At 39.6% G+C, this 121896-nt stretch overlaps 1 protein-coding gene across 1 annotated transcript; it reads right to left on the bottom strand.

Annotated features, from left to right (window-relative positions):
- Positions 1–47626: 47626 nt before the first annotated feature.
- Heca (hdc homolog, cell cycle regulator) lies at positions 47627–102376 on the bottom strand. The gene is made up of 4 exons (XM_057761650.1): positions 101969–102376; positions 61884–62924; positions 54441–54595; positions 47627–51502 (listed from the first exon to the last, which is right to left on the bottom strand). Exons 1-4 carry the CDS (start codon positions 102240–102242, stop codon positions 51338–51340), a joined length of 1635 nt encoding a protein of 544 aa, XP_057617633.1. The 5' UTR covers positions 102243–102376; the 3' UTR covers positions 47627–51337.
- Positions 102377–121896: the final 19520 nt, after the last annotated feature.

A 121896-nucleotide genomic window follows, 5' to 3' on the forward strand; every position in this document is an offset into this window, starting at 1 on the left:
TGGAGGACTTGGAAAGACTAGTCAGCCCTCCTCATACTACAGTGTTCATCCATGAAAAATACAAAAATGAACATTCTAAACATTTTTATTACACATGGGATACCCAAATTTCCAAATGGAGAACACTCTCCTGAGAATGAATGCTTTCTCATAGTACATGGCTATTTGTGTGTATATGGAAGGCTATGTATGAGTGTGTGTGTGTATATTATGTTCTGGGGTATATGTGTAGTCTTGTGCAAGTATATGCATGTAGTTATTTATGAATGTTTATGGCCAGATATGGCCCTATATATGCACTATAAATTAAGATGAACTTATGTAAGTATGTGGAGTTATATTTTTGTATACGCCCCCTCTGGTGTGTGTGTGTGTGTGTGTGTGTGTGTGTATGTGTGTGTGTGTGTGTGTGTGTTAGGGAGTGGGGACTGAAAGCTCACTCTGAAGATGTGATTTTGGTGATGCAGTTAACAGGTTTTTCATAGGATCACATTTTGTCACACTTTGCTCAATAAATCTTCCTCGGTTTACAATTTCACAAAGCTTACTGGTTTGGTTTGGTTGCTTCTGTTGTTTTGCTTTGTTGGCTGCCTATCTGCCTTCTGAACAAACAGGCAGGTGGGTGAGGCTGCAAGTGCACTGGCAACTGTTCATCAGATAACTGCATATGCCACCAGTCCAAGGTGACGGCCACCACGGACTGGCAGCTCTCATCCCAGGGAACCAAAGAGTGTGTCTTGAGAAATTCTCCATGCCATTCCTCATGGAGACCTACAGCTGGAGTAAGGAGCAGCGCCCTGCTGGAAAGCAAGCTGTCTTCATTCCTGTCTTCCTTGGGGAGAGAGAAGCTCCCCCTTGGACACTGTTTCTTACCATGGTGACAAGGTGAAGGGCTGAATTACATCTTCTCAATCTCTGCTTCACTGCCTACAACTATAACCAAACCCCTGAGTATTAAGGATGTTTCCCTAAACCAAAAGCCAAAGAGAAATGTTTTAATCCATCTACGCTTTAATCATGAGTCAGAAGGTAGTAAGCCAGAGTTTATTGCAAATTGTATCAGCCAATCTGTCATGGCCATGACTCATTCTTTCTGTGGGGAGTTTTTTCCCTGTGGTACAATCCATCTCCTAAAAATATCCAGTATTGACTGGCTGTGCTATCACAGCTGGACCATCTGGCGGCTCCTCTGACATTATTAGGGAACTGATACAAGAATCTTCTAATTCAGTCAGGGAGTAGATTGAAGCAATGTGTGTTGACTGCTGTTCAAGGAATTAATAATCTTCAGAAGTTAATGTGAGAGATCTAAACAAACCATAAGCAAAATTAAATGGTAATAGCAAAGACAATCACACACACACAAAAAAAAAAAATCATGAGAAGGTACCAGTGTCCCAAATACAAAGAGTCATATGACAGAGCAAAGTAAACAAGTTAGAATTATGTAGACAGTAATCCAGGTACACAGGTAGCTGATGCATTGTCTGGAGACAATGAAAACAATAATAAAAACAGACTACCAGCCAGTCTGCTTTTTGTTCCTCATCATATCAATCCCAAATAACTGCAGTGGTAAAGTTGCCCTCCTTACCAGAGGCATCATGTTTGCTGTGCCCTCATCACCATTTGTGAGCTTCCTGCCATGTTGGATAAGGTGTAGGAGAAATACAGATGATTAACATGCATCAGACACTATCACCTTTGCTCATCCGGCCAACCTAACTTGAAATGTTTATAACACCTACTATCAGCAAGGATGACAGCACATGGGCACACTCATACATTGTTGTTAAGGGCTGGGTCTTCTCTCTATTGCTTGTCCATTTCATTCAGGCAGTGGGCTAATAGGCCATATTCCTAAACTATTTCTAATATGCAAAACTGAAAATAACTTTGCATACAGTACACACATGGTATTTGTGTTCCATCCTCAAAGGAATTCTTAACCTAGGATATGTTCGGTTTGAGTAGGGCTGTCAATCACAAAGTCCCTCCCTCTCACCCATTCCTGGGAAAAAGCAATGACTCGCTCTGCCTCAGAGTCCTTGCTACTGCAGCAGAAACACCTGACAGGTTGTTTCACTCAGAAATAGTGGTGACTGAATTCCTACAGAAAAGGTTCTTAAAAGCTCAGCTGGGGCTGGAGAGATGCCTTAGTCTTACAGAGGGCCAGGCTTTGGTTCCTAGCACCCATATGGTGACTTACAACTGGCCGTAACTCCAGTTACAAGGAATCTGGTACCTCGTTAGGCCTGCCACCCTGACCCTTACATATACGCAGACAAAACACTCATAACTATATAATAAAAATAAATAAATCTTTTTTAAAGCTCAACACCATTGAAAAGGAAGCAGAGGGCTATTTGATAATGCATTTGCTTTCAGATAACACATTGTTTTCATAGAATCATATGTGACCTGGGGTTTGCAGGCACTGGAGCACCTCCAGTCAAGTATACCTAAATAGGCCAAGATATCCATCTATGCTACCTGTTATTTCTTTCTGCAAGAAAATCTACCTGGCACCGTGTTAGCCTGCACGCAACATAAAATTGAAGAGGGGGTGAGGGGAGCCGTGAGACCAGAGGAAGAGGAATGCAGAGTCAGAGACAGCCCCTTCCCACTGTTAGGAGTCCCACAAGAACACCAAGCTACACAACCACAACGTGTATGCAGAGGACCTAACACAGACCCATGAAGGCTGATTGTTGCTTCAGCCTCTGTGAGCCCGTGTGAGCCCTGCTGAGTTGGTTCTAACGGTCGTGTTCTTGTGGAACTCCTAACCCTCTGACTTCTACAGTCAATCCTTCCATCTTCTGTTGGGTTCCCTGCCTCTTCTTAACTTTTAAAACTTGTCTTGCATAAGGTAAGAATTTTTGATGAGAGTCTGATAACATAGATGATGACAAGCCTCTGTTTATTCCTAATTTTAAGTGAAATTTTATATTTTGCTATTAGATGGATAGCAAATTCGCTGTATAATTTTCATAAATATTTTCTCTAAGGTGAAGGATATAACTTCCTGTTCCTACTTTTTTTCTAGTATTTTTCATGATTAGATATGATTTTTTAAATCAAATATCTTTCTGCTTCTCTTCAATTATAATTGTTTTCATTTTTCTAGTGACTGATTTCCAATTATTCATCTAATTTTACATCTTTGGAATGACATCAACTTGCTTATAAAGTAATACCTTTTTATGCAACTAGTTTGCTGTTATTTTGCTTAGCAACCTTGTATCTATGCTCATAGGAGATTACCTATAATTTTGTTTTCTTAGAATGCCTTTGTTATTACAAGTTAGAAATCATGCCTGGTTTTTTTTTTTTTTTTGCGTTTTAGAGGGAAAGTTTGTGTGTGTTATGTGTTCCTTTATTCCTGAATATTTGGAGAAATTCTTTTTTTTAATCCTTTAAAATCTATTAATTTTATTGTTTGATATTGTAGCATAATTACATCATGTTTCTCTTCCTTTAAAACACTCCTATATACTCTATTTTCTTTAAAATCCATGACTTTAAAAAAATTTTTTATTGAAAATTTTCACCTCCTCCCATGTCCCTTCCCCCTTTCCCACCTCCCTCCCCTTCCCTCTCCAGTCCAAAGAGCAGTCCTCCTGCCCGTGGGAAGTCCAAGGTCCTCCCCCCTCTATCCAGGTCTAAGAAGGTGAGCATCCAAACAGACTAGGCTCCCACAAAGCCAGTCCATGCAGTAGAATCAAAACCCAGTGCCATTGGCCTTAGCTTCTCAGTCAGCCCTCATTGTCAGCCACATTCAGGGAGTCCGGTTTGATCACATGCTTGTTCAGTCCCAGTCCAGCTGGCCTTGGTGAGCTCCCATTAGATCAGCCCCACCATCTCAGTGGGGGGGGGGGGCGCACCCCTCGCGGTATTGACTTCCTTGCTCATGTTCTCCCTCCTTCTGCTCCTCATTTGGACCTTGGGAGCTCAGTCTGGTGTTTCAATGTGGGTCTCTGTCTCTATCTCCATCCATCGCCAGATGAAGGTTCTATGGTAATATGCAAGATATTCATCAGTATGGCTATAGGATAGGGCCAGTTCAGGTGCCCTCTCCTCAGCTGCCCAAGGAACTAGCTGGGGACATCTCCTTGGACACCTGGGAACCCCTCTAGAGTCAAGTCTCTTGCCAACCCTAAAATGGCTCCCTTAATTAAGATATCTACTTCCCTGCTTCCATATCCACCCTTCCTCCATCCCAAGTATTGTAGAAAGGATTCAAATAAGGGATTTAGATTTCTAAAGGAAGCTTTCCAATTTTTTTTTTGTGTGTGTAACCCTTGTTATTTGTTGTATTTCTAAGGAAATTAATCCATTGCATTTCAAAGTTCATGTTTATTAGCACAAATGGTTTGTTCTATGCTTTTAATTTTTTAAATTCTGTATACGTACATTTGCCTCATTTTATGCAGTAATGTTTGCCTTCTCCTCATCTTTTAGCACTATCAGACAATCACCAGCCATAGTACATTGTTCCCCCAAACAACCATTAACTGTTAGTTTTCTGTATTTCATTTCCTCCGTTGTACAATTGCTTTCTATCTCATCAATTGCGTCTTATCTTGATGTGTAGCTTGTTTGGTTTTGTTTCCCAGTGCTAGGGAGTGAACCCAACATCTTATACAAGATAGATGCAGGTTAGATGATAAGACACTATGACTAAGTCAGCTTATAGAAGAAAATAATTTATTGGGCGTATACAGTTTCAGAGGGCAAATCCATGACTACGCCAACAGGCAGGAAGGCAGGGAGCTGTAGCACTAGCTAAGAGCTTACAATTTAACCCACAAGCACAAGCCAGAGAAAGCCACAATGGGAATGGTGCGGGATTTTTAATCTCTGCCCCTAGCGATACACCTCTCCAGCAAGGACACACCTTCTAACCATTCCCAAACAGTTTCAACAGGAGGACTAAGCATTCAGACCTATGCGCCTATGGATCCAGTCTCATTCTAACCATCACACTAGGGAAGTCTTTTCCCGGTGCACTAAATCCTCACTTCTGGTTTTTCCCCTTTCTTCTTTCCTAGCACAGGTATTGAAGACTCCTAAAGAACGGTTTTAAGTATAACCCACCACTTCTAATCAATGTTATCACATCACTTCAAAATATTTTCACTTTTCCTTAACATATGTTAAGAATTAGCACATAAACATCTGAAATGTTTATATTAGCTTTTCATTACGTAGTACTGCTGCTATACTTATCAATCAATCATGGTTTAAATCATGTGAAGTATCTTGAAGCTTCATAGTCCAGCACATGGTCAGTTTGGGCAGCTGTGCCATATGCAATGCTGCATGGATAGGACTCTCTGAGCCAGTGGTTCTCAATCTTCCTAATCCTGTGACCCCTTACTACAGCTCCTCATGTCGTGATGACCCCAACCATAAAATTATTTTCATTGCTACTTCATAACTGTAGTTTTGCTGTTATGAATTAAAAAGTAAATATCTGATATGCAGTATATCTGATATGTAAAGGGACATTCAACACCCCCAAGGGGGTCAAGACCCACAGGTTAAGAACCACTGCTCTAAACCATGTGGCTCAAATCTTCAGCTCCATTAATTCATTTGGCCACTTGTTCTATGAGTCAGAGTTCCTACTGTTATTTCAGATTTTCATAGTTATTGTATTCTATTAGATACTACTTTACAGATTACTATATATATATATTTATAGCTGCAATAATTTTGCATTGAAATGATCATTTTATTAAGTAATATCCTTTCTTAACATTAGTAAAGTTTGTTGCCTTAATGTCTACTTCATCTGATATAAATGTAAATAATGAGTTTCTCATAGTTAATACTTGCATGTATTAATACTTTCTACTCTTCTGTTTTCAATTTTCTGAATTTTTTTAATTTACAATGTAGAATTCTATAAAATACAGAACTGAGTTTTGTCCTTTATTGTTTTACCTTTATACAATCTAACAATCTTTGTCTATCTGACTTTTTATCCATTTATGCATAATATAACTAATATATAGGTAAATTATAGCTTACTTGTTTTATAGCTGTCCCACCTATTTTATGTTTCAACTTTAAGTTCTTTTAAAACACTCTCCTATACTATTTTTAGTGTCTTGTTCCTTCTCTGTTAACTATTTTATCATAGGGATTTCCACATTCATCTTTTACTTACTAATTGGCACACGCCTTTAACCCCACACTCGTGGCAGAGGCAGATAAATCTCTGTGAGTCTGAGGCCAGCCTGATCTACAGAGTCTGCGGATGGCCAGGGCTACACAGAGAAACCCTGTCTTAATATCTAATGAACAGTGTCACCTTTGCAACTTCCTATTCCAAATAAGGCCTTAGGGCATTTAAACTCTACTTAATACCTTTCTTCTATCTTCTAATTCATCATCCAATTAATTTAGGGCCCCTCATTCTTTAACTATTATCTAAGTCATTGTTATATAATCCTTTGAGCTCTTAATTTCATTGATCATAGTTTCCAGTAGTAGATATTCCACTTGACTAATGTTCTAGGTTTCTTGTTTAACTATCTGATCGAATGCCCTAAGCACAATTATTTAAAAGCCATGACTAATTATTATACCATCTGATTGCTTGAGAAATTTTATCTTGGTTTTCAACAATTTTGCCTATAAGTATACCAGAAAAAAAATTATTTGATTTCAGAGCTTTTTCCATAAGAAAAAAATCTTGGGGAGTGTGAACCAACAGACAACTAAGGTGAGCAGCTTACCCTGCCTAGTCATACATCCCTGAAGTTGGGATCCAGCCATCTCAGAGCTCCTGTCTCCTGTGGTGAAGTCATTTTGGGATCCCAATTAAAAACCCGGAATGTTGCTGTCTTGACCCTAAACCACTGGCTATGTCTGAACTCCATTATTTTGTCCTTGGTGCTGCATGAAGATGTAGGAATCTTTGACAAGCTCCTTGGGCTCTCAGTCCAGTGAAGGAGAGGACTAGTCTGAAAATCATTTCATTTCTCTTTCTTTATCAACCACTTCCATCCATGCAAGAAGTAACCACAGAATTTCAAATCAATATGTCTCTTTCTTTCTCTCCTTTCCTTCCTTCCTTCCTTCCTTCCTTCCTTCCTTCCTTCCTTCCTTCCTTCCTTCCTTCCTTCCTTCCTTCCTAAGACAGTGTTACTGTGTGGTCTAAACTGGATTGTACCTTGCTGTGGAGACCGGGCTGTCTTCAGATTTGTAGTTATCTCTCCAGTTCTGTCTTCCCAAATGCTAAGATTACATGTGAGCACCACCAAGCCTGTCTTTTGAATAGCCATTCTATCCGCCTAAAATTCTGATACTTCATCATGCTTTCTTTGAACTCAAATTAAATGGCTCCTCGTTACACTGGCATAAATTCCTATTTCTCTAAGAACCAACCAGGGCAGATGTATTTCACTAATTTAGCTAAGATTTTGATCTTTATCAGGACCTATTACAATGGAAATAATGTCATTACTGAAATCAAGCAATGAGTCTGAAGGCCCAGTGGTTTAGAAGGAATGTGTACCATGATAAGTTAATACTGCCTATGATAAGAAAAGTTGCAACAACATACATGCCAAGAATTTGTCAAACTCAATTGCACTAATTGACAAGTAGAGCACCTCACCAATTCCTTTGTATTCACTTAAGTTTAAAGAAACATTTGTCAACAAGGCAGATAATTATTCCATAAACTAAGTTGCTAGCAAAACCCACTTATACTTTTCCATTAATTTACATATGAGTTTGATAGAAGTTTGAATCAGAAAAAAAGAAAGCATACTGTTGATTTTTTTTGTCCTTTGGGGTACTGTAACAAAAATACCAGAGATTGTGTGTGGATTATAAACAAAAAAATATTGCTCACAGTTCTGAGGGCCAGAAAGTCCACAGCTGATGTTCTGGAAGATTCATTGTCTGGTCAGGGTTACTCCGCCAACAGCCTTCTTCTTATTGTGATATCACACAGAAGAAAGGACAAGGGAGCTCATAGGGGTCTCTTCAATAAGGATACTAGCCCCATGTATTAGGGCTCTGTCTTCATGATCTAACTCCTTCCCAAATGCTCCATCCTTGTAAACCATTATCTTGGAATAATATATTCCAATAATATAATATTCCAATAATAATAAAATTAGCAGTGAATCAAGCATTTAGTGTATAACATTAATTGAGACGTGGCTGTCAGGAAACAGAGGATCTTAGTGGCTGCATGCCAAGCAGAGACACTGACTTACAAGGCTTAATACTCTTATATCAGAAAGAAAAATAAACACTAGAAATTAAAGTGACCAACTAGACAGAATTCTGAACTGATTCAAGACAGTCTAAAAGATTTTTACTAGCTTGTTTCCAAGATGAGTCATAAGTAAACCGGCATTTTGATAAGATTTTTAAACTGAGGAGCCTGCCTGCTAGATCAGCTTCCCAGCCGCTCCCCACCTGTCTGCAGGAAACCAGACATCTGATTTGTAACCTGCTTATTTTAGTCCCTTCAGGTCCCTTCCTGTTTTGACATCTCCGACCTCACTGTAGGACTCCAAGGCCCATCCTCTAACCCATCCTACAAACAGGGGCAGATGACAGGGGTTGCTGGCATCATATTGACAGTGGGTTTTTGCTGCCGCTTGCCTTAAAAGGCTTTTCTGAGTTGCTTGCTTGCATTCCCGCCTGCCCAAACACAGCCTCTGCAAGGCGGCCACCTTCAGCACACAGAGAGAGCAGCAGTGCCACCTACTGAACCACGAGAGGCAAAACTGGGTTTGCAGCCAGCGCCAGAAAGATTGTCACTTAATCTGGCAGGACAGCAACAGGACTGAAAAACACCTTTGTACAGCAATTAAGTAGGTCTTCTCTTCTGCCTCTGTCATGAATTGTTTGATGCTGCCACACTGAAGAGGCCTGCAGAAAGGGTATTCCGCTCTGAACAAATGAAACCCGGTCATAGTTAGAATCTAGGGTGTCTCCCAGAGAGCTTGTGGGCAAGTCAGCCAATGCAGTGTCAACAGTGAATGGACTCATTCAGTACCTACCCTGTACCCGACACTGTGTAGGGCAAAAAGTACACATATAAATGCCTGCACCAGAAAGGCTAGAGAAAGTTAACTAACAGATAGACATCTGTGACCCACACTGACAAGTTATATTCACTTTTGACATTGTAATATGACCCATGTCATCTAAAGTTCATGAGAGAGAACTTCACAATTTTGTACAATCCCCTCTCTGTCAATGTTTTCAGGAAGTTTGCAGCTATCCTGGGGCCAAAACATATGCTCCAAAGGATGGAATATGGAGAATCTGGATTTTCTGTATTTCCCAGGGTTATACCGATCCTGCTGCCAAGTTTACATTAAGAAGTTGTGGTGATTTTTCTCAATGGTTTGTTACATTTGGTTTTGTTTTAAATAATCAATTAATGAATAATGTATTTAGAGTTTTATTCTCAAAATAGCAGACACCCTATGCTCAAAATAGCAGACACTCGGTGTGATTTTTGGAAAGTTTTACTAGGGTGATGTTCGAAGTACTAACAGCTTTCCCTGTATTCACAAACTCCTAGTAGCTAGTTTCTGACAATGGTTAACAGAATGCATTTTACTATTTTGAGTGTAATGTAAATGAACACCTTACCTGAATATGTACTTGTATACTTCCACAAGTAAGTAAATGCTCAGCTAAGCCAAAGGATTACTGCACAATGACTGTTCACATATTTGCAGGTCAACAGCAGAACTGGAATGCACTGAGACACCACCACCACCCGCTATCCTGATACCAGAGCTTCCAGCCACTCTGCACAGCTGTCATTCAAACACACAAATAACCTTCCTGTATGGGATTTCCCGCTATGAGAAGACTAGGTAAAGTCACACGCTGAGAAAACAGCAAAGCAACTTGGCCTCGGAATGCAGGCGCACAGATTTAAAGAGGATTGTGGCATGGACAAACTAGAAGTACTATGAGAGTTAGTGAGGGGCAGGATAAAGGTACATTTCTCCTGTTAAAGTTTTGCTTCTATTTTACTTTAAAATAGTGTGGTGATGAGTGAGGAATGTCCCCCATAGGTTCAGGTGTTTTCATATGGGGTCCTCAAGGGGTGGCACGGTTTAAGGAGATTTAGGAGATACAGTTTGCTGGAGGAAGTATATTACTGGGGCTAAATCTGAGAGTTCATAACTGTGCTCTACTTCAGTTTGCTCTCTTGGCTTCCTACTTGCAGCCAAGATGTATCTCTCTTTCCTGTTCCTGTCGCCATGCCTGCGACCTCCCACCATGCTTACTCATCATGATAGATTCTTGTTCCTCTGGAAGTGTATGCCCAAATAAACTAAGCTGTCCTGCTTGTGGTGTTTTGTCACAGCATACAAAAATGGCCTAGGTGGCCAATAATTTCCGGGTTTATATTAACTATTTTTGTTAGCTCTTATTTCCATCTGCATTACCTTGTGCTAGAAGACATGGCAGACCTGTATGGAATAGAATGTATATGTATATGTATATGTGACAAAGCCTATTCCTGATTATATCTTGAACTTGAATAAATAATGAAGTCAATTCTGTATCATCTAGTATAAATTCAGCAGTTTTAATATGCAAAATATTCCTTTCTGCATACTGTGAATCAGTAACTATATTGAGAGATTCTTTAAAATCCCTTTGTACCATGAGAATAGTATATAATTCTGACATTTGAATAGAATCATAAGGGCTTTGTTTCACTTTACTTAAATTTTCTAATTTGTAACCTGCCTTTCCTGATTTATTTGCATCAGTATAGAATGTTGGTGTGTCATGTAAAAAGCGAGGAAGAAGCCAATTAGATCTCTTTATAAGGTTAATTCTATTGCTTTGGGGATAGTTGTTATTAATCTCTCCCAAAAAATTAGTACAAACTCTGCCAGCGTTCATTGTCTTCCTATAATTTTTAAAGTTTCATAATAAGTAAAAGTTACTATAATCTTTGCTGGGTCTATTTCTGTTAATTGACAAAGCTTCAATTTTCCTTTTATAATTAATTCAGAAACCTTTTCCACATAATATTTCATTTTTTACTCTGTTTATGTGGTAAAAAGATCCACTGTAAAATAGTATCTTTCCTCTGCATTAAAATTTTTAGAGGGGAATATTTGGAGGGTAAGATGACCAGAATGCAGTTAAGATTTTGATTCACATGATTAACATGTGCCTCCTATAATTTCTCTCAAATCAAAGTCAATTCTCTCAGCTTCAGCTGTTAATTCTCTGAGACTATTTAAAACTTTGCCATCATCTATGGTTTTGTTTAAATGAATTATTAGATCAAGTGTTATCCCAGAAGTGGACCATACATTGGAAATGCCTACTAGCAATCTTTGAAAGTCATTTTGAATCTGCAATCAACCTCTCCTAATTTGCACTTTTTTGTTCTAATTTTCTGCGAACCAATTTTATAACCTAGATAACAGATAGAATCTCCTCTTTGTATTTTTTTTTTCAGGAGCAACTTGTAATCCCCAACTAGGCAAAATTTTCTTTACTTATTCAAACATTCTTTATAAAGTATCTACATTTGAATCAGAGAGCAAAATATCATCCAAGTCATGGTAAGGTATAGTTTAAAAAAATTGTTTACATATTATTTCTAATGGCTGGATTACAAAATATGGCACAGGGTGGAGCTATATACATTCCCTGTGGGAGGACCCTCCATTGATAACTCTTAGTAGGCTGAGAATTATTATATGTAGGCACTGTGAAGGCAAATTTTTCTCTTCTTCTTATAAAGAAATAGTGAAGAAACCAAAATTTAAATCAATAACTCTAAGAGGTCATATTTTAGGCAATAGGGAAGGCAAAGGAATTCTATATTTTAGAAGGCCCATTGGTTGAATCACCTTATTAACACCTCTTAGATCTGTCACCATTCTCCATTTTTCAGATTTTTTTTAATGACAAATACAGGATAATTTCAAGGGTTGGTTGATTCTTCAATATGCTGAGCATCTAGTTGCTCCTGAACTAGCTGTTCTAAAGCCTACAGTTCTCTTATGATAAAGGCCATTGTTTAACCCATATTGGTTCCTTAGTTAACCATTTTAAAGGTAGGGACATTGGTACCTCTGAAGGTTTACTAGTTGTTTTGTGTTTTTGTACAGCCTGAATGGCTGGTGACTGTTTTTTATATTACCTTATAATATCCTTCCCAGAAATATGAGTTGGTTTATGTTCAGCTTCTGAGATTGCAGAAATGTTAATCTGGGTATTCCATTGCTGCAGCCGATCATGATCCCATATATTCACTGCTATATTAGCCATATATGGCCTTAGCTTTTCTCTCTGGCCCTATGTATTAAACCCATCTCCTGTTTTGCTTTACTTGAGATAGAGTTCCAATTCTTAGGAATTGAACATCTGCCTCCTGAAGAGGCCAATTCGGATGCCAAGATTCTGGAGTAATAATAGTCACATCTGCACCTGTGTCCGGTAATCCTTCAATTACAACATTATTTATCCATACTCTCAGTATTGGTCTTTGATCGTTTAGAGAAGTTTGTCAAAATATATGCTTCCTATTTTTTACTGGAGTTTTTGATACATCCTCCATGTTTATTCTATCATTCAGAGAAGTATCGTTTCTTTTTTTTATTAATTAATTTATTTAATTATTAAAGATTTCTGCCTCTTCCCCGCCACCACCTCCCATTCCCTCCCCCTCCCCCAATCAAGTCTTCCTTCCTCCTCAGCCCAAAGAGCAAGCAGGTTTCTCTGCCCTGTGGGAGGTCCAAGGACCACCCACCTCCATCCAGGTCTATTAAGGTGAGCATCCAAACTACCTGGGCTCCCACAAAGCCATTACGTGCAATAGGATCAAGAACCCATTGCCATTGTTCTTCAGTTCTCAGTAGTCCTCATTGTCCATTATGTTCAGCGAGACCGGTTTTGTCCCATGCTTTTTCAGTCCCCGGCCAGCTGGCCTTGGTGAGTTCCCGATAGAACATCCCCATTGCCTCAGTGTGTGGGTGCACCCCTCGCGGTCCTGAGTTCCTTGCTCGTGCTCTCTCTCCTTCTGCTCCTCCTTTGGATCGTGAGACTTCAGTCCAGTGCTCCAATGTTGGTCTCTGTCTCTGTCTTCTTTCATCGCCTGATGAAGGTTAATATTCAGGGGGATGCTTATATGTTTTTCTTTGGGTTCACCTTCTTATTTAGCTTCTCTAGAATCACGAATTATAATCTCAATGTCCTTTATTTATGGCTAGAAACCAAATATGAGTGAGTACATCCCATGTTCCTCTTTTTGGGTCTGGCTTACCTCACTCAGGATAGTGTTTTCAATTTCCGTCCATTTGTATGCAAAATTCAAGAAGTCATTGTTTTTTACTGCTGAGTAGTACTCTAATATGTATATATTCCATACTTTCTTCATCCATTCTTCCATTGAAGGACATCTAGGTTGTTTCCAGGTTCTGGCTATTACAAACAATGCTGCTATGAACATAGTTGAGCATATACTTTTGTTGTATGTTTGGGCATCTCTTGGGTATATTCCCAATAGTGGTATTGCTGGGTCGAGAGGTAGGTTGAACCCGACTTTCCTGAGAAACCGCCACACTGCTTTCCAAAGTGGTTGCACAAGTTTGCATTCCCACCAGCAATGGATGAGAGTGCCCCTTTCTCCACAACCTCTCCAGCAGAGGCTATCATTGGTGTTTTTGATTTTAGCCATTCTGACAGGTGTAAGATGGTATCTTAATGTTGTCTTGATTTGCATTTCCCTGATTGCTAAGGAAGTTGAGCACGATCTTAAGTGTCTTTTGGCCATTTGAACTTCTTCTGTTGAAAAGTCTCTGTTCAGCTCAGTGCCCCATTTTATAATTGGATTGATTAGCCTTTTACGGTCTAATTTCTTGAGTTCTTTGTATATTTTGGATATCAGACCTTTGTCAGTTGCGGGGTTGGTGAAGATCTTCTCCCAGTCAGTGGGTTGCCTTTCTGTCTTAGTAACAGTGTCCTTTGCTTTACAGAAGCTTCTCAGTCTCAGGAGGTCCCATTTATTCAATGATGTCCTAGTGTTTGTGCTGCTGGGGTTATACGTAGGAAGTGTTCTCCTGTGCCCATGTGTTGTAGAGTACTTCCCACTTTCTCTTCTATCAAGTTCAGTGTGTTTGGACTGATATTGAGGTCTTTAATCCATTTGGACTTGAGTTTTGTGCATGGTGCTATATATGGATCTATTTTCATTCTTCTACAGATTGACTTCCAGTTCTGCCAGCACAATTTGTTGAAGATGCTCTCTTTTTTCCATTGTATGCTTTTAGCTCCTTTATCAAAAATCAGGTGTTCATAGGTTTGTGGGCTAAAGTCAGGGTCTTCTATTCTATTCCATTGGTCGACTTCTCTGTTTTTATGCCAGTACCAAGCCGTTTTCAGTACTGTAGCTATGTAATAGAGTTTGAAGTCAGGGATGGTAATGCCTCCAGACGATCCTTTATTGTATAAGATTGTTTTGGCTATCCTGGGTTTTTTGTTTTTCCATATAAAGTTGATTATTGTCTTCTCCAGATCTGTGAAGAATTTTGATGGGATTTTGATGGGGATTGCGTTGAATCTTTAGATTGCTTTTGGTAGAATTGCCATTTTTACTATGTTGATCCTCCCAATCCAAGAGCAAGGGAGGTCCTTCCATTTTCTGGTGTCCTCTTCAATTTCTTTCTTCAAAGACTTAAAGTTCTTGCCAAATAGATCTTTCACTTCCTTGGTCAGAGTTACCCCAAGGTATTTTATGCTATTTGTGGCTATCGTGAAAGGTGAAGCTTCTCTGATTTCCCTCTCTGCTTCCTTATCCTTAGTGTATAGGAAGGCAACTGATTTTTTGGAGTTGATTTTGTATCCTGCCACATTACCAAAGGTGTTTATCAGCTGTAGGAGTTCTTTGGTAGAGCTTTTGGGGTCGCTTATGTATACTATCATATCATCTGCAAATAATGAAAGCTTAACTTCTTCCTTTCCAATATGGATCCCCTTGATCCCCTTATGTTGTCTTATTGCTATTGCTAGAACTTCAAGCACTATATTGAAGAGGTATGGAGAGAGTGGACATCCTTGTCGTGTTCCTGATTTTAGTGGGATGGCTTTGAGTTTTTCTCCATTTAATTTAATATTAGCTGTCGGCTTGCTGTAAATAGCTTTTATTATATTTAGGTATGACCCTTGTATCCCTAATCTCTCCAAGACCTTTATCATAAAGGAGTGTTGAATTTTGTCGAATGCTTTTTCAGCATCTAATGAAATGATCATATGGTTTTTTTCTTTCAGTTTATTTATATGGTTGATTACATTGATAGATTTGCATATGTTGAACCAGCCCTGCATCTCTGGAATGAAGCCTACTTGATCATAATGGATAACTTTTCTAATGTGTTCTTGGATTCGGTTTGCCAGTATTTTATTGAGAATTTTTGCGTCGATGTTCATGAGTGAGATAGGCCTGTAATTCTCTTTCTTGGTTGGGTCTTTGTGTGGTTTTGGTATCAGGGTAACTGTAGCTTCATAAAAGGAATTTGGCAATGACTCTTCTGTTTCTATATTGTGAAATACATTAAGAAGTATAGGTATTAGCTCTTCTTGGAAGTTCTGGTAGAATTCTGCATTGAAACCATCTGGCCCTGGGCTTTTTTTGGAAGGGAGATTTTTGATAACTGTTTCTAATTCTTCACGACTAACAGGTCTATTTAGATCATTCACCTGGTCTTGGTTTAGGTTTGGTATATGGTACTTATCTAAAAACGTGTCCATTTCTTTTGCATTTTCCAGTTTTGTGGCATACAGGCTTTTGTAGTAAGATCTAATGATTCTCTGAACTTCCTCTGTGTCTGTGGTTATGTCCCCCTTTTCATTTCTGATCTTATTTATTTGCGTGTTCTCTCTCTGTCGTTTAATTAGTTTGGATAGGGGTTTGTCAATCTTGTTGATTTTCTCCAAGAACCAACTTTTTGTTTCATTGATTCTTTGGACTGTTTTCTGTGTTTCTATTTTGTTGATTTCTGCCCTCAGTTTGATTATTTCTAGTCTTCTACTCCTCCTGGGCGCGTCTGCTTCTTTTTTTTCTAGAGCTTTCAGGTGTGCTGTTAAGTCCCCAATGTATGCTTTCTCCGTTTTCTTTAAGTGGCACTTAGTGCTATGAACTTTCCTCTTAGCACTGCTTTCATCGTGTCCCATAGGTTTGAGTATGTTGTCTCTTTGTTTTCATTAAATTCAAGGAAGACTTTAATTTCTTTCTTAATTTCTTCCTTGACCCAGGTGTGGTTCAGTAGTTGACTGTTCAGTTTCCATGAGTTTGTCAGCTTTTTGGGGGTAGCTTTGTTGGTGGCTTCTAACTTTAATCCATGGTGATCTGATAAGACACAGGTGGACACTGATATTTTTTTGTATCTGTGGAGGTTTCCTTTGTTTCCAAGTATGTGGTCAATTTTCGAGAAGGTTCCATGAGCTGCAGAGAAGAAGGTGTATTCTTTCCTATTTGGGTGGAGTGTTCTATAGATGTCTGTTAAGTCCATTTGATTCATTACCTCCAACAATTCTCTTAATTCTCTATTAGGTTTCTGTCTGATTGACCTGTCCATTGGTGAGAGAGGTGTGTTGAAGTCTCCTACTACTAGTGTGTGTGATTTGATGTCTGCCTTGAGTTTTAGCAATATTTCTTTTACATAAGTGGGTGCTTTTATATTAGGGGCATAGATATTCAGGATTGAGACTTCATCCTGCTGAATCGTTCCTGTTATGAGTATAAAGTGTCCCTGTCGATCTCTTCTGATTGATTTTAGTTTGAAGTCAGTTTTGTTAGAAATTAGTATGGCCACACCTGCTTTTTTCTTAGGACCATTTGCTTGAAAAACCTTTTCCCAACCCTTTACTCTGAGTAGATGCCTGTCTTTGTGGTTGAGATGAGTTTCTTGCAAACAGCAGACTGTTGGATCCTGTTTTCGTATCCAATCTCTTAGCCTGTGCCTTTTTATTGGTGAATTGAGACCATTAATATTAAGTGATATTAATGACCAGTGGTTGTTAACTCCGGTTATTCTTACTGCTTTTGGTAGAAGAGTTTGTGTGTCTCCCTTCTTTGAGTTGTGCTGTTGAAGGGTCGCTAGATGCCTGGGTTATTGTAGGCAGTGTTGGCAATGTTGGATTCCTTGGGTTGTGATTTTCCTTCTATTACTTTCTGTAGGGCTGGATTTGTGGCAACGTATTGTTTAAATTTGTTCTTATCCTGGAATGTCTTGTTTTCTCCATTGATAGTGAACGATAGCTTGGCTGGGTATAGTAGTTTGGGTTTGCATCCATGGTCTCTTAGTTTCTGTAGTACCTCTATCCAGGACCTTCTGGCTTTCATGGTTTCCATAGAGAAGTCAGGTGTAAGTCTGATCGGTTTACCTTTATAAGTTACTTGGCCTTTTTCCTTTGCAGCTCTTAATATTCTTTCTTTAATCTGTATATTTTGTGTTTTGATTATTATATGGCGAGGGGACGTTTTTTTTTTTGATCCAGTCTGTTTGGTGTTCTGTATGCTTCTTGAATATTCAAAGGAATATCTTTCTTTATGTTGGGGAAGTTTTCTTCCATAATTTTGTTAAAAATGTTTTCTGGACCTTTGAGCTGTGCCTCTTCTCCTTCTTCTATCCCTATTATTCTTAGGTTTGGTCTTTTTATTGTGTCCCATATTTCCTGAATGTTTTGTGATGAGAATTTGTTGGTTTTGGTGTTTTCTTTGATCAGTCTGTTTATTTTCTCTATGTTGTCTTCAGAATCTGAGATTCTTTCTTCTATCTCTTGTATTCTATTGATTATGCTTGTTTCTGTAGTCTCTGCTCGTTGACCTATATTTGCCATATCCAGCTGGTCCTCAGTTTGTGTTTTCTTCCTTGCTTCCATTTCAGTTTTCAATTCTTGGACTGTTTCCATTACCTGTTTGATCGTTTTTTTCTTGGCTTCCCAGGGTATCATTTACATATTTACTCATTTCTTCAAACTTTTTGTTATACTTCTCATCCATTTCTATGAGGGCGTTTTTTACATGTTGTTTAAGGGACTCTATTGCTTTCAAAAAGTCAGTTTTTTCCTCTTCTCCTGTGTTAGGGTGTTCAAGTCCTTGTGTTGTAAGATCATTGGGTTCTGGTGTTTTCATGTTGTTTTTCAGATTATTGGGTGGATTCTTGCCTTGGCGTCTGCCCATCTCCTCTTACCGATGCTATCTATTGGGTTTGATTTAATTGTAGTGGGGCAATCTGCTCTCAGTGCAGGCTTCACTGTTTCTTGCCCGCACTATCCTGCATCCAGTGCCTCTGCCGCCCGGGCCTGCCCGCCCGTGCCTCCACCGGAACTGTCTGTGCGCCGGTGCTTCCGCCGCCTAGGCCTGCCTGCCGGTGCCTTCGCCACCTGGGCCTGCCTGCGCGCCGGTGCTTCCGCCGCCTAGGCCTGCCTGCCGGGCCTGACTGCCATTGCCTCTGCCACCCGGGCCTGCCTGCACGCTGGTGCCTCTGCCGCCCGGACTTGCCTGCCTGCTGGTGCCTCCGCCTCCCGGGCCTGCCTGCTCGCCAGTGCTTCCGCCGCCTAGGCCTGCCTGCCGATGCCTCCGCCGCCCGGGCGGGCCTGCCTGCGCGCCGGTGCTTCCGCCGCCTAGGCGTGCCTGCTGGTGCCTCCGCCACCCGGGCCTGCCTGCACCCCGGTGCCTCTGCCGCCCGGACTTGCCTGCGTGCTGGTGCCTCCGCCGCCCGGGCCTGCCTGCGCGCCGGTGCTTCCGCCGCCTAGGCGTGCCTGCTGGTGCCTCCGCCACCAGGACCTGCCTGCCGGTGCCTCCGCCGCCCGGAACTGTCTGTGCGCCGGTGCTTCCGCCGCCTAGGCCTGCCTGCCGGTGCCTCCGCCACCCGGGCCTGCCTGCCGGTGCCTCCGCCACCCGGGCCTGCCTGCGCGCCGGTGCTTCCGCCGCCTAGGCCTGCCTGCCGATGCCTCCGCCGCCCGGGCCTGCCTGCGCGCCGGTGCTTCCGCCACCTAGGCGTGCCTGCTGGTGCCTCCGCCACCCGGGCCTGCCTGCACGCCGGTGCCTCTGCCGCCCGGACTTGCCTGCGTTATCGTTTCTTACAACAGGCTCTGGATTTTTAAAATTTTCCTGGTGAGACATGTCCTCCACAGTGACTGGGAATGACTGGATCACATTTGACCTGGGGGCCTGCAAAAGGCCCCTGAAGGAGCTTCCTGATGGTAATGGGTTGCCTTTTTTGTTTCTTGTTGATCTACATTCATTGGTCCAATGTCGGTTTTTGCTACATCTACATAATCCAGAAGGCTGAGACCTTCTATATTTGGCATTCCCAGAGGAAACATTATTTCCAGGAATGCCTTGCCTATAATCCCTTTTCAGATGTTCTATTCTACCACAATTGAAATATTTGGTATTTTGATGTCTCTTCATACCTTTGAAAATTGCTTTTCCTACCCAGGCTTCAGTATTATAATCAACATTGACTGTTTGCAGTATCCATTCAACCATTGGTACTGATCTGACCTTTAAAGGCCTAAGTATCTTTTTGCATTCTAAGTAGGCATTTTCAAAAGCCAGAGATTCAATAAGCAAGCCAGGGACATCCATGGGAACAGGCTCAAGCCAGCGACCTCTGCTGGAGCAGGCCTGAGTCAGTGACTGCTACCAGAGCAGTCTCGAGGCAGTGACCTCCATAGGAGTAGATACAAGGGAGCAACCACTGACAGAGACCTTAATCAGAGACCTCTGTAGGACTGGGCTTGAGCCAGGAATATCTTCAGGAACAGGCCTGAGCCAGTGGCCTCTGCTGAAGCAAGCCAGACTTAGCAAGCTCCACAGGAGCAGGTTCGAGCAAATGACCTCCATAGGAACAGGTTCAAGGAAGTAACAGCCAAGAAAGCAAGCCTGAGACAGAGAGCTCCACTAAACTGGGTCCAAGCCAGGGACATCTGAGGGACTAAGCCTGAGACAGGGACATCCGCAGGAACAGGCCTGAGCCAGCAACCTCCGCCAGAGTAGGCCTAAGCCAGCCACTTCAATGGGACCAGGCCTGAGCCAGTGACCTCAGTGAGAGTAGGCCCAAGCAAGTGACCTCTTTGGGAGCAGGCCTGAATGATCTCCATAATTGAAGAGTAACATCAAAGAGGACCGAGCGACCTTTGGAGTGACTGGAACAGCAAGTGACCTCTGGAAACCCAAGTGACTCCCGTGGCCTCGACTGCACCATGAGGAGCAATGATCTGAGCCTGGGATCCACTGGCACCTAGAAGATTGATTGCCAGAGACACAGCATGAACTACACCAGTTAGAGATAAAGATGGGTAGACAAGGTAAGAACAAAGAGCAACATGACACCAATAAAAACTGGTGGCTCTATAAAAGCAAGACTTGAACACCACAATATAAATTAAGCAGAAGAAAATGACCTAAGAAATTACTTTAAGAGAATGTTTCAGACCCTTAAAGAGGAAATGAAAATTTCCCTCAAAGAAAAAGAGGAAAAGACAAACAAAAAAAATGGAAGAAATCAACAAATTCCTTAAAGAAAACCAAGAAAAAGCAAACAAACAGATGAAATAAATGATTCAAGACTTGAAAACTAAAATAGAGACAATAAAGAAAACACAACCTGAAGGAATTATGGAAACAGAAAATATTGGAAAATGATCAGGAACCACAAAGGCAAGCATAAACAGCAGAATACAAGAGATGGAAGAGAGAATTCAAGCACTGAAGATACAATAGAGGAAATAGACTCATTAGTCAAAGAAAACATTAAATCTAACAAAAGCTTAACCCAAAATATCCAGGAAATATGGGACACCATGAGAAGTCCAAACCTAAGAATAATAGGGATAGAAGGAGAAGTTCAACTCAAAACCCAGAAAATATATTCAACAAAATCATAGAATAAACTTTCCCAACCTAAAGAAAAATATGCATATGAAGATATAAGAAGCTTACAGAACACCAAATAGACTGGATTTAAAAAAAAAAAGTCCCCTTACCACATGATGATCAAAACACTAAGCATACAGAATAAAGAAAGAATATTATGAGCTGCAAAAGAAAAAGACCAAGAACATAAGGGCAGACCTATCAGAATTACACCCGAATTATCAACAGAAACAATAAAATCCAGAAGGTCCTGGTCAAGTGTTATACAGACACAAAGAGACCATGGATGGCAGCCCAGACTACTATATCCAGCAATACTTTCAATCACCATAGATGATCAGAACAAGGTATTCCATGACGGAACCAGATTTATCCAATACCTAGCCCAATACCCAGCCCTACACAAAGTACTAGAAGGAAGACTCCAACCCAACAATGTTAGTTACATCCACAAAAACACAGACAACAGATGATCTCACAGCAGCAAATCCCAAAGAAAAAACACACAAAACAACATCATCAACAACAACAAAAAAATTAAAATAACAGGAACTAGCAATCACTGGTCATTAATATGCCTTAATATAAATGGACTCAGCTCACCTATAAAAAGACACAGGTTAACAGATTGGATACAAAAACAGAATCCATCCTTCTGCTGAATACAAGAAACATACCTCAACCTCAAAGACAGACATTGTCACAGAGTAAATGTTGGAAAAAGATTTTCCAATCAAATTGATCTAAGAAAAAGCTTGTGTAGCTATCCTAATATCAAAAAAAAATAGACTTAAAACTAAAATCAATCAAAAGAGACAAAGAAGGACATTTCATATTAGTCACAGGAAAAACCCATTAAGAGGAAATCTCAATACTGAACATCTATGCTCCAAGTACAAGGGCACCCTCATATGTAAAAGAAACAATACTAAAATTTAAATCACACATTAAAACCCACACACTAATACTGGGAGACTTAACTATCACTACTGGACAGGTCTACCAGACAGAAACTTAACAGAGAAATAAGGGAACTAACAGATGGTAGCGCTCAAATGTCCTAACAGATATCTACAGAACATTCCATCAAAACATAAAAGAATATACCTTCTTCTCAGCACCACATGGAACCTTCTCAAAAATTGACCACATACAAGGTAACAAAGCAAACCTCAGCGGAAACAAAAAATAAAATGGAAATAACCCCATGTATCTTACCAGATCACGATGAATTCAAATTAGAATTCAGTAACAACATGAATATCAGAAAGCCCTCAAATACATGGAAACTAAACATTGTTCATCTGAATCATCAATATGACAAGGAAGAAATAAAGGAAGAAATTAAAGACTTTCTAAAATTCAATGAAAATGACCACACAACATACCCAAATTTATGGGACATAATGAAAGCAGTGCTAAAAGAAAAGTTCATGGCATTGAATGCCTACATAAAGAACATAGTGAGTGAACAGAATACCTGAAAACTCTAGAACTAAAAGAAGCAAACTCATCAGAAGGACTAGGCAGCAGGAAATACTCAAATTGAGAGCTGAAATCAACAAAATATAAACAAAGAAAACAATACAAAGAATCAATGACACAAGGAGTTGGTTCTTTGAGAAAAATCAAGAACAGAGACATATCCCAACTAACCAAAAGGCGGAGAGAGAATATTCAAATTAACAAAATCAGAAATGAAAAATGGTACACAGCAATAGAACAGAGAAAATCCAGAGAGTCATCAGGTCATACTTTAAAAACCTGTACTCCACAAAATTAGAAAACAAAGGAAATGGACAATTTTTGAATAAATATCACTAACCAAAATTAAAGATAAGCAAATTAAATAGAACTATAAATGCTAAAGAAATAGAAACCATCATCAAAAGTCTCCCCCCCCCAAAAAAAACAAAAACAAACAAACAAAAAAAAAAAAAACCCAGGACCAGATGGTTTCATCACAGAATTCTATGAGATTTTCAAAGAACTAATTCCAAGACTCCTCAAATTATTTCATACAATAGAAACAGAAGGAACATTGCCAAACTCTTTTTATGAGGCTACAATTACCCTAATATGCAAACCACAGAAAGACATTACTAAGAGAATTTATAGACCAATCTCACTCGTGAACATTGATGCAAAAATACTCAATAAAATATTGGCAAACTGAATCCAAGAACACATGAGAAAAATTATCCACCATGACCAAGGAAACTTAACCCCAGAGATGTAGAGATAGTTCAACATCTGAAAATCTGTCAATGTAATATACCATATAAACAAACTGAAAAAAGAAAACCACATGATCATCTCATTAGATGCTGAAAAAGCCTTTGACAAAATACAACATCCCTTCTCTCTTGGAGAGAGTAAAGGATACAAGGAACAAACCTAAACACAATGAAGGCAATATTCAACAAGTCAACAGTCAAAATCAAACTAAATGGAAAGAAACTCAAAGCAATCCCACTGAAATCTGAAACAACACAAGTTTTCCACTCTCTTCATATCTATTCAATATAGTACTTGAGGTTCTAGATAGAGCAATAAGACAACAAAAGGAGATCAAGGAGATACAAATCAGAAAAGAAGAAGTCAAATGCTCACTATTTGCAGATGTTATGATAGTTTACATAAGTGACCACAGAAAATTCTACCAAGGAACTTCTACAACTAATAAACACCTTCTGTAATGTAGTAGGATAGAAGATTAACTCAAAAAAAAATCCAGTAGCCCTCATTTACACAGATGACAAATGGGCTGAGAAAGAAATCAGAGGAACATCACCCTTCACAATAGCCACAATTAACATAAAATATCTTGGAGTAACTCTAATCAAACAAGTGGAACGCCTGCATGACAAGAAATTTCAGAAAATGGAAAGATTTCCCATGGGCTTGGATAAGTAGAAGTAACATAATAAAAATGGCAATCTTACCAAAAGCAATCTACAGATACAATGCAAATCCCAGCAAAATTCTTCCCAGACCTCAAAAGTACAATACTCAACTTCATATAAAAAAGCAAAAAAAAACCCAGGATAGCCAAAACAGTCCTGTACAATAAAGGAACTTCTGGGGGCAACAAAATCCTGACTTCAAACTCTACTACAGAGCTACAGTGCTGAAAACATCCTGGTATTGGTATAAAAACAGACAGGAGAACCAATGGAACCAAATAGAAGACCCGGATATCAATCCACACACCTACAAACACCTGAAATACCTGAGACTTAAAAATACTAACAAATTTAGTTAATTACTTAAGAGCAGCATATTCGCATATGAAGGTTTGAGTTAGCAGAATATCAAGGAACTCAGAGTGTGCAGGCTGTCACGAGGTTACTGGTCTAAGCTTGAACCAGGCATTTGCAGATCTGAACTGGGAACACAAGCCTGTGTCCCAGGTGCAAGATTAAAGCCCCTGCTCCTGGAGTCAGAGCTCAGTCTGCTCAGAGCAGACCTAGCAAAAACCCAGAGAAGTCGTGGAGGAATTGCAGCATAAAGTGGCAGGCTGCAGTAACAGACTGGACCAAGCCACACGAGCATAGGCCCTGGTCAGCAGTAGGCAAAACCAAGCCACATAGTTGTGGACAAGCAGAAAATTGCTAACTCACTGCTGCAGGCCAGCCAAGCCAAACCTTGTATAGCTGCTCAGAGAGGAAGTTCAGCTGAGAAGAGGTAGTTCAGCTGTTTAGGGTGGGAGAAGGCAGTGGGGCCTTGGGCAGCATCAGGTAGTAGCGTGGATTCAGATCACATTGGTGCCATTTTTGTTGGTGTACAAAAGAGTACCATAATATCCTGGAATAGAGTATAACAAAGGCTTATTTATCTGGGGATAAACATGGAAAGAGTAGCCATCTGCAGTCCTTTGTGTTCACTGGAAACTGGAACCAAATCCAGCAGCCAAGAGGCCCACACATGCTTTTCTTCTGCATTTGTAGTACATGAGACCATGCCCAAAGTGGGCCTGTATCTTAAATGCTATTGGCTGAAGGAGTTTCCACAGCATTTGTCTATCATCTCCCTTTGATTTCTCAGAAGCTCAAACAGTTTCCATGTAGTAACTTGGAGTTTAAGGATGAGTGACTCCATTTAGTTTGATCTATTCTATTAGGACGTATTGTAAATGTCAAGTACAAAACAATGACCTCCCTAAATTTCACTAACAGAAGAGGTTGAACAATTCTTCAAAAATAAAAATGACAGAATTAGGTTCTAGATACTATGGCATGTAGTAATTTGTGGCAATGAGTCATAAGATTTTTATTTACTGAAAGTTATCTCCAGTGAGTGAGTGAAGGGACTGGTGGACTATGTTTAAAGTGAACAGAAGGGAGTTAAAAACAAAGATAAAACATGCTATGAAGGCTAAGAGAAGTATATGAATAAAAGAGTATGAATGAAGGAAAATGTGGTACAAACACAAAAATTTCGTTCAGTTATTAATAAAAATGAAATAATGACATCTGCAAGAAAACGGATTCAATTGAAGGTCATTATGTTAAATGAAATAAACTAGACTCAAAGACAAATGACATTTTCTTTCATATACAGACACTAGATTTAAATCTATGTCAAGGTGTTCATGCATAAGTGTGCATGTACGTATATGTGTGTACAGATCATAAAAATAGAAGGACCATGAGAGAGGAGGAGGATATCTCAAGGGAGAGGGAAGCAGGAGGAGAATAATGGAACATCTGTGACATGAAAGAAAAAGAGGTATATATTTGAGTGTATGTAGAAGGCCAGCAAGAGAATAAGAGTGAGAAAGGACGAACACCCACCACCACCAAATCCATTACTTTGTAAGTTAACTTAAACCAAATTTTTTTTTTTTTTAAAAAAGCATGAGGTTGTAGACCAATTGAGACTGGAGAGAGACAGGGAAGGTAAAGTGGTCCCAAGAATCACAGTGTGGTGCATTTCTCCTGCGGCCTCTACTCATGTCTATGTGGGCAACAAGACAGTGGCCTAGGAATACAGAACTGACACTTGTGTTACAGTGAGGATTGTTAAGATAACAATTGAAGAACCAAGGCCATGTGGTCTATGCAAGATTAGATTAGAAGCCACTCAATACATCCTTTTGAACAAAGAAATCAAACAAAATCAGAAACTAGAAACTCCCTGAGCCTTAATGAGTGACTTATATCTTAAATATCTCTTCTCTCTGCCTCTCTCATTTCTCTTATCTGGTCATCAGCATTCCTTTACTTCTAACAGATCTCCCTACAATTGTTCATTTGCTCTGAAACACCTAAGCCTCTGATGCTTTTACTTGCTTCCAATCTTTCCATGCTGGGCCAGCCTGTTAGCTAAGCATGGAAGTCTTTCAAATACACTGTACAGGATATGCTTCTTACTTCCCTTATTATTCCGGACCACTTATCTAACATGCCCTAGTTAAAATGCCACTCTTAAAATATATTAGCCAGATCCTAGACACCAAAACATGATTAAATATTCAAGGATACTGCTAGAAAAAAAATCTCAGTGAGAGAACATGAAGAGGGTGTCAGAAGAGACCAGAAGAGCTGTCAGCCTATGGCTGTCATCCCATGGCACAAGACTGGTTCCAATTGAAGGAGAGGGTGAAGGAAGGTGAGTAAAAGTATCAAGATTTCACTAGGTCAAAGGAAAGTAAGATGAGGCCACAAGGAAGTACTTGCAATAAAGATGACCGTCCAATGAGTTCTTTGTCTTGTCTCTGTGGGGTGAGCCTCCTTGGTAATGTCACTGACTGTAGCTGCTGTGGAAGCCTTACTGCAAACAGTTTGATTCTGAGTAGCTACTTGGTTCTGTGATGATTAATTTCAGTCCTTATCACTAGATACCTAAATGATACAGCCCCACAGTTGTCAAACATCAGTTCTCATAACACCTTAGCTAAAGTCTAAACTCCTTTAAAAAGTCTTACCAACCTATACATCTGGCCTCTAGATATACAACCCCAGCCTTATTGTAGCCCTTTTTCTGTTTCAAAATTGTCAGAGTTCTCCTAAAATCAAAAAACATATGACAGTTTCTCCTACCAAGGCTTTTCATGCTTTATCCCCTGCCAGGTGATGGAGGTGGGTCTTGTATTTATCTGTTGCTTTCATTGGTTAATTAATAAAGAAACTGCCTAGGCCCATTTGGTAGGCCAACCCTTAGGTGGGTGGAGTAAACAGAACAGAATGCTGGGAGAAAGAAGCCGAGTCAGTGAGTCACCATGATTCTCTCACTCCAAACAGACGCAGGTTAAGATCTTTCCTGGTAAGCCAGCTCGTGGTGCTACACAGATTATTAGAAATGGGTTAATCTAGATATGAAAGCTAGCCAGTAAGAGGCTAGAGCTAATGGGCCAAGCAGTGTTTAAAAGAATACAGTTTCCGTGTAATTATTCCGGGTAAAGCTAACCGGGTGGCGGAATGCAGCCCCGCAGCTCCCACACCATGATTCTCCTACTCCAGACAGACGCAGGTTAAGATCTTTCCTGGTAAGCCAGCTCGTGGTGCTACACAGAATATTAGAAATGGGTTAGAGCAATATGTAAGAACTAGCCAATAAGAGGTTATAACTAATGGGCCAGGCAGTGTTTAAAAGAATACAGTTTCTGTGTAATTATTTCAGGTAAAGCTAGCCGTGCGGGCGGCCAGGTGCCAGGAATGTAGCCCACCGCTCATATTTCAACAGAGTGGCGCCCAACAGCCAGGAAAACTCATCCAGATCCCATCTTTATCTTGACCTGTTATTGAACTCAGCCTTTAACGCATGTGTATGTGTTTGCTCAGTGCCTCTTCAAAGTTCCCTATCTATATTTTCCACCATGGGTTATACTTTCTGGTCATTTCTTCACTTGGCACAAGGTCACACAAGTAAAGGCCTGCCTGGTGCCTGACTTCCTTAGCAAATGAGTTAGTACCCTGACAGTACAGACTCTTTGTTTTTTGAACTCTGGGGTCCAACACAGGGTGATGAGAGTAACAAAGAGTGGTAAATTTCACCAAACAAACTATATTATATGCATGTACGGAAACATCAGAATTAAACTCATTACACCTTAGACTCTTCTGTTAATATGCACTATCGCTGCTATTTTATGCTCATTTAACGTTCAATAGGCTATTTTGACTGAGTCATAAAACGATATCAGATAGAAGAGGGTTGCTGACAAGAAATTAGGCTCTTAAGTTTAGAAATTAATAAGAAAAACTCCAAGAGACACCTAGAACAAGAGAGTTGGGCCTTTAAAAAAAAACATTTAGTTTGCAGAAAAAAGTTAAGGCAAATATCATACTCAAAAAGTGATCCTTCTGTGAACTACATGTAAATCTAAAGTCTAAATATAGCTATTTTTCAAATTACTTGACTCCTGTAGTCTGTCACAGTTGAGATTAAATTTAGCACATAGCACAGAGAACCTAAATACAAAGCTCTATGGGTAGGGGATCCCAGCATGAAACATATGACACATTCAAAGGGATTTAACTGGAACAAAGTTTGAAGAGGCCACTATTTATAGATGTAGATGACAGGAAAGAAAGCAAGGCAGAGTGGTGAAGCTCCCTGGAGCTAACCAGCAGGAAGCCATCGCCACTCCTACCCAAACTGAAGAAACAAAAAAATAGCTTTACTGGAACCCATCATGACCTAAAGACTGGGAGAAGGGGCCTCTGGGAAGGTACTGAGTCACCAGAAAAACAGGGCACCTGGCAGGCCAGAAATAATGCAACCAGAGAAAGTAGGGGAAGATAATCATTCTCTCTTCCCATACTGATCCCTGTCAGGTACCTCATTTGGCCAAATCCAACTGGATGCCAGACAGAAAGCATAGGATATAGGTCACAAAAGACAGGATGAGGATGGATCTGTGGGAGAGGAGTACAAAAGGAAATTAAGGCAGTGGGTTATTTAGCTCACATTATAGCAAGTCTAGAAGTAGGCACCCCAGAACTGAGACGTTGCACCTATGCATTTTATTATTTAGTTATCTTTCATCTCAGGATGACCTCTGGAACCCAGGACATCTTATTCTAGGACAAAGGGAGTAAAGGGAAAATCCCAAAGGGGCACCTTCCAGTTGAGGAAACCCCCTTAAAGAGCTGTACAGTATGCCCGTACTTGATTAGTTTCCAAGAGTTGCAAGTCAGAAAAGGCCTTCCTTTATGCTGTTTTCATGAGTATGTTGCTTCCCAGAATCAAATCATATAAAGATGGGTTTTGTTTATTTTGTAAAAAAAGTTTAGAATGTATAGTGAGTGGGCCTTCCTGAAATAAAAGCTTAATGAAATATGAAAAGAGAGGGCCTCAATGAAAAATGGCATACATTTTTCCCAGGGAAATTTTGTTTTTATCATACACCAACTGCATGATTGGAATATCCATCCAACTCCTTAAAAACTGATGCTGAGTGCCAGCAAAATGCTTCAGAGTCACACACCATAGATGTCTCATTCATCAGATACAAAACCCCTGGTATATTCACTTTACATTTCCTGGCCCACAACTAAGAACTAAGTTCTATTTGTTATAAGTTACCCAGTGTCATGTATGCTATTATAAGAGCACAAATGGACCAAAATATTGCTATTATAAGCTAGTGTCTATTTATATTGCACAGGTTCCTGTGATGCCTTTGGGAGGCCTTTTTAACCTCCAATAGTCCACTTGCTTTTTATTCTTAGATACATACTTTTCAATGAAGAACTGTCAATCAAGATTAACTCCTTTCTTGGGTTAATTTGTAATACTTATCTTCAACTGATGAAAATGATTAATATTCATCACAAACTGAGCACTTCCTTTGTGGCAAGTATGGCAAGTCACACAAAAGTGATTTAAAAAGATTGTATATAACTTGCACTTTAGTAGAGAAAACAGTAACATGACATATAAATACAACATATTGTATGGTAGTTGGTCCCAAGTGCCTTGAGAAAACCTGGGGTTCTACAGAGGTGGCTGAGTTGGCAGAGTAATTGCCTATCATGAATGAGGCCCTGGGTTTGATCCCAAGCATGACATTAACTAGGTATGATGGCACATACCTGTAATTCCAGAAGTATAGGTAAAGGCTGGAGAATCAAAAATTTGGGGCCATCCTCAACATCACCACAAGCTTAAGGCCAGTCCTTTCTCAAAGAAAGGAAAAGGAAAGAAGGAAGGAAGGAGAAAACTGGAATAGTAAGTTATTAGTTGTGACTTTAAATAGAAATTAGATCTTCCTCCTTATTGAAGTCTTCAAGTATAAAGCTTGAGTTATTTACTATAGAAATGACTGAGGAAGGGTGGTCCCTGCAAAGAGCTATGGTAAGTGTTCTGAAACAGTATAAAAGACAGAATATTCCCTTTACACACACACAAAGGTTACTATGCCTTAACCCCAGCATATGCGAAAGTTATTGACACAAACAGAGATATCTCCTGATCAAAAAGGCTTCCCCAGGTGCTACTTAGATAAATGAGAAGCAAACAAACATCAAGAGTCAGTCTTCATTTATTTTATTGTTATATTCAGAATGATCCAATTAGCATTGTAATCTATCAGAATCACTCAACAAGAAAAAATGACCTTGGATTAAGAAAGATACAAAAAAGACAATTTTAAAAAGAAAATAACATTATATCATTAAAAGTCAGATTAATGGTATGCTCAAATCTTTGTAGAAGAAGACAGATTGAGCAGTTATGTTTAAAATACCATATAGCACTAGGCGGTGGTGACACATGCCTTTAATCTCAGCACTCAGGAGGCAGAGGTAGGCAGATCTCTGTGAGTTTGAGTCCAGCCTGGTCTACAAAGCTCCAGGACAGGCTATAAAACTACAGAGAAATCCTATCTCAGAAAAAAAAATACTATATAGCATGAATTACTTTTGCCTATCACAGATCTGAAATTAACTTTGCATTTCTCATAAGGTTGATAAGTTCTTCCTCATTTTCTAAGAATAATCTAGTATTATTATTGCTCACTTAAGATCATTAATGTCTGAAACAACTGGGCACCTTCATAAGTGTTCTAGGACAACCATGATCTGTGTGTGTTTCCTTTCTCTATAGTATAGTAATAGGATTGACAAAGGTGTTTTCTGATATTCCATAGTTCTTTAATCTTAACCAAGATTGATATGGGAGTTCCCTCTGTGTGCTGTGATTACCATTAATGAATAAAGAAACTGCTTTGGACCTATAGCAAGGCAGAACTTAGGTAGGCAGGGAAAGCTAGGCTGAATGCTGGGAAAAAGAAGGGCAGAATCAGAGAGAAGCCATGGATCTGCCGCCGGAGTCAGACATGCTGAAACTTTGCTGCCACATGGCGATACACAAATTAATGGAGATGGATTGAATTAATATGTAAGGGTTATCCAATAAGAAGCTAGAACTAATGGGCCAAGCAGTATTTAAAAGAATACAGTTTCCGTGTAATTATTTTGGGTAAAGCTAGCCATGCAGGAGCCGGGCAGCAGGAAGCAGCCCGCCGCTCCTCATACAACATGAAGGGTTTTGTGAACATCTGGAAACTAACTGGTCCTCTGAAGGAGCAACAAGCACTCAACTGCTGAGCATATTTTAAACTATTTCTTGGTTATTTAGCATGCTCAATACAACTGCTGTGAAAATAGAAGTCATTCTTTATTACTGAGGTAATAATAACAAGGGACAAATATATATGAGTTTAGTACAGAACATTTTTGTCCTGAATATATTCAATATGTGATTGGTCAAATCCATGGATGTAAAATGTATGGATATAGATGGCTTTCTTTGCAATTTTGTGGGGGATGAGGCCACTTACATGTAGCATGCAGAGAATTTGCTACACTGCTGCATCCAAATTCACGCATTGTGAATTCTTTCAGTCTGGCTTGGATAGGCCTTTATTCACCTTGTCCTATCGAAGTACCTGAGGCTTAAATAGTTCTATGCAATTGCTTGAAGGGGATCAACCAGGAAACTTTCAGCAGCCCCAGTCTTCAACCACAACTATTACTAGAGGCAAGGGGGTGGAGCATCCTTTCTAGGCGTGGTTTGACTCTTCTGGAGTCAAATTGCTCCACTGAGGGCAATTCTTTCCCACAGTCTTTCTCACAGCTGTGGAAAACAGTGCCTTTAGAATCTCCTTTCAGGATCTCTTTTAGAAAACCCAGTGTCAAAATGTTACAAACAGGAAAGAAAATATCTGAATCAACATAATAAAATAATTACTATTCTTGGAGATTGATAAATATCCTTTCATCTCTTACCCAGTTAAAATGGGTGATTATCTTGGTATTAGACAAAGTAGTTGCTGCGGGAACTCCTTTCATTCCTTCAGCCAATAGCCGCTGAGATACCAGCCCACTGAGGCCTGGTCTCTTTCTCTTTAAAAAGCAGCGGCAGCCCTCCACTTGCTCTCTTGCTCCAGTGACTAGACTCCTTTCCTGGCTGTCATGTAGGGTGGTGTTCTGTAAGATTTTCCTCTTAAATAAATAACCCTTTGAATCCAAACTGGTGTGGGATTGTTTTGCGGATTAAGTACTAGTCAAGATTTTTTGTAATTTTAATTGTTTATTGTTTTATCTGTAAGAGTGCTTGCCTGTATGTATATATGTGCACTTTGGACATACCTGGTGCTCATGAAGCCCAGAAGAGGGTGTCAGAGTCCCTAGAATTGGAGTTACATGATGGAGGAGTTAATTTCATTGGTTAAATAAAGAAACTGCCTTAGCCCTTTAATAGGACAGAAAATTAGGTAGGCGGAGTAGACAGAACAGGATGCTGGGAGAAAGAAGCCGAGTGAGGAGTCGCCATGATTCTCCCACTCCAGACAGATGCAGGTTAAGATCTTTCCTGGTAAGCCAGCTCATGGTACTACACAGAATATTAGAAATGGGTTAGATCAATATGTAAGAGCTAGCCAATAAGAGGCTGGAACTAATGGGCCAGGCAGTGATTAAAATAATAGTTTCCGTGTAATTATTTTGGGTAAAGCCATGTGGGCAGCCGGGTGCCAGGGACGCAGCCCTGCCGCTCTTATTACAACAGTTACAGATAGTTGTATGTTGCTGTGTGGATGCTGGGTACTGAACATGGCTCTTCTGGAATGACAGTAAATGCTTTTCACTGCTTTTTTTTTCTGCTAAGCCATCTCTCCATACTCGGATTGTGTGATCTATAAACAAAAGTTATTGTTTACATTCTAGAGCTTAAATCTAGGATCAGGTTGCCATCAAATGTGATGTTTGGTAGGGACCATTTCTTCACAGATAGCAAAAGTACACAAGTTTCCATGAACCTCATTATGAAGGTCCTAATTCCAGTCTTTTCTGCCTCTGTTTTCTAATATTCTGTTATTGGCTAATTCTCACATCTTGATTAACCCATTTCTAATAATCTGTGTAGCACCACAAGCTGGTGGCTAACCAGGGAGATTTTTAACCTGCTTCCATCTCAGAGAGGAGAGGCATGGCATCTGGCTCACTGCCTTCTTCCTCCCAGCATTCTGTTCTGTTTACTCTGCCTAATTTTCTGTCCTATCAAAGGCCAAGCAGTTTTCTTTATTAATTAACCAATAAAACAACAGATAGAAAGAAGACCCTCCTCCATCATTTCCCCTTTTTCTGTTTAAACAAAAAGGAAAGGCTTTAAGTTTAACATAGTAAAATTACATATAACGAAACAGTTATCAAGCAAGAATTAGTTACAATATTTATATTTTATTTTTATCATAATAATGGAAAACTATAACTATCTATCCATTCTTCAACTCCAACAAAGACTCCAGAAGGATATAATATTACCTAAGCAAACAAGAAATCCAAAAACTCTAGAAATGACAGAGACATCTTGCTGCCTGTACAGTCACCCAAAGTTCTTTTGTATCATTGGGGCATCCGTCTTTGGCCTTCAGGCCCATAGTGTCCAGCAGACATTTCCATGAAGCAGGACATTTCAAAGACAGTTCAGTCATTTTCTGTTGTGTACTGCAGAATGTCTCGCAGACTCTTTCATGAGTCAGGAACCCCAAAAGACCATCTCACCTTTAGGCAAGTTCAGCAGTCCTCTCTCTGCAGGTTCTTTGTGTCCAGTTTATGAATCAGTCCAGGCAAGAGCAGTTTCTTGCCCAAATGGCTATCAAACTCCGTAAGGAACCTCTTCGATGCCCATCTTCCTCTTGAAGTAGATTGGTGCTGCCAGGAGCAGACGTGTCTCATTGTCATGAAAAGCTCTAAGTCATTAAAACATTAAATGCCATGTTCTGTAGTCTTTGAAATGTATGAAGAATGCCTATCTAATTGAAATATATCTCTATATGTCTAGAAAATCTAACATGACTACAAGCTTGACTATTATTTATGATTATCCATCAACAACCTATATTTCCTAATTATACATTACATTTTAAAAATGAACTACACAATCACAACCTTAATCAAGATCAGAAATACATATACATATAACAAAATTGACCTTAAAATCCACACCAATGAAAATTATTCATATCTATATCATATCCCCCTTTAAATGTAAAAGAACATTTATAAACAATATTTGGGAGCATGGGCACAGTTTTTTTTCTCTCCAAACTGCTTCCTGCTGAATGGGGGCACTGTTAACCAAATCTTTCATGGTGTAACCTGTGTGCCAGGTTCATCTCAGTCGGCAGTTGAGGGAAATAATTTTTTGAGGGTGTTCACAGCAACCTTTCAGGAGGGCGTGGTCTATCATATCATATTGGGATAGAAGCAATCCACAGGGTCTCATCCTCTGTGAAAACAAAAGAAGACCTTCTTTTCCAAAGCATCATGTTCTTAGATCCAAATTCTGAAGTCATAACCTTATGATATCCATTTTGGTCTAGTTTGGTAGCCCATATAATGAAATGTCTCTCAGTACTTAGCTTCTTTACAGTCAAAAATTTTAAAGAAAACACAATATACAGAATCCAGACTCTCTGTGAATTTTTCATTTTTACATGGCTTATTTTTACTCTCACTTTATTTTATTCTGTCTCTTTAAAGACTTTACCCTTTTTTTTAAACCATTAACTTTATTCTCTATATTCTTTTTCTTCTCTCTCTCTCTCAAGCCTACATACATTCATCCAACACTATGATCCATTTAGTGATCTTTTATGTTTGAATCTGTCCCATTGTGAATCTGTAATTCTTTACTGTCCAGGAGCACTTCTTAAAATGCTAAGCACTTCTTAAAAACTTTAGCTTGTTCCACATAGGGGTAATATGGTACCGCCTATTTCCTGCCCAGTCTAAACCTTAACTGTGCTGTTATTACGGTAATTACAGTAGTTCCTGCCTGAGACCAGCACAGTTCAGCAGGGTGGAGCTGAGCCACCCCTGCCTCATAGTCATTTGGTGCCCCTGAGCCACACACAGTTCCAGGCACACAGCAGTCCACATTGCCATCAAGCAAGCCATAGCACTTTACTCCAAATGTTCCATTCAAAAGTTCAGTCTTCTGCAGGAGCCAGACAGAGATTGCAATGGCGGCACATCCCAGGAAGCGGCGTTTTAAAAGTCAGTTTTTTCCTGCTGCTGTCAGGAAAATTTCCTTGCGGCAAGCCACCGACAAACAGCAAAAAGCTGTGTTAAACTCTCTTTCCCTTATTTTTAAGCCTTCTCAGGTTTTTAAGTGGATTTAGTTACCACATTGGGTGCCACTCTGTTGTAATAGGAGTGGTGAGTTGCTTCCCACCACCCAGCTAGCTTTACCCGAAATTACACACAAATTGTATTCTTTTAAACATTGCCTGGCCCATTAGTTCCAGCTTCTTATTGGCTAATTCTCACATCTTGATTTAACCCATATTTAATAATCTGTGTAGTACCACGAGGTGTGGCTTACCAGGAAAGATCTTAACCTGCATCTGTGTCGGGTGGGAGAATCATGGTGACTGCTTGACTAGGCTTCTTTCTCCCAGCATTCTGTTCTGTCTATTCCACCTATCTAAGCTGCTGTCCTATCAAAAGGCCCAAGGCAGTTTCTTTATTAACCAATAAACATATGACCCTCTCCCATCACCTTCAACTCCAGCTACATAGGATCTTATGCCCTGTTCTGGCCTTGACAGGCAATCAAAGCCCTGAGCAAATGTGTATTACAATGACGCCAATCCCCCAGACTCATTGTTATTGCTGTGTGAATACTGACAGCATATATAAAAGCTAGCAACTACAGATCCTTCCTCCAAGATGACTATAACGTAAGATTGCTCCTCACACAGATTTCCTATGGGTCTAGCTAATTCCTTCTTACATGTAAGTAATAAACATGCTGTTTTCAGGTTGCATGCTAGTGTGTCTACATAAGAACACATAAAGTCCACCCAATTCCAGCTTTTCTGTACATGACTGTGTATCTATCCTTTCTTCATTTCTTCATCACTCCAGTCCAGTTCCATGACCAAGCCATGTTAAACACTGCATACTTGGTGTGGGAGAATGGTCTGTATTCTGTCAATTATATTTTAAATAAATGTTGATTGGTCAGTATCCAGGCAGGAAGTATAGGTGGGACAACAATACAGGAAGTAGAGGTGGGTCAATGAGAACAGGAGAATTCTGGGAAGAAGGAAATCCATTCCCCTGGAGTCCTGGCCCAGTCACAGAGGAAGCAAGATGTGACTGCCTTACTGAAAAAGGTACCAAGCCATGTGGCTAACATAGACAAGAATAATGGACTAATGTATGTTATAAGAGTTAATAAGAAGCCTGAGCTAATGGGCCAATCAGTTTATAACTAATGTCTATCACCACCACTACAACATTTTCACTGTAAAACCTAAAGTAAAACATTAACATTTCTTACATGAAATATCACATGAATGCTTAATGTTCAAACCTCAATTTCAAGCCGGGCGGTGGTGGTGCACGCCTTTAATCCCAGCACTCAGGAGGCAGAGGCAGGCGGATCTCTGTGAGTTCGAGGCCAGCCTGGTCTACAAGAGCTAGTTCCAGGACAGGAACCAAAAGCTACGGAGAAACCCTGTCTCAGAAAATCAAAAAAAAAAAAAAAACCTCAATTTCAGAAGAGTATTTGTATATTCTTCATGGCTTATGTTCCACCAACATAGAAGACCAGATTAAAGACATCTGGAAAATAATTGAGATTCTGACATCCCTCTTCACAAAGCTCTTATTTCACTGCACAGAAAGCACTATACATGCAACAACAAACTTAGCATAAGGTAATTTAGAGACATGTCAGAAACAAAATATTTTTCAGAATTTTTTTCTTCTAAGAAAATTCTTAACCTAGAAGTATAAATCTTATAAGTGAAATTTTGGTAAGATTTCAAATAGTTTTTTTTTTAATGGTTCTAATGAAAATTTTCTTTCAGCATGGAAAAATCACACATGAGCACAGCAATTGACAGCAATAAATATGTTAACTTCATCTAAATACCTCTGGGAATCTTGACATCTTTTTTTTTTTTAAAGAATTCAGCCATGTCAAGACTAAAATCCAACGAACATTCAGGAAATGTTTTTAAAGACATTGAAAATGACAAACTTTCTGAAAAAAGTCATAATGATCTATTTTAAGTCTTACAACTGCAATAGTATGTATATAATGAATTGAAATCCTAAGTTGAACACCATTTGGATTGCTGAGTGTGACATGTGAAAAGAATAATTGGAAAGAAAATCACAGTTGTCTAAATGCAAAGACCAGAGGTACCTGAGCCATATGCTACCAAAAGAGAAATAAAGGGAGCAACTAAATTATTTGTTTTTTTATAAATCCACAGGTCTATTTCTCATAACAAGGTAATCAATTATTTTTGCCCATGTTTTATGACTCTACCTAGGAAGACACAAGCAAGTATCTATTCATCTCAAGATAGGGTAGCAACAACATACCAAAGAAACAATTCTACCCAAGCCTAGCTTATTGAACTAGAGAGTTTTTTTATTGATACTTTCAGGAGTACTAGTGAGGAATTTATTAATTAGAGATAACAAAAGTGATTCAAAAGCAGATGCATCACTGAAATAGCACGGGTGACAATCCATGAGAGTTGAATCCTTGGAGCTGCATCTTTGGAACTCCTTGTATCACCTGTAGGTAGCTTAGCTGGTCTTAACATTTCCTCTTTTCAGCAACTGTATTTCATAATCTTGGAGAAGGACCTTGTCAACCTATTGTTTCAGGAGCTTCCTGAACCTTGCCTGTCTTATTTTTTGAGTCTTAAAGAACCTTCCTCCTCCTCCTAAAAAAAGGATACTTCAATTTTGAGGAAATAGCTATAAAACAGCCTGCTTATTCATTAAATCACATGGTAAGAATATTGGACAGATGGTTATTTGTAGTTTCAGAACATGATCCAAAAGGCTGTAACCTGGCTCTGACACCAGCACTGTTACAGAGCATCACATTGGTTCTGATTCACTAAGAAAATTCAGATAATGATCAAGAGTTGGAAAATTAGAGTTGGCATTTTATCAGTTATCATAAAACTGTTCTTAGTCCATTCTCACTGATATAAAAAAAAATCTTAGAATGGATAACTTATAAGCAACAGAAACTTATTGGTCATAGTTCTAAAGGTTTCAAAATTCAAGGCAAGCAGATTTGATGTCTAGTGATGACACTTTCTCTCACATGTGGTGCATGCTTAGCTGTTTCTTCACATGGTTAAAGGGACAATCAGGCTCTCTTTGAACCTCTTTTATAAAAACATTAATCCTATTGAGGGTTTTGTCCTCATTACCCAGTCACTTCCTAAAGAGCTCTACCTCTTAATAACATGACCTTGGAGGTTAGAAGTTCAACACGTGAGTCTCTGAGGACCAAAGCCATATATGTAAGTAGAGGCAAGCTGAGTACTAATGGATGCCTCCCTGGCCATAATCTGCGTCCACCATATTCCAAGGCTTTAAGTTCACAAATGACTTTCACTATATTAAGTCAGAATATGACATCCTTAAGTCACACCTCAGATGAAAAAAAATCACTAGTAGTTCAGCTGAGGGGAAGTGTTTGCTTTCACACCTTGGAAAAGAAATGGATTGTTTTCTAAGTCAAAAGCTAGTTTTGTGATAAATCATGGATTTTGTTTCACAACACTGGGGCTGTAACCTAGGGCCTTCAATATTCTAGGCAAGGACTTTACCACTGAACTACCCAGTTTTAGTCTGACAATTATCCAAATAAAGCAAAACAAGTAGAACTTTCACAGAATTTCTTTCAGACTTAGATTTTATCAGTCTGTGAGTCCTACAACCTTCTTCACCCACTTATGGAGCTCTCCATGGAAATGAGATTTGAACTCCATTTACCTACCCACTCATTTCAGACAAGGCTGCCCACAGAAGTAGCTGCCTTATGAGGTGCCAGGCAACCTGCAATTCCTCCACTTTTGTTAAGAGAACCCTTTTGGTTTTCAAGACCCCTTGACAAGTAAACACGTGTGGGTAGATTTTTGTACCCTCTTATTCCATTCATCAGTTTTATTTTGAGTGGGTTATATTTATCTACTTTTAAGTTTTTACTAATTCCTTAAATTTTTCTGTCCAACTTATATTTGGCCTTGTATTTTGTACAGCAGTTTTCTTTGAGATTAAATCCTTCCATTTTGGAAAGAAGCTTCTTAAAGCAAGGATATTAAGGGGGAGAGGAATAGGGTATTTTAAGATAGTATGTTAAAATGGAGGTAAAACATCCTTAGGATGAAGTGCCTTAAGATATGTGATATTTACAGAGAGGTAAAACAAGAGAATATTCTAAGGTAGTAAGTAGTTCTTAGCCTGTCACAACTCCTTGGGGTCACATATCTGATATCCTGTCTATCAAATATTTACATTATGATTCCTAACAGTAGAAAATTGTAGTTATGAAGTAGCAATGTAGTAATTTTATGGCTGGAGGTTACCACAACATAAGGAATTGTATTAAAAGGTCACAGCATTAAAAAGGAAGTGAAACATTCCATCCTGTAGGGAAGTTTCTTGAGATCAGAAGGCAAACTTAAAAGCTTCAGGAAGTTCCTGAAACTGACCCAGATTTGTGAGGGTCTTCTTCTTCTCCTGGCTTGTTGGCTGCCATGTCAAGAGGGCGAGAGGCAGAAGTGATGACAGAAAGCTTGTTTGTGGTCCATGAGCAGAGATAGTCATCCAGAAGACAGACTTCTACAAATCAGCTCAGCTTTATTAGAGTATAAGGAATATATAAGATTGGGGAGCCTGGGAACAAACCCTAATTTGCATTAAGTGGCACACTCCTACCATTAGGTTCTTAGTGTGTGCAAAAAACAAAAAAGGCATCTCACAGGAATTCACACCTCACAGGGTTCAAGCTAAAGATAAATAAAGCATCTGACTTAGAGAAGGACTTTTAGATAAGGTCAGTCCTCCAGCCAGGCCCAGGTACATTCTCCAGATAAGGGCAGGTAAAGGCAGGAAGATCTGCAGGAGGAAGGGAGCCCAACTTTGCAGAACTATTGAGATAAGCTGTCAGGGGATGAGGAGATTGCAACCTCTACCAGTAAGCAAAAACCTCCTAACACAGGTTACCTAAGCCCTTCCATGCCTAGGCATATACAAGTAAGGACACTCTCAGACAAGTTGTTTAGAAGAAACAGAAACCAGCTGAGCTGTCCAAAAGGGACCCAGATCAATCAACCACTTGGGGCAGATACTCTTCAACATGTTGAACTGACTACATATTGTGCCACGTGCTCTAGGTTCCCAGATTTTGTGAGCTGTCTCACCTATGCTGGGGTAAGCTTTCTGCTTTTGCTCCTGTAACTATAACAAAACTCATGGTGTTAGAGGAGGACCCACTTGTTCGTCCCGGCACCCGGCTAGCTTAGTCCTGAAATAACCACACAGGAACTGTATTAAGTCACTGCTTGGCCCATTAGCTCTAACTTCTTATTGCCTAACTCTCGCATCTTAGTTTAATCCATTTCTATTAATCTGTGTATCGCCACATGGCAGTGGTTTACTGGCTAAGTATTGGCAGCATGTCTTACTCTGGCAGCAGATCCATGGCTTCTTTCCTACTTTGCTTTCTTCCTCCCAGAATTCAGTTCTGTCTTCTCCACCTTTCTAAGATCTGCTCTATCAGCCAAGGCAGTTTCTTTATTCATTAACCAATACAAGCAACACAGAGAAGGGGACTCCCACATCACCTCCCCTTTTCTGTTTAAAAAAAAAGGAAGGTTTTAACTTTAGCACAGTGAAATTACATATAACAGGTATTAAGCAAGAATTAGTTGCAATATTTCTATTTACTTTATCTTTTATCATAACTAAGGAAAACTATAACTATCTTTTAACTCCATCAAAGACTCCAGAAGGATATAGTATTACCTAAGTAAACAGGAAGTGCACTGTAAGCAACTTCCAAAACTCTAGAATTGACAGAGACATCTCACTGCCTGGACAGTCACCTAAAGTTCTTCTGTATCACTGGGGCATCCAGCTTCAGCCTACAGGCCCATAGTATCCAGCAGACTTTTCCACAAAGCAGGAAATTTCAAAGACAGTTCTGCCTATATTGGCAGTTTGCCAGTCACTTTCTTTTCTGTCCTGCAGAAGGTCTCACAGACTTTTTCATGAAGCAGAAACCCTGAAGGATCATCTCACCTTTGGGCAAGTTTAACAGTCATTTTTCTGTGGGTCCTGCATGTCCAGTGAAGCAGTCCAAGCAAGAGCAGTTTTTTTTTTTTTTTTTTTTTTTTTTTCCCCAAATGGCTAACAAACTCCATAAGGAGCCTCTTCAAATGCCCATCATCTTTTTGAAGTAGCTTGGTGCTGCCAGATGTGTTTCATTGTTATAAAAAGTCTTAAGATCTTAAGCATTTTAAATGCCATATTCTGAAAGTCTCTGCAAGATTTCAAGAATCCCAATCCATCTGAAATACTTCTCTGTACATCTAAAAAATCTGACATGACTACAAACTTGACTATTATAGATGACTCTCTATTAACCTATATTTTTTTAATTATACACTTTTAAATCAGCTACACAAACACAATACCTTAAGGGCAGAAATATACATATACAATATAACAAAGTTTACCTTAAATTTGTATTAATAAACCAAAATCCACACCAATGCAAATTATTCATATCTATATCATATTCCTCTTTAAATGTAAACAAACAATGATAGACAATATTTGGGAATATGAGCGTAGATTTGTCCATACTTATTCCTGCTGTTTGGGGGGCTGTTTATCAGGTCTTTTATGGTCTATCTTGTGTGCTAGGCTCATCTCAGTCAACAGTTGGGTGAAGTAATTTTTTTGAGGGTATTCATAGTGACCTTTCAGTAGGGCATGGTCTATCAAGCCATATTTGTGAGTATTCCACAAGTTCTCATCTTCTGTGGAAACTAAAGAAAAACCTCTTTTCCCAAGCAACGTGCTCTTAGGCCCAAATTCTGAAGTCAAGATCCCTTTATAATATACATACAAGCTGGTTTGGCTTAGCATCCCATACAATGAAATGTCTCTCCATACTTAGCTCCTTTACAGTAAAGAAAAATTTAAAGAACACACACAGAGGGGTCTCCCACATCACTCATGGATTTGCTAAGATGGACTGCAGTGGTATCTGCACTTTGGTAGTCACTGGTTCCCCATCTAGGGTGAGTAGTTGTTTAATCATGTCTCTCCAGGAAAAGAGCTTACCTGGGAGCTTTTATCATATCCTGATGATTAGGAAACTTGATGCAACAAGAAAGTAAGGAGAAAAGACAGAAGAAAAATAGTAGATAAGAAAACATATGATAAACATTTTGATAAATAAAAGGAATTAGAAAAAAGTGGGGACATATTAATGGCATTTGTCAACTCTACCATTACCAAAAACTGTCCTCCCACTCAATATATCATGATAATTTGAAAGGAGAGGTCTACAAAACTAACACTAATTATTAATAATTTATGTTCTTATATATTATCTATCAAAAGCACAAACTTCTGCCAATGTTTCTCTACCACTGGAGACAGTCATAGTTGCTATAATCCTTGCACAAAGTAAAATGACCTTTCAGACACCCTGTGCAGGCTTGTGATAACCTTATCATTTCCACTAAGGTCTCTAAAATATTCACTCATCTCAGATTCCTTTCCAAATTACTCTTTTTAGAGCCATGGGGTTCTGAGGCATCAAAGAAATGCTTGTCTGTGGCCTCCGTCCTTATTTCCCTAATCAACTTACTATATCAGAACTTCAGAACAGTTAAACTAGTTAATGTGGATGAACATGATGTATAAAACTGATTGCCACCTTATAGTTCTGCAGTTACTATCTTTAATTATTCTCTAGTGGTTTGAATGAGAAATGTCCATCATAGGCACATGTATTTGAATGCTTATGGAACCTTTAGAAGATGCAGACATGGTGGGGGCAGTTCTTCCTTAAGTTCTTTCAGTCATGGTGTTTTAACTACAGCAACAGAAAAGTAACTGATATAGTTCCCAAGACATGAGAAATGTTAGCTAAAAAAAAAAAATGTGTAAAACAGTACTTTTATTCTTGTAAGACTCAAAGAGACTCAAATACAATAATCAAGTACAGTAACCCTCAAACTGGGATACCAGCAATTCAGACAAGATCATGAGAAACTGAAAATGGATTGTAAGATATAAAAACTGTCTAAAAAGTTAACCAAGAAGCAAAACCATGCCAGGCAGTGGTGGCGCACGCCTTTAATCCCAGCACTCGGGAGGCAGAGGCAGTCGGATCTCTGTGAGTTTGAGGCCAGCCTGGTCTACCAGAGCAGGAACCAAAAGCTACGGAGAAACCCTGTCTCAAAAAACCAAAAACAAAAAAAAAAAAAATAAGCAAAACCATGACCAAACTGGATATTATCAATGGTATATCAAATGTGATAGCTCGACATGTATGAATCCAAAAATAGCTCAAAAATCCCAAAGTGAATAAAATAGTTTTAAGAGTAGACTGTTAAAATGTCACCTTCTATCTAGTTTTCCTCCAGCAGTAATTTATCTTGAGATGAAAAAAGATGCCAACAAATTAATCATTGAAAAATAGGTAAAAGATACATCTCAAGAATTTTTCCCCTAAAACTATACCATAGAATATTTTCAAATGTTTGCTCTGTGAATTCATCAACCCAAATCTCTGTGTCAAATATTTCATCTCATGCACCACTGCTGGAAGGTAGGACTTACCAAAACGACCCTATTGGGAAGACCTATGGGATTAACACTGCTTTCCACACAGTAGGCTCATTTCCTTCAGTTTGGAGTTTCCCAAGCTGGTTTTCAGTCTTGCTTTTGTCCAGTATTTTCTATGTTCCCTCTCCTCCCCTTTGGAATCCTGTACCATTGTATGTTGGAAGTATGTATTCTGTTTTTTCCCCCAGGGAATTATAGTTAAGAGATTGCCATGAGTCTCAGAAGAGACTTTGGACTTTCAAATAGTGTTGAGACTGTTATAGATCATGGGAACTTTTGAAGTTAGACTGAATACATTTTTGCATTATGGTATGGCTACAAGTCTATGGGAACCAAGGAGTGGATTATGGTGGTTTGAACAGGAATGACCTCATGGCTCATGTATTTATTTGAATGCTTGATCATGAGGAAGTGGAAGTACTTGACAGATATTAGGAGATGTGGCCTTGTTGAAGGAAATGTGTCTCTGGGGTTGGGCTTTGGGGTTTCCAAAGCTCAAGCCAGGCTCACTGTCTCTTCCTGCTGCCTGTGGATCCAGTTACAGAAATCTTAACTTCTCTATTACTATGTCTTCCTACTTGCTTCCTGGTTCTCCACTGTGATGACATTGGACCTCTGAAACTGTATGCAAGCCCTGATTCAATTCTTTCTTTTATAGGAGTTGCCATGGTCAGGGTGTATCTTCACAATAATAGGATACTGTCATTCATCTGGGTCCCAGATTTGTTAACCTTGTCATCAGAAAATAACCTAATCCACAAAGATATAAAGGCAATACAAATCAGAAGCAGAACAAAGAAAATTCCCATTCTACAAAATCTTTTGTCTGAAGGTAGTTTATAAGTGGTTACAGAAAACAAGACGCAAAATAGAAAACCCCTATAAGCTGGATATGCCATCTAGCCTATATCAACTTTAAAATTCTTTGGGCCTCCACACATCTTTAAAATCAAACACAGGCAACATGATTTAATAATCAATAACCACATGAGTAAAATGAAAAACATCCCTTGTTATAAACTCACACATCTCTAAATTCTATCATTTCTACAGTTATTGACTTTTCCACATCAGTAGTAATTGGGCTTACAAATGTAATTAGATAGTTCTAAACTTTATTTTACAGTATTATAAAGTATTATCAACATTTTAAGCCAGTATGATCACAACACTTAACATGATACTCATAAAGAAATGGGGCCATAAATGCTAATTCCATTAACAGTTGTTAAGTGTGACCAGTTTTCTACTGAACTCCATGAATCAAAGTCCTTTATTTTTTTTCTTTTTTGTTATACTCATGGCTTGGCAAAACCAGGTCAAGGCTATAAAATTAGCACAAGTATACATTAAAATAATTTCAAATATTACATCTATATAGTACTATCTTTATGCACATTTCACATTCATGAGCATCCCCTACCCCCAGTGTAAAAATCTGATAGAACAGGAAAAGAACGAATGTTTAAGATAAGTTCTTTTTCGACTAACAGGACCACGAGGGGTGCATGCACACACTGAGACAATGGAGATATTCTATTGGGAACTCACCAAGGCCAGCTGGCCTGGGTCTGAAAGAGCATGGGATAAAACCGGACTCGCTGAACATAGCGGACAATGAGGACTACTGAGAACTCAAGAACAATGGCAATGGGTTTTTGATCCTACTGCACGTACTGGCTTGGTGGGAGCCTAGGCAGTTTGGATGCTCACCTTAATAGACCTGGATGGGGGGGGGTCATTGGACTTCCCACAGGGCAGGGAACCCTGATTGCTCTTCGGGCTGACGAGGGAGGGGGACTTAATTGGGGGAGGGGGAGGGAAATGGGAGGCAGTGGCGGGGAGGCAGAAATCTTTAATAAATAAATAAGTTCTTTTTCCTTCCAAAATTTATTAAACCATCCACATAACGAGCAATCTAATTACTTGTAGAATTTGTCAAATTTAAATCAAAACAGCAGGCAAGATTTAAACTGGAAACCATTGAGGGCAAGAAAGAGTTTTCTACCACTAATCTCAACTGCCACCTTCCCACATTGCAATGGTACTTTGCTGACAGTAGTTATACACAGTAGAAAAACAGCACCTGAAATCTATAAAAACTCAAAGGGGAAGTGTAGGGAAGCTATTCAAAGCCATCAACAGCATCTTTTACAAAGCATAAGGATTTTGCCCTCTTGTATTACTGGCTGTTACACATTCTTTCTGAGACTGTTGGATTTATCTCACCAAATCATGCTGATGAAGCCATAAAGCATGTTTTGTGGTTATAACTAGCATTCTGGAAAAACCAAGAGAACTTTAAGTTTTGACTACGTATCTGTGGTGATCTGAAAAAGAATTGTACCCACAGGCTCATATATTTAACTGATTAGTCATCAGAGAGTAGACCTGTCTGGAAGAAACAGAAGGATTAGAAGTGTGTTGGAGGAACAACAGTGTCACGAGGGGTGAACTCTGAAGTCAGGCCCAGTCTCAGCTCTTTCTTTCTCCCCACCTGCAGGCAGATCAGGATGTAAAGCTCTCAGCTACAGCTCTAGTGCCTGCCTGCCTGCCTGCAGTTATGCCCGTCCCCCCATGATGATAATGGACTAAATCTCTGAAGCTGTAAACCAGCCCGTTAAATGCTTTCCTTTATAAAAATTGCCTTGGTCATGGTTCCTCTTCACAGCAACAGAACACTAAGACAATATCTATGGGTCTAGAGTGCATCAAAACCATACTCTTTCAATTTTTTTAACACTATACCACAAAATCCTTTATAAACATAACAATAATTTTATACTACCCACATGAAACAAAGGGAAGGCTGATTTGTTATTATTGTATTGCAAAGGAAACTTACCTATGATATACACTTGTAAGCAGTGAAGAATTTATAATTGTGGTTCTTCCCCCCCCCTTTTTAAATTTATCTATCACATGTGTGCATGCACAACAACATACATGTTCTGATAAGAGGACAACTTTTTGGAGTTCATCTCTCCTTCCACCATGTGGGTTCTGGAGATAAAACTCAGGTTATTAAATTTGGTAGTGGGTACCTTTACTTGATTTGGGAGTCTCTGTGTGCTGTCATTATCATTAATGAGTAAAGAAACTGCCTTAGCCTGTTGATAGGGCAGAACTTGGGTAGGCAGGGAAGACATAACTGAATGCTGGGAGAAAGAAGAAAGAGGGAGACACCATGGAGCCACCAGAGTCTGATATGCCTCATCTTTGCCAATAAACCACTACAACATGGCAATATAGAGATTAATAGAAATTGGTTAAATATAAGAGTTAGCCAGTAAGAAGATAGAGCTAATGGGTCAAGCAATGTTTTAATGAATACATTTCTGTGGTTATTTAGGGATTAAGCTAGCCAGGTGGCTGGGACTAACAAGCAGGCCCTCCTCCTACTTTTACCTGCTGAGCCATCTCACTAGCCCAGAATATATAGTTTTTATTAGTTGCAGTAGTACTTTGGAATGGCTTTCTAGATATTTTTTTTCTAATCTTGAGACTATCCCTACTTCTCTACTATCTTTTCTTATCAAAAACCCCATTTTTCAAAAATTCCAACAAAATCTAGTAACACATTAAAGTTCAACATTTCTAAAATTTTATTATTCTTAATACATACCTTTCACATACAGAAACCCTCTAACACCACACGATTCCATAACCCAAATGCTTCAATTTTATCAACATTCTTTAAGTATTTACACCGGTTTCCCTCAACAAAAGTGCAATCCAAACATTTTGACAAAAAAAAATCTTTATAGACAACATATTTTTGAGCTGGTTTTCATGGTGTCCATTTATTATATTGTCTTTCCATTACCTGGAAAAATAATAAAGTCAATAAAGTATGACGATGAACTGAGCTAGGCAGCATTCTGCTATGGGAATCACACCCTAAACAAAAGTGCTTTCTCCTCACCTCTTCCCTGATCCTCCAACTGAAACTACTTAATAAGTGCTTCAAGAGATTAAAAAGAAAATAAAACAAGTTAGAAAACAGGCCCAGTGCAGACTGCACAGTTAGCACTGGTACTATAAGACAATATGAAATACTCAGGAAGGTAGTCTAGCAAGTTATGAATCAATGTTAAGTTTTAGCATTTAAACATATAATATTCTTCTGTCATAAGTTAATTTTTCCCAAAAAGGTATGAAAATTTTCTTTACTTAGAAAAATGAACCCCTTTTTACAAAAATTGGAAATTAAAGAATGCTGGAAAAAGTCCTTTGTACACTAGAAAACAATTCACTCATCCCTCCATTTCATGGAATAAAGTCTACCTTTAAAGGTATAAGACCACTGCTACCAAGTGTTTTCCATGTGACTGGGTGATCAGATGAAAAAGGAGAGTTGAGAAGGCCTGAAGAGAAAATGATCAGAAATTAGCTTCTCTCAAAACGAAAGCAGACAAGTTTTACTTGCTCAAAGTATGGAACTCTTTAAAAATAAATGACTCGAAGTGTTAAATTAGATAAAAATCACTTTAGATTATTAGGCAACCTCAAAACTACAAATTACTGGATACTACTCATGAGAAAAACAGAAGTTAGATCTCCTGGATGACTGAATGCTGTGGGACAATGGTCATTTATCCTGTCACCTCTATTATTTTTAATAAAATGCTGATTGGCCAGTAGCCAGGCATGGAGTACAGGCAGGGCGACCAGGCAGGAAACAGAGGTGGGACAATGAGAACAGGAGAATTCTGGGAAGAGGGACGCTCAGTCTCCAGTCGTGACCCAGCTGCAGAGAAAGCAAGATGTGACTGCTTCGCAAAAAAAGGTACCAAGGCACGTGGCCCACATAGACAAGAATTATGGGCTAATATTAGTTATAAGAATTAGTTAATAAGTAGAGCCAGAGATACTGGGCCAATTAGTTTATAATTGGTGTAGACCTCTGTGTGATTCTTTGGGAATGAATAACTGCAGAACCAGGCAGGACAGAAACCTCAAACAACTGAAGCCCTTTAATATTGCAACTACAACAAAAACAGTGGTGATCTTTCTTGAAACATTTCAATTCTAACCAATGCGTTCTGGCAAAGTTTGGTGAAAACATTAAGGTCAGCAGATTTCCAAAGTAATATTTACCTATAAAGCAAGTATTGTACAGTCAATTTTATTTTACTCTTTAAATAAGCCAAATTTTCCTTTTCAGACAAAATTTAAATCAATCAACAATATAGCAAATGATAAGTATTAGAGTATGTGGCTCATGTTTCTCTTTGTATATAACTATACACATCTATAGTCCTCATTTTATCATCCATATAACATCAAAATCAAATGTTATTCAATTATAGTGAAACTTCTTCATGTGGGGGTCAGAAAACAAACTAAGGAGCAAGAATAAAATGTGGCTTACACTTCCACACTGTTTTGGGTTCTTGTTTGGTTTTTTCAATCTAAAGAACTCACTGGGTGCAAAAGATAGGTTGACTTCAGAACAATAACATAGTTTTACTAGAAAACGTCAATAGGTTAAAGAACAGTATTACAAGTATTTTATTTATTCTAAAAAATCAGGAACAAACATGAAGACAAATATGGAATCTGAAACTTACCAAAATTTTAAACTTGAGTGTACAACAGATTCATAGGAAAACAGCTAACTCATAATTGTGCATCAAAGACAAATTTGCAAATATTATATCCTATAGATCTAACGTAGTTGTATTAAACACCATCTGATCAATAATGATTATTGTTTGTCCTATGCAACTTGAGCATTTCTTGCAGATTATGAAACTTTTCAGATCATCAAACACAAAACCAGAAGTAACAAACCAACTGACAAAAAGTTTTAGTTTAGCATAGGTTCTTAAATGCTGTTGTTTCAAATTAAACACCAAGACTTCTGTAGAGCGTAAAACTCATTGGCAATAATGTTTAGACAATTATGAAAAGAAAAGCCCCCTGGGATGGCATAAACCAAGTGATATAAAATATTTACATGAACCCCAAATTTGCCTATTCATAAGTTATTTTTAGTAGTCTTTTAATGTATATTTCTGTATCATACTTGAAATTACCAAATTCCTTCATGAGAAGTAATTCTCTAATTCTAATTCTATGAGGGATATCTTCAGCACATTCAAGTATCCAAGTCTTAGTGAACTTTGGAATACCTGGTGTTCTGTATGCAACTTTTTTTTTTTTAAGAAACAGTGAGAAATCATGGAAATCTTTAGGATGATCTATTTTCAGATATGCTCTTTGCATTACTGCTACCAAACTGAAACATACTTTTAAAAGAATAAAAACTGTTCTTCATCATTCTAACCAATTTCCCCTTCCTTCCTAGGTCAACTCTGATTTGGGGAACTCAGTATTAAATGGGCTAATGTGGCAGTAGATACAATGAGAAGTGTAGCATGACTGGTTCTGGAGCACAGCACTTAGGCTAGAGGTTTGCCTCAGAAGATCTGGATACCAAGCAACTGCTTCAGCAATGCAATCTGTAAACGATGCCCACCAAACCTACAGCATGTGCAAATTTTCTGTGGGTTCTCTGACCAGCTTCTAGAGACACCATCCAAATAACCACGTTCTGCGTTCTGCCCTCTTGATTCAGTATTTATCATTTCCAATTTCACTTCACAAGACCTGTTATATTCAGCTCACCTAAAACATTTACAACAGCAACAGTTTTCAAATGTCAGATAATTTGGATATTATTTCCGGTATGAAAACTGTTAAATTATACAAACTGTCAAAGAAAGCACTCAGAACTATTCTCAAATCACCTATCTATCAGTGGGAGTAAACTGACCTCACCCTGAACTGAAGAGCAGAGTCCAGGTAGCCTAATGCAGTACTGGCTCTCCAGGTTTAGACTTACATTCATTTGTCACTTATTTTTCCCAAGGCCCAAACATCTAACAGTGGGTTTCTCAAGAGAGCTAACATTAGAAAAAGCTTCCTCCCAACTCCTACCACACCTTTAGCTTCACCACAGAATCCCACACCTAAATGGCATCCATCCTTCCTACTACCTCAGTACTGCATCAGAGATTCTGCATGAGACTGAAACCCTATGAACCAAAATCTGTCCAATTTCCCATATGCACTCCAGTCTTAACCACACACCATCTGGCAATTAAGAAAGGGCAAGGGGCAGCCCTCATTTTAGTGGCACAAATATACAAAGTAAACTCTGTTTTAAATTAGAAAAGAAATTAATGTCACAGAATGCTCCCCTATAAAAGATATGTAGTAAAGTAATAATATCAATAAAATAGCTATTACTAAAGCAAAGCTTTCATCAATAAGCTTCAAGAACTTTGAAGGAGGAGAATGGCTTCACAAAATGGTAGTCCAGGTTTCCACAGTGTGGACACTGCTGGACATTGCTGTACTCAGAGAAGTACTGCATTCCGATCCGTACGTCGATCACAGGCTTGCCACAGTGCTTGCAGTTCAGACGGGCCTGGGGAAACAGACATCATGAACCACAGTGTCACTGGCTTCACAATACTCATCCAAAGCCATCTGATCAAAGTGCTGGGAACTGACTAAAATTCAGAGAAGCATCTCCATTATTAACAGAATCAGGGTATGCACATCAAAGATACACATTCTGGTGTTTATTATTATTCTTCTAAAGATGACAGCCTCCCAGGTTCTCTATTAATATGAGGTGCCTATCAACGAGAGACTACCTGATCATCTCCACCAGTTACCTAACAGCAACCACTAATCCCCTGGATTTTAAGCAAATGGCTGAAACTGGCTCCCTGCACCCAAACCTACAATGAAAAACTTTCCTGAAGAGTTCAGGTTTATTTCAAAAGCTCATATACACTTTCATTTGACTCCACGTAACATTGCTTTCTTTTATATAGAAATAAAATTTCTCAAAAACATTCAATCAAAATTGGCAATCTAGGCAGGAGTGCTATGTATATCTTGAGACTGCTGGAACTCACTAGCATGGGACATCTTCACCTGTGCCTGGGCCTCTAACAGTAAAATCCTGGAGCCCTTCATAATAGATCTGGGAGTGAAGTGGATAGGCAGAAATTACAGATTAAACAGTCTTAATTTAGATCCTTCCTAAACATGTGCTAACAAATTTGTCCTGAAAGCATTCCTGTGAGGGAGTATAATCTGCATTTCAGACGATGAAAAGGGGCACACAGTGATAAATACCATGCCCAAGAAAACAGAAAGCAGAACAGCTGGGATTTAAACTAAATGTTCCAGAGTGCACATTTCAGCAATACACGGACTATCTTTCTGCAACCTAAAATGAACTCCCTTTTAACTACATCATCCCTCTCTGAGTCTTGAGTATAACGTTCTCTTTAACCAATTATTGTTATTTTTGCCTCAGACTTACCTGGAATCCTTTGTAGTGCCTCCTACTATATCCTCACAATGAATACTTTCAAATGATTAATAATAAAGAGTAATCAAACAGGTTTTCCATTTCCATTTCAGTTGGGGGGGACCAAAAAATATAGTCTTGGCATATATCAGCTTAAATTTAACGGGTAAATATGCAGTATGTAGTAGAGGACTGGTGGGCAGGATGCCATTGCATATTTTTATTTGAAGATATGAAAATCCCATGGCATTTCAACATGTAGTTGAAAAGTTCAGAATAGGAATCACAGATTTTAGTCAGAGCTATGACACAATTTATGTAGACCTGGGCAAAACAATCAAAAATTTGAGTCATCCATTTTAAACAACAACTCAGAAGGCTGAGTGAGCTCTAGAAGGTCCCATGCAACACTAAGGTGCCATGAGTTTTGTTCACTTCCCTCCTGCTACATCACATATGTGTAGAGAATGGTGCCACTCCCTTTAGTTTCTCTCATCTTAGGGGTGGACACTAAGGCACAGCAGTAACCATAAAACATGACGGTGATTGACTAGAAGATTATGGTAACTCATTTTCAAAGATAACCTTGAGTCTGGAAATGCAGTCAGTATACCACAAGAGCAGAAAACTAGTCAGCCTTATCCAAAACAAACAAACAGCTGAACTACTATCTCTGCCAGCCTTTGAACTCAACAGAAACTGGTATCTACTGAAAAAAAGTGGCAACAGGAGGAGAAAATGTTCCTGCTACCCAGGAACGCCTAGCATGGAATTATGTAATAAGTTCTTCCTTAAGCATGAGGATAATAAATTCAGGTATTCCTGGGGATTTTTGTCTTCTTAGTTTCTTATCTAATAGGGTTTGTATCAACCCCTTCCTCCTTTCCTTCTGACAGTTATTCCTCAGGTGCTCCTAGAGTCAGAGAAGAATGCTGCTCTTCTAGCACTTTAAGAATTAGGAATTTTTCTGGCAATCTCACACAGCTCAAGAGTGAGAGGTTTGGGTTTTGCCAACTCTCACAGAAAGTAAGCAAGAGGAAAATTTGGTCTGTTGTAGAAAGTAAAACTTTCCTTTTCAGTGTAAATTATAACCTTTTGATACAAATGTAATACAAATTACTCACACAAAATGAGAAAATTACAAGCAAACAAAAAGAAAACTAAAGAAACCATGCACAGAAATCTAATCACCAGGCCACCTGACCAGCTGCAGAGCTCAGCAGAGACTTTTAATGCGTAGTTAGAAATGGAAGCAAGATCCACAGCTAGAACTGGGCTGAACTCCTAGAGTTCACTCAAAGAGATGGAGAACCAATAATACAAGCAAAGGGGTCAAGACCATGACGTGGATACCCACAGAAACACTGACCTGAGCTAGAGAGAGCTCCCTGACTCCAGACAGACAGTGAGGCAACTTGCATAGGACCAAACTAAGCCCTCTGAATATGGGTGACAGTTGTGTGGCTTGAGCAGTCTGTAGGGCCACTGGCAGTGGGACCAAAATTTATCCCTAGTGCTTGAACTGGCTTTTTGGAGTCCATTCTCTTTGGAGGGATACTACACTCAGTCTAGATATAGGGGTGAGGACCTTGGCCCTACCGCAAAGTGATGGGGCAGACTTTGTTGAATCCCCATGGGAAGTCTTACACTCTCTGAGGAGTGCACGGGTGGAAGGTGTGGGGACAGGAGGGGGAGGGAACTGGGATTAATATGAAAAGTGAGAAAAGATTGTTTAAAAAAATAAATAAGAATTAAAAAAATAGAAGCAAGGTAAGTTTTGTAACATTTTTTTCTGACATAACAGATGGAAAATACTCCAAGTCTATTACTGTACATATCTCTCTCTGACTACATAATATTCTTCTACAAGATAACAACTAAGGCACTTGAATTATTCTTCACCCTTAGAAGCACCTTCTCCAAGCCCTCACAACTCCCTCAAGGTACCCACCAGGCAGGCAGCCTTTAACTCTCTAAGGTACCTTGGTGGCAGAAGTCCAGCGTCACCCACTGCACCCTCACTTCAGTGGATACCAACCTGACAGCAGGGAGAGGCAGCCAGGATGTCGTAGGTGTACATGGTGCCCAGCTGGTGCCAGCTGCCATCCCACCGGGACTTGCACTTGATGCAGATGATCTTGTGAACCCCTTCCAGACAGTCCACACACACTGCATACAGATGCATGAGTCTCCCTGCACACAGAAAGCACAAGGCTGAGGGTGGCTATGGCGGAAAGCATCTTCATCTCCAGTGGCAATACAAATGCCCTCGTAAACAACAAAAAGCAAACATTTTATCATTTGAATAAATCTGAAAAGCAAGGCAGATGGTTTCCATCATATATCCTTAAGCAGTCCTGTTAGGATAACAGTGAATTATTGTTATCGAGATCAAATTCAAATTTATTGAAAATAGACACTTGCTTTAATTTACTTTTCTAAAATGTGCTTACATTGTTTGTCCATCCAAATCCAAACAATAAATTCACATGCTTATAACCAGCCTGGAATTACCAGGCTTCTCCAGAGCCATTGGTTACAATGAACCAACAGGAACCAACACCACTGGCCTGATGAGTTGCAAGCCACAAAATATTCATCGAAAAACATCTGACTTTGTGTTGTCAGCCCAGAATTTTACCATAGCCACAATTACTATGTTAACTGTCCTCATTTCCAAAACGGCCCCGCTAGCACCGCAGCTAATTTAAGAACTAGAATTACATGTTACTTGTGATACGTTACAAGTCCAAAATATTGTGTACTGGATTTTTAAAGTCACAACTTCATTCCTCCACTGTTCATCAAGGACCTGAAGTCCAAAATATTATTTACTGGGTTTTTTAAAGTCACAGCTTCATTCCTTTACTAGGACTTAATGTTTATAAAGGGAACAGGCCAGCCAATTATATGAAAAAGGTAAAGGTTCAAATAATTAGTCAGCATGTCCAGGATCTTCCTTGGGCCATATGTAACAGCAACACTGCTGAGAACAGAGAGCACTCTAGAACACGGCTGAGATCAGGGAGCACTCTAGAACAGAGTTGAGATGAGGGAGTACTCTAGAACACGTCTAGGAACAGAGAGCACTCTAGAACACTGCTGAGAACGGGGAGCACTCTAGAACACGGCTGGGAACAGAGAGAACTCTAGAACACGGCTGGGAACAGAGAGAACTCTAGAACACGGCTGAGAACAGGGAACAGCACCCCAGAACGCTGCACAGTGGATCTTATTCAGAATGTGCTGTTCACTACCAAAAGCCAGACTAAGAGTTTTTACCAGTTACTTGCAAAGACCAGCTCTCTTCGTTTTTAACCACAAGGGCACCTAGTGGTCCATAGAGGGAAGCTTTCCATTGCATTTGCTTCCATGGACCTCTTTTTTTCTTGAGAGCAGGACCCATACCTTATCCATCCTTGTCAACCTGAGTGTCCAGCATAACGTCAGCAATGTGAAAAGCTCTGAGTGCTGAATGAATAATAGATGGGGCATGACACTATAAAGTGGGGGATGTCTAGGCCAAAACCAGGAAGAGCAAGCTTCTTACAATGCCACCTACCCTTGTTCTTAAACAGTGAAAAGGTTTCACATGCCAAATCCACTGAGCTCCTGGGATCATATCCAAAAGTCAATTCAATTATCTATGAGCCACTAGAACACTTTGTTTCCAGTCTCCTCCTTGGTCCTACCTGAGACGCATCTATGCTGCTAATAGAAGTGAACACCAGACACAGAAGATGTTAGTAACAATGGCTATGATGATGAAGACAAGAACATTCACTGTGCACTTACCAAGGGTCTGCTCTGGGCTGTGAGTTCTCTATCAATTACTTCATTTAACTCTCACTGCAATGCTATACAAAGGACTCATGATTGTTATTCCCATTTCAAACAGGAGAGACAGAAGATTAAAGAGCCTGGGTAGCTTGTGAAAGCTTACAATGAAAATAAGGAGCCAACTCTTGGGAAACCTGAGTCAAAACTTAGTTTCTGGATTTATTTTCCATTACCATTCCACCAAATCCTATCCAGAGAATTTCTGAGCCATAGGAAAGATTATGTAAGCAGAGTCCTATTGGGACAATGACATATGATACAAAAACTAGACCATCTTACTTATGAAGACCAAACAAAACCATTTCCTGAATCACAGAGAAGGGGCTGGAAGCAGAGCTGGGGAGGATCAAAAGGAGTAAGGGGCAAAGCAAGGGAATAACAATCTAATGAACACAGTAAACATCTCAGCAACATATAATTAACTGAACGGAGGAATTCCATGCCCAAGAATGTGGTCATTCTGTTGGAACTGAAAATGCTTTAAAAGCATGGTTGGAATAAGAGCTTGCTATAAATAAGATCACCCAGACTTCTGAGGTGCAGCAATAGAATCACTGACCCATGACTAATATATTTTTTTGTGGTACTGGACTTTAGTATTCATTAAACTCCGACTACAGATTTGAAAACCAGAAGTTTGTCAGTACCCTGTAGAGTGCATTGAATACCACATTATATTATCTCTGTGTATGCTTACATACCAGTGTGCATACTGATAGGCAGGCCTATCTAATTTTTGCCTTTCTCCGTCCCCTCCATGATCAACGCCCTCAGAATTTAGTCTTGAGCTTTATCACAGTCACTTCCTCTTTTCTTGTCACTGAAGACTTTTATTGCCAAGATTTAGCCACCGATGTTAAAAATAAGCTCCCACGTGTTCACCCCAAATGCTTGTTTCTAACAGTGCTTGCTAGATATCTCCACAGAAAATTAACTAAACATATTCAAATCCTCTCCCCTTCTTTCCCATTAAAATGGGCCTTTTCCCAACCTTACCTACTCCTGCCTGTGAAAGCATCATTTATCTGGTCTGGAATAAAGGTGAACTAAAGAAGACCCTTTTGTATAGTCAAGATATTCCAAATCGGCAATTTCTTTAAAAAGGCTCCTGCAGCTATCTCTTCTTTCTAATTCTCACTATCTCAGACAGTAGCTTCTCATCTTCATGCATATAGATATGACAAAGTTTCCATATAGATATAACTCTAGGTCCCAAACCTTCCAAGCAACGTTTTGGGGGTATATTATTATAGGTTTGTTTTTTAAATGCTGAAAAAGCTCTCAATTCATAATCACATGGCAAGGGTCTCTACAATGGCTTCAAAGGAACACCCTGCCTCACCCCAGCCTGCTCTCCACATCTCCTACTCATTTTCCACTCTGCAGCATTTCCAACCAAACAGTTCTCTTCATCTCCTCATCACAACCTCATTGGTTTTCTTTTAGCCACCATCCCTCATACTGCCTTCATACTGCCTCCTGAAGATCCAAACCCAAGTGGCCCTTTCTACCTTGGAAATCTCAGAATACTCAATGTACAGGATTACATAATGTATACATGCTATTTACTAATTCCATGTGTGATGCTATTAGTCACAGCCTCGGGTTTAGGACGGTCAGTTACATTTTATAAAATCATTTTATATACCAAGATTATACACTGATGACTTCATCTAGCACATCTGCTAAGTTTGACTGACAAACATATACTTGGTGGACATAAAAATAAATATGTCCATCATAAGTACCCTAATTCATTTTTATAAAGTATGGTCCGAGTTTTAAGGTATAAAAATAAAGGTGTTTCTACCCACTTCTCTCTAAAATTACTAGCAGTTGTGCTCAATAAAAACAAAAACACAAATTCCACCTCTATAAAACAGGAAGAAATCTAACTCTCATATAACTGTGTTTCTGTCATTGACCATTCTCTTTCCCACCCTGGGAATGTGTCCCCTACCCTTTCCAGTCTTAGCTGAGCACTATTCAATTCTATACTTTTGAAATCCGTTGTTTTTGAGTTTATAGCTGAATGAGATCATATGGATAGTATGGTTTTGTCTTTCTGTGCTTGGCTTATTTCATTTAATTATGTTCTCCAGCTTTATCCATTTGAGTAAGTTCAAGGTGAATCCTCACCCACTATCAATAGCATGTAGTACAATCATGACAGAAAACAGCAGAGTTCCCTTAAAAAATTAAAATTTAAGCCAGGCACGGTAGCTCACATCTTTAATTCCAGTATTCTGGAGGCAGAGCTAGGTTAATATCTCTGAGGTCGAGATGAGCCTGATCTATATAGCCAGTTCCAGCCAGCCAAGGCTACAAAGATCATCTTTCAAAAATAAATACACAAACAAAAAAATATGAATTACCTAACAATAACAATAAAATATGTAAAAAAAACCTTTTAATTAGAATACCATATGATCCAGAAATCACACTATGGGTATACAGGCAAAGGAAATGAAATCAGTATGTCAGAAGTACTTGTACTCCCACAGTCACTGCAGCAATACTCTTAACAGCGATGGACTCAAACTAAGAGTCCATCAAATGAGCAGAGAAAATACTTTTGTATATATACATATACACACATATTTAGCCATAAAAGAAATTTAATCATTGTCGGGAATATTATTTTCAGGTGTGTGATTTTTGTTTATGTTGCATTTGTTTAATTCTGTGAAGCTGTGTTACTGTGCCTGTCTAAATCACTTGATCATCCTAATAAAGAGATGAACGGTCACTAGCGAGGCAGGAGCAAGGCTAGGCGGGGCTAGCAAGCACAGAGTATAAATAGGAGAACTGAAAAAGAGCAACGAGAGAACCAGAAAAGGAGGACATCAGGGGCCAACCACCTAGCTACACAGCAAGTCATGGAGAAAGAAGCAAAGTAAGGTATACCAAATGAAGAAAGATAAAAGCCCAGAGGCAAAAGGTAGTCAGGATAATTGTTAAGAAAAGCTGGCAAAAAAATAAATAAAAGAAGAAGAAGAAGAAGCCAAGCTAAGGCCAGGAATTCAAAACTAAGAATAAGACTCCATGTGATTTGAGTTGGGTGGTAAACCCCACCAAAAGAATAAAAGGTCACACAACAAATCATACTACCATAAAATGGATAAACATGAACATTATATTAAGTAATAAAAATATGCCAAGGTCAGACTAATATCATATGGTTCACATAGTTGTCGCATGTAAAGGTACTGATAGGAGTACAGAAGTAAGAACAACGGCTACCTAAGGCTAGGAAAGGGAGGGAGGATGAGATGGGTGGGAAGAAGCTAGTTAAAGGACACACAACTACTTACAGTTAGAAGTAAAAGTTCTAATGTCTCACTGTACTGTGGCAACTATAGTCAACAGAATGATGTAGTGTTTTTCAAAATAACTAGGGTTTTGAATGTCTTGCCAGAGATTATAAATATGAGGTGAATGGTATCTTCGGTACCCTAATTTATCATTACACAATATAAACAGGCATCAAAACATAACACTATAAACAATAAATATGTACAATTGTCTTAATTAAAAACACAACTTAAAAAAAAAATCCCAAACTAGCCTAGTGAAATATGAAAGCAGACATAGAACCCATTCCAGCTGGGGCAACAAAAGTCAACCAGCCTGTTACCTGTTGAATATATAGAAGCCAACCAACCAACCCTGCCACGGAACTATAGGAGGGCTTTAAATCCCAACAGGCCACAAGGCTTTGTGGTACCCACCTCATAACAAAGGCCAAAGGACTCCAGAGAATCATGCAAAAACACACAAACAAGACTAATCCTAACCACTCCTAGCTCCATTTTCTTCCTCTGAAAGATAATAAAAGAAAGTATGCCTGAGAAACAAGAATGTGGTACTATTGAAAAGTCCCTGAAACTAGGCTTGCTGGTGCACACCTCTAAACCCAGTATTTGGGAGGCAGAGGCAGGCAGATCTCTGCAAGGTCAGTCTGATCGACATAATGAGTGTCTCAAGAAATAAAACAAAAACAAATAAGCCTCTGGAAACTAAAAATAGTAGAAGACAAATCCAAGAAAATGTTCTGTTTCCAGAAAGTATAATAGAATATTAGAGACAAGTAAAGATAAACCAAGGATTTCCTTTCCCATCAAAGGCGAGTTGGGAATGTCAATCTAGGAGGTATGGTGTCACATCAACAGGAGTTCCAGTACTGTGAGTGTAAAAAGAAGAATAAATATAAGTGTAAAAAGAAAGAAACCAAAAGCAAGGAATCTCCAGAGTGAGGTTCTAAGTATATGTATTCAACAATCCAAGATAGTCCACAGTAAATGAAGGGGACAGGGGCTGAGGAGCCACATCATGGTGGGCTTTCAGAACACTAGGGTCCTGAGTGCTCCAGGCAGAATAGAGATAATGGGGATGAAAGCCTTAAGAGATGTTTACAGAAGAAGAGAAAAACTTCAAAAATTATGTTAAGTGTGTAGAATTGGTTTACGAAGCTGCTAAGGGAGAGCAACCTTCCAAAGTTAAAACAATACAAAAAATAAAACCATCACTCTCAGGCACTTGACCCTTCAGATTCTACACCAACAGTTAGCTCTTAATGCATCAGTTCTCAGAGAACTGTGATTCTGCAGCCATCCTGGGCTACACAGCAAGATCTTTGCCTCCCAAAATAAAATAAAAAATCGAAGGCAGTGGAAACATGAAGAAAAGAACTCTCATTTAAAACAGTGTCCTTGACAAGACTGTTTCTATAATGGGAATATATATCTTGGTTCAACACCACTAACAGCAGAAACACTAGGGATTTATCCCCAGAGGGAGATATGTAGTCATCCGCCTTAAACACCAGCACAGGCAGAAGACAGTATCTAAAACTGCAGAATGAAAATAACTATTTAAAATCCTGATGTCAAAAACCTTGAAGAATCAGTTAGCATTTCTAAGTGTTTGGCTCTGGGGGCGGAGACAGCAGGGTTTAGTGGGAAGAAGACAGGAGTCATTTTTATCTGATTCTCTAGCATTTTGTTAAACTCGTATATCATGCATTTCTTCCTTTTGAAAGTTCAACAGTTTTAATTTCACACCTACACTGACCAACTCTTTGCCTTTCAATTTATAACCAAAATGTGCCCAAATCTTTGTCAAACATATAAGCTAACCACTACACTCCCTCAACCAAGGTCATGCCTGGGCTTTCAATCATCCCCCATTTTCCTTTTGATGCTATCAATAGTCTTATCTTTCACAATTTTAAAATTAATTCAAGAAGTCATACAGGCCCTTCTTGTTTCCCGCTTTCCCTGTTTACAAGGATCACAGCCTGCTAGGCACATTAAACTATTTCACAGCAAAGAGAACAATGTAATTCCATCTCTAAATTTTTACTCTGTTGTGAAAAGCTAAATATCAGTGGTCCTTTCTTCAAATTAGCAAAGAATAAAGACAAAATTACCCACCAGACCACCTGTACCCAGTACAGTGACATCAGAGTACAAAAACCACCAGCCCACTGGGTGAAGCTCAAATACTCATGTTACCTAGCCCTTGGCTAGAACAAAAACATGTCAGTTGTAATAAAATTTAAAAGAAAATGCAATTCCATCTTGTTTGCTTTTTGGGTGTTAACAAACAGAAAGCAGGCAAGGTGAATCAACACCTATACCTTGAAGGTGACAAGGAACATCATATTCAATCTCATCATGTCTTGAGGGGCTTAAGAACAGAGTTCCATCCACTAGTGGGAACTGTTCAAACACAGGAAGTGCCCGGTGGCACAAAGCGCAGTTTACAACATTTCTGTGGCTGGCACTGAGGGCTGTAAGAATGAACTTCCGTAGATCCTCGCCTTGGCCCACTTGGGCATCGTCTTCCATCCGAACATGGAAAGTGTTCAGCTTATGCCTGGGGATGTGAGCGAGGAGTTCAGAGAGGTCCAATCGCCGCAGGAACTGTACAGGGGTGTCAAAGTGTCCTCCCCTGTGTACAGACAGCCCAGACGAACTGTAATCAAAGTGGGCATTTCTGAACACATGGCCCCCAGGCATGGCCTTTTTGTGAGGCTCAAGATGAATGGCATTCTTTAAGAATTCCCCAAGGTATCTGGAGGAGCGGGGACCACTAAAGTGGGCTGGGGAGAGGATAGAGTAACCAGAGGGTGGGGACTGGCCAGGGGAGCCACAGGGGGAGCGGGCCCCATAGGCTGCAGCGTTAACTGTCTTTTCCTGGGAGTTCTGCCTGTCCATGGAATGCCGCCGGGGAAGGTCATGGTTCAGGCCTTTCTGGGACTTGTTCAGGGGCCTGCATTTTTTTGCCTCCTCCCCAGCCTCCCCTGGAGGCCTTGCTGAGTTCTTCTCTGACCCAGACTTCTTCTTTTTTTCATCTTGCATCCGCTTTACCTGGTACCAGTCTGTGTCCTTTTTTAAGTGGCCCTGCCCACAGCGGCAGGAGCAGAAGCGGAAAGCCAGGTCGTAGCCCTTCTTGGTCCACATGTTCTGGCGGCACTGCTTCTCGTTCCAGCTGCGGGCCCTGCCAATGCAGTTGAACTGCACCAGGATGCTGCTCTCCCATTCATAGAAGCACTGCAGGTGCATCCAGGTGCTGCACGGGCAGTGCTCGTTGTTGCACACCACCTTCTGGTAGTCGTCCTTTTCCAGGTCCACTGGCCTCCCAAAGCTGCACATCAGGGGCGTGGCACAAGGAGCTTCTAAAAGAAGAATAAAAGAGAGTCAGTACCTAGGATATGAGGACTCCAATCTATCACCGTTGGCCAATACATGGCAGTTATAACCAATGGAACAAATACCAGGCAGATTTAGAAACATTCATCATTTTCTTCTAATATGATGCTGTCCCAAAGGAATTTATTTTCTATTACTAAATATCTGCTGAAAAACATACTGGTAAGTTTCAAGAAACCCAAATCCTTCATAGATCAACTGTGTTCCAGGCCTTCTGACAGTGCAGTATAAAGGTTTCTCAAGATGTGGGTATAATAACAGGCAGTTCCAGAGTTCCTTTAAAAATGAGTCACTGCAGAACAGAATGCTGGGAGGAAGAGGAAGTGAGCTCAGACGCCATGCCAGACGCGATGAAGCTCCGATCCAGGATGGACGTAGGCTAGAATCTTCCTGGTAAGCGCACCTCGTGGTGCTACACAGATTATTAGAAATGGGCTCAATTAATACGTGAGAATTAGCCTAGAAGAGGCTAGATATAATGGGCCAGGCAGTGGTTAAAAGAAAAAAAAATGAGTCACTGAAGTACAGCTAGAAATTAATATGAAGCTACTAAACCAACCAGTTCTGGTGGTGTCTCTGAATGCTTTATCAGGGGTTTTAGATTGTCCTGAACAGCAAATAGCATTGAGAAAATAGACCAGTCTCATCTCAACTTTTCTTCTAGAATCATCAGATACTAATGGCCAGGATGTCTGATCAAACTAACTATTGGCCTACACAGAACTCCACTGTCCAGATGTGTAAAAAAAAAAAACATATTTTCTCTCTCTCCTCTCTCTTTCTCCTCTTTCTCTCCTCTCTCTCCCCCTCTACTCCCCCCCCTCCTTTTGATATTTGAGACAGGGTTTCTCTGTAGCTTTGGAACCTGTCCTGGAACTAGCTCTTGTAAATCAGGCTGGCCTGGAACTCAGAGATCCACCTGCCTCTACTTCCCAAGTCCTAGGATTAAGGCATGCACCACCACCACCTGGCTGAAAACAACCACTCTCTTAAAGTATTCAGTCAGAAAGCAACAAAGAAGTACTTCTGCAGTCTTACACATGTTACCCATGCAGAGTTCAAACAGCTAGCAGGTTCCCAGAAGTGAAGAAAACATAGTAACAAAGCAGGTCCATTTCTTAAGAGGTATTTGTTTGCATGGAGACTGACAGATGCCAGATTCTTACAGCTTCTCAACGACCACCTAGTACCTGGACTTAGAATATGCCTTTTAAAACCATCAAGACCACCTGTGATAGAGACGCTAACAAGATCAGTGGTCACCAGAGGAGAGGAGAGGGATGAAAGTGTTTCTAGGACAGTGCAGCTACTCTGTTATGATATACCGTGACAGAAACTGCATATCATTGTACCCGTATCAAAATCCACAGCACATAAACACCAGCAGTGAACCCTAAAAGTTAGCCTTAGAATTCAGTGCTGCTATGTATCAACAGAGGCTCAGGACCCAGTTTGTGTGCAGAACCTGGTGACAGTGGGGTGAGAGGCTCAATGTAGGGGTGATAATAGAGAGTACAAACATATTAACTGTATTTTCAATTTTATTCCAATCTGCCCTAAAAAATAATATTTATTTTTTAAAGTGGGGGAAGAGGCAAACGGGTAAGTACCAATTCCAAGGAATACTAGCCCCAAGAAAGTGGGATGGTATTTTACTTTTAAAAATTTATATAGCAAGGCTATAATTTTTAGTGAGCACTAATGCTTAGAGAGTTGACAGTACCTAGCATATAAAGCTTACTATTGTTGTTACTACCATGAATGGAAATCTTATTATACAGTTATGGCATTTTTATTTGTCAAAGAAGCTTTGTAAGGTGTTAGCTGAAGCTCTAAGAAAGAGGCAGTAAAATTAGCAAAACGTATATCCAAAGTGGGAAATTGAGAATCTAGCAGGGCAAGAACTGAGTAGACACAGTTCTGGCCATGCCAAGGAAGAAGACATGATGCCACAGGCCCACACTAGCAGCTGCCAGTTATGTGTGCAGAGGCTAAGTGTGATTACCTGCCCAGAAAAGACTAGCACACAAAACAACAAAGCAACAGGCTAGCCCCAACTGGTCTCTTTGCACTTCTACAGTTTTTAACATAATTTATTAATTCCCCTTAAGTTCCAGTCCGTATTTCCATGCTGTTCCTTTTTAGACTCCTGCCAGGATTAGTACTCAGCATTTCTCTCTTCACTTCCCTAAGTAAAACCAAAAGCAAAATTTACTATTCCTTAACAAGGGCACTACTGGCATCTGGATACTTCTTTATAGAGTACATTACGTGCCCTAAGCATTTGACCTGTATAACCCCACCCACTTCAACTTCCTATGATCTGGAGGTGGTCTACCGGGGCTGGATTCCAGGCCTTGCCCCATACTAGGAATGTGTTGCACCCCCAGGTCTACCCAACTAGAAATCATTGGGCTTGATCCAAACGGTTCTGAGTGCTACACAGAGGTATTTAAAACACATCTGCTGTAAATGTGATGCTAAGGAAGCATTATGAGACTTAAAAGTTGTTTTAGATTCCATACGTTCAGTGGTGGTACTGTGAAAGTTGGGACAGTCAGAAAGAAGTGTGTTGATCAAATGTAAGAGCCTGAACTTAGGGAGCAGTGTCACATATCTGTCAGTGCAGGAGACACAGAAGAGCAATGATCTGACTGACTTCCCTATTACGGACCTGATGAGCAGGAAGTACCTGTGTGATGGATATGACCAGAGCTCAACTGAGTTCAAAATTAGAGTACAGATGGACTCACACATTCAGAGATGCAGGTTAAATTCCTGGGACCCAAGAAACATGGAAAGAGAATATCAAACATAAACATAAAAAATGGATTGGGAAGAGAATTGTGACTAGCAAGTCTGCTACAGAGAACAGTAAAGCAGAAAGAGAATTTACTCTAAGACAAGTCAAGAGAAAATTATGCCAAATCAGTCATGGGAAATACTTAAGAATGGAAATTAGTGTTATATCCTTGAACAAGACCAGTGTTTCAGAGCATCTGCACTACTGACAATTTGAGAACTAGTTAATTCCTGCGGTAGGAGCTACCCTGTGCTATAAGGTATTTAGCTACATTCTTGCCTCTCACCTCATTGTTACCAGTAACATTCCTTCCCTCAGTTTTAAGGCTCAGAATGTCTTCAAACAGTTACAGATAGTCCCTGGAGGGAAAAATGGCTGGCTGAGAAAAGGTAAGGTAAAGCCAGAAGCTCACAAAAGGAGTAGGGAACCAAGCACTGCCATCCCTGAGATAACTACCCTTGTAGTGTCTAGTGTAAGAGAAAAATGGTGGGCAAGACCAAAGTGTAGCGACTACGTGCAGATAACTCTCCAAGAAATTTGTATGTAGACACAAGGGGAAGAAAAGAGAATGAGAATGGAACAGAGGACAATGAAGGCTGAGGACAGAGCATTTCCAGGAACTCAGGGCTCTGCAGCTTGAAAACATAGCACAGGGAACAATGAGAACTTGTACCTCCTCAGAAACCTTTGCAAGTTCACCACTGCCCAATGAGTAACCAATACACCATTCCACAAAATCCAGCAGCACAGGTGGATAGATCCTTAAAGCCCGTGCAAATACTAGCTATGACTCCTGCATTCCAATTACCTCCTTCAGAATGGGATGGCAGGGCCTCAGAAAAATAGCCCTAAATGACTACCGTGGTTTCTCCAGCTGCCTCCGAGGACTCTAACTCTTAATCTTCATTTGTCTAAATCTCATTTTGTACAAGAGAGAAAGTCATAGTGTTAGAATGCCTGCATCTCTAAATGCCAGTAGCATTTCTAACAGTGGTTCTCAACCTTCCTAATACTATGACCCTTTAATACCTCAAGCTGTGGTGACCCCCCAACCATAAAATCATTTTCATTGCTACTTCATAACTGCAATTTTGCTACTCATTTACAATCAGGGACTGAATAAAGTTTCATTAAAGGAAAATGGCATGTACACTCACACATGACAAAAGCAGAAGAGCTGTCATGGAAAAAGAGCCAAATATACTAGAGCACACTGAAAAAAATACAAAAATGGTTCTTATTGAGTAATCTAAGTCACCTGGACTGTGTCCTTAAAAATGTTAGTCAACTAAACAAAATTCAGTTGGTTTAAACTTTAATTCTTCATATCTCTGAAACAGAATAGTACTAACCTAGATATATGTACTCAGAATTAATTAAGGGTGGCTATTGATTTCTTAATTCACAATATTCAGAATGCTGCCTTAAAAACAGACTAAGATGGACTATAAGGGGCAATTGTATTTATATCATTTTCCAAAACAGCAGATAGATATACTTAAATCTGAGCAACAAGCACCTCCTACATAACAGATCTTTGAAGTCGGAAGAGTCAGAAATTTGTACTAAGAGCTCAACACAAAGAGATTGAAGTCCATAGCTCTGCCTACACATCTCTGTCTCTCTGACACCATCACTCATCACAGTTAGTCTCACCTGCTTTCTACCTTCAAGTTTCTATACTGAAAGTCCCTGCTATAGTGTGGACATAGTTGGGTGCTTGGTTCCCATTACAGAAACATGAGAGATTATGGTATCAATAAGAGATGGGGCCTAATGGGAACTGTGTCCTTGGAAGAAACTCTGGTCTCTGGCGCAAGAGTATGGTCACTGGGCTGCTCTCTTTCTTGATGTTGTCTTCAGTTAGGAATAATTCTGAAATGTTAATTATAGTAACCTAAGTGAGTGATGACCTGTTCCTGTACTATTTGTACCATTATCATATACTATAATGTGATACAGCCATAAGGACCCTGCACAGAACTAGGCCCATGCAGATACCGTGCCTGGAACCCCCAAATATGTAAGTCAAATAAACAAAATCTTCCTAAGTAGCCTGCCTTAGGTATTTCACTAGGGCAATGAGAAGCTGACTAATATGGTCACCACTCCACCTTGTCAGTCCTGCATGTCTGCACATCACTGAAACGTGGCCTTGTAGCTAGGCCACAAAAACAAAGTCAAGAGCCTGCTTGACACTGAGTAATACATTCAGCAGACACCTCACTCTATGACATACCTCCAAATTCAGAGTGAAGACAGAAGGGAGGCAGGAGATTAAGCAATAAGATGACTAGAAACAGTAAAGGAAGGACACATCAGGAACAGCCCAGAGACTTCCGTTTGTGCCCTCACCTCTCACGTGGTCTCCTCTTCCCCTGATCCCCCCAGACGGGCAACAGGAAAAAGTATTAAAGATAAAGCACATGTGGTGATTCTGCTGAGCCTACAGCAAGCCATTTTTCATCTGTGAATATAAAAATATCTGCCTATTCAACTCAGATGTATGTAGACTTTATAAACTGTGACGTTCCATTATACTGTGTATTGTTTTCTATCATTTCTACCATAACTTTATACGTGTGTGGCTAGTTCCCCAACTAAATGCAAACTGTCACACTGTATTTCCTACTTTTTCTTTTTTGGATTTACTATACAGTAAATTCTTAGAAATTAAGTAAGTGGGTGATGCCACACTATTTCCTAACAAAAACATCTAGGAAAAAAGATTCTGTGACTCTAAGAAAATAGCACTAATAGCATCCTAAATCATATCTACAATAAATTTAGTTACATTATAAAATCCCTAACTCTTTTGTTGTCTTGAGATAGGGGCTCACTATGTAGCCCTAGTTATCTAGGAACCTGATACATAGACCAAGGCAGGCCTCAAACTTAAGAGATAAGTCTGCCTCTATAGGTGCTAACATTAAACATGTGTGCCACTTAAAACCCCTAATTCTTTTTTTTTATTTTAAAACATTCTTTTCTCATTTTACATACCAACTCCAATTACCACTCCCTCCTCTCCTCCTGCTCCCCCCCCCTTCCTCTACCCCACCTGCCATTCACTCCTCAGAGTGGATAAGGCTTCCCATGGGGAGTCAACAAAGTCTGTCACAAAACTTTGAGGCAGAACCACTGTATCTAGGCTGAGCAAGGTATCCCTCCAAAGAGAATAGGCTTCGAAAAGCCAGTTCAAACACTAGGGTAAGTCCTGGTCCCAATGCTACTAGTGTGCCCGAGCCACACAACTGTCACCACATTCAGAGGGTCTAGTTTGGTCCTATGCAGGTCAGTGAGCTCCAACTAGCTCAGGTCAGGTGTTTTGTGGGTTTCCCCATCATGATCTTGACCTCTTTGCTCATATTATTGCTCCTCCCTCTCTTCGACTGGACTCTGGGAGCTCAACCCAGAGTTTAGCTATGAATCTCTACATCTGCTTCCTTCAGTTGCTAGATGAAGGTTCTATGATGACAATGTAGTTATCAATCTGTAAAATCCCTAATTCTTAAGAATAGCAGTCCCACAAAGATATAAACGGGATGAACTAACCAGACACAGCTAAAAAATCTTTAGTAAAGAAGAGTGACCCTACATTCAGTAAGAACGTGTGTCACCACCATCTCTTGGGACATAAATCATAATAACCTAACAAGTGATACTGACAATGTCCTTTTACATGATCAATAATGTTAAGGAAAAATATGTACATCTACAGAGCTAAGGAAACAGCACAGCTAGTAAAGTGCTTACTGCCACTCATGAGTGCATGAGTTCAAATCCCCAAAACCATCATACTAACCAGGTGCTGTGGTCCTCATCTGTAACCCCAGTACTGGAGGAAGGAGGTAGACAGGCAGATCCTTAGAGCTTGCTGGCTAGCCAGTCTAACCAATCAGAGAGCTCCGTGCTTAGTGGAACACTATCTTAAAAAATAAAGTGGAATCTGATAAAGGCTCCCAAAGTCAATTTCTGATTTCCACATGCACACAGGCGCATACACACAAACTTGTATACACACATATCACAAACATACCACACACCACATATACATACCTCTCCCCATACACACACCAAAAAACACATATATAACCTTCCAGGGTCTGTTTTCACAGGTTTATCATCAAGTATTCAGGACCCAGTTTCTATTTCTCCCTGCTCAACAGAAAACATGCAAAGATCAGGTCATTCTGGGCAAAGCCCTCAAGAAGTTTCAAAGTCTCTACAATAGTAACAGGGCTACTCTGTCTTCTCTCCCTAAACACTGCCCCTTACTCCAGGCCTAGCAACCTTTATAAAGGTCTGGTAAACTAGTCAAAATGCAGAGAAAGACTGACTGTGTAATGTCCACCCCCAATTAATACATCTACAACACAACTCCTACATCTAAAGGTTAGGAGTAATATAAAGAATAGGGGCAGAAGAGCTAATGAACCAGGACGTCTGCTGTGAGATAGTGTCTTCTATTCTTTACAGAAAAGCTGCATCCATGAAATCTCAACAGTATGATCACCTAAACAAAACCTGCATAATGGCAACACTAGCTGACATTTCAATATGGGTGGGAGAAATTTCATAAGACCCCACCCTTAAATGAAGGACTACAGGCAATCAATGGCTGTTATGAGAGAATCAGTCTTCTCCAGGCACAAGCCTCCTGATAGATTTATCAAATCCCAAATGGTCAGCCCTAAATACATATACACAGGAGTAACACTAAATGGACACACATAAACACACTCACATATATAGAACAATAATTAAAAGAGGTGGTTAAGAATTTGAGAGAGAGTAGGAGGCACACAGAAGGGACTGGAGGGAAGAGAGACCAGGGTAGAAAAGATATAGTATTTATATATGAAACTTTCCAAAGTAAAAACGAATTTAAGGCAATAAGTAGTAGTCATTTACTGCTCACTTATAAACACCATCTGACAAAGCCTTAATGCTCCCATTCACAGTAACTGTGCCACAAATAAGGTACTGCTGCTTTCAGGGTACACCTATAAAACTGAGTTCACTCCACCACTCTGAAAACAATTTCAAGCACCCTAAGCAGATAGAGAGCTAGGTGGGGTTGGGTCAGGAAGATATAAACGCATTCTAGAACTTTAAAGTCTATAGTGGAGACAAGGTCTTACATAACCTTGTATACCTGTGACTATGAAACTGTAGTTGCTATGTAATTAAAGTTTTGCTAATGACAGGAATGGACCAAGCAGATGCAGTACTTGGGAGGGAGGAGTTGAGGCACTGGTGAACAGAGACAGAAAGGTGAGAACAGGTATGCAAATGTACACCCAGCCCTTTTTTGTCACCTCACTTCCTCAAACCACAACTATGTACTCAGGACACCAAATGGAATTTCAAGATTTCTGAACATCTCCATGTCAAAGTAGTTTCTCTCACAACGTGAAACTCCTGGTAACTGTTTTCATTTTCTGGTCAGTCTATAAACAATTACTGCTAAAAAGCTAAAAAAAAATTCAAGAAACTGAGTTTGTAGCACAGCTACACAGAAGTGACCAACCTTCCTTCCACAAAGCCTAGACACACGGGGAGTATAGCACACACTTCAAGCAGTGTACATTAGCCCTTCTCACTATCCCTTCACTACACACAATTACACACCTCCTCTTTCTCACCTGGGTCCTGTCAGCTTTCTCTTCACCTCAAATTCCTTCCACAAACTCCTAGACCAAAGAAGCTCCTGTCTCCATCCCACATCATATCTCTCTACAGTGAGCCTCCAAGCACACATTAAAAGTTCCCTGTCAAAATGCTACCATTATCTTGCCTGCACTTATTCTCAACGTAATTCTTTATTGATCATGACTTCTCACGTGTGTTTTAAGTTATAAAGTGGTAGTGTTGTATTTTTCCTTACAATAAACAAAGCAGGGTGGCATACTCCAAACATTTCACTAACTGACTTGTTTTTAACACCTTAAAGACGTTCTCGATATCAGAAAAAAATAAGTATTTTGCTATACATTTTGTCCAACCTAAGCCCTCTTATTCCAAACTTGGGTAGCAGGGATTCATAAGGCACAAAACTAAATTTTATTCATGAAAATGGTCCTAAAGACTTGTCCCAACAAAAAATAACCATCTAAGTCTGGGATCAATATGGGGGAAACATGTTCAAACACATAAATATGCAATCACTGTGTTGTACTTGAATTCATAGGTGCATTAAATTTTATAAGCTTTATCTCTACTACTCAGTTTATCTCATAAATTAACAGTGTGATATATCATAGTATTTTCCACCTCATTTCATTTCTCTTTCATAGTTATGAACTTTCACAATGATTTAAATACTAGTATCAATTCGCCCAAATACTTTAAAGGGTAGAGAATTTTAAATTATAACAGTGAACATCAAAATAACCCAGATCTTTGAAGATATTTTATTTAGGTTAAGAATTCACATAACAGCAATGCCAAAAAGTTAGTAGTTCTAAGATAAAGCAAGACCACCAAGTAACAAATTTTAGAACTCAATGACCTATAAGCTTTAGAAATATGAGACGGTTTAATATATAAATTGGAGGAATGTGTTCACTAAAACTCTGTGCAAAATAAAAAGCTTTTATTAAATTGTTTATGTCATTATTCAAAATTTGTACAGTGAGATTTATATAATAGGGTCACAGTGTTGTAAACGATAAATTTTCCGTCTACTTTTTCTTTGGCTCAGATTGTGAACTTAAGGACACTAGAAACTACGTGGTACTCTAGCATCTAAGTGCACTACTAGTACTCCTCTGAAGGAAAGGTGGGACAAGTTCTCTAAACTGCATTACATTATGAAACCAAATGTTCATGTGCATGTGCATACATGTAGATTATCTGCAGAGACTGTTGTTAAATGTTGTAGCTCATTTGTACAGACTTCATACCATTTCTTAGCACTGTACTCCACTGTTAAAGCCTTTTTTGTTGTTAAAGAAACAGTTGGTTTCGATGATCTTTGTCAATATTTTCTGTAGTCAGTAACAAATAGTCAAAATTTGGCCAAAATCAAATGCCTTTATTTTATAGATTCCCATTTACCATGTAAGTTATAGTTCAGCACCTCAAAATGTATTTCTCTCTTGATGAGTCCCCACACGGTGTCTGAAGGACAAAACCCAAATTAGGGTTCCTGCCCTATCCCATCTCTGGAATTCTTATGGCTGAAGATGCAAAGAGGTTTCTACCACTTCTCTAGGCTGTTCAGCAGACAAAGCATGATTATCTGATTATCTGGCAATGTGAGCAGTAAAGACCAGCTTCATATCTATCCAAAAAATACAACCAATTTTCACTACTGTTCAATACTTTCTAAAAGCTTAACTGAGAAGCAATTTTAAGTCATATTTCATAGATATGATAATCACAGTAACTAAAACAAGGACATATGGAAAAAAGCATACTATATTATATTCCCCAAATGCTTGTCTTAGGGTTCCTATTGCTGTGATATAAAAACACCATGACCAAAAGCAACTTCAGGAGCAAAAAGTTTATTTCAGCTCACAGCTCTCAATTCATACTATGTCACTTACGGAAGTCAAGACAAGAATTCAAGGCAGGAACCTGAAGACAGAAACTGAAGCTGAGGTCACAGAGATATACTGCTTACTGGCTTACTCATCCAAGGCTTGCTCAGCCTGATTTGTTATCAACTTAGACCCACCTGCCCAGGGTTGGCATCACCCACAGTGAACTAGGCCCTCCCATATCAATAACTAATCAAAAAAAACTGTCCTACAGGCTTGCCTACAAGCAAATCTGTTGGAGGCATTTTCTCAACTGAGGTTTCTCTTCCCAGATGACTACAGCTTGTGCCAAGTTGATAAAAAAAAAAAACTAACAAGTATAGTGCTTTAAAATTCAAATTGTAAACTTCACATAGGAAACAACTTCAGAGAGCTCTATTTAAGCTTTCTTAACAAGTCTGTCATAGACAAATGCATAAAAATCCTTCAGATTTCTCCAATAGGCAGTCTGCCCTACAGTGTCACCTTAAATCAGTCCTGGGTTTTACTTATGGGAGGTGGACACTGGAAAAATCGTAGTGTGGGACTTCTATGCAAAATAAAATAGACCTCTCAAGCCAATGGCTAAGAGTTGGTTTAGGGGCCATACAGTTCCACCCTTAGACAACGTGATTTTAATAATGAGAGCAGAAAAAATAAATGTGGTTTATTTAAAAACAAGATATTGTCCTTAATACTGTTTATTGTTTTAAAAGGCCTTATAGTTAAGTGACTGGTTTTTTTTTTAATCTAATAAAGACTAGAGCATATCATTACTACTTGTTTGCCTCCTCTCCTTGTGATAAACACTAAATTTGTGATTTACCTCTTCTAATGGTGTTGGAGGAGGCCACTTGTTGGTTCCCAGCTGCTCAGCCCCAAAATAATCACACAGAAACTATATTATTTGCAATACTGATTGGCCAATAGCTTAAGCGTATTGCTAGGTAGCTCTTACATCTAGAATTAACCCATCTCCATTATTTTATATTTCACCATAAGGCTTGTGGCCTACCAGCAAAGTTTCAACATCTGTCTTGGGCAGGGCTACATTGTTTCTCTCTTACTCTGCCTTCTTCCTCCCAGCCTTCAGTTTAGTTTTCCCAGCCTAGCTCTGTTCCCCCATAGCTCCGCTATAGGCCCAAAGCAGCTCCTTTATTAACTAATGATATTCACAGCATACAGAGGGGATCCCACATCACCTCCCCTTTTCTGTTTAAATGAAAAGAAAGGTTTTAACTTTAATATAGCAAAATTACACATAACAAAACAGGTATCGAGAAAGAATTACAGTTACAATATTTATATCTACTTTCTATCTATTCTTCAATTCCATCAAAGATGCCAGAAGGATACAATATTACCTAAGGAAACAGGAAGTTCATTGTAAGCAACTTCCAAAACTCTAGAGTTGACAGAGACATCTTGCTGCCTGGATAGTCATCCAAAGTTCTTCTGTATCATTGGGGCATCTATCTTCAGCCTACAGGCCCATGGTGTCCAGCAGACTTTTCCATGAAGCAGGAAATTTCAAAGACAGTTCAGCCTATATTGGCAGTTTGTCAGTCACATTTTTCTGTGTCCTGCAGAATGTCTAGCAGACTCTTTCATGAAGCTTGAACCCCAAAGGAGAGTGTCACCTTTAGACAAGTTCAGCAGACATTTCTCTGTGGGTCCTGCTTATCCAGTTCATACTGCATACCATCAAGCAGTCCAGGCAAGAGCAGTTTCTTGCCCAAATAACTAACAAACTCCATGAGGAGCCCATCTTCCTCTTGAAGTAGACTGGTTCTGGCAGGTGCAGATGTGTCTCATTGTCATTAAAAGTTCTAAATTCTTAAAAAATCTTAAATGCCATATTCTGTAGTCTTTGAAAGATTCGAAGAAAGATTTGAAGAATACCTATCTAAGTGAACTATATCTCTATATATCAAGAAAATCTAGCCAGGCAGTGGTGGCGCACGTCTTTAATCCCAGCACTCGGGAGGCAGAGGCAGACGGATCTCTGTGAATTCGAGGTCAGCCTGGTCTACAAGAGCTAGTTTCAGGACAGGAACCAAAAGCTACGGAGAAACCCTGTCTCAAAAAAATCAAAAAAAAAAAAAAGAAAAGAAAAGAAAATCTAACATGACTACAAGCTTGACTATTATAGACGATTATCTATTAACCTGTATTTTTTAATTATACATTACATTTTTAAATGAGCTGCACAAACGCAATACCTTAATCAAGAGCAGAAATATAGACATAACAAAACTGACCTTAAATTTGTATCAATAAACCAATGCAAGTCTCTATAGCATATCCCAAATACTGTTTATAAATGCTTTGGGATTATGGGCATAGTTCTTCTCCAAACTGCTTCCTGTTGTTTATTGGGAAAAGTAATTTTGGAGGGTGTTCAAGGTGACCTTTCAGGGGCTCTTGGTCCATCAAACCATATTAGCCTATAATGAATCCACAGGTTCTCATTCTCTGTAAGAAGAACCTCTTTTCCAAAGCAACAAATCCTTAGGCTCAAATTTTGAACATAAAACACCTTTAAAGTATATATGTTGGTTACTTAGTTCCTTCACAGTCAAAACATTCAAAGAAAATACAGTAATATACATAACCCAGACTTCCTGCATAATATTCCATTTTTATGTGGCTTATTATTTTTTACTCCTTTAATCTATGACTGTCTGTACTGTCTCTTTAAAGACTTTACCTTTTTAAATACCATTTACTTATTTTTATAACTGTCTATATTATTTTTCTTCTCTCTCCCAAGCCTACATACATTTATCTAACACTGTGACCCATAGAGGTCTTTTGTGTCTGAATATGTCCTATTGTATAATTGTAATTCTTTACTGTCCAGGAACACTTCTTAAAATATTAAGCACTTCTTAAAAACCTAAGCTGCAGCATTACCAGGGTATATACAGCACACTTCTGCTTGCTCCACAGAGTCCAACATGGTGGAAGTCAGTTGACTGCCTCTGCGAGCTGTGCACATTGCCCCAGTTCCAAGTATGCAGGTGGTCTATGTCGAGCCATTAAGCAGTTTGTAACAAACCCCATTTAAATGCTCGATAGCCAGACCCTGTCAGAGTATGCACTGGCAGCACAGCCAAGAAAGCCAACATTTCAAAACAGCAACTTTTTTTCTGCTACTGCTGAATCAGTAAAACCTCTCTTAAAGGAGCCATGCCTCTGCTTGCTTCTAGTAAACAGAGCCCAGCAAAGAAAATGCCACTAATAAACCATTCTTTTGTGTCTAGGATTCCTTTTTAAGCTTTCTCAGGTTTAACAGCCACATTGGCATCAATTTGTTGGAGGAGGGTCACTTGTTGATTCCCCGATGCTCAGTCCCGAAATAATCACACAGAAACTATATTATTTGCAATACTATTGCCAATAGCTTAAGCTATTGCTAGGTAGCTCTTACATCTAGAATTAACCCATCTCCATTATTTTATATTTCACCATGAGGTTTGTGGCCTACTAGCAGCATCTGTCTCAGGCGGGGTTACATTGTTTCTCTCTTACTCTGCCTTCTTCCTCCCAGCTTTCAGTTTAGTTTTCCCAGCCTAGCTCTGTTCCCCTATAGCTCTACTATAGGCCCAAAGCAGTTCCTTTATTAACCAATGATATTCACAGCATATAGAGGGGAATCCAACATCATACTGGCTTACGAAAAACACTACCTTACCTACTATTAAGTATGTCCCTATTACTCGTTCTCTTTATAATTATTTACCTTATACTATGTTATTTTTGAAGGTCAATTTAAATTTATTATGGAAAAGGATTACATAACTAAAACAAAAGTCTCTTCAACACCTGCTTTCATAACTTGCAATTCAGTTTACTCAAATATGAATGAATTAATGTCTGTCCTTGATAGGTACCAAAGTTCTAGCTCTCATTTTTCAGTCAGTCAGAGAAGGGTGCGACCTGTTGACCTCAATACAAACCATGTTTGACTCTTTAGTGAAGGTAGACTTGGTTGGTTGGTTGGTTGGTTGGTTGGTTGGTTGGTTGGTTGGTTGGTTGGTTGGTTTTGGTCAGATGTAGTACACCGGTTCATCTCAGGTCAACAACTTCAGTGTGTACTGTATTTTTAATCTGGAATCCAAGAGTCCCTGTGTTAAAGGCTTGATGCTCGGCCTGGTTAACAGGATGTGGTGAACACTGAGAAGATGGGGACTAATGGAAGGCTTTCAGGTCACTGGGAGTGTTCCAGTGGAGACATGTGGGATTCCAGATGTTTCCTCTCTTTCTTACTTTCTAGCTATTATATGAGTGGTTTGGGTCTACCACATTTGATGATGTACAGTTGTAGAGAGAGAGGACCAATTAATTGCAATTTCTACCATCATAAGCCAAAATAAACCTTTTTTAAAAAATAAAATACTGTCTCTCTATATATCCTAAAATTGCAAGTCACTATGCAGAACAAGCTGGTCTTGAATTCAGAGATCTACCTGCCTTTGTCTTCTGAGTGCTGGAATTAAATTCATATGCCACCACATCAAGCAGCTTTCTCTTCTTATAAAAAGATTATTAAGTATTTGTCACAGTAACAAACATGATTACAAAGAAAACACATGACATCTCTGAAAATACTTTAATTCCTATCAGCTGCAAAAGAGGTAGGTCCAATCAAGAAAGGCCTTAAATAACTGTTATATATATATATCCATATCCAGTGTGGTTTGTTATGGGGGTTGAATTTGATAAAAATAATAGTAAATCATATTTTCCCATTTTTTCATTGTCTTGTACTTTTTTAAATTGGATGCTGAATATTAGGTAACAACTCAAATGCTTATTTTCTTTTATTCCAAGACTTGTTATTGCTACTTATTATTGCTATACAGATTAGTTAATATTCTTGAAGTAATTTTGGTAGAGGTTTTTGTCTTGTGCAGTCACTATAGTCTCTCTATTCAGTTAGTTTAGTGGTTAGTTAGTACCTACACAGATTTAAGTAACTTGTATTAAGTACAATACCCTTTTCAGAAAGGCTATGTGTACAAACATTGGAGCATGCCTTTGAAAGGCAAGGCAACTTAAAATTCTCTTTTAGCCACTACTTTCTGATCCTCTGAAACCTTAAAGTTAGCCACAGACAGAACTGGGGCCTTATTTTAAAGCTTTCCAAGGCATGCATACTGCCCTACCCAGAGGCTGGTTTTCAAGAATTTTAGGATTATATCTGAGATTGTAAGACCCCTATGGACACTTCATTCCCAAAATTTTCTTTTTAAAGTTTCATGGACCAATTTTTGTTGACCCCAACTATTATTATTGTCACCTCTGGCAGCTGCAATAATAGATAACTGATGGCAACTATTTTCAAAAGACATCTCAAAAACAGGGCTTTTCACTAATGGATGAACTCTGAGCAGGTTAAGAGGACATGCTCTACCCAAGAGTTTCTAGATTAGTGATTCTCAACCTGTGGGTCATGAATGCTCTGAGAGTAGTATTTCAGCTATCCTGCATCTGCTATTTACATTATGATTTGTAATAGTAGCAAGATTACAGTTCTGAAGTAGCAATGAAATAATTTTATGGTTGGGACCACCAGAACAGAGGAACTGTATTAAAGGGTCGAAGCATTAGGAAGGTTTAAGACCACTGCTCTAGACAGATTCAACAGTGACAATTCAGCAGGACTAGAATTTTTAGGGAAATTGCAAACCTACCTCACCTTCCATGATTACAAAACTACAAGTTTTGAAAGCTACCTTGACATGGAGGTAAAAAAGGATGAGAATAAGACAAGCTAAAACACCACCAAGTTCACTAATCCGATCCAACTACTTCTTTTTGAAAAGCATTCGTAGAATTACTGAAAGCCTTTGGTTAATTTACAGAGTTTGAAAACTTGACTTTGGCAATTTTGCTATTATTCTAACTGCAAGTTAACCTCAGTCAGGAGAAAGGCTTCATGAAAGGACACCACTCCAAGCCTGATTGTTGTCTGGGTTTGTCTTGTGCAAACGACCACAGCTGCTGCGAGTTCATGAGCGCATAGGGTCCTGTCATGTCCAGGAGACACTGTTTTGTTCCAATCCTCCATAACCTCTGGCTCTTACAATCTTTCTACCCCCTCTTCTGTGGTAGTCTCAGAGCCTTGGGTAAGAGGTATGATACAGATACCCCATTTGTGGCTGAGCACCCCACAATCATGTCCACCATTTCTTAGTTACTGTATTAATCGCCATTCATTATTTTTAATAGCTAGTTATCAAATTACTGTCATTTAGATTCTGCTTAAATACATGAAAATGACAATGTTTAAACTAGAAACTGTCATCTATTTAAACCTCTCAAAAATCGGGTATGACAACTTAAAATGCACAAAAAGAGAGATACACAACTAAACTTTGATTATTGTTTTCATATTAGCATTCTCAAATTTGGCTATAAGCATGTCACACACATTTAGAAATTCAAGAAGCTCAGACTAAAACCAGAAGTCCTTAGATTATATGCAAAGAACTCTACAACTAGGCATCTACCTATGTTTTCCATTTGTCAGATCACCTACCAGGTGAAGGGTAACGCACCAGCCTCTCAAAGACTGAAGGAGGTTCCCACCAACCAGGTAATAAGCAAAGTTCTGCTTCTGGCTTGGTGCCCTGTGACTGACACTAGCAACTAGATAAACACAGACACTGCAAACAGGAGCTCACTGAAGCCCAATAGTACCCATGCATACCTCAAACTTACTGAGTGTTTAAGGCCTATTTCTTTATTAACTGGTGGCTTTTTAAAAATGAAAGCTTAAAAATATTTAATTTTTTTCAAAATAAGTGAGTAATTTTTCTTCACTTAAAAGTAAAATACTAAACTTTACACATAAAGGAAAACTAGTATTTAAAAATATTTTGTTAAGTTTCAATTAGTTAAGAGGCTACAATAAGACTACTTAAACAATTTGTGTAAGCTTCTGGTTAAATTTAACCTCTCATGCAATTGGGACTACTACTAAGTTGGCAGCAAAATGAATATATAAAGTTATGTTCTGATAACCATGTTTTCTGCTTAGATTTATACAAGGTTAGTACTCAAGCAACCAACTCTACACAAATAAACATGGAAGCTTCACATACCAAACAAACAGAAACAAGAAACCCGAGGCCAAGCACATCTTCAACTGTATCTAACATCACAGACTTTTAATGTTATCTCACTATATTCATTCTATTCTAGGTACAGGCCTACTCTTCTCTTAAATTCAATTAAAACCTAAAAGTCAATCTAGTTTCAAATTCAAACTAAACACAGAAAGGTATTTTACCCATTTTAAAATTTCCATTTGGGTTCCAACATGCTGACATCAGTTAAAAAAAAAAAAAGACATATCAATAATCTCCCTAAGGTGGAAAACCCCTATTTTCGTTTTCTAATAGAAGTCATATCAAGACCCTAATGGACAGAGACCCAAAATATGGCTGCTTTAGTCTGACTTCAGAATAGAGAAAATGATCCATGCTTTTTTTCTGAATGTTTCTTTAAAAATAACATAGTTCCAAAGAATAGAAACAAGGAGATCCCTTTGTGCAGAGTCTACAACCAATTCCTGAACACAGGCAGGGTCCTTTTGTCACATATTCGAGGGCATTCAGCTTCTCGGTGGCCTTCCTTCTTCCAACCGCACACACCAGCACACAGGTTAATAAAGAGCTGGGCTGGGGATGTGGCTCAGTGATAAAATACTTTCCTGCCATGCTCTTGGCCCTGGTTTGAATTCTTCAGCACCACTTAAAATAAAGAGCACAGAGACAGTGACCAATAATATTATGTAACCAGATAAACTATGGTACTTAAAGTTCTGTAACTAAAAATAGTCTATTCAAAATGTTCACTGCTCATACTTAACACCCAAACTCACTTAACTTCTAAGCTAACAAACATTAAATTAATACTTAAACCCAATTAAAGCATAAATGCTCCTTGACTCTAATCTTTCCATTTATACAAGCAAAAAAGACAAAAAGGTAAATCTACTTCAGTTAATAAAGCTGTTAACCTCAAGACAAGTGAAAAAGTCACAAACAATGGCTCACTTGTCATTCAATAGAGAGAAAAAGCAATTTTCCTCAATAGAGACTAAGTTCAGCCTCTTTAAGGTGTATCTGATTGAGTTAGCACAACAACTGTAAAGATGATTTGAATTTAAACCGATACAATCTTAGAACAAAACAGCTAATTTCTTTCCTCTACACTTTACCCATATCCTAAAATAAACAATTTTATTTATTTACTTATTTTGCTGAGCTGAAAGCGCCAAAATAATATACTTTCTTCTCCCATTTTCCCTTCAAAATAATCTGGTAAGACACTTTCTAGCTATCATCCTGAGAGTCATTCTATTACAGGGAAGACAAGCCTTTGCCTAGAGCCAAACGGAATAGAACAGTTCTCAAATGCTCCATCAGCAACCAAAAGGACTGAGGAATCTGTTACAACAAGGAAAGGCTTGTAGATGGAGAGGGTGTGTCTAAGTCATACACATACTTCGGTGGGTGTGAAAACAACCCCAGAATCAGACATGATGTTTTCTTGGCCTAGCAGTTTACCACACACATATACACTCAATACGGCCTGCTATGATATAACCCTGTAAGGACAGTCATAAAATGTTCTAAGGAAAACTAAAAGTGCCAGCTTACAGACTCTCACTGATTTTTTTAACCTAGGGAAGCCACAATAACTAAACATTCATTTTCTAACTTCTGTGGAGCAGGTAGAGTTTGGTATTATGATCATTCTCCAACATTCAAAATTATTCATTTCAAAACAATGGGAAAATGAAGTATCATTTATAAACTAAGAAAAAAATCTAGAAATTAAATTATACCATAAAGCCAAGCCTTTTGCAGAACTTTTGCAGAACAGTCTCTCAAGCAACCTGGTTTTGCCTAAGACTAACCGGAAGGTTCTCTAGGGAACTCTACAGTGAGAGCTCTCATACCCAAATCTGTAGAGAAACAACAGTCCCCTCCTGCAAAGGCAACACATGAATTTTGGAAGATTAGCATTCACCATGAACTCCCTGGAGAAAGGCCAAGGTCTATCCTGGATCCTTCCAACAAATCAGAGTATGCATTCATCATGAGTTGGAAAGCAGCCACCCTCCTTCACAAACTAAGAAGGAAAAATCCATCTAGAAGCACTAAAACCCCCAGATCATGGCACGACAAATTGCTTTTTTTAAACAGCTTTATGGTTTGCAGAGGGCTCATCACAAGCAGTATCATGTTACCCTCACTTTCTCTACATAAAATTCAGGTTTAGGGCCAGTAAGATGGCTCTGTGGGTAAAAGTGATTGCCACCCAATGATGCAAGCCTGACAATCATACAAAGGTAAGAGAAAACCCACTCCACAGAGTTGTCCCCTGACCTATGCTTACTATAGAACAACACAGAGCGCCACATCAGAAGACAGATTGTCTCTCTCTCTCATTCGTGTGCACACATATACAGAGTGTGTGTGTGTGTGTGTGTGTGTGTGTGAGAGAGAGAGAGAGAGAGAGAGAGAGAGAGAGAGAGAGAGAGAGAGAGAGAGAGAAGTATGCACAACTTTAAAAAAATAGTAGGATTGGAAAGGTTCAGTAATCTTGCAAAATGGCAAGGCCAATGTACACCTCTAACCTGTACTCTCAATCTCACACTCTTTAGAATACATGGTGAATCTGGGAGTCTTTTCCAAATCACTGACATTTAAGAAAGTGTAGGGCTGCACAGTGTATGAATAAACTCTTGATTCAACTGAGCACATACTCTCATTTTATTAACATACACATGCCATTTCTGTTCAAGTGCCTTTATTTATTCTTCTTGATTAAACTTATTTCTAAATACTGAAATCTTTTTATGGTATTACAAATGAATTTTTTCCCTTAATTTCCTTCTTAGTTTGTTCATTGCTGGTGTGTATAAACGCAAGTACTCTATGTGTTTATCTTATATCCGGTAACTTTGCTGAATTCATTTACTAATTTTAATTTCTGGTGTATAGTTATTAGGATTTTTTCATAAACAAGGTCATGTTATCAATGTTCAGGGATCATTTTCCCTTCATTCCCAATTTGGACAACTGTTCTTTCTCAAAGGGGCTGGAATTCCATGTCAATGCTGAAAAGCGATGAAATTTTTAAAGAAATATTTTCAAAATTCACACCAGACACTTCAAAGAAATAAATATTCCACAGGCTAGAGTACAGCTCAGTGGTGTATAATTACCTTGAAAGTATGAGGAGGAATTGGGTTTAATCCCCAGTAGGGGAGGAGAGAAAGGAGAGTAAAGAAGAGGAGAAAAGACAACAGACTTTCTTCTCTTGACCAGAAGCTTCTCCTTAAGGGGCCATTACTTGAACTTTACCATAAGCACTGCAGGGTAAGAACACATAGACGGAAGAAGAATTGAGCTGCCCATGTATTAGATATGCACATTTCTACTTCAACCACTGAAGGACACTTCTGCTTCTCAGCGCCAGGCTCTCTCCGTGACTCCTGGTTAACTGCTCTAGACGCACCATATTTGCTCATTAACAACTGCTGCCAACTCTCCCAGGCTGTGTCTCAGATTACAGCCACAGCTGCTGCCAATACAAAACAGCTACAATTTAATTCTGTAAACTGCCTAGTTTCCATTTCTGTCCAGACACTGTGTTAGTCATAACAAGAGTCATAACAAGTAGTAAGTTTTGTTATAATCGAATTCTATAAAATATCACATCAAATGATCTTCACACTCAGAAATGCTCACTAAGTAATGTCAAACAGAGCTTGTGATTCCATCTCAACACGAGAAAGGCCCTCCTGATACGTTCTTACAACTTGAAAGGATATGATCTAAAGTATAACCAAACCTACACTCACTTCTAGGGAAAAACATACATTAAAGTAAACTGCCTTAATTTACAATAGTAATCTGATGTCCTGTTAACTTGAGCCAGAATGCATCCTCTTGATTAGTTTTATACAGGCTTATTTAAGGCATTCTGCACCTACTGAATGGTCAATGAAGTGAAAGAAATAGAAATTCTGAATTATGACATGTGGGTTATCTTTTACTCTGTAACTGCTCTTTGCAGGTGTGTGTGTGTGTGTGTGTGTGTGAGAGAGAGAGAGAGAGAGAGAGAGAGAGAGAGAGAGAGAGAGAGAGAGAGAGAATTTCAGTGCTGATATAGTCTGAAAGTCCAGAATATACCATTATGGTTAAAAAAAAAAAAACAAAACTTTTCTTTCCAAAAGTATTTTCAGTCAAAAGCTTTCAGTTTTGGAAATCTCTTACCTGCCTAAAAGTAAAGCAATCCCCCTTTTCCCACCAAAAGACCTCAATTACCAACAATCTCCTTACTGAGACTAATTCTAACTACCAGACTCTTTTTTTGTTTTATTTATTTATTTATTATAGATTTATGCCTCTTCCCCGCCACCCATTTCCCTCCCCGTCCCCCAATCAAGTCCCCCTCCCTCGTCAGCCTTAAGAGCAATCAGGGTTCCCTGCCCTGTGGGAGGTCCAAGGACTACCCACCTCCATCCAGGTCTAGTGAGGTGAGCATCCAAACTACCTAGGCTCCCACAAAGCCAGTACGTGCAATAGGATCAAAAACCCATTGCCATTGTTCTTGAGTTCTTAGTAGTCCTCATTGTCCATAATGTTCAGCGAGTCCCGTTTTGTCCCATGCTTTTTCAGACCCAGGCCAGCTGGCCTTGGTGAGTTCCTGATAGAACATCTCCATTGTCTCAGTGTGTGGGTGCACCTCTCTCGGTCCTGAGTTCCTTGCTCGTGCTCTCTCTCCTTCTGCTCCTCCTTCGGATCGTGAGATTTCAGTCCGGTGCTCCAATGTGAGTCTCTGTCTCTGTCTCCTTTCATCGCCTGATGAAGGTTAATATTCAGGAGGATGCTTATATGTTTTTCTTTGGGTTCACCTTCTTATTTAGCTTCTCTAGGATCACAAATTATAGTCTCAATGTCCTTTATTTATGGCTAGAAACTAAATATGAGTGAGTACATCCCATGTTCCTCTTTTTGGGTCTGGCTCACCTCACTCAGGATAGTGTTTTCTGTTTCCGTCCATTTGTATGCAAAATTCAAGTCATTGTTTTTTACTGCTGAGTAGTACTCTAATATGTATATATTCCATACTTTCTTCATCCATTCTTCCATTGAAGGGCATCTAGGTTGTTTCCAGGTTCTGGCTATTACAAACAATGCTGCTATGAACATAGTTGAGCATATACTTTTGTTGTATGATAGGGCATTTCTTGGGTATATTCCCAAAAGTGGTATTGCTGGGTCCAGGGATAGGTTGATCCCGAATTTCCTGAGAGACCGCCATACTGCTTTCCAAAGTGGTTGCACAAGTTTGCATTCCCACCAGCAATGGATGAGTGTACCCCTTTCTCCACAACCTCTCCAGCAAAGGCTATCATTGGTGTTTTTGATTTTAGCCATTCTGACAGGTGTAAGATGGTATCTTAGTGTTGTCTTGATTTGCATTTCTCTGATCACTAAGGAAGTTGAGCATGATCTTAAGTGTCTTTTGGTCATTTGAACTTCTTCTGTTGAGAATTCTCTGTTCAGCTCAGTGCCCCATTTTATAATTGGATTGATTAACCTTTTACGGTCTAGTTTCTTGAGTTCTTTATATATTTTGGAGATCAGACCTTTGTCAGTTGCGGGGTTGGTGAAGATCTTCTCCCAGTCAGTGGGTTGCCTTTCTGTCTTAGTGACAGTGTCCTTTGCTTTACAAAAGCTTCTCAGTCTCAGGAGGTCCCATTTATTCAATGATGTCCTTAGTGTTTTTGCTGCTGGGGTTATACGTAGGAAGAGGTCTCCTGTGCCCATGCGTTGTAGAGTACTTCCCACTTTCTCTTCTATCAGGTTCAGTGTGTTTGGACTGATATTGAGGTCTTTAATCCATTTGGACTTGAGTTTTGTGCATGGTGATAGATATGGATCTATTTTCATTTTTCTACAGATTTACATCCAGTTTTGCCAGCATACTTTGTTGAAGAAGCTCTCTTTTTTCCATTGTATACTTTTAGCTCCTTTATCGAAAATCAGGTGTTCGTAGGTTTGTGGGCTAAAGTCAGGGTCTTCTATTCCATTCCATTGGTCGACTTCTCTGTTTTTATGCCAATACCAAGCTGTTTTCAATACTGTAGCTCTGTAATAGACTTTGAAGTCAGGGATGGTAATGCCTCCTGAGGGTCCTTTATTGTATAAGATTGTTTTGGCTATCCTGGTTTTTTGTTTTTCCATATAAAGTTGACTATTGTCTTCTCCAGATCTGTGAAGAATTTTGATGGGGATTGCATTGAATCTATAGATTGCTTTTGGTAGAATTGCCATTTTTACTATGTTGATCCTCCAAATCCAAGAGCAAGGGAGATCCTTCCATTTTCTGATGTCCTCTTCAATTTCTTTCTTCAAAGACTTAAAGTTCTTGTCAAATAGATCTTTCACTTCCTTGGTCAGAATTATCCCAAGATATTTTATGCTATTTGTGGCTATCGTGAAAGGTGATGCTTCTCTGATTTCCCTCTCTGCTTCCTTATCCTTAGTGTATAGGAAGGCAACTGATTTTTTGGAGTTGATCTTGTAACCTGCCACTTTACCAAAGGTGTTTATCAGCTGTAGGAGTTCTTTGGTAGAGCTTTTGGGGTCGCTTATGTATACTATCATATCATCTGCAAATAACGAAAGCTTAACTTCTTCCTTTCCAATACAAATCCCCTTGATTCCCTTATGTTGTCTCATTGCTATTGCTAGAGCTTCAAGCACTATATTGAAGAGGTATGGAGAGAGTGGACATCCTTGTCGTGTTCCTGATTTTAGTGGGATGGCTTTGAGTTTTTCTCCATTTAATTTAATGTTAGCTGTCGGCTTGCTGTAAATAGCTTTTATTATATTTAGGTATGACCCTTGTATCCCTAATCTCTCCAAGACCTTTACCATAAAGGGGTATTGAATTTTGTCGAATGCTTTTTCAGCATCTAATGAAATGATCATATGGTTTTTTCTTTCAGTTTATTTATATGGTGGATTACATTGATAGATTTGCGTATGTTGAACCAGCCCTGCATCTCTGGGATGAAGCCTACTTGATCATAATGGATAATTTTTTTAATGTGTTCTTGGATTCGGTTTGCCAGTATTTTATTGAGAATTTTTGCGTCGATGTTCATGAGTGATATAGGCCTGTAATTCTCTTTCTTGGTTGGGTCTTTGTGTGGTTTTGGTATCAGGGTAACTGTAGCTTCATAAAAGGAATTTGGCAATGACTCTTCTGTTTCTATATTGTGAAATACATTAAGGAGTATAGGTATTAGCTCTTCTTGGAAGTTCTGGTAGAATTTTGCATTGAAACCATCTGGTCCTTGGCTTTTTTTGGAAGGGAGATTTTTGATAACCGTTTCTAATTCTTCACGACTAATAGGTCTATTTAGATCGTTCACCTGGTCTTGGTTTAGGTTTGGTATATGGTATTTGTCTAAAATAGTGTCCATTTCTTTTGCATTTTCCAGTTTTGTGGCATACAGGCTTTTGTAGTAAGATCTAATGATTCTCTGAATTTCCTCTGTGTCTGTGGTTATGTCCCCCTTTTCATTTCTGATCTTATTTATTTGCGTGTTCTCTCTCTGTCATTTAACTAGTTTGGATAGGGGTTTGTTGATCTTGTTGATTTTCTCCAAGAACCAACTTTTTGTTTCATTGATTCTTTGGACTGTTTTCTGTATTTCTATTTTGTTGATTTCTGCCCTCAGTTTATTTCCAGTCTTCTACTCCTCCTGGGTGCATCTGCTTCTTTTTTTTCTAGAGCTTTCAGGTGTGCTGTTAAGTCCCCAATGTATGCTTTCTCCGTTTTCTTTAAGTGGGCACTTAGTGCTATGAACTTTCCTCTTAGCACTGCTTTCATCGCGTCCCATAGGTTTGAGTATGTTGTCTCTTTATTTTCATTAAATTCAAGGAAGACTTTAATTTCTTTCTTAATTTCTTCCTTGACCCAGGTGTGGTTCAGTAGTTGACTGTTCAGTTTCCATGAGTTTGTCGGCTTTCTGGGGGTAGCATTGTTGGTGCCTTCTAACTTTAATCCGTGGTGATCTGATAAGACACAGGTGGACACTGATTTTTTTTGTATCTGTGGAGGTTTCCTTTGTTTCCGAGTATGTGGTCAATTTTTGAGAAGGTTCCATGAGCTGCAGAGAAGAAGGTGTATTCTTTCCTATTTGGGTGGAGTGTTCTATAGATGTCTGTTAAGTCTTATTTGCTTCATTACCTCCAACAATTCTCTTAATTCTCTATTAGGTTTCTGTCTGATTGACCTGTCCATTGGTGAAAGAGGTGTGTTGAAGTCTCCTACTATTAGTGTGTGTGGTTTGATGTCTGCCTTGAGTTCTAGTAATATTTCTTTTACATAAGTGGGTGCTTTTATATTAGGGGCATAGATATTCAGGATTGAGACTTCATCCTGCTGAATTGTTCCTGTTATGAGTATAAAGTGTCCATCTCTATCTCTTCTGATTGTTTTTAGTTTGAAGTCAGTTTTGTTAGAAATTAGTATGGCCACACCTGCTTTTTTCTTAGGACCATTTGCTTGAAACACCTTTTCCCAATCCTTTACTCTGAGTAGATGTCTGTCTTTGTGGTTGAGATGTGTTTCTTGCAAACAGCAGAATGTTGGATCCTGTTTTCGTATCCAATCTCTTAGCCTGTGCCTTTTTATAGGTGAATTGAAACCATTAATATTAAGTGATATTAATGACCAGAGGTTGTTTACTCCGGTTATTCTTATTGCTTTTGGTAGTAGAGTTTGTGTGTCTCCCTTCTTTGAGTTGTGCTGTTGAAGGGTCTCTAGATGCCTGAGTTATTGTAGGCAGTGTTGGCAATGTTGGATTCCTTGGGTTGTGATTTTCCTTCTATTACTTTCTGTAGGGCTGGATTTGTGGCTACATATTGTTTAAATTTGTTCTTATCCTGGAATGTCTTGTTTTCTCCATTGATAGTGAATGATAGCTTGGCTGGGTATAGTAGTTTGGGTTTGCATCCATGGTCTCTTAGTTTCTGCAGTATCTCTATCCAGGACTTTCTGGCTTTCATGGTTTCCATAGAGAAGTCAGGTGTAAGTCTGATCGGTTTACCTTTATAAGTTACTTGGCCTTTTTCCTTGCAGCTCTTAATATTCTTTCTTTAATCTGTATATTTTGTGTTTTGATTATTATATGGCGAGGGAACTTTTTTTTTTTTGATCCAGTCTGTTTGGTGTTCTGTATGCTTCTTGAATATTCAAAGGAATATCTTTATGTTGGAAAAGTTTTCTTCCATAATTTTGTTAAAAATATTTTCTGGGCCTTTGAGCTGTGACTCTTCTCCTTCTTCTATCCCTATTATTCTTAGGTTTGGTCTTTTTATTGTGTCCCATATTTCCTGAACGTTTTGTGATGAGAATTTGTTGGTTTTGCTGTTTTCTTTGATCAGTTCGTTTATTTTCCCGATGGTGTCTTCAGAATCTGAGATTCTTTCTTCTATCTCTTGTATTCTATTGATTATGCTTGTTTCCGTAGTCTCTGCTCGTTGACCTAGATTTTCCATATCCAGCTGGTCCTCAGTTTGTGTTTTCTTCCTTGCTTCCATTTCAGTTTTCAATTCTTGAACTGTTTCCATTACCTGTTTGATCGGTTTTTCTTGGTTTCCCAGGGTATCATTTACGTATTTACTCATTTCTTCAAATTTTTTGTTATACTTCTCATCCATTTCTATGAGGGCGTTTTTTACATGTTGTTTAAGGGACTCTATTGCTTTAATAAAGTCAGTTTTTTCCTCTTCTTCTGTGTTAGGGTGTTCAAGTCCTTATGTTGTAAGATCATTGGGTTCTGGTGTTTTCATGTTGTTTTTCAGATTGTTGGGTGAATTCTTGCCTTGGCGTCTGCCCATCTCCTCCTATCGATGCTATCTAATGGGTTTGATTTAATTGTAGTGGGGCTATCTGCTCTCAGTGTGGGCTTCACTGTTTCATGCTTGTACTATTCTGCATCTGCCGAGTCTGCGCGCCAGTGTCTCTGCCGCTTGGCTTGCACGCCTCCGCCGCCCAGGCCTGCCTGCGCGCCAGTGCCTCCGCCGCCCGAGCCTGCCTGCCTGCCTGCCAGTGCCTCCGCCGCCCAGGCCTGCCTGCCTACCAGACTCTTATTACCACACAAAAGAGACAAAATCACAAATCTTTGGTGTTTTCTATATATTGTAAGCTCATTTATCATCCCACAAAAATAATAAACGACCTTCCCCAGAAGTGTCCCTTCCCCACTCACTCCTTACCATTTAATTGGTAAGCCTCAAACTCTATCCACAACTTTATTCCTCACATTTTTATGACAATCTCATTTGCAGTCCCCTCAAGGCCTGAAACTAAGAAGGTAGAGGAAATGCTTATCCTCCCTGACAATTTCACCATGAACTGCACTTCGTTGACTATATCTCAGAACCATGCTAAATTATCAAATGCAGTTTAAGCAATTATGTGTGTAGCGGGGACCTGCGGGCCTCTTCCCACAGCCCAGATCATGGCTGCCTGGCTAGCTTATGTCCCGAAATAACAACACACGCATTGTATTCTTTTAAACACTGCTTGGCCCATTTCTATTCATGTGTGTAGCACCCCAAGGTGTGCTTACCGGGAAGATTCTAGCCTACGTCCATCCTGGGTCGGAGCTTTATTGCGTCTGCCGGGGAGAGGGGAGCATGGCGTCTGCTCCAGAGAGCAGAGCTGTCGAGTCTGAGCTCACTTCCTCTTCCTCCCAGCATTCTGTTCTGTTTACTCCACCCACCTATGTTTTAACCTATGAGGGCCAAGCAGTTTCTTTATTACTTAACCAATGAAATCAACAGATTGATATATGACACTCCCACATCACTGTGATTAACATTTCATTTTCTCATTATGTCATCTTCTTAAAACTCCCTCTTAATACATTTTTCTTAGATTATTCTCAAATTTTACCTTTCTAAGGATAGCAGTACAAATAATTTACTTCCCCTTTCCACATCCGATAAATTACAGCATAATTTATAAATATTAGAAACACTACTCACTTTTTACAAGTTTAAGAAGCTCTCAAGAATAATCAAACTAACGCATATAGAGATAAGATAAAGCAACTGGCTATTCTACTAAACACTGAGAAATGAAAGCTTCTGTAATAAAGTTAAAACACATACATAAACACACAAAATCACTCTTTACAAAACAGTGGCACTGACTCACACCAGAATTTACTATTTTAGAACTAATAAGATAAGAATAAAATGACAAGTTAACCCAACCATACACAAGGAAAGCTATCTTCTATGAAGGTGAGAAAAAAAAATTTCGACAAAAGGACAAGCCCCTGCCCTGGGGTACAAGAAGGTCCTAGGCATTCTGCCCTTGGCATTTAATTCCGGCATTAACCTCAACTAGGTGACCTTACATGGGTCAAAGAGCACAGTGGTGCCACATGCCCATTGTCATTCTGAAAAATCACAAAGTGCCACGGCAAATTTGATTTCCAAATTCTAACTTGCTATATCCAAAGATAATCATCTTGTCAAACTATACAATTACTTGACAAGCTTATCAATGACCTATGGTTCTGCCCTTCTACAACTGTCCCTGGTTAAAATCTTTAGTAGATGGTAGTTAGTTCACTGGTCAGCAAACAACTAAACTGACCGTTCAGCCCTGTCCTAGTACAGCCGCATCAAAAGACAGCCAACAAAGCTCTATGCCTTTCTCACTTCCTCCTACTTGGAAGACCTTTAAGAGTGTGGGTTCTGGTGATCCCAAGGATAATTCATGAGTATAATTCCGGTCTTAGAACACAATAAATGTCTAGTAGATGGGTGAATGAATAAATCAATGGACATACTAATGGAATGAACTCTGGTTGTTGCCTGAATAGATCAATCTTCATCAACTCCACATGCTCCTTTCACCTCTTTAGTTTCCCCTCCATTCCCTACAGTTAAAGCAATACTATACCACACATGTGCCTGCTCTTCATCTCACAGCTGCTGCTGTAGTATAATACAATAACTTACTTATGTTTATTTTTGCATAAGGAAGAGATAACTGTTTCACACCTTGTTTTGTCCTAAGTCATCTGATTTGTTTTCAATTAAATTGGAAATGACAACAGAAGGAAAATTTATTTATAGTCAAAGTATTGCCTAAATAAAGACCCATATAATGCCAAAGTCATCCTCAATGTTAACATTAGAATGGTGCAAGACAGAATGTCAATGCGCATACTTGCATCTGCATTATCACTGGTAATAACTAACTCGTTATCTGCTATTAGTACATAATTTGTTGAAACCCTATGAGCTACCAAATCCCCAATCTCCCCTAAGGACAACAGCACCTCCTCTAAGCACTGAATCCAAACAGCACTCTCTTGTTGCTGAGGCCTTCAGGGGCATGAGAAATTCTCCAGCATGTTTGTGAAACTAAGAATGATGGACAAGAAAGGCCCTGGAGGAAAGGTGCCATGCAGAACAATATCAAATTGGCACAAGTTTTCATGGCACACTCTGTGTATTAAGAATTCATTAAAAGTACATTTGTTTTTTTTTAAGACAGGGTCTCACTTTATAGCCTGGACTGGCCTTAAAGTCACAGAGATCTGCCTATCTCTGCTTTCTGAGTGTTGAGATTAGAGGTGTGCACCAACATACCTGAATGATTATCTTTTGACATATCAAGTTCAAAAGTAAACCAGAACTTCCCTAAAACTTTTGTTCAAGGGGGCTGGAGAGATGGGTCAGAGGTTAAGAGAACTGATTGCTGTTCTGGAGGTCCTGAGTTCAATTCCCAGCAACTACATGATGGCTCACACCCATCTATAATGAGATCTGGTCTCCAGAACACTATATACATAATAAATAAATTAAAAAAACTTTTGTTCAAATTAAATTCCCAACACACCAACATTAAGAAGCTAATGCTTAGGAGGTAATTAACCACATGATGGGATTGATATCCTTAGAAAAACAACTTAGTAAGTGCACCCTGTTTATCTTTTCTGCCCTTTGAGGATGCTTTAATTTAAAAAAATAAAATTAAAAAAAAAAAACATAATCCATTGAGCAGGCCCTGACCAGGAAGTGTCCAGGAGGCTTTCTAAACATTACAAACTATTGGTATTGCCATTGGTTAATCCTAGAGGTGGAAGTGGGTAAGTTCCTATTACTGGAGACACGATGTACTTTTAACACAGGACCCAGAGGCTCCTGGGCTGGAAATGACCTGAATTGCTTCTTCCCTGAGGACTAATACCAGAAATCACCATGAAAGCTTCCAAAGGAGCTAAGCAAACAACAGTTCTAACCAGCTATGACAATTATGAATGACATCAACAACCAATATGGCATGATAACCCTAAGGGTCAGTAGTGCCACTCATCTTTTGGCAGTAACCAACAGTTCCCTAATTGGACTTAAGACTTGTTCAACAAGAGTGAAATCATGCTGGAGGCTAGAGAAGTCATGAATCTTGGAAAAGAACCTATAACCATCACTTTACTTAACCAGCATAATCTCTAACCACATTCTAAATACTTGTGCTTACACCCACAGGTAAGTGTAGTGTTTACTCCTTATCAAGGAAACTTCTGTTGTATTACACGAAGACCATTACAAAAGACCACAACCAAAGTGCAGTTGTGGGGTCCAGTTCCAATAGACAGATCAAGAAAATAAGTCCCCACACCTAAGGCTCAAGGGCCCTTGCAGAACATGGGGAAGAAAGACTGTAAGCGCCAGAGGATTAGAAAGTTTGCTGTGAGATCATGTCTCCTAGTAATGTCAGAAACTACACCCATAGAACCTCACCAACATGAGCTGAACACGGACAACAAAAGATATGCCAAAGTGGATGGGGGAAGGGTGAGAGTTGATTATAGGCCTCAACCCTACATAAAGAACTAAGGAAGACTGAAAGTGGGAGGAAATAAGTCACCAACTGGTTATCCAATTCCAGATGGTCGGTCCTGAAAACACACATACAACTAACATTATATTGACTGAGAAGGTTCTATTTAGGAATATATATGTATACACATATATAAATGCAACAACAATTAATGAAAAAGCATACATGAATTTGAAAGAGGACAAAGGAAGATGTATGGAAAGGTTTAGAACATGGAGGAAAGGGGAAATGATGTAATGATAGTATAATCCCCATACAAGATTAAAGAAGAATGTCAAGGCAAGATCAGTGCCAACTGTCATCACTGACTCCTATTTGACTTTGATGATATATAAAATATACCCTCAGTAAGCCTTTGCTCAGAACAAACTACAAATCACTGACAATATGGCCTTGCAATGAACTTACTCAGTCTTCAGCTTAGCCAGGTAAAGTTAAGGTGTTAAGAACTCCATCTGACCAAAAAGAAGAGAGATATATGTGCATGTCTGTATAAATTTATATTATACTCTATTATTATTTATTAGTACTGGTTTATTTTAATTAGGTATTGTTTTTATACACTACATTGTTAGAACTTAGACTCTATTACATTGGCCAATATCATAAGATATATTTGTTAATAAATGAGCATTTTTACTAAGCTCCAAGTGACTAGAACCTGATGGTGTACCACTACTTTGAAGAATACACAACTATGCAGCACAAAGTTAATGTAATTACAGTCCGGGTAAATCTGGATTTCAGAATAAAATTAGGAACAGTAAATAAACTACATACACAAAAGCTATTATTTTGCTTACAGGAACAAATAAGGGTTACTCTGCTGAAGGTAAAATGTTGTAGGGAGCAGGGCCCCTTGTTCTGTCCCGTCCGCACAGCTAGCTTACATGTTACTTTCATTGGTTAATCAATAAAGAAACTGTAAAATTTAATAATTTTCCTTGGGTGAACTAAAAGAAAAAAAAAAGCAGAATACTAGCCCTGACCAACAGTATTGTGTACTTAATGACCTTCACCAACTACTCATTAATAGTTCTTAATCCTGTGATATATTTTCTTATGAATTAAGCACTTCATGCCATCACAAACGTATTTTGAGTCACAAATTTAAAAAAAATGTGGGGGGTGGAGAAATGACTCAGCAGTTAAGAGCACCAGGGGCTCTTCCAGAGGACCCAGATTTGATTCCCAGCACCCACATGGCAGCTCACAACTGTTCTTAACTCCAATGCAATGACTTTTTTGGTTTCTGCAGACATCAGGCATGCAAATGGTACACAAACACAATGTAAACAAAATGTCCATATATGTAAAGTAAAATTTAAATTAAAAAATAAAAGAATTATGATCAAATCTTGGGGAGAGGATTATAGTTGAACATAGACTTACTTTTAAGATGAACGTATAAACCTGAATCTTTTATTACTGTATTTTTCTTTCCCATGTATTTAATTTATGCATTAATCTTCCTGGTTCCTTTAATTCTAATGTTATTTTTAGAACTCAGATACAGGATTAAAATGTGTTTTTTAAAAATCTTTAAGCAAAAACTTAAATAGCTCTTCCCAGGGAAAAGTCTTATGAAAAAAAATCTTAAGCTTGCAAGGTATGTGAAAATACCAACACTTGTGATCTCTCAGTGCTGGGGTTACATGCTTGTCTAAGAATGTGAAGAGAATTTGGAATATTACAACTCTTTTTTTCTTAAAGTTTTTTAGATTTATATATTTTTAGTTTTTGTATATGGGTGTTTTGCTGATATGTGCGTCTATACAGTGTTTACAGAGTAGACACCAGAAGAGGGTGTCAGATCTCTGGAACTGGAGTTACAGACAGTTAGTTGTGAGCCACCATATGCCTGCTGAGAATCAAAGACAAACCTTTTGCAAGAACAACTTAACCACTAAGCCTTCTCTCCAAATTCTCTTTTCTTTCTTTCACCCCTGCCCCTTCCGCAGGCATTCTATAACTGAGCTACATCTCCAAGCTAACACAGTGTTTTAAATCAGCAGTTCTCAACCTGTGTGTCTCAACCCCTTTGGGGAGTAAGGGTCAAACGACCCTTTCACAGGGGTCGCATATCAAATATTCTGCATATAATTACACTTGATAACAGCTATTTTTGTTTGTTTGTTTTTTCGAGACAGGGTTTCTCTGTAGCTCTTGTAGGCCAAGCTGGTCTTGAACTCACAGAGAGCCTCCCCAGTGCTGAGATTAAAGGTGTGCGCCACCACCGCCTGGCCCACAATTCATAACAGTTATGAAGTAGCAAAAAAAAAAAATATGGTTTGAGGTCACCAAAACATAAGGAACTGTACTAAAGGGTTATAGCATTAAGAAGGTTTGAGAACTACTATTTTTTTTTTTTTTGAGAACTACTATTTTAAATAAATCTCTTCAGAATGTATAGAAAATGGTCACCATAATCCTCAGGACATATTTCCCCCCACCCCTCTCTTAAGATATCCTTCAGTTACCTTCATGTTCTTAAATTAATTCAATTAACTGCACACAGCTAAAAGCTTGAAGTAAATTCATAAGAAGACTTAAGCTACACAGTAACTGCCAGTTTTGTCTCCTGGTTATGGTTTGGTTTATGGTTTTGAGACAGATTCCTGTGTAGCTCAGGATGGCTAGAATTCCCCAGCCTCCTTTGCGCTAGGACTGATGGCACATATACGTCTTGTCATCTGTCTTCATTTCTCGGAGGAATATTTTATATTCTTAGATTTACAGGAAATCTGACAAAGTTGAATTTCTATAATCTAATCACTGATCCTGGGAGAAGCACAGAGAGAAGCAGCCCTGGATGTGTGAAGCAGTATCCCCCATTCCCACTGAAAAGGCGAACATGGAAAGACAGTGTCAGCCAGGTGCTCAGGTCATGCCTGCTACTCAGACATCAGGAACTTACGAGGCAGAAGCAAGGAAATCAGAACTGAGGGAAGAAAGCCTGGGCTATAAAGCAAAACTGTCTCAGAAAAAATAAAATAAAAGTGGTGGGTGGGGGAAAACAAAAGAAAAACAAGCAAATATTTTTTATTTTCCTTCTGATTCATACAAGTAATTTATGACATATGACTGTATGAATAAATGTATAAATGAATAAATATATGAATAAAATAAATGTCTAAGAGGAACAACCAATTTAAAATATACTACAAACCTGGCTATAAGGTATGTTTATTTATTGATCAAAAAATAAAGCAAAATAAAAATGCTGTTCATAGGAAATAGGTGGTACTCAAAAATAAGTGTACTTATAAACTGATGCATGACTCAAAACCTATCTTCCCATCAAAATAATGTTTTACAGTGGTAATCCCTCAGTCTGGCCCACAAAACCTATTTAGCAGTTAATGAGACAAGTTTATCCCACTCTACCCTCTGTGAATGACACTGATAGTCTAAAGGAAGAGCCTGGTAAATGCCAGGAAAACAAGGTCCTCTCCAAGTTTTCCAGCAGAGAGGCCACCCCAAGGTCTACCATCTCTAGGGGAGCAACTTAAGTCCAAATACCCAACAATACCTGAGTGAGTGAATGAGTGAGTGAGCAGGCAAGACAGACAGACAGACAGACAGACAGACAGACAGACAAAGACAAGGCCCTGCCCTCAGAGCTCAAGGTTTAAACACACTGAAAAACTTTATCTCAGGTGCACCTACAACACAGGTCAACTCTCCCCTCTGACAAATCCTGCCTCCTTCCCTCTCCCACGAAGAGCACTCCACAAGAAACCTCTTGCCCATAAATTTCTTTCGAGAGACTATTTTCCAGTGTCTAAGACAAATAACCAACACTATAAACTCCTTGGAACTGTTCTAATACACTCTCTTTAACATATAATAGCTATCTTGCTTCATATTTATAGTAGGTATGATAATCTCATTTTACATATGCAGAAATTAAAGAGAACTTAAATAACTTGCTCAAAGAAATCTGAGGAACTGATATAAAATGGGTCCGAAAATGCAAAGCAAACACTATCTACATTTACACAGAGCTGTTAAGAGACTTAAGGTAGAATTAGTTCAAAGGTTGTGTTCAAAATGAATTGTCTGGTGAACCTTGTTCAGTCAAGAAACAGGAATTTATAAAAAGTATGTACAATTCAGGCTCACTGAAAATTGGATATACCATGATCAAGGTTTCAAATATTTTTAGAGCTGAAGAAAAATGGCTGAGGCCTAATGGAGTCGAAATTTCAGAATGAAACCAGTTGTAATCTACTGCCTGATTACTAGATTCCAAAAATAGTGATGACAAATCTTGTCCACCTACAAACATAATAATGTTCCAGTATGTGCACACAGATGTTTACTATGTAGGAAGATGATGGCACTTCTTCACAGTAGCTTGTTTCTTCCAATCCTTGCAAAAGGCTTCCAAAATTAGTATCTAAAAAGTGGAATGCAATATCCTTTGCATTCTTATTCAAATGCACAACAGCAACCAGTTCAATGCCTCCACTCCAACCACACTAGAGTTTCCCCAAACATCCCCTGGCTAGCAATCTTCTCTATAGAACGATGAGTTATTTATACGTAGAATGGATAGTTAAGAGCTGATATTACCCTGCTCTGGTAACTGCAATGCCCTACACCTACAGGACATAAAATCACTCTATAAATTTGAAACAACTACTAGTTTTAATTGGTCATTAAGTTTACATGCAAATATAGATTAAAAACTGACTTGATCAAAATAAACCATCTAAAATTTTAAGATATGAAACCTGTTCAAGGCCAGCCTGAAAGCTATATATAGCTAAGAGTTTGTCTCATCAAAAGACTGTAAATAGTTATGAGTGCTTTGAAAATTTTATAATGATGAAACCTAGTAATACAAGTAAAAACTTGAAATAGAAATACTAAAGTGGTCTAACTAATGTAATTTTAAAATGTAAAAATAGTTAAGTCTTGAGCCAGTGAGACGGCTCAATAAGAGCACTCACCACTAAGCCTTACAGACTGAGTTCAGTGCCCAAGATCCACATGGTGGAAGGAGAGAACCAACTTCAGAAAATTGTTTTCTGACCTGGACAGGTATCTCACACACACACACACACACACACACACACACACACACACACACACGTATAGTATATATATATATATATATATATATATATATATATATATATATATATATACACATACATACATAGGGTGTATGCCCTATACCTACAGGACATAAAAACACTCTATACATTTGAAACAATTATTAGTTTTAACAGGTCATGTATGTGTATGTATATGATGGAGGAAGGTCATTGGTTAAATAATAAAGAAACTGCCTAGGCCCATTTAATAGGCCAACCCTTAGGTGGGTGGAGTAAACAGAAGAGAATGCTGGGAGAAAGAAGCCGAGTGAGGAGTCGCCATGATTCGCCCACCAGACACAGACACAGGTTAAGATCTTTCCTGGTAAGGCAACTCGTTGTGCTACACAAAATATTAAAAATGGGTTAGATCAATATGTAAGAGCTAGCCAATAAGAGACTGAAACTAATGGACCAGGCAGTGATTAAAAAAATACAGTTTCCGTGTAATTATTTGGGGGCATAAGCTAGCCATGTGGGCGGCTGGGTGCCGGGGACGCAGCCCTGCCGCTCTTATTACAACATGTATATATATATAAATTATACATACAATTACATACATATGTATATAATTTCAAAAGCATTTACAATTTCCTTATTCATTTTTGTGTAGGCTTCAGACCCTATGTTAACACTGTCTTCAGAAGCATGGAGATGGTTCTTCCAGTTAAGGTGAACTATTTACCAAGGCATCACCCATGTCAGAACCAACAATGTGTGCCATAAAACTCAGCTCACTGCTCTTCATCCGCAGCTTCTGAGATTCTGGTTATGGAAATGTGAGGGCCCGTTTCGTCCTTTTTCCGTCTAATAGAATAAAGTCCTAGTCAGAAACACACAGCTTTCCACAGGTATGCACAGCAATGCTAAATCTACCAGTGTGCTCCTTCAAATGAATAACGGACATCCTAACTGGCTTAATGTTTTCAAGGAGGCACCACCTGCCAAAGGAAAACTTCCTCAAGCACTTTAAAACACTCAAATCTTTCAGAGTGTGGTAAACCAGTACAGGAACGAAGGCTTCATGAGGATCAAAGATGTCCTAACTTGTAATCACCCGCATCGTCCCTATTTAATATGCAGTACTATTAACACTACAAACGATTAAAAGTTCTAAATGAATAACTAATAGCTATTATTCATCAATCATCTATTACTTGCAATGAGCTTTGCTGACCTTTACGTAGTAAGTCTTTAAAGTAATAAGGACCCTGAACTTGATAGTCAAGGGTCTCTTTATGGTTCCCTCAGAGTTAACACTCTACCCCACCATCAAAGTAAACTGAGGTTCAAAAAAAGTCTGCCCTTTCTCCAGATATCTAAGATCTAAAGCAGAGACGATACTATCCAGAGTCTAAATACCTTCCTCTCTGTACATTGGTATCAAAAGGCTAGAGCTAGGAAACCAAGAACAGGCACTGGCTAGCCAAGAGTATTATCAAACATTCACAAACATGGAACTTTGCGCCTGGTGATAAATAAATAAAACCTCCTATTTCAAAACTGCAGAGGCACGGCCAGTGGGGCTCCTTTCCAAACAGCCTGTCGCCTCCTATGGAAGCACTGTGGAGTTCCAAGGGCTGGACCCAGTTTATAGAGAGACCATCTCCATAGAGGACGGCTTCTGCGACTGACCAACTGCGGAACTACTGCAACGATTCTCGTCTACTCGTGTTAAGGCGTCCCTTCTCTTCCCTGGAAAACTGCCCGATAAGGAAAAGTTGAAAAACCGTCCAAATAAACGTCAAGCACCTGGTCACGAAAATCGTGCCTCCCTATGAGAAAATCCTGCCGCGTCTTAGCTATCACCTACATGCTCCCGTGTCAAGGATCATTCAGGTGCTCAGAGGACTATAAGGCTTCTTTCAAAAAACAAATGTGAAACAATTATACAGGGGACTTTTTCTTTTTTTTTAACTCCAGGCTGGGAACGGAAGTCAAGTTCAGATTCTCTTCCTTCCTCGAGCGAGACTGAGAATTAAAAGAACACTCCCCTACGAGAGAGAGTGAGAGAGAGAGAGAGAGAGAGAGACAGAGAGACAGAGAGACAGAGAGAGACAGAGACAGAGACACAGAGAGAGAAAGATGAGAGAGAGCACAGCACACTTCTTGCAGCCAAGCCCTGGCCTCTCCACCTGTGGCAATCAAGTCGGCAGGCCTAGATCTATCGGGAATTAAGGCTTTTTCCTCATTGGGAGCAAAGGCGGCTGGGTCAGGGGTGAGCAGGGAAGTTTGCGATCCGATCACTCTAACTTGGGCACCTTTACTTGCCCGCCCGCCGGCTCGCACTAGCCCGGGACACTCCCGGACTCAGCCTGCGCAGACACCACGGGGAACAGCCACTAACCGGAGCTCGGCCGCAGAAAAGCCCCGGGCGCCCCTCCGAATCCCGATCCCGGCGGGGTCCCCAGCCCGGCCCCACGCCGCTCCGCGTGGGGAACCGCGAAGGGGCAGCCACGGCGGGGCGGAGGGGCGGGGAGAGCACTTCCTGACTCGCATTGTCCACGCGCCGCCCGCGCCGCCCAGGGCCCCGCCGCCGCGCCCGCCCGTCGGGGAGGAAGTTGGCATTCGCCCCGCCGCTGTCGTCTTACCGTTCTTGGCGTCTCCCGCGCCTGCAGCCCCCGCAGCGCTGGCGGCGTTGGCGGCGCCCGCGCCCGCACCTCCGGGGCCCGCCGTGCCGCCGGTGCCCACCGCGCCCGGTGACACCGCCCCGCAGCCCGCCGCCGCCGCCGCCAGGGCCCCTCCAGCCGCTGCGCCTGTCGCACCCGCCGCCGCCAAGGCCCCGGCTCCATTTTCCTGCTCGTCCCCGCTGCTGTTGGCGCGCTTGTTTTTGCGGCCGCCTTTGCTGTTCTTGGGGTTGGGCATCTCCCCGGCCCGCTCGAGGGGGTCCCGGTGCCCGGCGCCCACAGAGGCTGCTCCCCGCGGCGCCGGGGCGGCTGTGGAGAGCGCGGGGCCGGCCGCTCTCCTCAGGCACCCGCCCCGCCGTGCGGCCCGAGCCGCGCCATCCCGGCCGCCGCGCCCTCCCCGGCTTCCTGGAGCCGGCGCGGGCGGCCACGCGCGGCCACCAGAGGCTCGCAGCCGCGCGAGCGCAACGGGCCCGCGAGCGGAGCGAGACGCTCGGGAGCCTGAGGGGAAAGGCGGGTCTCGGGCTTGTTTTGATTCGGCTGCGCTGACACGCTCGAGGCCCGCCCCCGCCCGTGACGACACTGGGGCTCAGGCCCGGCCCCGCCCACCGGGTGACCTCACGGCCGGTCGGTCCGCCCCCGTGACGTCACACCCCGCGCACTGCCCGCGGCCCGGTGACGTCATCCAGGCGCCTTGGGGCAGGGGGCGTGGAGGGGAGCTCCCCTGCTCCCCTGCTCCCCGAGTGTGCCCACGGCCGTGTCTGAGACGTACCGGGTGGAGTGTTGGTGAAGTGGTCAGGTGACCTTGTGACCTTCCTGGAACTCAGCGTGACCACAGGGTCTGGGAAACTAAACAGGTGACCAGAAAGGAAAGGAAAAAGCCTTTGGGATTCATGAAGCGTTCAGTGGCTCTGCGGCTCAGTAATGATGCGGATGCGGGGAGTTCCCGGGCAGGGCAGTGAGCTCCTGCGTGGGGATTCCTCGGGCGTGTGGTGGGAAGCTCATTTCACGCAGACCAGAGCCCCGAGTGTTCTGTCAGAAGCAGAGCCAGGCTGGAGGAGCCAGGCTGCACACTGACCGAGTTGACTTGAGAGAGTGGGTCCATTGTGAGGAAGACATTGGAAGGTGAAGATGTGAGGGCCCGGCCATGCCCAGCCGTAGATGGTCACCACAAAGCAAACGCGATGGGATCTCTGCAGGATATTTGTCTCATCATGTTTTGTCTGGGCTTTTTTTTTAACCTTACAGGTCCTTTGTGTATATATTACAGCTTCCGGTTTTCTATTTTTATGGGATTCCTTATATGAGTGTGTCTGTGTGTGAGAGAGAGTCTCTATGTGTTTCTCGTGCTTTTTTTATTGGCTCTTTTTTCTTTTGTTTGTTTTGTCCTGTTTTCATTTTATCTTATTTTATTATTATCTGGATGCAGGTTTGTTTTCTAACTAGAGAGGGAAAAGGGTGTGGATTTAGCTGGGAGGGAAAGTGGTGGGGGATCTTGGAGGAAATTCAAGAGAAGCCATATTAGAGTATATTGTAGGGAAAAATAATCTATTTTCAGTAGAAGAAGAATAGAAAAAGATGTGAGGGCAGAGGGCTCCCGGGAAGAGTGTGATGTGGTCTCCTCTTCTGTTGACTGACTCCTGTCCATCCTTCAGGTCATGGGGCAGATGCCTCACTTCCCCCACGTGATCTCACAGGGTCACCTTCTCAGAAAAGCTGTCTGAGCACTGCAGTTATTTCTCTGGTCCGCATCTGATTGTGTTGGTAATGTGTGTGCTTGTTCCTTGACTGTCTGCCTCACATAAAACCGCCGTAGATAGGGGATTTTGTCTCGGGTGCCGTAAGAGACAACCGATGTAACTCGTTGAATGTATAAATAGGGTTCTTGATCGTGACGACAGAGGAAAGACCATTAACTGACAGTGTCCTCTTCCTATAGTGTGATCTTTAACTCACTGTTGTCACTATGGCTGTGTTGACAAGTCTAGAGAAGCAAATTGAACCTGCAGGTCACAACCCCTCTGGGAGTCAAACAACCCTTTCACAGGAGCTGACTAAGACCATCAAAAAATACAGATATTTGCATTACAGTTCCTTATAGTAGCAAAGTTACAGTTATGAAATAGCAACAAAAATAATTTTATGGTTGGGGGTGACCAAAACATGAGGAACAGTATTAAAGGATCAAAGCATTAGGAAGGTTGGGACCCACTGTTCTAGAGAGACAGCCAAGGAAGTGCTGAGAGAAGGGCCGTGATTTCCCAGCCAGGGTTCTGGCAGCCTGAGCCATAGCCCTGTATATTTCAGAAAAATTGCTAGTTTGGCTTTTCGTTTTGTTTTGTTTCGTTATTCAAGACAGTTTCTCTGCATAGCCCTGGCTGTCCTGAACTCACTATGTAGACCAAGCTGGTCTCGAACTTGGAGATTTGCCTACCTCTGCCTCCCAAGTGCCGGGATCTGTTGTGGGAGCTGCGGGCTGTGTTCCTGCCGCCCCAGCTCCTGGTCGCCTGGCTAGCTTATGCCCCGAAATAACAACACACAAACTGTATTCTTTTAAACACTGCTTGGCCCATTATATCTAGCCTCTTCTCGGCTAACTCTCGCACCTGGACTAGCCCATTTCTAATAATGTGTGTAGCACCCCAAGGTGCGCTTACCGGGAAGATTCTAGCCTACATCCATCCTGGGTCGGAGCTTCATCGCATCTGCCCCAGAGAGGAGAGCTATCGAGTCCGAGCTCACTTCCTCTTCCTCCCAGCATTCTGTTCTGTTTACTCCACCCACCTATGTTCTAACCTATGAGGGCCAAGCAGTTTCTTTATTTTTTAACCAATGACCTTTCTCCATCAGGGATCAATGACGCCACCACTGCCTGACAACTTTTTGAACTTTTTCAATAGGAAAATAATGTATAATTTAGTTCTCAATGCACTATATGTTAAAGAAAAATAATCCTTTAGAAGACCCAAGTGATAGCTAAGATAACAGGTAGGTGGGTAGGTAGATAGATAGGTAGGTGGATAGATAGGTAGATAGATAGATAGATAGATAGATAGATAGATAGATAGATAGATAGATAGATAGATAGATAGATAGATAGATAGATAGAGATGTGTGTGCCAGAGATTGACCTCAGGTGTCCTCCTTTATTCCCTCCACCTTATATTTTGAGACAGGGTCTCCTGTTGAGCCTGGAGCTCACTGATTGGATGGCCAGCCAGTGAGTGCCAGGGATCCACCTGTTTCTGCCTCCCCAGCTCTGGGACTATAAATGTGTGCCTATGTGCTCAGTTTTTACATGGGTGCTGGAGACCAAATTCAGGTTCTCATATTGATACAGCAAGCTCATTGCCAATTTAAATATCTCCCCAGCTAGAGAAGAGGCGTTTTGTGCTTATATTTTTACGTCACACATTCACACATTACACACACACAGGAATAGCCCATAAGTACCAGTAGAGCAAGGCAGAGTGTCTTTCTAACTCTAAGTATAATATAAAGCCTTCTCCTTAGTTGTGTCCAGTAATGAAATACAAGGACTCTTCTGCCTGTATTTTTTCTGAATATGTGCACTCAGCTATCTTCTCTGGTAACCCAAACTAGACTTGTCTCCGTGGACTCCCTCTACCTTCTTCACCAGAATGGCTCATACAGAATTGTTTATTCACTTACCTCCTGTCGGAACCTCACTATAGCAGCAGCAGTGGTGTCTGTCTTTCCCTGAGTGCACTCTTTTTACCACGGTGTATCGTACATGGTCCATGACAAGAAGAAATAAATGACTACAGGACAGATGACTGAGACACAGAAAGATTTTGGTAGCCACTTAAAATTGGGGTTAAGGAGTGCAGTCGAAACGGCCTAAAAACTGGAGGAAATTATGATGTAATAAAGTGGAGGACAGCAGAAATGTAGATAAATGCCTCTCTAGCAGTGGTTAGGAGAGTTCACAGTATTTAGTGACATTACTTTTGGCCTGTTTTTGTTTAATAGGTGAAGATGAAGCTTTAAGCTAGAGTACAAGAAAATTGGGTAAACTAATTCCTTTTTTTTTTTTTTTTTTTTTTTTTTTTTGGATTTTCAAGACAGGGTTTCTCCGTAGCTTTTGGTTCCTGTCCTGGAAGTAGCTCTTGTAGACCAGGCTGGCCTCGAACTCACAGAGATCTGCCTGCCTCTGCCTCCCGAGTGCTGGGATTAAAGGCGTGTGCCACCACCACCCGGCTAAACTAATTCCTTGACTAAGCTCTCCACTACCGTGCCATGTTGGTCAGCGTTAGCATGCGCATGCCCCGCAGACAGGCGTCCACAGCAGCTGCCTGCCACCTCACCAGAAATGAGACATAAGAATTGGATACTTCCCACAGCAATAGAGTTGGCTCATAGCACATAGACACCCAGCCAGTTGCAGCTCTGGTTGTGTGAGCCACTTTCTCTTCATTCAAACTGCAAGAAAATGAGGAGGAGGAAGGAGAAGCTGGGCAGTTCCATGTTCAGCTTCATATCTAATTTTAGTCTTAGTCAAATTTGACACAGAGTCTCTAGTTCCGGTTTTATTGCTACAAAGGCAAGACACTAAAATCAAGATGTTCAAAACAAAATGCAGGTTTTGTTAAATGACCCTGTTTGCTGCATTCCATACTCTGTGGAATTTCACCAGACTTGTGACATTCCAACCTTTTCCCTTTGTCCCCCTGTCCTGCCTAGGAACGAGGGTTGCATACAGAAGGAGAGAGAATGAGGTAAATCCCTCCCCTTAGAAACTGAAAGCTAGTCAGGTTGCTGTGCTATATACATTGCACTTGACATTTTAATCTTTACCTTCCCTGATCAACTCACGTGCTCTGAAATAGACTTCAAAAAACTGTAACTCCATTCCACTCAGTTTTTCTCCTTGAATACCATGAGCCCTATTATACAGTTTTCTGCAAATATTTTTTTAAAAAAAAACAGCAATAAATCAAGTCCTTTTAAAAATAAGAAATTTCTACCTTTGAGAAAAAGAATGAACAAATATTTGCGACTAGGCTGGAATAAAAGGTCATTGTTTCCATGTTGCATCTTGTTGAGCTTTAGTGTCTGTCTTTTAAGCTCTCCGCATTAGCCACCGCTGGGGTAGGGTCAGACTACAGAAAAGTGTGTTAAGAGTATTTATAAATAGAACACGGAATAAAGAAGCTGAGTATTTAAAAAGAAAAGCAGCTTGGTCCAAAAGAGTGTAGAGCAATTCAGAATTCCAGAGATCGTGCAGTAGCATACACAAAAGTCAAGGTGCTACAGTGATCTGCGAAGTCACTTCCGATGAACATGCCTTGAATATTGTGTAAGATCTATGTGACCAGTGCCTTCTGGAGAAAGCCTCTTCCGTGCCTGCAGGTTTTCTTTGAAGGATATTGACTATCGTGTTTTGTTTTTTAATTAAGATTTGTTTGTTGTATTTGGTTGTTTGCCCGCTAACTCCTAAATAAATACACACAGAGAGACCTATTATTACTTATAAATGCCAGACCTCAGCTTGGCTTATTTCCTGCCAACTTTTTTATTTTTATTGAGATATACATTTTTCCCTCTCCCCTTCCACACTTTTCCCTCCCCCCCCCCCCCCCCCCGCATGCTCCCAATTTACTCAGGAGGTCTTGTCTTTTTTGTCTTCATATGTAGATCCATGTATGTCTCTCTTAGGGTCCTCTTTGTTGTCTAGGTTCTCTGGGGTTGTAGACTGTAAGCCAGTTATCCTTCGCTTTATCTAATATCTGCTTATGAGTGAATACATATTATATTTGTCTTTCTGGGTCTCAGTTACCTCACTCAGTATGGCTTTTTTTCTAATTCCATCCATTTGCCTGCAAATGTCAAGATGCATTATTTTTTACTGCTGAGTAGTACTCCATTGTGTAAATGTACATTTTGGTTATCCATTCTTCAGTTGAGGGGCATCTAGGTTGTTTCCAGGTTCTGGCTATTACAAATAATGCTGCTATGTGTAGAGACACAGAACTGGCTTAGAGTGCAGGCTCCTGCTGGGACAGATGAGATGAAGTTGGGAGACGGTTGCTTGGCAAACCAAGCATAGATGAAAGCAAACTTTCTCTGCCCATTTCTGTCAGAATCTGTACCTGGATAGGGAAGTGGCCTTTGAGCTCAGTTCTTCACGCTCTACCAGTTACAAAGGAGTGCTTTGCTTCTGTATACTTTTGTCTTGTTTCTATGTACTTCTTTTCATTTTGATTACTGTTATTAATTGAGGTATTGTTTCTTGCAAGATGAGGCAAGAGTTTCTCATGATCATGTACGTGGGTAAAGGGGGGTTTCAGAGTTGAGGTAATGCTTTTTAGTCTGTATAAAAAGCCATACAAACTAAAGCTTGTTATGCAGTTGATCATACTCTGCATCCCGTGTCCTGATTTGCACGAGACTCTTACCCAGGGACCCCAACGCACTAGATGTTGGCAGCTATGAACATAGTTGAGCAAATGTCCTTGTGGTATGATTGAGAATCCTCTGGGTATATGCCCAAAAGTGAGTATTACTGGGTCTTAAGGTAGATTGAAACCTAATTTTTTGAGAAATTGCCATGCTTATTTCCAAAGCAGCTGTACAAGTTTGCATTCCCACCATCAATGGAGGAATGTACCCTTTACTTCATATCCTCTCCAGCTTAAGCTGTCATCACTGTTTTTGATCTTGGCCATTTTGACATGTGTAAGTTGTAATCTCAGAGTTGTTTTGATTTACATTCTTCTGATGGCTAAGGATTTTGAACATTTCTTTAGGTGTCTTTCGGCCATTTGAGCTTCCTCTGTTGAGAGCTCTCTGTTTAGGTTTATATCCCATTTTTATTGGATTTTTTTGATATCCAGTTTTTTGAGTTCTTTGTATATTTTAGACATCAGTCCTCTGTCAGATGTGGGGTTAGTGAAGATCTTTTCACATTCTGCAGGCTACAATTTTGTCTTGTTGACCGTGTCCTTTGCTTTACAGAAACTTCTCAGTTTTAGGTGGTCTCATTTATTAATTGTTACTCTTATTGTCTGTGCTACTAGAGATACATTTAGGAAGTGGTCTCCTGTGCCAATGTGTTCAAGGCTTCCTCCCACTTTCTCTTCTGTGAGATTCAGTGAGGTTAGTTTTATGTTGAGATCTTTAACCTGTTTAGACTTGAGTTTTGTGCATGGCAATAAATATGCATCTATTTCTACATGTTGACATCTAGTTATATGAGCACCATTTGTTGAAAATTTTTCCTTTTTCCATTTTATAATTTTAGCTTCTTTGTCAAGATTCAGGTGCTCATAGGTATATGGATTGGTATCTAGGTCTTCAATTTGATTCTATTGGTCATCTCTCTGTTCTTACGCCATTGCCAAGCTGTTTTCATTACTGTAGCTCTACAGTAAAGTTTGTACTCAGGGACGGTGATGCCTCCAGAAGTTCCTATATTATATAGAATTGTTTTGGCTGTCCTTGTTTTGTTTGTTTGTTTTGTTTTGTTTTATATGAAGTCGAGCATTTTTCTTTTGAGTTCTGTGAAGAATTTTCCTGGGTATTGCATTGAATTGGTAGATTGCTTTTGGTAAGATTGCCATTTTTAATATGTTAAGCCTACCTAAGAGCATGGGGGATATTTCCATTTTCTGATGTCTTCTTTAATTTCCTTCTTCAAAGATTTAACGTTCTTGTCATACAGGTCCTTCACTTGTTTGATTAGTTACCCCAAGATATTTTATTTTATTTGTGGCTATTATAAGGGGTGATGTTTCTCTGATTTCTTTTTCAGACCTTTTATCACTTGTATATAGGAGAGCTACTGAATTTTTTTTTTTTTTTTTAGTTAATCTTGTATCCTGCCACATTACTGAAGGTATTTATCAGTTGTAAGAGTTCCATGGTAGAATTTTTGGGGTTACTTATGTGATGTGGGATTCCCCTCTGTATGCTGTGAATATGTTTTATTTCCATTGGTTAATAAAGAAGCTACTTTGGCCTGTGTCAGGGCAGAATATAGCAAGGCAGGAAATCCAAGCAGATAGAGGAGGAAAGAAGGCCAAGTAATGCAGACGCCATGTAGCTGCCCAAGAAGCAAGAGGTAACAAACCATGAGCCTCAAGGTAAAAGGTAAGATAATATAAATGGGTTAATTTAAGATGAAAGAGCTATCTAGGAATTTGCCTAAGCTGTTGGCCAAACAGTGTTATAATTAATATAGTTTTGTGTAATTATTCAGGTCTGGGTGGCCGGAAAATGAAAAAAAACAGTCTCTGCTTACACTTAAATATCCTTTCATATCATCAGCAAATAGTGAAAGTTTGATTTCTTCTTTTCCAAGACGTATCCTCTTGTCCCCTTTTGTTGTCTTATTGCTCTAGGTAGAACTTTAAGTACTATATTAAATAAATATAGGGAGAGTGGATAGCCTTGTCTTGTTCCCGATTTCAGTGGGATCGCTTTGAGTTTCTTTCCATTTAGTTTGTTGTTGGCTGTTGGCTTGCTGTATATTGCCTTTATAATGTTTAGGTATGTTCCTTATATCCCTACTCTCTCCAAGGCCTTTGTCATGAAGGTGTGTTGAATTTTTTCAAAGGCTTTTTCAGCATCTTATGAGATGATCTTGTGGCTTTTTCTTTTCCATTTGTTTATATGGCGGATTACATTGATTGAACCATTCCTGTATCTCTGGGATGAAGCCTACTTGGTCAAGGTGGATAATTTTTTTGATGTGTTCTTGGATTCAGTTTGCTAGTATTTTATTGAGTATTTTTTTGCATCAAACTTCATGACCACAATTGGTCTGTAATTCTCTTTCTTAGTTGTGTCTTTGTGTGGTTTGGGTATCAGGGTAGCTGTAGCCTCATAAAAAGAGTTTGACAATGTTCCTTGTGTTTCTATTGTGTGGAATAATTTGAGGAGAATCGGTATTAGTTCTTCTTTGAAATCCTGGTAGAATTCTACACTGAAACCATCTGGTCCTGGGCTTTTTTTTGGTTGGGAGACTTTTGATGATGACTATTTCTATTTCTTAGCAGTTATAGGTTATTTAATTTGCTTACCTGGTCTTGATTTAATTTTTTTTATTTGGTATTTATCTAAAAAATTGTCCATTTTCCTTTAAGTTTTCCAATTTTGTGGAATACAGGTTTTTGAAGTATGATTCTCTGGATTTCCTCTATGTCTGTTGTTATGTCCCATTTTTCATTTCTGAATTTGTTAATTTGGATAGTCTCTCTCTGCCTTTTGGTTAGTTTGGATAAAAGTTTGTCTGTTTTGTTGATTTTTCTCAAATAATCAACTTCTTGTCTCATTGATTCTTTGTATTGTTTTCTTTGTTTCTATTTTGTTGATTTCAAGTCTCAATTTGATTATTTCCTGTCATCTAGTCCTGTCATCTAGTCCTTCTGGGTAAATTTGCTTCTTTTTATTCTAGAGCTTTCAGGTGTTCTGTTAATTCGCTAGTGTGAGATTTTTCCATCTTTATTTTGTAGGCATTTAGAGCTACGAACTTTCCTTTTAGCACTACTTTCATTGTGTCCCATAGGTTTGGGTATGTTGTACAGTCATTTTCATTGACTTTTAGGAAATCGTTAATTTCTTTCTTTATTTTTTCCTTGACCGTGGTGATTCAGTAGAACATTCATTATTCAGCTTCCTTGAATTTGTAGGCTTTCTGCAGTTAGTGTTGTTGAATTCTAACTTTAAGCCATGATGATCAAATAAGACATAAGGAGTTATTCAAAATTTTTCTCATTATCTGTTTAGATTTGCTTTGTTACCAAGTATGTGGTTGACTTTACAGAAGGATCCATGAAGTGCTGATAAGGAAGTATATTCTTTTGTATTAGGGTGAAATTTTCTATTGATGTCTGTTAAATCCATTTGAGTCATGTCATCTGTTAGTTCCTTTATTTCTCTATTAAGTTTTTGTCTGGCAGACCTGTCCAGTGGTGATAGTAGGATGTTGAAGTCTCCCACTATTAGTGTGTAGGGTTTCATGTGTGATTTAAGCTTTAGTAATATTTGTTTTACAAATGAGGATGCCCTTGTGTTTGGGGCATGTATGTTCAGAATTGATACTACATTAATGGATTTTTTTTCCTGTGATGAATATGAAATGCTCTTCTTTATCTCTTTTGACTAATTTTAGTTTGAGGTCTTTTTGTTAGATATTAGGATACCTATAGCTTGTTTCTTAGGTCCATTTGATTGGAAAACCTTTTCCCTACCCTTAACTCTGAGGTAATAGCTGTCTTTGTAGTTGAGGTATGTTTCTTGTATGCAGCAGAAGAATGGATTCTGTTTTTGCAACCAATCTGTTAGCCTGTGTCTTTCTATAGGCAAATGAGTCCACTGATATTAGGGGATATTAATGACCAGTGATTGCTAGTTCCTGTTATTTTTAATTTTTGTTGTTGTTGATGTTATTGTGTGTATGTTTCTCTTCTTTGGGATTTGATGGTATGTGATTAACTATTGCCTGGGTTTTAGCTTGGAGTTTTCCTTCTAGTACTTTGTGTAGAGCTGGATTTGTAGATAGGTATTGATTAAATCTGGTTATGTCATGGAATATCTTGTTTTCTCCGTCTATAATGATTGAAAACTTTCCTGGATATAGTAGTCTGGGTTGGCATCTGTGGTCTCTTAGTGCCTGCATAACACTTGACCAGGACCTTTTAGCTTTCATTGTTTCTGTTAAGAAGTAGTCAGGTGTGATTCTGAAAGGTGTACCTTTATATGTTACTTGGCCTTTTTCCTTTGCAGCTCTTAATATTCTTTCTTTATTCTGCATGTTTGGTGTTTTGATTATTTTGATTATTATGTGGCAAAGGGACTTTTTTGTCTAATCTGTTTGGTATTCTGTAAGCTAAGCTTCTCGTATTTTCATAGGCATGCCCCTCTTTAGGTTGGGAAAGTTTTTGTCTATGATTATGTTGAATATATTTTCTGTACCTTTGAGCTGGACTTCTTCTTCAATTCCAGTTAACCTTAGGTTTGGTCTTTTTATGGTGTCCCAGATTTCTGGATATTTTGTTTAAGGATTTGTTGGACTTAATATTTTCTTTGACCAATAAATCTATTTCCTCTATCGTATCTTCAGTGCCTGAGATTCTGTCTGCCATTTCTTATATCCTGTTTTTTATGCTTGCTTCTGTAGTTTCTGATTATTTACCCTGATTTTCCATTTCCAGTTTTCCCACATTTTTTGTTTTCTTTATTGCCTCTATTTCAGTTTTCAAGTCTTGAACCATTTCTTTCACCTATTTGATTGCTTTTTCTTGGTTTTCTTTAAGGGATTTGTTGATTTCTTCTACTTTTTTGTTTGTCTTTTTCTCCACTTCTTTAAGGGAATTTTTTTATTTCCTCTTTAAGGGCTCCATTCATCTTCATAAAGTTACTTTTAAGGGAACTGGGCAGTGGTGGCGTGCGCCTTTAATCCCAGCACTCTAGAGGGCATAGGCAGGAGGATCTATGTGAGTTCTAGATCAACCTGGTCTACAGAGCAAGTTCCAGGACAGGCTCCAAAGCTACAGAGAAATCCTGTCTTGAAAAAAACAAACAAACTTATTTTTAAGGTTGTTTTCTTCTGCTTCATCTACGTTGGGATGTTCAAGTCTTGCTGTCCACTAGTTTATGGTGGTGCCCTGTGGCTCTTTATGTTGCTGAGTGTGTTCTTGCCCTGTTGGCTACCCATCTCTCCCTCCAATTGGAACAGGTGGAGCCTTGCTTCAGCAGGTCCCTCTTCCTCCAGTTGGTGCAGTTGGGGGCTATGGCTCCATTGAACACTCCTTCAGGTGTAAACAAAGCAGAGCCTCCATGATCTTTCCTCCAGGTGTCTACCGGCCCAAGGCTCAGATGGTTGCTCCTCCAGGTTCAGGCAGGGCTGAGGCTGAGGCTTTGGTGGTCAGATTTCTGGAGGCACTGCTGTCGCTGTGGCCCACCATGCGGATAAGGCTTCTCCCAGTGGCCTGGGCCACCCTCCATGGTCCCGAGGCTTTCTCCTGGAAGCCTCTTTTGCCAACTTTTCTTAAATTATCCCCTCTACCTTTTGCCTCTGGGCTTTTACCTTTCTCTATTTCTGTATATATTTCTTTACTTCTTACTTTGTGGCTTGCAGCGTAGCTGGGTGGCTGGTCCCCGGAGTCGTCCTCTCTTTTGTTGCTCTTTGATCTTCTCTTCCCAGATCTTACTCCTCCTGTTTATTCTCTGTACCTGCCAGCCCCACCTATCCTTTCTCCTGCCTTGCTATTGGCCATTCAGGTCTTTATTAGACTGATCAGGTGTTTTAGACAGGCACAGTAGCACAGCTTCACAGAGTTAAACAAATGCAACATAGAAGAATGCAAAACATTTTCACACCATTAAACAAACGTTCCACAGCATAAACAAATGTAACACATCTTCAGTTAATATTCCACAACAGCTGGTACTATTTTTTGCGTTTATGTATGTTTATATGTGTGTACCTGTGTGACTATATGATGTGTGTGTGTGCACGCGCATGTGCACACACGCATGTGCAGGCCCAAGAAAGCAAGAAGAGAGCATCTGGTCGTCAGGAACTACAGTTGGTTACGGGTGCTGGGAAATGAACTCTGGTCCTCTGGAAGAGCAACAAGTGCTTTTAACTGCTAAGTCATCTCTCCAGCCCCTTAAAAGAGTGTTGGTGGAATAGGAATGCAAATACTGATTAAATGACAATCTGTTCTCCCATAAGATTGTTCTCAGTTAGTAATACTAATAGTGTTCTCAAATGTTTGCCCCCCAAAATACAAATTTTTTTATTATTTCCATGAGTTTACTGTAAGGCCAGAATTCTATTCCCCCATCACACCCAAACTTGATTTTTCCTCTAACTTCTGAGCCTTCTTTGTTCATAGTGTTGCCTCACCTCAGCTTCAACATTGTCTTAGACCTCAGTAATCCCACTGTCTCAGAAACAAAAGATGAGTAGCCTTGTCCAAGACAGCCTTCCCCTCCACACCATCACTCTGCTTCTCCTTCACCACACCCACCCTGCACTCCCCTCCTGGCTTCACTGGTGTCTTCCACTCTGGAAGGGTAGCAGTTCATAGGATTCTTATCAGTATTTTTGAAAAAAATGTGAAAAGAAAATACCTATTCTTTATATATCGTTTTGCATACAGAATTTCTTTTGAAATATAAGTATTACAAAAGCTAGGCAGCACCCATATATACAAACATACACTTGTGTGTGAATATATGTATTTGAAACTAAAGGAAAACTTAAAGAAACCCGCTGGCTTTGCATATTTTTAGTCACTCACTCGGCTCATCAGTTTTAAAGGTCCCGTAGCTAGCTGGCAGATTCCCATTAGCTCTACTACCCATAATTCCCCTGATGTATGGTCACTGTGATAATATTGCCCCAACAGTTTTCAAAAATCTGGAGGCTGCTTTTTATGTCAAACCAGTTAAAGTCACCAAACCATAACTTTCTCTTGGGCCTATTGCAGTGACCACAGAATTGTCAGTTTTCACAGTGTAAATGTTAGAATGTACTTCATTTGTGTCACCTACATTTTATATGAAAGATCTGGGTTTTTGTCACAGCTGAACCACTGTCTTTCTATTGTTGCATTCCATGGATGATGTAACCTTGGTACTTTAGTCCTTATTCAGCCAGGCATTATTGGCCTTCTCTGAATCTTTCTGAATACTGCAGTAGTCGTTATCTGTTGATGCCCAGGTAAAGGCCCCTGCAGCTCACTAGCTGAAAACAACTGTTTTTCTCCATTTCTGGGAGTCAGTTACCTAGGTATGGCTTAGCTGCACCCTCTAAACTCAGGGTCTCGCCAAAGACTGTACTGCTGTCACCTGGGTGAGGGACATTTTCATACTCATTCTAGAGACTGTGGCTTCAGCCCTCAAGAAGTTCTGACCAGCAGTTCCCTCAATTCCTTGCCACCTGACCTGAAGTGCATAACAAGGAGACAGCATGCAAGAGATTAGGTGAGGAGAAATCGGCCAGAAGTCAACTAGGAGGCATCATATGCTTGCTTCAGCACAAGTGTGGATGTCAGAGGACAACTCATGGAAGTCAGTTCTCTCCTTCTGTGGATCCTGGGGATTAATCAAACTTGGGTCTTTAGCCTTGGTGACAAGACCTGATTTATCTCCCTCGCCCCAAAGTCATGTCTCTGAGGTAACCTAATGTTGGAAGTAGTATCCATTGTTTTCTTATTACTTTACTTCTTTTCAAAGTAAGTGATTAGATTTAGTCCAAGTTCAAAGGGAGATTATACGAGGACATGAATACTATGAGATATAGACCATTAAAACTCATCTTAGAAGCTATCTACCATAAACATGCTAATGCTACATATAATCTAAATTGTGCTTTTTAAGATTCACATCTTAAGTTTCCCCCTAGAGACTCATAATGCTAAAAGCTTAAATCATGAACCTGTGGTTCTGTTGGGAGGTGGTTGAATATTAGAGTATAGAGTCTAACGGACAGAAGTTAGTGGCAGTGTCCCCCAGAAGGAGAAACTATGGAGTCTCATTCTCTCTCTCTCTCTCTCTCTCTCTCTCTCTCTCTCTCTCTCTCTCTCTCTCTCTCTCTCTCTCTCTCTCTCTCTGCTTCCTAGCCCCAGAAGATGAACAGTATGCCCCCAAACACTCTCCCATGACATGCTACCTAATCACAGGCCCCAAATCAACAGAGCAAAGTAACACTACAGATGGCTACATTTGCAACTACAAGTCAAAACAAAATTTTCCTCCTTCTAAGTTGATTTATCATGGCAATAGAAAGCTGAGCAATACACTAATTCCCAAGGACTTTAAGCATAGCTTGGGGAGGAAAATAATAAGAAATTATTCTGGTCCTTTACTTTGAAATTATTGCTTAAGCTAATCAATCACTGATGATTTGAGATAACTAAATCTCAAGAATTATTAACTCTTATAAAAGATCTTTGAAGTGTTTTAAGCCTATGTATTCAAAGTACTTTTGATTTTTAAATAATCCCAGTGTTTCACAAGTGTCGGATCTGAAGGTCTGCTCCAAGGATACCCATTTTTTTAAGTGCTGAGGATGCTGCTTCGCTTGTTTCTGGAATTTGTTTTGATTGGCATGACTAGAATTAACTGTCAAGAACACTTTTCCTTCCTTGTTTTCACTTAGAACAGTTTCTGTGAGTGTATCGGCTTAAAATGAAGCAGACAGAAATTGTAATAATATATACAGCTTTAATTAGGGAAAAACTCACAGAACGCATGGTTCCAGCAGAGAACAGGAAAGCAGAAGGGGTGGTGGGGAGCGCACCCTCAATCTTTATAAGTGAAAAATATCCTCGGGGGATCCCGCCCTACCAGCAAGGTGATTGGCTGGGTCTCCCCTACATGTGAGGATAGCTTAGAGATACTAATTATTGAAGAGATCCTTCCCTTTATGTGGCTAAATAAATCTAAAAGCACTGTATAGTTTAAGAGTTATAATATACATTAATATAGTAATCAGGGTCCCTGGTTAATAGCATTCCTTTAATAGCATTCCTGGTTGGCATGGTGTGTATTCTTAATGTGGCTAATACCAACCATAGCAATCCAAGGAGCCATTGAATTCAGGTTTTGCTATTGTCTTGTGTGAGCCTGTGGGAGTAGGTTTCACTGTACTAGCCTAGGTAACATATGGAAAAATTCAGATACATTGTTGTTTTACATTTGAAACACTAGGCATGGATATTTTCTGTGTTCTGTTGAGCTTCTGGTTGTGGTGTAGGAGGTTCTTCTGTCTATGTGTTGCTTTCATTGGTTGAATAAAGAAACTGCCTTGGCCTTTTGATAGAGCAGAACTTAGGTGGAGTAGATAGAACAGAATGCTGGGAAGAAGGGCAGAGTGGCAGACACCATCAATCTCCTGCCTGAGATGGACATAGGTTAGAATCTTGTCGGCAAGCCACAGTCACATGGCAATACACAGATTTAATAGAAATGGGTTAATCAAGATGTGAGAGTTAGCCAATAAGAGGCTAAAGCTTATGGGCCAGGCAATGATTTAATTAATACAATTTCTGTGTGATTATTTCAGGGGTTAAGTTAACTGGGCAGCCGGGACAAAAAGCAGGCCCACTCCTCATCCAACATGGTTGGTTTTCTACTTATATATTGTGGTAGTATTTTATCAGAAGCTTCCCTTTTAAATGATGAGAGACATGAACTTTTTGGCTTTGGGCCATTATTTTAAGCCATTGAAATCTTCAAGTTTGGTTTATTTAAGACATTCCCAAGAGGATCATAGCAAGTACTCCACTCCTCACTAATTCTACAACACTTTCAGTTGTATATTAATGAAATGAATGATCTGCCTTGAGATAAAATGTTACCCTATTAACCTGTAAGAAGTTTTCTTTGTAAAATGGACCAATTGAGAAGGAGCTAGCTAGTAGCATGTCTCCTCTATTATGTTTGGGCTAGAATAACACTCTGTTTAGAAAAAAGCAATTCTTTTAAAATAGAGGGAATTCCTTCTTGTACATAAGTCCAGAACAGTCTTGGTTATTCCCTAGAGCACTGGTTCTCAACCTTCCTAATACTGTGACTCTTTAATACAGTTCCTCATGTTGTGGTGACAGCAACCATAAAATTGTTTTTGTTGCAACTTCATAACTGTAATTTTGCTACTGTTATGAATCGTAATGTAAATGTCTGATATGCAGGACGTCTGATATGCAACCCCTGTAGAAGGGTCTTTCAACCCCCAAAAGGTTGAGATCCACAAGTTAAGAATTGCTATCCTAAAGCAATCATTTCTAGATCTTCAGACAGCACTAATTTTTAGGACCCATCTCAAATTATTAGTTTTATGGTTTCAAAACCCATGTATGGAGCCAGATTTCCTCTGTTTGAATTTTAACTTAATACCTATATGGTCTTGGACAAAGTACTTACAAAATGGGAATAATAGTGATATTTATTCTAGAGTTCAGATAGTCAATGAGTTTTTGTTGATGTTTGTGTTTTGGAGACTGATTTTCAAGCTTCAAACTCACAATTCTCACAATGCCTGAGCCTCCAGGGTACTAGGATTATAGGCCTGAGCCACTATGCAAATCAGATATATTTATGTAGTGCTAGCATATAGCAAGCTCTCGAAAATAATAGTTTCAAATTTATTTTTACTACCAGTTGCTATTTACCTGTCTTCCTTTCTTCATTTTAACTATAAGCAGCTACCCTTCCCTAAAAGTGAACAAAATACAGCAGTGGTTGTGGGTCTAGGTTAAATTATTTCAACAGACAACAAAAAAGTTTTAGTTTTATCCAAAAACAAACTGTACCTCAAGTCCTGTGGCATGCAAATTCAGATTCCTTAAAAGGACAATCAAAACGGACACATGGTGAATACCGATATTGCAACAGAAGGCACCCTGCTATACAAAGCAGGGAGCCAGGAGGAAGGAGATTATGAGAAACGAAGCTGGCAGTTGCTCAGCTACAAGAAGTCACTCTAAGTCTCTTGTTCTTTCTCTGAGGGAAGAACTGACGTGATAGAAAGAGCACTTGGAAGGATAGTCTGACAGGGTCAGCTTGATAGGAAAAGTGGAAACGGAGGCTGGCTGTGCATTGTATTGTTGAGTGTATTACATGAGTCTTTGTTCCTACGAGGTTTGAAGTGGAAATAAGAGAAAAGGGATGAATATGGAAGACGTTTTGAAGGAAGACATCACAGACAGAACTAAATGAAAAACTGGTCATAAAAGGCCATCCTGTCAAAATCTTATTTACATCTTATCCTAAATTTCAGTATCCACAAAGAACCTGGTTAATTTTTATTTTTTAGAAAATTCCACGAGGGTAAAAAAGAACATAGGATTTGCTGTGTTTGTTTATGTGTCTTTAAGGAATAAATAGTATGTTATTATGGTACTTTGTTTATTGTGAATCAAGACTTGGGAGTTCTAGGGGTCTTGGCACTGAAAGACATTGCCCGTGTAGTTAGATAGTTTTTTTGTACCACACTGGCTTAAGTCTATGAATTCAATGGCTTCCTGACACATTTTCACATCTCAATCTGAGGGAAAAGAAAGTCTAGCTTTCTCTGCCAAACATTCCAGATACTTGGGTTTAAGTGAGCAATTTTGAGTTCAGTGGCATGTTTTTAAATTTTAGACTGAGAAAAATGGAAGCTTCATACCATCCCTGCCAAACATTCTAAATTACTGTTTCTCAGCCTAGTACCTAGAAAGGCAGACTTAATTAAACATATAATCATCTAGTAGCAATTACATACAAAGGTCTATGACAGATAATTAATAAGCAACCTTATTTTTCTTGGTTTATAAGCCATGAAAGTGGCCTGCATGGTAATGCATGTCAGTGATCCCAGGTGGAGGTAGGCAGAAGAATCAGAAGCTCAAGGCCGTTTTACAGTGACTCAGTTTCAAAAATATATAATAATAATATATAGTGAATATGTTGACAACAGTCAGCATCAGTGGATTTAAAAATAAGGAACTTTGTTGAGTTATCTAGTCCTTCTGAGTACACATAAGGAGTATCTTCTCCCTTCTTGTCTACAGATAACACTTGGGTTTAGTCTTTTCTGTTGCCTTACCATGGAAAAGAAAAGTAGCATTGCGCAAATTACCAGATGGTTCCTTTTAGTTATATAATAGTGAGCCTACTTAGTTCACTTTAAGAAATATTTATCAAGCATATAATGAAATCCTTGCCAGATCTAAGTGCAAAGTGATAAAGAAACCATCCCAGTCCACTCCCGAGGAATCCATAGCTGACGGGAGGCAAATGCATTCATACTCAGGACTTTATTCCCGAAGAACTTTCAGAACGGAATAAAAAGAAGTACAGTGTGAGAAATAAAGTCCACTGGAGAGAAGACAATGGTGAGGAAACGAGAGGAAAATGAGGGTGACCTGCTTGTATCTCCTTCAGTACAGCAGGAATATAGTTCTTGGTTTTTGTCATAATTGGGAGACATGTCATTAATTAAACAACTTGCAAATTCTATCAGATAAAAGCACTCTAATTGTTTAGGAAAATATAAAGCTAATCTATATGCCTGATACAAGGCTAAACAGACAAACAAAACCCCCAAGGGGGCCTCCAAAGACAACATTCTGAGTGTTCAAGGCATCATCGGCCGAGGTTTGATGGATTATCACCAAAACCAGTACAGCCGAGGCAGGTTTACAGGGCTGTGCTTACACCGGTGATTCTGTAACAGTAAGTGTGTGTGTGTGGGGGGGGGGGTGGGAACAGTGCTCTGTGACAACAGATGGGATGCGGCTGCGGTGTTGTCATTCGAAGTGGGAACAGACAGAACTCATCACTGAGGAGATATTCTGAGAACTCGCATCCAGTTTGCAAGGGAAATAAGCAGGTTCAGTTGCAAACCCTTAACTCTCTTGGCTACACATACTTACTATTGATGGAAGCAATTGAAAAGTAGTATCAACATTGAAAAATCAGAGTACACCTTCAATGCTAAGTCTTATTTTTCAAAGATATATGCCTGACATGTCTCAGCGCACCCTTAATATTTAATGTGCTGAATAAATTACAATAAATTAAGAAAATAGACTCTGTCTACCATGGGGTGGGAGTCCAAAGAATCAGTACATGTTTAGACTTCTAAGTTCAAGTAGATCTCTCCAGAAGTAAAAGATCACAGAAGCTGTTCTTTGAATATTAATTCTGACACTATATTAATTTGTATTTTTAAAAGAAATTATGTGTTCAAAAGTATTGCTTTTACCTAGTAAGAGAAAAATATAAGCAAAACGTAAAAGGATGTTCTGAATATAAAATAAACCACATATCTTATATACCTTAAAAGGCCAAAGATTTCTAAATTATTCAATAAAGGGGGTAATAAGATTTGATTAAAGAGAAAGAGAAGTGGAATACAGCATGTTTCTTGT

Source organism: Chionomys nivalis, chromosome 2, assembly GCF_950005125.1.
Source record: "Chionomys nivalis chromosome 2, mChiNiv1.1, whole genome shotgun sequence".
In the NCBI taxonomy this organism is placed as follows: Eukaryota; Metazoa; Chordata; class Mammalia; order Rodentia; family Cricetidae; genus Chionomys; species Chionomys nivalis.

What these genes read in the sequence shown, in the direction of transcription:
- Heca (XM_057761650.1), bottom strand. Translation starts at nt 102,242, where the DNA reads ATGCCCAACCCCAAGAACAGCAAAGGCGGCCGCAAAAACAAGCGCGCC. An exon ending in CGCGGGAGACGCCAAGAACG is followed by an intron (nt 62,925 to 101,968) that starts GTAAGACGACAG and finishes TTCTTCTTTTAG; the next exon opens with AAGCTCCTTGTGCCACGCCC. An exon ending in TGTTCCTTGTCACCTTCAAG is followed by an intron (nt 54,596 to 61,883) that starts GTATAGGTGTTG and finishes TTCTGTGTGCAG; the next exon opens with GGAGACTCATGCATCTGTAT.